The sequence below is a fragment of the Vulpes vulpes genome, chromosome 10, assembly GCF_048418805.1.
Source record: "Vulpes vulpes isolate BD-2025 chromosome 10, VulVul3, whole genome shotgun sequence".
Lineage (NCBI taxonomy): Eukaryota > Metazoa > Chordata > Mammalia > Carnivora > Canidae > Vulpes > Vulpes vulpes.
In genome coordinates, this window is record NC_132789.1 from 24,617,797 (window position 1) to 24,741,606 (window position 123,810).

At 50.8% G+C, this 123,810-nt stretch overlaps 6 protein-coding genes across 16 annotated transcripts in view; 3 read left to right on the plus strand and 3 right to left on the minus strand.

Moving 5' to 3' along the window:
- Window positions 1-14,961, plus strand: part of CCDC157 (coiled-coil domain containing 157) — a 16,318-nt gene extending 1,357 nt beyond the window's left edge. For 3 of the 6 annotated variants that reach the window (XM_025985980.2, XM_025985979.2, XM_025985978.2), the window contains 11 exons: window positions 2,531-2,670; window positions 4,719-4,977; window positions 6,724-6,895; window positions 7,631-8,276; window positions 9,021-9,098; window positions 9,451-9,641; window positions 10,822-10,998; window positions 11,166-11,334; window positions 12,389-12,528; window positions 12,982-13,070; window positions 13,157-14,961. In XM_025985980.2, the coding sequence (XP_025841765.1) occupies window positions 4,730-4,977; window positions 6,724-6,895; window positions 7,631-8,276; window positions 9,021-9,098; window positions 9,451-9,641; window positions 10,822-10,998; window positions 11,166-11,334; window positions 12,389-12,528; window positions 12,982-13,070; window positions 13,157-13,406 (2,160 nt within the window). In that variant the 5' untranslated portion in view covers window positions 2,531-2,670; window positions 4,719-4,729 and the 3' untranslated portion in view covers window positions 13,407-14,961. Of the gene's footprint in view, window positions 1-2,530; window positions 2,671-4,718; window positions 4,978-6,723; window positions 6,896-7,630; window positions 8,277-9,020; window positions 9,099-9,450; window positions 9,642-10,821; window positions 10,999-11,165; window positions 11,349-12,388; window positions 12,529-12,981; window positions 13,071-13,156 lie in introns of all 6 variants that reach the window. The other 3 variants (XM_072723156.1, XM_025985981.2, XR_011994686.1) reach the window with 2 other exon arrangements.
- A 129-nt stretch (window positions 14,962-15,090) lies between these two features.
- RNF215 (ring finger protein 215) lies at window positions 15,091-22,237 on the minus strand. 3 transcript variants are annotated; one of them, XM_025986013.2, is made up of 9 exons: window positions 21,851-22,233; window positions 21,450-21,593; window positions 20,899-20,970; window positions 20,733-20,818; window positions 20,120-20,276; window positions 16,608-16,727; window positions 16,373-16,516; window positions 16,012-16,114; window positions 15,091-15,924 (listed from the first exon to the last, which is right to left on the minus strand). In XM_025986013.2, exons 1-9 carry the CDS (start codon window positions 22,142-22,144, stop codon window positions 15,902-15,904), a joined length of 1,143 nt encoding a protein of 380 aa, XP_025841798.2. In that variant the 5' UTR covers window positions 22,145-22,233; the 3' UTR covers window positions 15,091-15,901. The 3 variants fall into 3 exon arrangements, with proteins under 3 accessions (XP_025841798.2, XP_072579258.1, XP_072579259.1); XM_072723157.1 differs by having other exon boundaries at window positions 15,091-16,114; window positions 21,851-22,235; XM_072723158.1 differs by having other exon boundaries at window positions 15,567-16,114; window positions 16,608-16,724; window positions 21,851-22,237.
- A 14,768-nt stretch (window positions 22,238-37,005) lies between these two features.
- SEC14L2 (SEC14 like lipid binding 2) lies at window positions 37,006-58,174 on the plus strand. 2 transcript variants are annotated; one of them, XM_025985893.2, is made up of 12 exons: window positions 37,006-37,307; window positions 39,496-39,571; window positions 44,006-44,049; window positions 44,444-44,503; window positions 44,777-44,965; window positions 46,020-46,115; window positions 46,293-46,353; window positions 46,745-46,828; window positions 50,544-50,650; window positions 50,752-50,891; window positions 51,062-51,231; window positions 56,587-58,174. In XM_025985893.2, exons 1-12 carry the CDS (start codon window positions 37,254-37,256, stop codon window positions 56,715-56,717), a joined length of 1,212 nt encoding a protein of 403 aa, XP_025841678.1. In that variant the 5' UTR covers window positions 37,006-37,253; the 3' UTR covers window positions 56,718-58,174. The 2 variants fall into 2 exon arrangements, with proteins under 2 accessions (XP_025841678.1, XP_025841676.1); XM_025985891.2 differs by lacking the exon at window positions 39,496-39,571 and having other exon boundaries at window positions 37,156-37,307.
- A 1,764-nt stretch (window positions 58,175-59,938) lies between these two features.
- Window positions 59,939-63,503, plus strand: MTFP1 (mitochondrial fission process 1). 2 transcript variants are annotated; one of them, XM_025985895.2, is made up of 4 exons: window positions 59,939-60,305; window positions 61,224-61,351; window positions 61,728-61,960; window positions 62,930-63,503. In XM_025985895.2, the coding sequence occupies exons 1-4, from the start codon at window positions 60,239-60,241 to the stop codon at window positions 63,000-63,002; spliced, it is 501 nt and encodes a 166-aa protein (XP_025841680.1). In that variant the 5' UTR covers window positions 59,939-60,238; the 3' UTR covers window positions 63,003-63,503. The 2 variants fall into 2 exon arrangements, with proteins under 2 accessions (XP_025841680.1, XP_025841679.1); XM_025985894.2 differs by having other exon boundaries at window positions 60,097-60,305; window positions 61,725-61,960.
- An 11,584-nt stretch (window positions 63,504-75,087) lies between these two features.
- Window positions 75,088-85,273, minus strand: SEC14L3 (SEC14 like lipid binding 3). Its single transcript, XM_025986017.2, has 12 exons — window positions 85,117-85,273; window positions 84,071-84,146; window positions 83,764-83,807; window positions 83,571-83,630; window positions 82,376-82,564; window positions 81,346-81,441; window positions 80,644-80,704; window positions 79,436-79,519; window positions 77,581-77,687; window positions 77,042-77,181; window positions 76,774-76,943; window positions 75,088-75,928 (listed from the first exon to the last, which is right to left on the minus strand). The coding sequence occupies exons 1-12, from the start codon at window positions 85,168-85,170 to the stop codon at window positions 75,807-75,809; spliced, it is 1,203 nt and encodes a 400-aa protein (XP_025841802.1). The 5' UTR covers window positions 85,171-85,273; the 3' UTR covers window positions 75,088-75,806.
- A 7,912-nt stretch (window positions 85,274-93,185) lies between these two features.
- On the minus strand, window positions 93,186-106,586 carry LOC112909850 (SEC14-like protein 4). Of its 2 annotated transcripts, none has more exons than XM_025985975.2 (12): window positions 106,420-106,586; window positions 103,318-103,393; window positions 101,208-101,251; window positions 100,836-100,895; window positions 100,511-100,699; window positions 98,963-99,058; window positions 98,601-98,661; window positions 97,673-97,756; window positions 97,219-97,325; window positions 96,990-97,129; window positions 96,727-96,896; window positions 93,186-95,615 (listed from the first exon to the last, which is right to left on the minus strand). In XM_025985975.2, the coding sequence occupies exons 1-12, from the start codon at window positions 106,471-106,473 to the stop codon at window positions 95,476-95,478; spliced, it is 1,221 nt and encodes a 406-aa protein (XP_025841760.1). In that variant the 5' UTR covers window positions 106,474-106,586; the 3' UTR covers window positions 93,186-95,475. The 2 variants fall into 2 exon arrangements, with proteins under 2 accessions (XP_025841760.1, XP_072579260.1); XM_072723159.1 differs by having other exon boundaries at window positions 98,601-98,704; window positions 98,958-99,058; window positions 106,420-106,579.
- Between the last annotated feature and the right edge of the window lie 17,224 nt (window positions 106,587-123,810).

Sequence of the window (123,810 nt, forward strand, 5' to 3'; positions counted from 1 at the left end):
ATAGGTAGGACTTATTGTGGGGTTTTTTCTTTGTTTGTTTAAATATTTTATTTTTTTATTCATGAGAGACACACAGAGAGAGAGAGAGAGAGAGGCAGAGACACAGGCAGAGGGAGAAGCAGGCTCCATGCAGGGAGCCTGATGTGGGAATGGATCCCTGGACTCTAGGATCAAGCCCTGGGCCAAAGGCAGGCGCTAAACCGCTGAACCACACAGGGATCCTTTTTTTTTTTTTTAAAGATTTTATTTATAACTAGGTTTTATTGAACGTAAGTTTATCATGGACAGCTATTGCACCAAACACTACATGCGGTACATCACTAATTTCTTACAGCAGCTTATTTACAGATGAGGAGAGTGAAGTTCAGAGTTAGTGGTGTGGGAATCCAAACCCAGGCCATTCTTACTCCTCTCTCAGTGCAGCAGCTTATTCCTTTGTCTTCACCAAGTCCCTTCATTGTCCCTAGGGATCCAGGCAGTTAGCAGTCCTGAGTCAGAGGCTGACAACTGGGATATAGATAATTTCAGAGTTTTCAAAATGTTTTCATGGTTGTGACCTTGAATTTCAGGAGGGTCATTGACCAGGAGGTAGGCATAATCTTTACCAGCGGGGTAGAGTCCTATGACTCAATGAAGGAAGGGGCTTGCATGTTGAATGGGAGTAGAGAAAAGGCTCCTTCCCTTCTCTGCAAGTCAAAAGTCTACCTTGAGCATGAGGTAACTGAGGAGAGGGCGAAGTCCACCCAGTTAGTGCCATCACCTGTATGATCTCAGAAATAGTCAATGCGGGGCTGGCAGCTTCAAGCTGAGGGGTTCCACTCAAGACCCAAGAATTACAGAGAAAACGCATGTCAAATGCTCCTTCACTTGTCACACACCTAAGTGATTCTCAAACCATGTTTCTGACTTAGAAATCCCCAATATTCAGAAGAAATGACATAAGATAACTGGCTACTTTTCAATGTTGTTTTCCTCTTACATATTATTGATGCTTTGGCATTTGTGGCTGCTTATCAGAACCAGAATCTAACAGGAGTTGGTATCTCAGATGGCCCCAGATAGCAGCTATAGTTATTTGACCTGACTCTGACCCTGAACCCCAGAGCCTACAAGCTAGCCTGACAGCCAGACATCCAGCTTATTTGAGGGTGAGCAAGTCAGTGTTTCTTGATGTCGTCACAGACAAGTTCCTGAGTTTTAGATGCTTTGCCTCCTGAATATGCCTCCTCCCAGGGCAGGATCGCTTGCTTGCTTACTTGCTTTCCTCCCTCCCATTCCAGGAAGGAAACCCAGAATCTTTCAGTCTGTTTGTTTCTGCTTCATTCCTTGGAGATATAAAATCTCACAGGTGGTGGCCATATCTCATGAGAGTCAGTCACTGTGGCAACATATGTGTGCGGGCATGTGGGCCTGTGTGTCTTTGTGAGTGTTGTAGGGTGGATACTCATTGCCCTGTGGATGGAACTGACAGAGCTAACACACCAAAATTTGCCACCCTGTACAGATCCTCAGAGGTAGGCGGTGGCTCTTAGGGACAGGGCTCTGTGTGTCCTTCTCTGTCCCTATTCTTGACACAGTGCCCAAAATGTCAAAGTACACAGTCACCATTTGCTTAATGAACACACAGGGTCTGACCCTCTATACCTGCACTGTCCAGTAGGGTAGCCACTAATCTGTGTGGTGGTGCATTTGAAAATGGTAGCTGGTCCAAACTGAGGTGTGCTGTAAGTGTCAAATAGATACTGGATTTTGAGACTGAATGTAGAAAAGACTGCAAAATAATCTCCTTAATGCTGTTATTGATTTCATGTTGAAGTGATAGTATTTGGGGTTTATTAGGTCAAATAAAGTATTTAATTAAAATTAATTTATTTGCTTCTTTTTACTTGTTTTGTGGCTAGTAGAAAATTTAAAATCCCATATGTGGGTAGCATTATATTTCTTTTAAGTGCTGCCCTACAAGCAGCGTGGCCTGAAGACAGAGCAGAGATGTTGGATTCAAGAATCCTAGCTCCCTGAGTGACCTTGGGTTAATGTCGTTATTTTTTTTAAAGATTTAAAGATTTAAAGATTTAAAACTAATCCCTTAGTTTCCAGAACCTCAGGTTCCTTGTCTGAATTTGTATGTATTTTTTATTTATTCATGAGAGACTCAGAGAGAGAGAGGCCATAGCCAGGGGGAGAAGCAGGCTCCCTGCTGGGAGCCTGATGCAGAACTCGATCCCAGGACTCCAGGATCACAACCTGAGCCAAAGGCAGATGCTCAACCACTGAGCCACCCAGGCATCCCATCCTCATCTGTATAAAAGAGGCAGATTCAGGAGGTAGCACACAGTAGGTCCTGTGGTCAGGGCCTAGCACTGTTAAAGCACAACCTCTGTGCTCAGGCTCAAGACAGATGACCCCACATAAGCATTCCTCCAGCCCAGGACACCCTCCCCTTCTGGGACAGCCTCCTCCCTGCCCTCCTCCCTGCCAGGAAGCCTTCCTGAATGCCCATTCACTCATTCTTGCCTTCATCCATTCTCAGGTTGAAGAGCTACTTAGGGCCAGCTCTGCACTAGAGACTGGGAGCCAGGCACCTGGATGAGCCTCTGACCTGAACCCCAGAGCCTACAAGCTAGCCTGACAGTCAGACATCCAGCTTCATAGGCAGGCACCTGTGCAGAGGTGAGTTGCCTTTTAAATGATCACTCTGGCCATATACAGAACAGACTAGGTGGTGCTGGGTAGAATGAGGGTGACCCCTCAAGGAGGCTGTGGCAGTGGTCTGGAGAGAAGATGGAGCGTCCGACAAACACAGTGGTGGGTTCTCAGTGTGGTCTGGACACGGGATTGGCAGCCCTGAGTGCTTGGATAGGGGGTAAAGGAAGTACCCCGCTGCACATAGTAGGGGTGCCATTTTCTGAGATGAGTGAGGTTGGGCTGGAAGTGGGTTGGAGTAAGAGAGATTCCTGGACTTGCTGGGGATCAGAGAGACCAGCCATGGCCTAAATACTGCCCACGCAGCTCCTGCAGTGGAGGAGTAGAAGTGCTTTCTGCTGCTGAGAAACCCACAAAGGACAAGGGACCCTGCCGCAGGGTGGAGAGAGACCAGGGCTGCCCAGCCCTGAACAGAGAGAAGAGGGTGAAACTGGCAAGTCATGTGATGAGCCACTGGAGAGCCCAAGATAATGTCATGCTTCTCCACCTTCTGAGTCAAGGACCAGGGACCATTCATCCAAATCACTGGCTTCAGATATCCGCAGACTCCAGAGGTGGATAAGAAGCATTATGTGTGGGCTGCAGGGGGAAAGGGGAACATACAGAAGGCAGGCAATGGCTCCAGACAAAGATGCTCTTTGCTGTTGTTGCTGCTAGTAATAGTAATCACAAGACTAATGGTTATGATTGCTTGAATACTTTTACTGGTGTCTTGCCCTAGATCAAACACTTTATTCATGGATACCTTTAATGGCCTCATAACCACCCGGCCTGGCTGGGGATGGTGTGCCCACGTTACAGCTGAGATAGCTAGGGCTCATAGGGGTACAGTGACTTACTTGCCTGAGGCCATACAGCCAGGAAAGGGCAGGACTGGGATTCTGTATTCACATATGATGGGCCCCCTGTCACCAGAATGATCAGGTTGGGTATGGATAAAAATATTTAGATTTTCCTCTCTTACACCTTAGAACTTATTTTTCCCCCAAATCAACATATTTTTCTTTGTGGATTCTTTTCATTTCTCTATTCAGTTACTCAGTCATTCACTTGCCAGTGAGCCTCTACAATGGGCCAGACCTTAGGCTGGCCATATGGTGGATTCCAGTGGCTAAAGTAAACTGGGGCCCGGCCTAGAGTGTGAAGGCCATTCCAGCAGAGAGGGATCAGGGTCCAGATGGGGGAAGCCTAGAGAGATTATCCAACCCAGCCTGGAGGGTGCTCAGGGAAGGCTTCCTAGAGAAGGTGATTTCCAGAAAGCCTGAAGGATGAGAGGAATTAGGCAGCTGATGGGAATTGGATGAAGAAAGCATGATTCATACAGAGTAGACAGATGGGCCCAGGTTCAGAAATGAGTGCCTGCCCCTGAGCCGCTCCTTGGAGCTGACAGGAGTTGGAATGCAGAGTGTAGGATGGTGGTATGGGGACTAGAAAAGGCTGGGGGGAGACTGCAGCCAGAGGTGGCCTTTCTCCTAAGGGAGCTCTGAGGGGTGTTGGCCAGTGTGACATGGTCAGATCAAGTTTGGCCCAGATCTCTAAGGTTGAAGCGCGTCATTTAGAGGGGGCAGACCTGTGGCCCTGTCAGAAGTGATTGCAATGGTCCAGGAAGGAGATGATGGTAGCTCAATATGATCCAGCACTTCCTGTCACACTGTAGGCACGACTCTCAGTCGTCAATAGCCTGTTCAGTGGTTTGCTGAGGGAGAGGACTGTGGGTACTTCTTGTTCATAGATGTATACCCAGCCTTTAGTAGGGGTGTGGCACACCCAGGCCCTTGGAGGAACTGGTAGAGCCATGGGATTGGCAATGTAGACGTGGGACAGGGTGAAGGAAAGGGATTCTGGTGAGGTGTCTCCACAACCAGGTAACAAAGGGCCTGCAAAAGACTCTTCCTCAGGGTCTAGGTTGGACTTTTAGCCTAGATCTAACCAACTGGGCAGATCCGGATGCTGAAATTTCCTCCAGCAGCAACCATATGGCTCTGGCTAACAGGGATCCTCTCTGCTCACCCCAGGAATCACGAGGATGGCACACCTGCTGGGCAGCCCGTCCTGCATGGACAATCTGCGCAAGGACCTCACTGACCTTCAGGGAGCCATTGTGGACGTGTTCTCTCGTGCTGGGCCTGTGCGCTTCCCCTCCTGGAAGTTCCCTGACCGCGTGGCCTGTGACCTGGACATGGTGGCCCTATTAGAGCACTATGACCACGTGCCAGGTGACCCCGAGTTCACGCAGCTGTCCCATGCTGTTCTGCTGGAGCTGGTCATCGACAGGTGAGGGCCTTGACCAAACCTGGTGATCTCAGGGTGCTTGCATCTACCCCTAAACCAGTAGACCAGCCTTGGGATCCCCACCCCCAGCAGGGATCACATTGGTAACAATAGTCGCCTTTAACTGAGTACCTGTCAGGAGGCTGGCCAGCTCAGGGCCCTCAGTGATCTCAGCTTCTGTCATGTGCTGTGCTTTCTGATGCTCTCCACCCTCAAGGAATTGCTAGCGCCCCTATAGGTCCCTGCAGCCCTGCACCTCCAAGGGCTGCCTCTGTAGCTTCCGTGAGCTGCCTCCTTAGGGTTTCCATGCATCGGGGATATCACAGCTGCTGCTCAGAGTTTCCATCCCAGGCCCTTTTTCCTAGTGTTTCGGGGGCTATGCTGTTCCTACTGCAGGTCACCAGGTCAGACTTGGGATATGATTTTCCAGACTCTGGCTCTATTGGGAAGATTGCCCTGCAGCCCCTCCACTTCTTCGCTGTCATTAAACTTAACATGGCCGTCAGCCTTCCACTTTCTGGGGACCACAACCCAGGTTCCCCGTGTTCCAGAACCATACACATACTGAAGTCATGGAAGCCTAACAGGCAAGGACACCAGCAGCTTGGGGGGTAACCTGCCTGGGGACACCTGTCCTCTATAAGGTGAAGGCTCTGAACCATGTGAAAGTATTATTTGTAACCTGTGAGAGGCTAATACATAAGCATAGAACACATCATCCTTATTCCGTGCCTTTACGTGTGCTGCGCCCTCTGCTAAGAGTGCCCTGCCCACCCCTTCCTGGTCTCTGGCCAAGCCCTGCTCATCCATCAAGGCCCAGTCTCCCCATGTGCCTGTGAAGCTATTGCTGACATGTCTCCTCCACCCTCTCTGTCCAGGCCATGCTGTGTCTTTCCAGGTGCTTTCCCACCCCTGAGTGCCACCCCAGGCAGGCACAGTCCTCCCATTCATAGCGGAAGACACCTTGGCACAGATTGGGGCAGGGCCTGAAATCAGGTGGTACCTTGTCCCCCAGACCTTTTTTGCCCAAGACTCCAGTAGGTTTAGGATGACCTCTCTGCCCCGGGAACAAGACAAGGTTGCTTAACCTGCCCAGATGTTTTGTAAATACAATACCTCTTCCTTTAAGATAGCATGGTTCCCATTCAAATACAAACTTGTCCTTCTAATGCCTCTCTTCCTTAAAAGCAGCTCGACTCTAATTTTGAAAATCAAAGTTGGGATAGACACCTCTAGTGTCTAGATGACACTTACATTTCCGATGTCACAGAAGCAGCTTGCCGTGCAGAAGACGACCCTGACTAGGATCAGGAAACTGCTGGGTGCCCCTGCCCTGCATGCTCACCCTGAAGCTGTGGGCAGGCTCACAGATGCTCGCAGGGTCTCAGCTCTGTCCTCTGTAAGGTGAAGGTTCTGAGCCACATGATGTACTACAGCCACCCACCTAGCACTTGCCAAGCATGTTCCATACAACTGAAGCGAGACCCGGTCTACCAGAGCATCCCAGTGTGGTGGGGAATAGCTGGGCAGAAGTGCTGTCAGGTGGGAGGCCCAGGCGAGGCCCCCAAGTTCAGCCTTTGGGGAGGGCTTCCTAGAGGAAGTGGCTCCTGGATTGGGTTTGAAGCGGGTCGGGCAGAGCATATTCCAAGGCCCTCTAGGTCCCCAGAGCCAGAGGCTACTAGTCGTGTGGTGTGCAGGCACACTGGCACCAGGTTCTGTCCTAGCTGACCCTGCCATCTCTGCCCACAGGCTCCTGCTGCTGCTTCAGAGCTGTGCAAGCTACTTGGAGAACCTTGGTTTGGAGCAGACGGTGCCCCCTGCCCGGGCTGTGGGGCCCTGCATGTCTGTGGGGCTCACAGTGCGGCGCTTTTGGAACAGCCTGCTGAAGCTGGGCATGATCTATCAGCAGGCATCCCCTCAGGTGAGCTGGCTACCCTCACACCTGTCCACCCTGCCCCAGTCCCAGCTTCCTTGCACACCACGTGTGTAACTTCCGTGGGCTTCATGCTGCTTGAAGGAGACAGTGTTAACTCTGGAGCCTCTCAGTCGAGGGCCATGCGGTATGTAGTCAGCAATGCAGGCCTAGGGAGTCATGTCTGGACTACCTGGCTGTGCTGTTTATGTTGTGGGACTTTGGGAAAAGTCCCTACCTATCTTGAACCTTACTTCATCTGTATGGTGAGAATAACAACAGTCTCTCCATTTTGCGGGGCATTGTTGGGTAATGTTAACATTAGCCCCATTTGTTATGGCTTATCCTGTAATCTTCACAAATCTCCGTGAGAAGGACCACCATCACCATAACATGGAGGAAAGGAAAATTGAGAGCAACTATGGTGACATTAAGATCAAGCTAGTCCACTAGGCGAGAACCCTATGACGTGCAGCTGTGGCTTCACTGTTACACTTCTGGTATCATGCATGTTATTACATGGAGCCTGGGGCTGGGACAGGGAGCAGCAGAGAGTTGGCCTGTGCTTGGTAAGTTGAGGCAGCATAGAAAAAAGGTTCTCTCTCTCTCTCTCATTCACATTGGTATCAGATAATATCTAAGGATCTGCACATCAGGAGAGGCTGCACAGAATATCTCCAGGATACTGATCACCTCCCAGGCCTGTCTCCCTCATCTGCTTTCCCTTTCTTTTCCTGACCACAGAAAAGGGTAAACCAAGGTGAGAACCTCACCTCTAAGCCCACAGCCAAGGGCGAACCAGCCAGGAGCCCTGAATTTGTGACTGCCAAGTTCATCAAGCCCCCCTCCCCGATGCCAGACCTGCCCCAGACCTGCCAAGAGCTGGACAGCCTCCCCATCAGCGTCCCCCTACAGTGTCCAACCAGGACTGCCAAGAACAGTAGGAGCGTTCACTCCCAGACTGTGGAGACAGCGCTGGTGCCCTGCGATGCATGCATCAGCGTCCAGGGCAGCCTGCGGGAGGTGGGCAAGGTGATCATCAGCCTGTGTCAGAGCCAGAACTTGCCCTCGTCCTTAGGCCAGTTCCAGCAGTTGGTACAGGACAGCATGGGCCTCAGGCCACTGCCGGCCACCACCATGGGCCACTGGGCAGTAGAGCAGAGCAAAGACTTGACACGCCTCACTAAGCACATAGGTGCCCTCACTCAGCTTGTTGGGCCACTTAGGGCCCAGCTGGAGGAGGCTGAGGGGCAGAAGGATGGACTGAAGAAGCAGGTGGGCCAGCTGGAACGGGCACTGCAGCAGGAGCAGGAGGAGCGGCGGCGACAGGCGAATGAGGCTGCACAGCACCTGGTGGAGTGGGAGCAGAACAAGCAGCAACTGCTCAAAGGTCTGTGTCCCTAGTTCAAAGGCCAATTCCTCCCAGAAGCTGTCCTGGAGACCCCTAGTCTCAGGGCTGGCTACAGCTTTAGCGCGGGCCCTCCCAGGAGCAGACCCCATAACAGGGCTGCAGGTACAAGTAGTTGGTGTCAAGAAACCCAGGCCAGGGAGTGGCTAAGAGATACAGAGGGAAGGCTGCTCATCAGGCTGGTTATACCGCAGGCATCTGGAGCTTAACCCCATGGAGGAACACTGGAGCTGGTGCTGTAGAATACATGGCTCAGAGTTGTTCTGTCAGAGGGCAAGGGAGCCGGAGAATTCATCTGCTCACTCCTGTGTGTCATCGAAGGGGACTCCCTGGGGAGCTACAGCCCTGGTACCTCCAGCTGGCAGAGCAGCTGCCTGGGCTTCCATGAAAGCCATCGGGCAAAGACACAGCTATGGCACCGGAAGTGGGCCAGCACCTGCTGTTGTTGTGAGGCCTGAGGGATTTGGGCAAGTCACTGGCCTTTTCTGAGCCTGTTCCCTCTGTGGAGGACGCTGAGGCCCAGAGAGGTGTAGAGACATGGCAGCTGGCCAATAGGAAGCAGGGTGAATGGGGACCCAGGCCTTCTGGCACCTGCCCAGAGCTTCTGCAAACCCAGGCAACCCTTCCACACAGCAACAGCTGCCACTACCCTGCAGGGTGCACTGGGAGTGAAGGCGCTGGCCAGGCCCAAGGGAACCTCTGACGGACCTCTCTCTCTTGCCATAGAAACAAGTGACCTCAAGATGAAGGTGGCTACCCTGGAGGGGGAGCTGGAGCAGCAACAGGAGTCCATGCAGGCCATGGGTGAGGAGCCCCATCATGTGGCCCTGTGCCACATGCCCTGTGCTCAGTGGTGCAGCTGGATAAGCACCCTCTGTCTCTGTCCCCTGGGCTTCTGGGGCAGAGAGAAAGGGACCACAAGGATGGGCCTGACTGGTCGCACTGTTGGGTGGGGTGCCATCTCCCACCCAGAGAGCAACTTCTGTTTGCACAACCCACTTCAGGAAGGGTTCAGAGCCCCATTTTGTGGCTAAGGACACTGAGGCCCAGAGACAGGCTGTGACCCCTCCCACCCCACCTAGGTCAGAGGCAGTGCAAGGCCTTACACCCAGGATTCCCCTGCTCTGCCCCTTCCCGTGCCCAATCAATTCTGCAGAGACAAAGGCCCGGCAGCTTCAAGAGGAGGCTGCGCGCAGGGCAGAGGCCGAGAGGCAAGTGCAGCAGCTGGAGGAGCAGGTACAACTGCTGGCCGGGCGGCTGGATGGGGCCAGCCAGCAGATCCACTGGGCCAGCACAGAGCTGGACAAGGAGAAGGCTCGTATTGACAGCATGGTCCGCCACCAGGAGGTGAGGCGCCCCCAGCACCTGGAACATCTGCAACAGAGGCTGCTGCAGGAAGAGAGCTCCACTGGTGGGGGGTAGAGGCTTATCTATGGAGTACCTGCTCTCCAACACACACCCACTGGGGAAACAGTGACCCAAGGACAGATACAGCCAAAGGAGGCCTTGCCTTGTTCTGGAGGAGCTCCCCAGCCACTGCAGCTTTGCTGCCAGATGGCTAAGAGGTGCAGGGAAAGTATAGCAGGGGGCCACAGAGGGACAGTCACCCAGGACAGCTTCTGGGAGGAAATGGCCTTTGAACTGGATGCTAAGGGCTAGTGACTAGTCTATCAGGAAGGATAGGGAGGGCAAAGGGTGAGGCAAGGCATCGGATAAGAGTAGGCTGAGGGAGCAGGTGGCCTGCCATCTAGAGAAAGGGATGGGTCCGGAAACTGTCCTGACTGGTCTTCCTCTCAGAAGCTCGGTGGGGAAGCTAAGACCCCAGATAGAAGGCCCCAGCGTCAGGCATGGCCCAGGATGGGAAAGCCTTTCAATCCCAAGCAGGTGCTCTTCTCAGTGCCCTGCGAACAGTCACAGTCACCAGATAGCAGATGTGTGCTGTGAACGAGGTGCTGGGCTTTGGCCTCTGTAGCCCTCTTTTTTTTATTCCTTACCACAACGGTAAGAGGTAGATACTCTTGTCATCCCTATTTTATGGATGAGGAGACTGAGGCATGGTGAGATTAAGGAAATGCCCAAAGCACCACAGCTAGCCAGAGATGGAGCAAGGACTCAGAGCATACCAGCACTGGTTCTTCCAGTTTTGCATTCAGTGGGTGTCAGGAAATGGGGGTCCCAAGTGATGTGGGCTGATGGGACACAGGAGACTTAAGGAGAAGCAGCACAGTGTATTGGCCAGAATTCCTCTCCGAGTGGAGACTGTGACTGGAAAGAAGAGGGGACTAGACTGATAGTCAACTGCTTTCAAGGGGGCAGGGGTTGGGGGGCCTGGCCCTGACTGGGCTGGGGGAGTACAGTGGGCTATGCACCCGTCTCCCCTCTGCCCCTTCTGCTGCACACGTGTGCACAGCCTCCCCTGTACGTGAGGCACAGGGGGAGGGTGGAAGATACTGTAGCCTTCTTTGTTCTGTGGCTGGGCCTTGCCCCGTGGGCCTCACAGCCTCCCTGCTCGCCCACTCTGGCTTAGTCCCTGCAGTCCAAACAGCGAGCCCTGCTGCAGCAGCTGGACAGCCTGGACCAGGAGCGTGAGGAGCTGAGGGGCAGCCTGGATGAGGCCGAGGCCCAGCGGGCCAACATGGAGGAGCAGCTGCTGAGTGTACAGAGTGAGAGGGAACAGGGACAGAGCCAGGTCTTGGCCCAGCAGGTAGGAGCTAGCAGGGTAAGGGTGTGGGCTGGCTCTTCCCTTTCACCAGAGGGGCCTCTGGCCAGCTAAGTGCCTATAGACCTGTGCTGTGTCTGGATGGGAGGGGGGTGCCCCAGGGGAGCCAGGAGCCATTCCTTGGGCAAAACTTGAGCCTCTCCCTGCCTTAGGAGCTGCTGCAGAGCCTGCAACAGGAGAAGCAAGGCCTAGAGCAGGCCACGACGGATCTGCAGCTGACCATATCGGAGCTGGAACGCGAGCTTGTGGAGCTGAGGGAGCGGGAGCGGCTGCTGGTGGCCTTCCCAGACCTGCACAGACCCATCGAAGCCCAGATCCCAAGTAGGGGCCCGGAGGTAGTGGCCAGGGCATGGACAGGCAGCTGAGGGCTCACCTGGGCAAGACACTGGAGTCTGCAGCTCCTCAGCCTGCAGCATGATCCCTACCAGGTCCCCAGAACGCACAGGTGCTTCATGTGTTATCTACTCTGTGTAGATGGGAACATGGAAGCCCAGAAGGGAGGTGACTGCTCCTAGTCGCATGGCTGAGTCCATGTGCAGGTCTAACTGCGTCTGTAGCCTGTGCTCTTTACCGTATCACATACCAGTCCTTGCTCAGCGTCCTTGTGTCTTCCATCCTGGTGTCTCCCCAAACCATACCATGGAGCTATCTCCAGGGGCACAGCCTCAGGTGTCCAATGTCATGCATCCCATGGCATAGGAGAGCTAGGTACCTGTCTCAGCAGAGGATGGGATGCCAGGCAACCTAGGTTCTCATTCCAGGCCCTCCAGCCCTCATCCTGGGAGGGTGAATCCACTTGAGAGCTCTTGGAGGATCCACCGAAATTTAGCTGGTCACAATAGGTCATCAGTCCTGAGTCCTATGTGCCAGGCCCTTCCGTTGTCTTCTTATCCATGCCACAAGATGGGTAACAGCCCTTTTACAAACTACAAAACCAAGAAGCAAAGCAGACAGCAACTTGCTCTGGTTCATGGAGTCAGAAAGAAAGCATATTATCTTCCAAGTGGTGGGAAAGAATGTCTTTGCTGAATTCCTGTGACTCATACTCCGGAGCTGGCTACATGACTTAGACAACTCACTGTCTCTCTGGCCCTCTGAAAACAGGAAGCTTTGGAAAGAGATTCACTCTCATCTAGTTACAAAGTCTCCAGGGAGTTTGAGGTCCCACTCAGTTCTTAAATTCTACAATGCTATGGTCACCTCCCAGCAGGTAGAGAGTGGGAAACAGGGATCAGGCCTCAGGAGAAGGAAGACGAGGGGGGAGGCCTAGTGCACTGATCCAGCTCAGCTGTGTGTGTACCCTAGGAGGTCCTATTCCACTGGGCACAAGAGGCAGCCCTGGCGGGGTGAGATAAAAGACAGTATGTCCCTGCAGGCTCCGGCAACGTTACAGACGACATGGAGAGGCAGGTCCAGGCCAACGACATCCGCATCCGAGTCCTGCAGGAGGAGAATGGGAGGCTCCGGTCTATGCTGTCCAAAATTCGGGAGGTAGCTCAGCAGGGGAGCCTCAAGGTGTGCAGCCTGACTCCCCAACCTGAGAGGGCCAGCCCTTGGAACTTGGAGGAGGCCCCTGACCCAGCAGGTCTTCCAATACCTCCCTGGGAACCTATTGAAAGCCTGCCTCATCACATGTGATTTCCATGTTTCAAGCAGGCAGGAGTGTTACAGTACTTGCCAGTTCCAAACTCCCCCCTCCAGCTCTTATTACTTTTATTTCAACTACAACCTGGAGCCTGGTCAGAAAGCAAAACTTCCCACACTTACTGCAGCTGAGGTGGCCCTGGAAGGCTTCCCAATCCCTGCCCCTCAGAGGAAGGGGCTGCGGGTACTGGTTTGGGCCCTCTCTCCCCCTCCACGGCAAGGACACCCTTGCTGAACAGTACAGAGAGTTTTCCTGGGCCTTTCTGAATTTGGCTTTCTTTTTTTTTTTTTTTTTTTTTTTTTTGAATTTGGCTTTCTTTGCAGCTGATCCCGCAGGACCAGCTCTGGGCCCCTCCAAGCAAGGGAATCCAGAGAGCAGTGCCTGCAGCTCAGGCCCAGAAAGCATCCCCAGGGTGAGTAAGGCTTTGATAGAGGTGGGGCAGACGGGTGGGCTGGTCCCCCTTACTCACAGGGGTCTTGCCATCTGGTCCTCCCTCAGGCCCCTGGGCAGGCGGCACCTGCCTAGCAGCAGGACACCCAGTGCGGGCCGGACCCTACCATGCCAGCTCCAGGCATCCCCACTTCAGCACTCCTGCAGTCGGCCCAGCAAGTCCTCCCTGGAGGACATGACCCACTCAACCAACTGTGCTCAGAACCCCATCCGGGCCTTGGCCAGGCTGAGGAGGAGACTGTCACCAGGCCAGGGACAGGCCAGCCCTGCATACCAGCCCCAGGAACGGCCCACATAGCCTGCTGTGCAGTGGGGCTGGGGGGCAGGTGGCTGGCAACCCATTCCATGTAATAAAGCCCCGGCCATCTCCCCACAGCAACCTTGGCCTTACATCACTGGCTGAGCCAGAGGCAGAGTCCTCCCTTCCCCATTTTGGGCAGGGACCACTGAGTCCCCAGCCACGGAGGTCATCTGCAGCAGAGGCCTGGCACACTGTGGGCCTTCAGTAAATCAGCACTACCTGCCTCCGTCCTAACAGAGCAGTGGGAGGAGGGCACACCAGAGAGAAAAGGAAGCTATAGCGCCTGGGCCAGGTGAAAGGCAATCATTCAGCCCCCTGGGCAAAAGGATGGCATGGACTCAGCGACCCCTACCAATGAAGAGCAGGGTCAGGATAGGGGGTATGTCAGGGAAGGAGGACAGCTACCAAGGTAGGCCCAGTGAGGAAGCAGTCAGAAAAGGGGGTCCTGGCTCTGGGCTCACAGGCATGCAGAGGGCAAGGAAGCCTTCCCCAATGCTGAGCTGGGCCTGGGGCCTCCTGCCCCAGTTCTGAACCTGGGATGGGGACCTTAAGGACCCAAGATCAGCTCTCATTTCACTGAGGAACTATTCACATTCAGGAAATGTGAGTCAGAGGCTTTCTCTAAATCCAGGAGGTTGGATCCCTAGAAGGCAGGGCAAGGCCTCACATAACCAGACCATGGGACACTCAGCAAGCTCTGGCTTTCCCAGGCCTGTCTCCTGGGGCCCCAGCACTGATGCCACCCACTTACACCAGGCCCGCCATCCAGTTTTCTTCACGAAGCCTCCAGCCTGTCCTGAGTTGCTGAGTCCCTCGTCCGTGAAGGATAGGCTCTAAGGCCTTGCTGAGGACTCCTCAGGGTGGGCACTCCCAGCTTGATATGACATTTTCCCCTGGTGAGGCCAGCAGGTAGGGTGCCTTCACTCAGAGAAGGGTTGAGAGGGGCTGCATATGTAGGTGAACTGGCAGGGCCACTGTCTGCCCAACTCTGGCTTCTGTCAAGCCTGGCATTCCTGAGGGAAGCTGGGAGGCCCTGGCCCTGGCCCTGCCCCTCACAGGTGAGAACCAGCCCTTGGGGTGGGGTTCCGGAGGCAGGAGGCATGGGCCCAAGTCCAGAGGGAGCACCCATCACAGCACAGCTCCCGTCTGCTCACAGTTCTGAAGGTCAGAAGTTCAAGCCTTGTGGCTGGGTCCTCCGTTTAGGATCATCCAAGTATCTGCCATGTTACCTTCCTGACAGCTCTGGGAAAGAACCCACTCCCAGGCTCATTCTGATTGTTGGCAGAGCTGCTGTCAGCAGAGGCCACTCCTAGCTCTTAGAGCCTTCCTTGCCCGCGGCCCCCTCCATTTTCAAGTCAGCAACAGAGAATTTCTCACGCACTGAATGCCCTTCCTCTTCTTCCACCAGGCCAGAGAAAACTCTCTGCTTCTAATGAGCTCTCATGGTTAGGTTAGGCCCTCTTGGATACCTCTTGGATACTTTCCCTATCCTAAGGTCAACCGTGCCATGTAAGATAACCTAAGCATGGGAGTAAAATCCATTAGACTCACAGTTGCAGGTTTATAACAAGGCGTGTTCATTAGGGCTGGTGGGATCTTGGGGCCCATCTTAGAATTCATCTCCCACAGGCAGTAGAGCCCAAGGCGACTTTTCTGTCTTGAGACATCCACACACATCTGATAGCTTATGCTAAAATATATCCATGTTTACTTCAATATTAAACCTCCCCTACCCAAATCTTAAAAAAAAAAAACCCGGCTGCCCCTGAAAGATGCACCACATTGATCCTGCAGCTTCAAGTATCCTGGTCAGCAACCTGTAGCCCGGCCAAGAAGCACAGGACTGGATGGCTTCAGAGGCCTCTGGTCCCAGCCAGGCCTGGGAAGGGAGCCCAGCTGGACAGGCAGTAGCACTTGCAGCTCCTAGTGTCCAAGGGTTGAGGGCATTGTCAGGGGAGGGGCCTCTCGGTTGAACATCACAGCTTTGACCAACATGTGTCCTGAAAGAGGGTCAGGCTGCGGTGTCCCCAAGGCCAGATAGCTCCTCCCACAATCCAACCCCCAATAAATAAGCATAAAGCCTGGCCAGCCACTGCAGCCTCAGTCCCCAGGGGTCCCCCAACAGGCAAGTCAGAGAGGTGCCAGGGCCCTGGGAATGGCTGCACGCCCCACACCCTGGGCAGGGGCCTGGGGACCTGGGATCTGCCTGTGAGGAGGACAGAGAGCCCCCCATGATGGAAGAGAAAGGCCCCAACGTGGCTTCTCTTTCTTGACTGGCAGGTCCAGACCCTGCATCATTGGACTGGGGGCTGTGGTCTCTTCTTCCCAGTATATGATGGGATGCCTTGACCTCTGCAGGGGAGGCCCCTATCCTTCCTCCCACCAGCAGGGCTTCCTGTCCATCCCGCTGTTCTGATCCAGGAGCTCAGGCCTGGGGCCAGGGTGCAGGTGGGAGGGTCCTGTGCCCACATGCAGAGACCCAACTGGGGCAGCTAATCATCTGAGTAGCGGTTCCCTGTAGGATAGGAGGGAAAAACAGGAAGGGAGGTGTCAGGTGGGGAGCAAGTATAGATAGCCAAGGGCCTCCACCCCAGGTGCTCACCCAGGACGTTGAATTTGCACAGCGGGCAGGTCTGCTGAAGCATCAGCCAGGGGTCCACGCAGTCTCGGTGAAACTCATGCTTACAGGGCAGCACCCGGAGCCACTGCAGGGTATGCAGGAAGGGTTCAGGCCACAGAGTCAAGGGCTGGGGGGATCTCCAAGTGGGGATCCCTGGCCCCCACCTGAGCAGTGGAGCTGAAACTTCTGTGGCCGATTGCACTCCCCCACCCCCTTCTGCTTTCTAGTTACAGTAGGAGCTGGCAGGATAAGGACCCAGTAAGCATGGTTCTGGGGTCTCGGGAATAGAGAGAAAGAGACATCATAGGTCAGCTCATGGCTGGCCACGGCCCAGGACACTAACCTGCTTATTGCAGAAGTAGTCCAAACACACAGCGCAGGTCTCAGCACCAGGTTCTGGGGGGCCCTGTGCTGCCCTGCCCAGACGGCAGCGCCGGGTCTTGAGGGATGCCAGCCTCCGCACCACGCGGTGCTTGAGCAGATCCACCTGGCAGGGGAGGGCAGGCACAATGAGGCCAGCTGGAGGGCTGGGGGCACCCGGGTTCCTGGGGGAGTGGGGGGTGGGGGCTGGCTCTCACCTGGCCTCCAGGTTCCCGCTGGCTCTGCCTTGATGCCTGCCGCTGGGCCTGGAGCACGAGGCCTGTGCAGAGGAGCATGGCCACCAGCAGGATGGCATTCCACAGCTGCTGCAGGGGCTTCTGGGGAGAGGAGCAGGGTGTCAGGAGTGCCAGGGCCACTCTACACTCTTCCCCCTAGGAAATCGTCTGAGGACCGGTCAGGTAAGGTCCGTTGACAGCATGTTCCCTGCAGGCTCCTGGCTTCCTCTTCTGAAGCCTCCATGCCTCCCATTTGTGCTCCCAGGTTCTGCCCCTGCTGTCTATACAGCTCCTTGTCCAGCTGCTGAGGGGACCCACATCTGTCCCCAGTGCAGGCCTCTCCTGGGCAACAAACTCAGGGTTTTTTGCATCCTTGGAAGCTTCTTTCTGGCAGCCTCACAGACTCCCCAGCCCAAGACCCTATCACCTTCCCATCCCTATCCCTACCCCGTACTTCTCCGGCCTACTTTTTGTCTTGGGTGCGATCACCTACCCACTCATCTGGGCTGAGCATTCCCATGGTTCCCTCTTAGGTGTCTCAAGCACTCCTCCCATCCACCCCACATCTCTGCTCTTTGGGTGCCCTACTCCAGCCTCACCAGCCCGTTTCTCACAGCTATAAGAATGTCCCTGGCAAACCTGATCACGTAGGACCCCTGCTTGACACCCTTCCCTGCGATGCCCTCACCCTCAGGAGAGAACCCGAAATCCTCTAGCAGCCATCTGGCAAGGCCCTAGATCTCCCACCCCTTTGGTCCTTTCAGGGTCCCAGGCTCTTTTTCACGTTCCCAGGTCTTCTTCACCCCTTCCCTCGGCCTTTGGATGCCCCTTGCTCCAGAGCTCTCCCTGACCACAGGGCTAGGCAGATGCTCCCCTCTTGCCTCCCCTGCCCAGCCCAGCCCTCCTCACACTCCACCGTGTGCTTCCTTGTCACTGCCCTTGGTGGTCCTCAGGCTCCCACCAGTGGGAAGGAGCCACATCTGACCTGCGTCGGCATTTGAGGACTAAGAGGGGCCTCAGTTCCTGGGGTGGGGATGGGGGGCACACCCTGACCTGGACTTAACTCCCCCCATGGTGGTGTGGCGGCTGTATAACTGTATACCTTTGACAACAAAACAGCTAGCTCAGGAAACGTGCCAGAATAAGCAAAACTCCACCGGCTCACGCACACAGGCACTGGCTCCCAGGGTCTCTGAGGTGTTAGGACTAATAAATGCATCCATTTAAAAGCTTTCTGCATTCTGAGTAGCTTTCTGCCATCATGTTTGTCCCCTGCCAACAATGAACCTCACCTACTATCAGGTTGGGGGAGGGGGGCCGAGAAATGATTTGCTGTTAAAAGAGAATATCACTCTGGACAAGGCTGGGTGCTGCTAATGTGACAAGATGCTGCTCTGCTCAGAGTGCAGGAGGCACGGGAGAGGCCATTATCAAGGTATTCATGAGCCCCAGCTTCCCATTCCTCACCCTCTCCCCTCTGGTCTCTGTGCCCTCATCTTCCCTGGACAGTGGTAGGACGGTGGCACCTGCTCCAGGAAGCTCTCCCCAAGCCCCCAGGCTAGGTTCGGATGCTTCCACTGTATCCCAGAGGGCCCATGCCCACCACCAGCTCAGTGCTCGCCCCAGCAGAGCGACAGCCCTGGCCTGTCTCCTCCCCAGATGGGACCCCTGGAGCCCAGGGCTGGAGCTGCCTTGCCATTGTGCCCTGTGCCCTGCTGAACCAGGCTGACACGTGGCAGGACTCACTGAGTCCTCTGCAGTGTAAGCTCTCCAGGGCAGAACTGGAGCTCCATGCTTCGGAGCAGCCTGTGAGGCAAAGGGCATGGCCAACTTGGGGCTCTGCTGCAGGCTGCACACCCAGCCTCCTCAGGCTGAGCACATCTTAGGGACTCCCAGGTGAGGAAGGAGGGCAGGGTCTGTCCATCAGAGCAGTTGGGGGGGGGGGGGGAGTAGTTCATCTGACCTTTCTGATACATAGGTGTGCAGCTCAGCCCAGGCTAGAAGGATGGGCCCTAGAGTTGTGGCTGAGCGCTGTCCCCAGCCACCCTTGAGACACCTTGGCTATCACGGCTACCCAACATTTGTACGGGCCCCTCCTGGCCGGCAACTCAGCTATTCAGCTTTGCCCTCTGTACCAGCCAGACTGATGTGCAGGCTGCACACATTCCCACTTCCAGGCCTCTCGCCTAGCCCACTCTTCCCCTAGCTCCAGTCTTTCTGTGGGCTCTTCTTTCATCTGACAGCCCCTCACCAACTGCCTGCCCCACCCAGAGGTCTGTGTGGGCTGCCCTCCAGGGGGAGACCCAGTGGGGCTTTTTCTTTCCAGAAAGCCCTTTCACTCCCCCAGTCCCAGTGCATGCTCCCTTCACACAGCTGCGGTTCAGTTCCTGCTGCTTGACAAGGAATTAGCACATGTCTGGGCTGAGTTGCCAAGGCCTTTTCATGTGAGAGTTCCTCTCTGCTCATCTCTGAGCCCTTCAGTACAGTGCCTGGGTCTCACGGGATTTTTGGACCCTCCACAGCCCTTCTCGTCGAGCCCCATGTGTTCTAGGATCTCAAAAGTTATCTGGTGACTGCTAATTTATTCACTTGTAACAGTCAACATATTCAGAGTAGCAGGAGCTGCCCACCTGCCCCATGCCCACGATGCGCTTTCTATACACACAACCCCCTGACAATCCTGTGGCCTGTGCTGTTCCTATTCACAGGATGGGGAACATGAGACCAGAGAGGTTAAACACTCAACCTGAGATCACTCAGCTAACATGGCAAATCTGCCTGACTTGAAGCTGCCTTGCATGGTCCAATTCCACTGACATCTGCTGGAAGCTGCCTGCCAGTAGACCAGGTCATACCTGCCCTGACAGAGCAGAGACTCGAGAGAAAAATCCAGGGCCTAGTAAGACACAGCCCCAAGAGACAAAGTCACATTCCCTGACACTTGTACACTTTGGGCTGTCCTAAGGATGCGATGAAGGGCCTGACAAAGCACTGCTGCGATTTAGAAGAGGGAGAGAGGAACAGTGAGCTGAGGTTGTGAGGGAAGCTTCCCAAAGAAGGCAAGCAGACCGGGACATAAGGAGACAGAAAAAGAGTGTCCACGCCTGCAACCAAGCATGGAAAAGGCCTAGTGGCAGGAGGCCAGGGCGTGTGTGAAGGCCAGTAAATGGCATAGGCTGGCAAGGTATAAGGAAGAGACTAGGAAAAAAGAGTAAACAGAAGAGCTGTCAAAGCTAGCCTAAGGAGTTTAAACTTTATTCTGCAGGCAATGGGGAGCCAAGGAGGGCTTCTGAGCAGGAGAATAATATGGCAATAGTAACTGATACTGATTATGCATGACCCCATTAAGCACTACACTGAGTACCCACCACGTCAATGAATGTTCATTATAGCCCTGGGAGGTGGAAGAAGTAGGCCTGGCCACCAAGGCAAGGAGAGGTCTGAGATAAGACATGTGTGCAGCCCACCTGAGACTCCTCTCCCCAGGCACCCACCTGCTCCTGGGCCCGACTGCCTCCCAGGCACACCAAGTCCTGCCATCCTCCATAGCCATCCTTGGAGAGGCCACAGGTGGTCCACAGGGTCAGCTTCCACTCGATGTTGGCTGACAGCGACTCTCCGCTGGTGATCTCAGCTGTGGCCTGAGTCCTCCTGGGAGGGAAAGCCACAGAGGGGCCAGAGGGAAGGGCTCTTGGGAGGAGAGACCCAGCACCACCTACCCCAGCCTTGTAGAAAAAAGATACCCCCAAGTATCATCCCACAGCCCTTCAGCTTTGGTCCCCAGGCATTTTCCAGTTATTGGTTTTTCCAGTTTTCGTGTCAGCCGGGGGGGGGGGGGGGGGGGTTGGGGGGGCTGCAAGTCTCAGAAAGAACCTGTCAATCAGGAATCCAGCTTCCTGCTCTCTGGAGCCAATTCCCCTGTTCTCCTAGAGCTACCTCTTTGCTCCAGTGCCCTCACCCATTTTTCAGACCAGGAGACTACAGTCTTAAGGTTAACTGGAAAAGCCCTGGTCCTAAGACCCCTGAGACCATGGCAGATTCAGGCACCCCTCCCAGGACCACCCAGGCTCCCAGACCCAGTCCTTTGGAGCCCAAACCCCAACTCACTGCAGCAGTGCCTCTAACAGCTTGGTGACGTTGGAAGAGTAATGGAGGACAATCACTGGCCTGAGCAGAAGCTGTGATATGTCTAGCTGTAGATGGACAAGGAGGTCAGCTGGCCTTGGTCCCTTCTTCCCTGGCCTGCACACCCCCATCGCCTGAACCAGTTTACCTCTCGGACCACGTTGTGATTCAGGATGAGGAGGAGCAGGGCAGAAGCTCCCAGGAAGAGTGCCCTCCGCATCTGCAGGGGGACAGGGAAGCTAGCTGGCAGCCTGCCCACACACCTGTCTCACTACCCACGACCACAGTTCTTAGCTCCTGACTGCAATGAGTGTTTCCTCTGGATAGACTGGCTGTACACTCCTTGAGGTCAAGGGCAGAAATTCCTATTCCTCCTGCTATTCCCCCAGATGTTCTGTGGGATCCAAACAATTATGTGCTTCCCCTGGTCCTAGCAGGACAGGCCTGCCCACAGCTCTCAGCAGGAACTCCCCGTCAGATACTCTCAGAGCCTGGTGGAGCTTCTTGACTCTGTATGGCCTCCTCCCACCTCTCTGCTTCCACTCCACACGGACTCAATTCTCCAAACTGGGGTCTCTCGCCTCACCCGGGCCCCAGGGTTTCTCTGGACGCTCCCTGAGGGCCCACCTGGTGGTCTGGCTCTAGCAGATGCCTTGAAACCCCTTCCTCCAGCCCCCTTCCCGCATACACCCCCTGCACCTGCTGGACCAGGGCCTTGGGATAGGCCTGCCGACCGCTGCCCTGACTCTCCTGGTGGAACTGGGCAGCCTGCTCCTTGCCCACGTATGCCACTGCAATCCAGCCTTCTACGGGTACCTCCTGCTCAGCATCCACGATGTCCATCTGCGGGGCAAGGGACCACGGGCAGAGGGAGGAAGGGGAGGAAAGGAGGTTGGACACACAGGGGATGCAAGGCCAGGGCTTGGGAGCGAGTTTGAAGGGGAAGGCGTCTGGATCTCAAGTTTTGGAAGCCGGGGTTTGAGGCCCGGGCAGCCTGGGGAGGGGGCGCTGGGCTGCTGGGGCTCGGTCCAGGAAGAAGGCCGGATCTGGGTGCGGGGTGTACGCGGGGCCGGCGGGCCAGAAGGCTCAGCTGCGCTCACCAGCAGCAGGCGGCCGCCCAGCGGGGGTGCCGGGCCGGCCTCGGGGCCGATCCTGACGCCCTCCAGGACCAGAGCGTCCTGCCGCGACAGCCTCACGTCCACCCGCACGGCGCGCGCCCCGCCCCGCCCCGCCCCGGCCTCGGGCTCGCTGCCGTCCGCCGCGGCCCCGGGGCCCGCCAGGCCCAGCCAGAGCGGCAGCAAGGGAAGCAGCAGCAGCAGCGGCGACGGCGGCGGCGGCGGCGGCGGCGGCGGCGGCGGGGGCGACCTCGGCGCGGGGCGAGCGGCGGGGCCCATGGCCGGAGCCGGCGAGCAGACGAGACAGGGGAACCGGGGGTCCCGGGCGCGCGGGGGGGGTTGCGGAGGAGCGAGGCCGCGGCCGGACGGGGCGGGGCGCCGGGAGGGGCGGGGCCGGGGCCGGACGGGGCGGGGCGCCGGGAGGGGAGTCCTCGGTGGCTCCCGCGCCCGACCGGGCCGCGCGCGCCCCCTGGTGGCCGCGGAGAGCTCAGGCGCCGGCGGCCTGGGAGGCTGGAGTGGGGGGAGCCCGGCGGGAGCGGGTCACACAGCTTCCGGCGTGGTCAGACGGGCGGGGATCAGAGCAGGGAGGCCGAGGGGGATAGCTGGAGACCTGGGAGGCAGAGGCACGATCCGGACCCCAGAAGGGCAGGAGCAAGGGACGTGTGGTGGCCTGGAGGCTGGCCGGCCCTTGCTGTGCGCCAGCCTTCCGGTCACACGGTGTGACCTTGGTCAAGTCACACCCTCATCTTCCCTGCGCTTACATCTCGCACCAGACCAAGCTCCAAGAGACAGAGAACCAGACAGATTGGTGTGGGACGCAGATGGGGGGGATTGAGGCAAGGGTCCCAGAGGCGCAGGAAGAGGGGCTGGGGGCGTTTTGCCTAAACAAAGCAGGCCAGACACAGCTCCTCAGTGGGGCCAAGAGGCTACGTCACTTTTCTGGGTAGTGAAATGGGCACGATATTAAGGCAGCACTGCCGGGGCAGCCCGGCGGCTCGGCGGTTTAGCGCCGGCTTCAGCCCACGGTGTGATCCTGGAGACCCGGGATCGAGTCCCACATCAGGCTCCCTGCATGGAGCCTGCTCCTCCCTCTGCCTGTGTCTCTGCCTCTCTCTGTGTGTCTCTCATGAATAAATAAATAAAATCTTAATAAAAATAAAGCAGCACTGCCTCATCTCCAACAAATAATCTCTGAAGCTTACAGGAATGTGAGAAGTCCACACACTGTCCGAAAACTCATCATTTTCTCCAAGGGTTGTGGCAGCTAGAAATTGTCTCCTCTGAAACCTCAGTCTTTTTTTTTTTTTTTTTTAAGATGTTATTTATTTATTCATGAGGGAGAGAGAGAGGCAGAGACACAGACAGAGGGAGAAACAGGTTCCATGCAGGGAGCCTGGTGTGGGACTCGATCCCAGGACTCCAGGATCACGTCCTGGGCTGAAGGCAGGCACCAAACTGCTGAGCCACTCAGGGATCCCCTGAGACCTCAGTCTTTTAAAAATTATATCCTGATAAAAAGGCAAAGGCCAGGTAAGCCACAACACTCTTCCCCCAATATTTTGTAAAGATTTTAATTAATTAATTAATTAATTTATTTATTTATTAGAGAGAGAGAGAGAGAGACAGATGCAGAGACACACGCAGAGGGAGAAGCAGGCTTCCAATGGGGAGCCGGATGCGGAACTCGATCCCAGGACCCCAGGATCACGACCTGAGCCAAAGGCAGCTGCTCAACTACTGAGACACCCAGGCGTCCCTCCCTCAATATTTTTTATGAAAAATTTCAAACATACTAAAAAAGCGAAATCATTTTTTAATATTTATTTATTTGAGAGACAGAGAGTGAGGAAGAGCAGGGTGAAGGGTAGAGGCAGAAGCAGACTCCCTGCTGAGCAGGGACTCCCAATGTGGGGCTTGATCCCAGGACTCCGGGATCATGACCTGAGCAGAAGGCAGATGCTTAACCAACTGAGCCACCCAGGTGCCCCAATTAAAAGTGTTCTATAGTAAACACCCATATAACCACTAACGTTGAATTGTTGGGATGCTCCTGAAGAATTAGATGGAGAGAATAGTCTGATGTAAGTCCAAAGACAGACAAATGGAGCATCAAACAGTGAAGGCAGAAACTGGCCTATACATAGAAATGTGGCTTTGTCAGGGGGAGCGCTGCAGTTGGGGAGAGGGGGCAGTGTGACTGGCAAATCTTGCCAAGAAAATGAGTTACCCATAAGGAAAAGAAATGAAATTGGACCTCTACTGCTCATTGTACTGGAAAAATCAATTCCTTGTGAATTAAAGATCTAAATATGAAAAGTAATACTTAAGGCATTTTTAGAAAGAAACATAAAAGCCTATCCTGTTTACTTCAAGGTCAGGAGAGAATTATTACTACATAAAAGCAGACTATAAAGGAAAAGATTGAAAATAACGCATCCACAATAAAATGAAAAACTCGTGTTAATCAAAATCTGGTAATAAAGTGGTAGGGAAAGCCACAAATGCGGAGAAAGTATTTGCAACCAAATTATTCCTATAATTGAAATACTGATGCCTGACCCTACTCCAAATCAACAGAATCATTATCTCTGGAGGTGGACCTTGTTGCTGGTGATGACAAGAACCTTGCACTGCAGGTGACTCTCATGTGCGATTCTGGCTGAGAACCATTTCCTGGGTAAGTGTAGAGCAGCCCTGTGTGAAGATAGCCCAACTCATCATCACTAGAAGAGATAAATTTGTGCTATGTTCATATGTAAAATACCATGCAATAGAGAAAAACAAATGGAATAGTTGTGTGTATCACCGTGGATAATTCTAATAGAATGCTTAGCACAAAAAGCAAGTCTCCAAATGATACATACTATTTAAGCTCAAAAACATCAGGACTTAGAAGAACAATACACAAAAATCAGTTGTGTATCTCTAACATCAGTAATGAATGATTTTAAAAGGACATTAAGACAACAATTATATTTACGATCGTTGCCCAAGAAACAAAATACCTAGAAATAAGCTTAGGCAAGGAGCTGAAAGACATGTATACTGAAAACTACAAAAATTACTGAAATAATCGAAAGAAGACCTAAATAAGTGGAAAGACATCCATGGGGGCACCTGGGTGGCTCAGTGGTTGAGAACCTGCCTTTGGCTTGGGGCGCGATCCTGGGGTTCTGAGATCAAGTCTGCATCAGGCTCCCCGCAGAGAGACTGCTTTCTCCCTCTGCCTATGTCTCTGCCTCTCTCTCTCTCTCTCTCTCTCTGTGTGTCTCTCATGAATAAATAAAAATATATATATGAATTTTGAATGAATGAATGAATGAATGAATAAAATCTTTAAAAAAAAAAGACATTCATGTTAACTGATTGATAGACTTAATATTGTCTACCAATAAGATGGCCATACTACTGAGGCACCTGACTGGCTCTGTCAATTGAGCATCTGCCTTCAGCTCAGATCATAATCCCGGGGTCCTGGGATCAAGCCCCGTGTCTGGCTCCCTACTCTGGTTCCCTGCTCTGTGAGCCTGCTTCTCCCTCTCCTTCTGCCTGCCTCTTCCTCTGCTTGTGCTCTCTTTCTGTGTTAAATAAATAAATAAAATCTTAAAAAAAAAAAAAAGATGGCCATACTACCCAAAACAATGTACAGATTAAATGTAATCCATATTGACATTCTAATAACCTTTTAAAAAAGAAGAAGAAGAAATGGAAAACCCATCCTAAAACCTACATGGAGTTGCAAGGAGCCCTTAATACCTCATATTGACAAAAAGAACAAAATTAGAGATTCTCATTTCCCAATTTTAAAATGTATACAAAGCTACAATAATGAAAACAGTGTAGTCCTGGCATAAAGAAACTTACAGGTCGATGGAATAGAATTGACAGTCCAGAAATATACCCAGACACCTATGGCCAATTGATTTTCAATAAGGGTGCCAAGACTATTCAATAAGGGAAAGAATAGTCTCTCTCTCTCTCTCTCTCTCTCTTTTAAAGATTTTATCTATTTATTCATAAGAGAGACAGAGAGAGAGAGAGAGAGAGAGAGAGGCAGAGACACAGGCAAAGGGAGAAGCAGGCTCCATGCAAGGAGCCTGATATGGGACTCGATCTGGGGACTCCAGGATCACGCCCTGAGCCAAAGGCAGATGCTTAACTGCTGAGCCACCCGGGCATTCCAAGAATAGTCTCTTTAACAAATGGTGCTGGGGAAAAAAAAATTAAAAATAAAAATAAAATAATTTAAAAAATGGTGCTGGGACAACGGGACAGCTACATGCAAAAGAATAAAGTTGGACTCCTACCTTACATCATATACAAAAGTTATCTCAAAGTGGATCAACAGTGGGAATGTAAAACGGTGCAGCTGCTATAAGAAATAGTATGGTGGTTTCTCAAAAAATTAAACATAAAATTACTATATCATCCAGCAATGCAACTTCTGGGTATATATCCAAAATAAATGAAGGCAGGGATATTTGTACATCAGCATTCATAGCAGCGTTATTCACAATAACTGGAAGGTGGAAACAACTGAAATTTCTATTGATGGACAAGTGGATACATTTTGATATGTTCATATGATGGGATATAATTTAGCCATAAGTAGGAATGAAGTCCTGACCCATGTTTGCAACATGGAAAAACATTATGCAAAGTGAAATAACACGCACCAAAACCCTAGGTATCATATGATATATTCAGAATAGGTAAATCTCTAGACAGAGAAAGTAGATTGGTGGCTGGAGGGGAGGGGAGGGGAAATGGTATGTGACTGCTAAATGGGTACACCTTTTCCTTTTGAGGTGATGAAAATCTTGTGGAACCAGATAGAGGTGCTCGCTGAATAACACTGTGAATGTACGAAGTACTGCTGACTTTTTTTCACTTTAAAATGATTAATTTTATGTGAATTTCACCTCAAAAAAAAACCATGCTGGACTAGCTATATTTTTAAGAGATAAATTAATCTGTAACAATTTTTTTTTTTTTGTAACAAAATTATAAAGAAAATCAAGGGACTGGGGCACCTGGGTGGCTCAGTGGTTGAGCATCTGCCTTTGGCTTAGGTCATGATTTGGGGTCCTGGGATCAAGTCTCACATCAGGCTCCCCAAAGGGAGCCTGCTTCTCCCTCTGCTTATCTCTCTGCCTCTCTTTGCATCTCTCATGAATAAGTAAACAAAATCTTTTTTAAAAAATCAAGGAACTGAAAAGCAAGAACTTCAGTTCACCAGGTGGGATGTAACTGGGGAAGGGCAACCAGGGGAGTTCTGCTCTTTAAGTCAATTGGGTGTTCATTATATGATTCTTTATTCTTTGCATAGGTTACTTATGTTCTTTTATACCTTAAGAAATCACTCTTCAGGGCAGCCCGGGTGGCTCAGCAGTTTAGCGCTGCCTTCAGCCCAGGGCCTGATCTTGGAGACCCAGGATCGAGTCCCACGTCGGGCTCCCTCCATGGAGCCTGCTTCTCCCTCTGCCTGTGTCCCTGCCTCTCTGTGTGTGTCTGTCATGAATAAATAAATAAATAAAATCTTTAAAAAAAAAAAAAAAAAAAGAAAGAAATCACTCTTCATAAGTCGCAAAATGCACTATGCTGGTCCCTTGATGTCCACAGACAGTCTTGTTTCTCCAGTTCTGTAATGTCCCAGCCCATCTGTCAGCCCCAATGACAGGGTTGCAAGGATACACCCTGTAATCAGTGAGGCTGTTGACTCTACTGTCTGCCTATCCCTATTCCCACTACTTGCTCCCTAACCTCCGTCCTGCTCACCTAGGCAAGGGGTCCTCACTACCCCCTTAGCATGCACATGTATATATACACACACACACACACACACACCCAACCAGATACAGACCCCTTGCCTATACCTGTCCCTAGTCTGGAACAAGTTTCTGCCTCCCCACAAATATCCACATCCTAGTTTTCCATCGGTGGGAGCCTTAGTGGCCCTGTAAACTTGGTGAGTAACCAAATTACTCTGTGGTCTGTCCTCCCACTGGTAACCGTTAGTTATCCTAGAAGAGACAAGTGCTTGGGGAGATAGTCTGAATGTGGCAGGGTATAGCCCAGCCCAGCCCAGCCCTTCCCAGCCAGGGCCCTTCTGCTGTTGTGTGGGATGGGGTGGGGTGGGGTGGGGGTGAGTGGAGGAGCAGGGACAGGGCAGCAAAGGCCAGGAGATTGATAGCAGGCCATGAGTGCCAGGAGAGGCCTTGCTTGGGAGCATCTGAAGAGGAGACTAGAGGACCCCACAGTGAAGGAAGAGATCCCAGTTGGGAGAAGAGGCAGGCTACTGGACCTGGCGCTGACCTTTGGGCCTCCCTCCTCTCAGGGATGGGCAGACAGGATGCTCAGCACTCTGGGCCCCTCTAGATGAGCCAAGCCCCCAGATCTCAGCTTGCTTCACTTCTGGAGCTTAGTGGGGAGCTGCCAGGGACAGCGGTGTCACTCTTTCTACTATGTTCTTCCAGGCAAGCTACTTCCCTTTTCTTTTCTTGTGTCCCCATCTATAAAAGAAAATGAGAGTCAAACCAAACAATTTGGTGGTGGTGCGGGGGAGGAGGAGGGGAGGAGTCCTTTCACCAGAAATGCTGTGACTCCAAGTGGCTTGTGTCTTGGATTACAAGGTTTCCTGTCACTGGGTTGGGCTGCGAACTGTGTGGAGGAGGGCCCAGTGTCCCGTCTCCTTCACCCTCTAAAGTTGCAGGGCCACCTGGGAAGAAATGAAGCTGTTAACAAAAATGTGAAGCAGGGGGATCCCTGGGTGGCTCAGTGGTTTGGCGCCTGCCTTTGGCCCAGGGTGTGACCCTGGAGACCCGAGATTGAGTCCCGCATTGGGCTCCCTGTACGGAGCCTGCTTCTCCCTCTGCCGTTCTCTGTGACTCTCATTAATAAATAAATAAAATATTTTTAAAAATGTGAAGCAGAATATGCATTACCCGAAGTGGAATGGGGTTGGGGTAGTGAAATGTTTTAGACACCAGGAATAGAGTATGTGGAAAGGCTGGTGAATTCCATGGGCTTGAGCCCATGGCTGCTCTTCCTCTGCTGTGAAATGAATTTTTCAGTGTGATGCCAGGCTGTGCATCAAAATGGACAAAGCATTCTGTGAGTGATGCTGGAAGTAGGATGAAAGGCAGGGAAGGCAAGTCCATATCCAGAACATGTCTCTGACCCCATGAGCACCCTCCGAGATGGAAGAGGGCCAAAGTAATCAAGCTGCCACCAGGTGGCAAGCTAGTCCCCAGGGAATAGGACCACGCAGGGGCCCAGTGTTGGGCTTTGCTGTTTTTACAAGGGGCCTTCAGGAAGGTGATGCCCAGCTCAGGGGAGCACACCCCACCCCTATCCCCATGGGGCTTTCAGGATTAGTGGCAACGAGAGAGCTAGGCTGGGGTCTATATTTTCAGGCCCCAGAGATCCTTGAGGTCCTTCCACCTAATAGGCATGAGCCCCAGGACATATAACAATTTTTTTTTTAATAACAAATTTTCTAAGAAAAATCTTAGACTGTCCCTTGGTTGCCTGGTTCCACTGCTACCTCCCTTTCCTCACCCAGATGCCCAGAGAGGGGTGGTGACTTGCCGAAGATCACACAGGGCAGGTGCAGAGGTGCAGAGTAGCAGCAACTAACTGTGGTGTCAGGGACAGGAAGGCTGCTGAGTAGAGGGGTGGCCAGGGGCCTGCTCCTTCCCTGGGCCCAGCCCTCAGAGGGCAGAGTACGTGTTGGGTCATCTAGGCACTGGACACGGAACAACAACCATGACCAGCAATGGCTCCTGCCCTTTAGAATGGATAGGAAACCATAACCAGGTATACAAGCAAGGTAATTTCAGACCACGTTAAGTGCCATATGAAGGAGATAAAATAGCACAGGGGGAGGCGGGGACCTGCTTCAGCTTTAGTACTAGGGGAAGAAAGGCCTCTCTGAGGGGTGGTGTGGGGGGTTAAGATGTGAGTGGCAAGAATATCAGGGTGGGGTGGGAAATAAGAAATACAAGTGAGGGACTCCTGGGTGGCTCAGTGGTTGAGCATCTGCCTTCAGCTCAGGTCGTGATCGCGGGGTCCTAGGATCAAGTCCCGCATCAGGCTTTCTGCAGGGAGCCTGCTTCTCCCTCTGCCTATGTCTCCATCTCTCTCTGTGTGTCTCGTGAATATATAAATAAAATCTTTTTAAAAAGAAGAAGAAAAAGAAAGAAATACAAGTGGAAACCGCTGATGCATTTACTATGTTCCAGGCACTATTCAAGGCCCTTTGCATGAATAAACTTGTTCAATCTCATCACAGCCGTATGAGGTAGTAAGATCATCATTGCCATCCTATGGAAGGGACATTGAGGCGTGGAAGTCAAGTAACATTGGTAGGTGATGGAAACAGGACCTGAACCCAGGGAGCCTGGCTCCAGAGTTGGCAGGGGGCGGGGAGGGGTGACTCATCCCCTGCCATTCTGTTTCCCAAAGGCACTGACCTGCACTGAACAGATCTGGTGGTGGAATCTGTATTCTATCTCAGATGCAGGGTCCCCGGATAGGAATGAAACCACCTTCTTCCCAAAGGAAGTCTCCAGGCTCTTGTGAGTCAGCCCAGAGTCAGGACACCCTTCCTGCCCTCCTCTGTCCTCCCCCTCCCACCCTGGGGGAGTCCTGCAGTCCCCACTCCCAGCCCAAAGCTTCTGGGTTCATGGCTAACTGGGCCACTAAAGGGATTTGACTCCCTGAGACACCTGGAGACTGGTGAGAAAGGGCTTAGGGATTAGACAATGATAGCTGGGAAGGTAAGGGACTTAATTAGGGGGGTTTGGGTGTGGGAAGTGGGGCGGAGAGAGGATTTGTGTCTTCACAAAGCCTGGATGGACTGCGGAAGTAGGAGGAAGTGGGCTCCTTGAGAGGAGCCCGGCGGGCTCAGTTTCTCCTGTTTGTTGTGGCTTCAAAATAACACATAATAGTACTGATAATCCTCCCACTTTGTGCACCCACCACTTTTCTAGCCCTTAATTCACTTGCAGTTCTCACAGCAGCCCCAGGAGAGAGGCAAGGATTATTTTTCTCTGCAGGTGACAGGCACCTGGAGAAGGCAGGTGACTTTGCCCCCTGAGGAGCTGGGTTTTGGTTTCAGGCCTCCTAGCTCGTGGTCCAGGACTGCTTTCTGGCTCTCATGGCACTCCTGCAGGGGGAGAGGCCCCAGCGGGGGCCAAGGAGCTGCCAGGGAAGTCATTCGGAACCCTGGCTACCACCTCCTAGACCAAAGTCCCTAAAAACTCCTGCTCTCCTAACTGGGAGCTGGGGAGGAAGGGAAAGAGGAAGGGAGTAGAGGGGTTGCCATCCTCTATTCTAGGTAGGGCTGGGGATGGGACCTGAGGGGCCTGACAAGGGGGCTCCTCATCCTGCCCCTCCCTTACACCCGCCCCACCCTCCCCAAGGGAGATTCATAGGTGGCCCTTCAGCTTTCAAAAGCATTCTCCACCCATGGTCTGAATTTACCCTGGCAGAGGTTCCAGTCTCGTTCTGTCCTGAGGATGCTGAGGTCCCCAAAGGAGAAGGACCTCCCTACTCCTGCCATCTGCCATCCACCATCCGCACAGGGGGCGGCAGGAGCTAAGGGAGCCCTTAGCTCAGGGGTCTCAGAATAGCCCCTCTCCACCTCTCAAAGGTCTCTCCTGTCACCTGCCCCTCCTACACTCATGTACCCCTAAGCACTGATTTTTAAAAAAGATTTTATTTATTTATTCATGAGAGACACACAAAGAGAGGCAGAGACATAGGCAGAGGGAGAAGCAGGCTCCCTGCAGGGAGCCTGATGAGGGACTCTACCCCAGGACCCCAAATCACGATCTGAGCCAAAGGCAGACACTCAACCACTTAGCCACCCAGGGGCCCCTAAGCCCTGATTCTTTATCTGATCCCTACTTCCCCTCTCACTTATCCACAGCCCAAGCTCAGTCTGGGCATGCCACCAACCCCAATACTGTAAGTACCATGAGGCCAGTTTTCCTACTCTAGGATTACCACAGAGCTCAGTGAAATATGTGAAGGAAGGAAGGAAGGAGTGAATGGTTTCTAGGCCTCCTGCCCCATCCAGTATGCGAACTCCTGCTTAGTCATCAGGTCTCTGGGGAACCTGAGATGCCCCTTACCCTCCCCCCCCAACCCAGCAGGGAGCTTCCTGACTGACCAATATGGTGGCACTGTACTTGAATGATCTGTTGTCCCAGCCATCTCCCTGGGGACCAGGGACTCCTTGAGGGCAGAGCCTGGTCAGCCTTGTTCTCCGAGGTGTCCCAATGCCTGGCACCATAGCTGCTGCCTAAATACTTCCGAATGGAGCCAAGGAATGCAAGGTACTCTGGCTCCCAGCTCCAGCCTGGACCACCTGGAGGAGTACAGGACTGAGTCCATCACAGTCACTTCCTCATTCTGCTGCTGTCACCTCTGTCGTCATGGCATTCCAGGCAGTGTGGGATTTCTTCATTCCCTCCCCACTTTGTTGGGAAAAAAAAAAAAACAAAAAACAAAAACAAAACAAACTTAAGGCAGCTGAAACCCCGCATGGCAGGACTGGGATAAGGAAAGGAGGCAAGGAGGCTGGAGTCAGGGCCCTTCTGTGTGGTCGCCTGCAAACACAAGGGCTTTCTAGAGAGTTCTGCTGCCCTGGCCCATGGAAGTAGAGTGTTCCACAAATATTTGTTAAAGGGTTTAAAAGACTGTTTTCTCTGACTCTCAAACCACCATGCCAATCCCGGCACCACCCCCTTTCCCTGCTGGTACCAGACAATCAGAGGACAAGGTACCTGGGGTCTCTGATCTGGAGGTCAGTGCCCTTGTTTTAGAGAAGTCATCCAAAGCCCAGAGCCCAGGGCAGATAGCCCCAAGGAGCACCCCCTCCCGCGCCAGTGCTCATTGCTAAATAGTCACTGTAGCACATTTACTCAAGAACACAGCCAGAAGTCCTGGCCCTGGACTCCCAGTCCAGTGCCCCTGCCTGTGCCCACAGCCACCTCCCAGAGGAATCTCAGCCCCAAGGCACTAACTCCTAAGACTAGAACCACTTGTTACCCCCATGCTCCTTCTAGATCTAGGCCTGGCAGCCTTCTTTCAGCTGTTACCACTACCTTGCTTGGCAAGGGGTACTCAGCACAGCACACTCATTACAGAGCTGGCAAGTGGCAGGGCCCGGATCTCCCCTCAGGCCTGCCTGACTGAAGAGGCTGGGCTCTTCCTGTTGGGCCAGGCCTTCGCTGATATCACAACTGCAATACAGAGTAGTCAGTGTCAAGGTCAGGAGAGAGGGGGTACTGCTTGGTAGGGCTCCCCTGTTGGATTGATTAGGTCAGGGCGAAGTTCCTGGAAACAGCATCTGATCAGGGCTTTGAAAATCAGGGAGGATCTGGTAGGAGGAAAAGGGAGAGGGAAGTGACTATGACAGTGGCAGGAGAGCCAAGGTATGTCTGAGGGACTGCATGGAGCTTCTTTGACTCAAATGAAAGTATGTGGAGGGGAGGAGCAGCAGTGGAGGCCCACAGTGGATACTGGGATGAGATAGGCCTTGGCCTTGAGCGCAGATCAGAGAGATTGGGCTGACTCCTGAAGGAACTAGGGAGCCACTGCAGATTCCTGAGCAGGTGAACAACATACCTAGCAGGAAGCAAGACTTGCTGGACAGGGGTAAGGGGATAGAGAAAAGGTGGGGATGCGGAGGAGGGGCTCTCTCTTAGTAACCAGCTCAGAGCAGTCTACCGGATTATTATTCTAGGATTTATATTATCAGATTAACTAGCTGTTCCATAGTGGGCTGGAGATAGGTGTCAGTGGAGGAAGGAGAAGCAGGCAGCCACAGGACCTGAGAAGGGCAGACTGGAAGAAGTGTGTATACTTCACTTAGATCTTTATCATGGGTAACTCCAGATTCCTGGGGGCTTGTTTGGGGCTGAGGATGATTTCCTGCTGGGTGAATGTTTTCCTCATGCTTTCCTGGGTAGCCTGTGTAGGGAACTCCCAGGTGAGTCCATACTGCAACCTGTGGGTGCCTGGAAGCATTTGGCCCAGAAGCCAGAGACTTGGATACAAGTCCTAAATCTACACTTACTCTTTTTTTTTTTAAGATTTTATTTATTTATTCATGATAGACACAGAGAGAGACAGAGTGAACGCGTGCGCGTGCCCAAGAGAGAGAGAGGCAGAGACACAGGCAGAGGGAGAAGCAGGCTCCATACAGGGAGCCCGACATGGGACTCGATCCCAGGACTCCAGGATCACACCCTGGGCCAAAGGCAGGCACTAAACCGCTGAGCCACTCAGGGATCCCCTCTACACGTATTCTTATGGGACCTTCTCTTTCCTCAATAAATCACCTGACTTAAAGGGTCACCACAGGCTTAAATGAAAAGCTAGATCTGAAAGTGCCTTGCAAACTGTAAAGTGCTATAAAGGAGCTATTCTTCTATTTTCCTTTGAATAAGCCCTACATCTTGCCCCTGGAAGGGTCTTTTTTTTTTTTAACATTTATTTATTTTAAAGATTTTATTTTGTATTTATTCATGATAGACATAGAGAGAGAGAGAGAGAGGCAGAGACACAGGCAGAGGGAGAAACAGGCTCCAAGCCGGGAGCCCGACGCGAGACTTGATCACGGGACTCCAGGATGGCGCCTTGGGCCAAAGGCAGGCGCTCAACCGCTGAGCCACCCAGGGATCCCCTGGAAGGGTCTTATATAAAGATTTCAGCCACATGTCCAACAAGGAAGGCAGCCATGCCTTCTGCCCTGACCCTGAAGCCAATGATTCTTTAACTAGGGCAGATCTGTTGGGACAGCTAAAAACTCCTCCCAGGGGTAGGAGGGCCGAAGCAAGACCCTCAACTCTGCACCCTGCAGCGGATCTTCTCAGTGGGGGCCTTGTCAGGTGAAAACAGGCACCCATAGCAGGCCCGCTGTGGCCTGCTTCTGCCTTTTAACCTGGAGAATCTGGGATCATCCTGCTGTCTACTCCCCTGGAGACCTGAATGCAAAGTTGGCTGGGGCTCCACTCTAGAGGTGGAATGCCCACGGGCTCCTGGGCCTGGTTCTGTGTGAATTCCAGGCTATACGGGAAGGCCTTCCATGTACTAGGCACCGGGCAAAGCTCTCTACATCTGTCACACCACTAATAATTTGGAACTGTGCCTTTGTCTTTCCACACTATTTTTTTTAAGATTTATTTATTTATTTATTTATTTAAAAAAAATTTTTTTTGACTTATTTATGATAGTCACACACACAGAGAGAGAGAGGCAGAGACACAGGCTCCATGCACCGGGAGCCCGACATGGGATTCAATCCCGGGTCCCCAGGATCGTGCCCTGGGCCAAAGGCAGGCGCCAAACCGCTGAGCCACCCAGGGATCCCCTGTCTTTCCACACTATTAAGTGAGGTGAGCTGCTTGATCCCCGAATGATCTGGGCTTGTGTCTCCTTCCCAGGGCTCCCTCAGCACCTCGCCCTGTGCCTGTTGGAGCATTTCCTGCCTGCATTCATTCAGAATACATTTCTTGAACAGGCCCCTGTGTGTAGGCTACTGTGCTGGGGGTAGGGCGCTTGTGGGGATTCAGAGATGGGTCCTGTGTCCAAGGACCTCACAGTCTAGGAGGGCCAGGGCTGCAAAGCAGGGCCACGCTGTGGTTCTCCAAGGGTCCTCCTCACCTATTCTTCCTCTTCCCTCCTCTCAGGCAGTAGCTATGCTTCCTATCAACCACCCAAACTTGGCTTATGCCATTGTGCCAGCATGGAATGAATGGATTTCCTTTCCCTTTCCTTCCTACCCCATATTTTAGGGCCCAGCTCCAATGCCATTCACTCCACATAGTCTTCTAGGATTCTTATAACCCAAAGCCAGTTCTCCTCCTTTAACCTCCCAGGTACTTGCTCTCTTCAGCACATTTTTCTCACTCGTATTCTGGATGATGGTGCCTGTGTCTTATCTTTGGGAGGGCAAGATGGTGTCTGATTCATTTCAGGATCCCCAGAACAGTGTCTAGGGCCTGCACATGGTAGGAGGAAAGAATGTGAACAGCTGCTATCATGGAGGTAGGAATAGAGTAAGTGGTGGTGGTGGTGGAGGTGGGGTGTGTGCCCAGGCAGAGGGGGAAGGCTATTGAACTCAGAAAGGAGGAAATGGCTTTATTGTATGAGGGAGGGGCTGTGAGGCAGGGGAGGACAGTCAGAGGGCATGGAGGCATCCATTACTTGAGTCAGACTTGCAGTTATAGGAACCCACAGCTTCTGCCCCTGGGCAGGAGCAGGGGAAGCAGATAAGCTGATAGCAGGCCTGCTTTCATAGAGCTGTAGCTTTACGGAGGCTTCCTCCATGTCCACCCTACATCCCCACCCAGAGGCCAAAGCCTGGCCAGGCAGGCGGCAAAGGGAGGCTGTGCAGGGTGGACTAGGGAGGGGTCACAGAGGGAAACCCTTTGCCAGGCACTGACTGCGCTGAGTGAACTTATGTACATCAGCTCACTTGATCCTGTAAAGCTGATGTAAAATGCAGATCATCACCTCCATGTAGGGAATGAAATGGCTTGGGTTCACAGAAGTGAAGTTACTTGCTGAAGTCTAACAAGTGGAGGATTTAGGGTTCAAACCCAGGTCTTCTGACTCCCAGAGAGGAAGCACTCCTCCCCACTGGCTGAGGTCTGGCTGAGGTCGTGAGCACCTTAGGGGCAGCTCTTGGATAGCTGAGAAGGCAGGGAGCAGAGGTCAGGGCCCTGGGTAGGGAGATGGGGTTTGTGCTTCCTTGTCCCCTAGGCCTGCCTGCCTCACAGGTGGAGGGTAAAGCCTATCAACACCGACATGCCCCGTGAGCTGGCAGCAGTGCTCCCAAACCAGGGGCAAACAGGAAGAGGGCCAATACCACAGTTCATGGCACAGCAGTGGGTAGGCTTCAGGATCTGGCCCCCCCGCAGGGGCTGGAGGCAAGCTCTCTTCCGCCTTGGGGAGTGAGGTTCTGCACTACAGGACCTGATCAAAGGAGAGCTCATTAGATAGCATCTAGGTGGGAAACTGAGGCCCAGGGAGCCCAGGTGTCTCATCCAAGGTCACAAGGCGAGCTAAAGATACATTTGAGACTAGAACCCAGATTTGCTGATCTTTTTAATGTCCAGTGGCCTCGGCCCCGGGTGGGCACCCCTGCTCGCCTCCTGCCGGGGTCTCCGCCGCAGGAGCACACCCCGGACCCGCCGGAGGCTTGCGAGCCCCGAGCATCCCTCCGCACTCCACCCCTCGGGATCCTTTAAGAGGCGGGGCTTGGCTGCCAGCCCCGCGGCCCGGGCCAAAGGCTGGGACTTTACTCCCGCGGCGGAGAACGAGCCCGTGCTCCATCAGCTCCGCAACCGCCGCGCCCCGAGCCCGAGCCACGATGAGCGGCAGAGTCGGCGATCTGAGCCCCAGGCAGAAGGAGGCACTGGCCAAGGTGAGCCCTGATCCCGGCCCCCCCGCCCCCCCCCCCGGGCTGGGGCCTCGCCCGCCGGCGGCCGGGAGCCGGGAAGGGGCCGACCGGGGGCGGGCGACGGAGGGAGTCACGGCCGGTGGCACCTGGCGTCTCGCGCCCCTCGCCCCGCGGCGCGCCCCTCCCTCCCGGCCCGGCCGAGGAGGCCCCGGGGAAGTTTGGCCACCCCAGCCTCCGCCCCGAGTGAGCCCTTGGCGGTGCCACCTGGGGAGAAGTGGTTGCTTGGGAGCCCTCGGAGGCAGCCAGGGCACAAAGGCAATATTCATCCCGGAGCCTGGCAGCGGGGCCCCCCGGGGCAGGGGCAGGGGTAGGGCCCCAGGTTTCCTCCCATTTCCGGGAGGTTTTCCTCTTGCGGGGGCAGTGGCACCGCCAACAGGGCCCTGACATCTCCGTAGGATACTTGGAGAGCCCCTGCTGGGGCACCAAGTCTGTCTGCGACCTTGGGCAAACCCGTCCTTCACTGTGTGCCCCTTGAGGAAATGAAATGAGGGGTTGGACCCCACGATGTTGAAGGGAGCACCCTTCTGTGTGAAGCCTGGGATCCCATGGGTGACTTACTGGGTTGAGGTTAGTTTGAGCTCAGATGGGCCCTCCTCTGTCCCTGTGGTCCAGGCCCCTCCCTGGCCGGGAACTCAGGCAGATGCTCTTCAGAAGGCTAGGGAGTAACCCTGGCTTTGCCCCAGTGCCTGAGCAGGGGAGGGGGCAACAGTTTGGAGGCTGGATCCGTTCTCCACCAACTGACTCTACTCTTTGTTGCCCTTGAGGAGATGGGAGGTTGGCTGTCCTTGAACCCAGAATTGATGGGGTCTGGTCTCAAGGTTTGGATGCCCACAGCCAAGCAGCTCTCTGTTGCTTGGAGCTGGGGGCGGGGGATGGATGTTGGGGACATGTGTCGGCTCTGGGGCTGAGGCACCAACCCTGTGAAAGCTTTGCCCCAGGCTGGGCCTCCCCCATCCCAGGGAGGCTGGATAGGGAGGTTTCAGGTTTTACTGCTGACCTGCAGGGGAAGTCAGGCAGAGGAGAGATTAGGTGGTGATTAAACTAGAGACCAGAGGCTGGGTGGGGTCCTTGGTGAGGGGTGGGCCCTGGAGGACCAGTTTCCCTGGAAGTCTGGGCACTGTTTGGGGGATGGGGCTGGATGTTCTGAGTCCCTTGCTGACCTAGGCAAGGGGCAGAAGTGGCAGGTCCTCATTGGTCCCCTCCGTGGTTGTCCTGTAGGTCATTGACTAGAGAAGGGTGAGTGACTGGGAGCAGGAGGCATGGGGACAGCATTGGGGGGGGGGGCGGTGCTCACCCACAGGGTAGTGAGCAGTTAGAGGTAGATGTGGCCATCCCTCAGGGTCACTGTCCATATCTCTTGTTTGGCACTCCCTGCACTTTCCCCCTTCGTGGCTTCCTGTTGGAACTGTTCCCTCCACCTGGATGGCCCTCCTCCCTCCTGCTACCTTTGAAGTCCTTCAAGCCCAAGCAAATGTTTTTTTGGCACCTGTTTTGGTTTCTGGCAAGTGTCTTTTTTGAAGTCGTCATGAACCCACTGTCTTCCTGGGCCAGTCACAATCCAACTCTTCCTTCCCTCTACTCCCCAGCACAGTGCTCCCCAGTCCATGACTAAGGGGCAGAAGACTACAGTGGAAAGAGTGCACGCTCTGGCCTCTGACAGACTGGGGTTTGCATCCCTGCTCCTCCGATTACTAGTTGCTCAACCTTGGGCATGTTACTTAGCCTCTCTGAGCTCTAATTTCTTCATCTGTAAAATGGGGACAGTAAGACGTCTAGAGATTCTGAGTGAAGCATGAAGAAGATAAGTGCCAAGTTCAGTGCTGGGCACATAGGGAATGCTTGGCAAACAGCTTTTACTGTGGCATGTCCCAGAGTGTCTACTATCACAGTTAGCTGGGAACACATATGCCCACTGCCACACTAGGGAGTGTGGAAGTGCACACAGCCAGGCAGGGGTAGAGTGTTACTCCCTTCCCGCCTCCTCCTTGCTATCCACTGAGGCAAAGAGTGCACCATGGAGCCTACGTGCTCAGCCGGTGTCTGCAGAGTTGACCCATGTTGTAGAGGGGTCCAGCACAGTCCCTATGGAGAGTCCTGGGCAGCGGGTGGTCAGGGTGGGACCTGCCACTCACCCTACTACCTCTCCCTACAGTTTCGGGAGAATGTCCAGGATGTGCTGCCCACCCTGCCGAATCCAGATGACTATTTTCTCCTGCGTTGGCTCCGAGGTGAGGGAAGAGGGGCTGCGGGAGGCTGGGGCAGGGGCTTGTTCTGAGTAGCAGAATGGCACCCTCTGGGAACCTTGCCCCTGGCAATCTGCAAATCTGGAGAATTCAACCTTTAGAGCCAAAAGGGCCCTTGGTGATTACGTAACCTTGACCCTCCTATTGAGTAGATAATGACACTGAGGCTCAGAGAGGTGAAGTAACTTGTTCCAAGTCACACAGCTTTTGAGCTACAGGCAGAGAGAAGTCTAGAGCTGGTGGGCTGACTCCCAGCCCAGTGCACTTTCCACCCATTCCATAAATCCACTCTGCTGATGGACTTTGGGGAAGTGGATTGAGGAGAAGCCTAGGAAGACCCAGCCATGTGGGAAGCCTGAGACAGAGCCAAGTTTAGAACCAGAGTGCAGGCCCTTGGGAGAGGCTGATCCCCCTCTGTGGCCTTTTGGGATGGCAGGCCAGCAGTTTAGGGCAGAGTTTAGCTTGCAGGAGGGGCAGAGTGCCTAACTTAGGTAGACAAGACTACCCTCGAGCCCCTACCAGGTTCCAGAGCCCTGAGTTCTAGGTCTAGCTCTGCCCTGGCCAGATGATAGCATGTGGGCTAGGTGCACACATCTGTTTTAGGTTCCTCTTTGGTAGAATAGGACCAGACAGGCTGCCCTGCCTGTTGCAAGATGTAACAGGATGGAACTCTGCATGTGGTAATGAAATGCATGGCTTTCTCGGAGCATCAGAGTACAACTCAACCCCATGCCCCAACTCCTGAGATCTCTCCTTTATTTTTTTTCTTTTCTGCTCTCATGTGCCACCCTCTCTGATTCCTGTGACACTTCTTTTTTTCTTTATAAAAACTTTATCCCTGGCCATTGAAATAATAGAGAAAATTCCACTGTGTTAGGCTAGCAGAGATTCAGTTGTGATATAGACTCATGGCCCCCAACACTAAAGTGTATGCCACGCCCGATTGTTTATTTATAGACATAGACACACACATACTTAACCCAGGGGTCTTGGGACAGGTGAAGAGATGTATATTTCTTTTCTGGCCAGAAGTGGAGCTGCCACACTCTGGGGACCTACTGGTAGGCATCCTAGGGGTGGTGCAGCCAGGAAAGCCACATGGGGCCCCTTGTGTCTCTGAAAGTACCACTTGACCCTTTCCCCCAAAATGCTGTGATCACCCCCCACCGAGCCCACTCAGGTTGGGTGGAGGGGCAGCACGGGGGCGCAGTGAAGTTGGGTCCAGCGCTGGAGGATATTTTGGTCTAGCATTTGCTGAAGGACTATAGCTAGAAGTGGGTGGGTAGGCAGCGTGGGAAGGCTGTGCTGCCTTAAAGAGCCAGATGCAAGATGATCAAACACACCACCGAGCTGCTGTTAGGTAGAGACGAGTGGTTTCAGAGAGCTGAATAATAACGCAGCTCTTTTATCTGAGAGGAGGCTGCCTGGGCTCCTGGTGGTTGGTTTCCCAGGCATTCCCAACTCCCCAGTCCTGAGATAACCCCTCTCTTTGCATACAAGAATATCGAAGAGTGGGGCACATGGGTGGCTTGGTCTGTTAGGCGTCTGCCTTTGGCTCTGGTGCTGATCCTGGGGTCTTGGGATCGAGCCCCGAGGCGGGCTCTCTGCTCATCAGGGAGCCCGCTTCTCCCCCTCCCTCTGCCTGCTGCTCTGTTTGTTCATGTTCTCTCTCTCTCTCTGTGTCACATAAATAAATAAAATATTAAAAAAAAAAGGATATCGAAGAGTATAGTCGTCCTCCTTTGCCAGATAGATGGCCAGTGGGAGGCCTTGCCAGTGGAGGCCCAGAGCGGGGAAGGCACGTACCTGAAGGCACACAGCTAATGAGAAGCAGAATCAGGGCAGCAACCAGGGGCCTCAGGCTTTCAGGCCAATGTTCTCTCCAGGAAGCCACAGCTGCCCCCTGAAGCCACGCTCTGCCTCTTCAGACAGAGGAAATGTCTCCTGGGCACTTTATTTGTGCCTTACATTTCCCGGGCAGGAGCTCAGGCCTGGTCAGACTCTACTGTGAATTTCAATTAGGGTTTTTGTTGCCTTTTTTTTTTTTTTTTTAAGGAAACCTTTTCCCTCTCTGCCTTTGATTCTAAAGGAAACCTTTTCAAAGTGCATGCTAGCAGAATGTCTTTCTCTAACCTAGGTGTTAGTTCAGGCTTCCACTCTTGGCCTCTTCCCCTCACACGGGTTTAGTTTTCTGTGGGCCTCCTGGCCCTGATAGCTGGCATACTAGTCTGTACTGCTTCCCCCTGACTGGGGCTGAGCTCTGGGCTTCCCAGCAAGGAGGATCAGATGGCCTGATGAAAACAAGAAGACGGTAGAAACTGTACGTGTCGGGGAGGAAGGGGGCAAAGCAGGTCTGAGTCTCCTCCTTCTTCAGGATTCAAAAGTGATCAAATAAGAACCCAGGATAGCTGCTCCTGGGTCATGTTCTCTGGCAGTACCCTAAGCCATGCTTTGATCTGCCCCAGACCAAGGCACAGGAACCCTGGAGAGGCCTGACTCAGCAGGCACTGGGAGGCACCATGCAGGGTGCTGCCACGGCCAAGTGACAACTCCGGGAGCGCCCTCAGAGAAGATCCTGGGTGTTGGGGTGCTGGCAGATACAGGCTAACTAGAGAGCTGTCCGGAGATAACGGGTCACACACACTTCACCACCACTTCTGTTCCTATGGAGGATTCCCACTCTCACAAACCAACTGGGTTCCCCCATCATGATAGTGTGTTGCTTTGCATCTTTCATGTGTTTCTAGATCATTGATGATTCAGTTGGAGATGTGCAGTATCTCAAAGTCACACTGGGAGAAAGGGGAATGGCTGAGATGCAAACCCAGATTATATTCCTCCTAAAGCTCCCCCTTGCTGCCATGATGGTGCATGAAATGTGGCCATGGGAAGAAACTTCTTAACAGTAAAGGCCATCAAGTTCTACAAATGTGTGTGTGTGGCACCGATGACGGGTGTGGCATTGGTCAAATCTCTTGATGCCCTCTTCGGGTGCAGGACAGTGGAGTGGATTTCATGATAGCAGAGTCAGGGAATATGCTTGGCCACTCCCAGAGATCAGTGATTAAGGGACCGGTGACAGTCCAGAGGGCAGCCTGTCTGGCCCAGGTTCCAGGGCTGTCAGCAGATCTAGATGTCAGTCAGATCCAGAGGACAGAGGGCTGGGAGGGACAGTTCATAGGTCAGTTGGCAAAAATTGATCAGAATCTGGATCTCAGAAACTCCCTAAAGGATGAAATGGAGTGAGCCAACGGTAACAAGATGAAATCTGATAGGGATGTATCCAGAAAACCGCTTCACAACATATGGGATGGAGCCTTAGCTGCAGCACAGCTGAAAAGGATTTGGGAGGGTCAGTTGACTATAAGCTCCATCTGAGTTAAGGGTATGACTGTTGCCAAGAAAGTTCTTAGGCTTTATTGGAGAAGGGTAGGCAACACCTGGTGCTGTGCTCAGTTCTGGGCAGCCTGCTTTAAGTAGGACACTGGCAGACTGGAAACCATCCAAAGGGAAGTTCTGTGGATGGACTTGAAACCAGGCTGTGAGGAATGGTCCAAGAAGGGATCTATGGATGGGCAACCTGACAGCCGAGGGGACGCAGGTGGCAGCCCAGAATTCACCAGTATTGGAAAGCGTGTCATGTGGCTGAGGAAGGGATCCTACTTTCTGATTGCCTCCTGCAGTGGATCTCCGCTTAGCATAACAATGAGCGCTGAGTGCAAATAGCAGCTCGGATTATCTGGAAGCAGGTGGTTTTGGAGGGCAGTGAGGTCTTTGTGTTCAAGCTTGAGCTGGATGACTTGGGGACTGGAGCATCAGATGAAGAGTTGGCCTAGGTGAACTTTAATTCTGAAGCTTTCCAGGAACCCTGGGAGGAGGGCCCTCTGTGTCCCATGAGGGTCTGTGTAGGTCCTTGGCAGATATGGCAACGTTGACTGGAGGCTCATCAACCCTTCTCTCCTCAGGGGATGTTCTACTAGATCTGTCCCAGATTATGCGGCAGCTGTGTTCATCTTTGAACTGTAGGTCAAGTTCTCAGAACTGGATATTAGACCGTGAAGGAGATTAACTTTGTGCAAAGGGGGAAGGCTGATTGATAAAGGGGTCCAGGGTTCACTTTCCTTGAGAGGAGATGAGATCTTTCACCTGTTGCATCCACTAGGGTAAAATTCTTTTGATTCTGAAGTTACAGGCTGCACCCACCTGCCCTGATCCTTGACCTGCTCTTTCGGGATAGTGGTGTTCCAGAAACCCCTAGAGAAGGTCTTCCTAATAAGCTTCTGCATGGTGGAGTGATTTAGGAGTCAGCTGGGGGTGAAGTTGGGGAGGAGTCAGCCCCAAGCACAGGAATAGAGAAATCTCCCTTACCTTAGATGCCCAGGCCGCTGGTCTAACCCTGAACACATTTCCCTGTTACAGCAAGAAACTTCGACCTGCAGAAGTCCGAGGCCATGCTCAGAAAGGTGAGATCCATTTGGCTCCATATCCTACTGTTGCCTGCCTCGGTTCCCACCCATCAGAATCACACTGGGCTTGGACTTCCTTTGCCCACTCTGCCCACTCGATCACAGCCTCTGGCTCGTGTGGCATATCTGAGTATTAGCTGACCACTGTTGCCTTATCCCTTTGGGACAAAGTACATTCCCTTCCCTGGTAACACAGAGCTTTCATAGTTCTGGGCCAGCTAAGAATTACAGTCCATTCTGCACAGACTTCAAAAACAGGCAGTGCCTTCTTCTCCAGTCCTGCCACTTGCCTTCTCGTGACATACCTGGGGCACGGTGTTACCTATTGTTGGATGCCTATAAGAGGTTCCTCCATCCCAGCTTTTTTAAAGTCCTGACTGTATGTTTGCAGCACGTGGAGTTCCGAAAGCAAAAGGACATTGACCACATCACAAGCTGGCAGCCTCCAGAGGTGAGGACAGATGATCTTACCCCACCCACTATGTCAGTTAGGTCCATCACACCTACAATCTGTATCGCGAGTCTGTCAGACTGGGACCCTCAGAGGAGAGGTCTGACCATGCCAAGTGAGCCCTAAGGATTCCAGAGTGGGTATCCATTGCCATCCAGGGGGAAAGGCTGTGGAAGGAGAGCCTGATGAACCCATAGAAAGGTCCTGGGATACAGGGAAGGCATGGCCTCCCCTGACCTGCTGACCAGATGCCCCTTCTATGTCTTTGCCCAGGTGGTCCAACATTATCTGTCAGGGGGCATGTGTGGCTATGACCTGGACGGCTGCCCCATCTGGTACGACATCATTGGACCTCTGGATGCCAAGGGTCTACTCCTCTCAGCCACCAAACAGGACTTGCTCAAGACCAAGATGCGGGACTGTGAGCAGCTCCTGCAGGAGTGTGCCCGCCAGACCGAAAAGGCGAGTGGGCTTAGCTCGGTTGAAAACGAGTTCATCACTGTGAAGTGTTCAAGCAGAAGCAGGCATATCACACAGGGATTTACGCATAACTTCAGGGCTGAGGCCCAGAGGTTTGGATTTCACGGACAAGTGAAATCTCAATGTTTTAGGGACTGACCCGTGTTGCCACATTTCTATTTTTTTCCAGGGCTTAAAAGGAAATTTACCGGCTACTGTTGCTATAATTAACCCCCAAAACTATAAGAATGGCATAGTCTCAGAATAAAGGGAAGTCCTTTCAATCAAAGAAATTTACTTTCATAGATAACATACTACATTATATTGCTTTTCTCATTCATCTGAGCATCTGTAAAATCTTTGTCATAGTATTGGGTTCTGTTGGTGTAGATGAGCTCAGTCTGTGCTTCTCTAACGCTGCATTCAAAAAAAGATAAGGACAGGTGATTCCCTCTCTGAGAAAAAGGCTAAAGGGAGAGAGCTGGAGCCACCCCGATCTTCCTTCCTGCCTTCCTCTCTAGCTAGTGTAAGGATGCAGTGAAATGATGTCATATATCTGGAAACATCTCAACACTGTCATTCACAAACTTGCACTGAAAGCCTAATGTGTCCAGAGACCCTGCAGGCTACGGATGCAGAGAAGCGCTAGATGGGCACCCTTGAGGACTAGGTTGGACTGAGAGTCTCTGTGCCTGTGTGCCAGATAAGTGGTCACATGAGGCCCCATGGACTGGGTGCTACCAGGTGCTGTGCCCAGAGGAAGAGGCAGGCCATCAGGCCAAACTGCAGAACAGGAGGGACCTCAGATATAATCTAGATCCACCCAGTTGTTTACTGGATAAGAACAGGGACACTTAGGCAGGAAGAGTGCCGAGCCTAGTCTACAGTTTTGGCCTGGGGGTGATTATCTCAATTCGGAAAACCCTAGTATGGCCCCGCCCAGATACGGTTGCCATTTCAGCACACAAGCAAATCAGCTTCTTGCCCTGAACTGGATGGAGTAGGTTTCTGTAGTGCGGCAGCCTGATGTGACTTTCTGCCCCTCTGCCCCTTGCAGATGGGGAAGAAGGTGGAGACCGTCACCCTGATTTATGACTGCGAGGGGCTTGGCCTCAAGCATCTCTGGAAGCCAGCAGTGGAGGCCTATGGGGAGGTGAGGGGTGGGGCTGGGAGGAGGGGTGGGGAGAGGAAAGAAAGTGGGTGTAGGCCACCCTGCTGGGATGCCCTGTGGGTGAGGCCACGGGGGCCAAGTCTAGCCTGCAGAAGGCAGGGCCTGCCTCCCTGGTACAGAGGTCTGAGCTTGCTGGACTCGGTGATCTTGTTTCCACAGTTTCTCTGTATGTTTGAGGAGAACTATCCTGAAACGCTGAAGCGTCTTTTCGTTGTTAAAGGTAGGTTGGGAGCTATCTGTGATGAAGTCAAATGGGAAGGAGGGGCCAAAAGCATTCCTGGGCCAGATTCAGGAGAGTAGAATGGGATGAGCCAGAGGAGGGCATCTGAGGACCCCTGACATAGGCAGACCAATTCACAGTTCACAAAGCTTTTAGGATTTATTACCTCCTTGGAACCTCTTGGACTGGTGACGTAATAAGGCTATACCCGCTGTCCAGATAGGGAAGCTGGAAGTAAGAGGTGGCCATGCCAAGCCTTGCATCCTGGGCTGCCTGTGTGGGCCCCACAGCACTAGGGAACCTGTGACCTGACACAGGGGTCTGTGGAGGACACTGTCAGGGACAGGGTGAGCCCTGCTCCTGGTCTCACATCGCTTGGTCTCTGTTCCAGCCCCCAAGCTGTTTCCTGTGGCCTACAACCTCATCAAACCCTTCCTGAGTGAGGACACACGCAAGAAGATCATGGTCCTGGGGGGTGAGTAGCCCAGACTCTTCTCAACGCCATGGGATGGTACACGACCCAAATTGGAGATAGCTTTAGAAGTGTCTAGGGCAAAGGCTTCCTCTGTTGGGTTGGTAGCGGTGGGACCCAGGAGCAAGTGGGGCTGGGCTAGGGTCTTCCCTTCTGTTTTCATAAGCACTCTTTCTCTCAGACACTCTGGAAGAAAGTACTGAGCACTGTAGGTGCAAAGATGAATGAAACACCAATCTTTTTTTGTCTTTTTTTAAAAAAGATTTTATTTATTTATATGAGAGAGAGAACAGCAGGGGGAGGGGCAGAGGAAGAAGTAGATTCCCAGCTAAGCGAGAAGCCCGACTCAGGCTCCATCGTAGGGCCCTGTGATCATGGCCTGAGCCAAAGGCAGACGCTTAACTAACTGAGCCACCCAGGCACCCAAAACACCAGTCTTGTCCTCAGGGAGCTTACAGTATTAACAGGAGAGAAGCCGGTAGAGAGAAAGTGACAATACAAGCTAGAAAAGGTACTAGAAATGGCAGAGGGAAGTGCCACAGAGGTCACAGGAGCAGAGGTTGCTTTTAGGGGCAACTAGGAGTGGCTTCCTTTGATGAGCACCTGCTGTGTGCCAACCCTGGACCAGGTGACAAAGATGAATCAGACAGCGTCCCTGGCAGTGCTCTTGGGGAAGGAGAGTCACAAACAGACATGTAGCAGCACTGCACGTTAAATGTAAAAGCGGGGAATCAAGAAGGGGGTGGGAACAGTGAGCAGGGGCACTCACCCCTCCTGACCCCAGTTAGGGGATGCCTACCTCATCTGAGTGCTAGGGAATGAGTAAGAGGCAGCCAGATGAAGCCAGGCGGGAAGCCGCTGGGCAGAAGGAATAGCACTGAGCACAGACCTTAGGTGCTGTGGCTCAGGCCGTTGTAGAAAGCATGGTAGGGCGTGGGGAGAGGTGCAGCTGGAGGGGACCCGGGAGATAGGGCACCGTGCTGGGAAGCTGGGACACAGCTCTACTGGCTGTGGGGAACCAAAGAAGGGTTCTGAGCAAGGGGAGTACCAGGATCAGACTTTAAATGCAGACACATTTGACCAGCAAGCCTGTGAAGGACAGGTACCAGTGTGCGTATACCAGGGCCGCAGTCCATGCAAGAGATGTTGCAAGCCTGAGCTGGGTGGCGGGGGGGTTAGAAATAGAGGAGCCCGGATGGCTCAGATGGTTAAGCATCTGCCTTGGGCTCAGGTCGTGATCCCAGAATTCTGGGACGGATCTGCTTCTCCCTCTCTCTCTGCCTGCTGCTCCCCCTGTTTGTGCTGTCTCTGTGTCAAATAAATAAATAAATCTTAAAAAAATAATAAAAAGAGAACTAGTTATGAGCTCAGTACAAAGCAACATTTAAAAAAAAAGAGAGGCCGGATCTGGGACTTACTTAAGAAGTAAAACAGCAGAACCTGATCGCATTGGGTGTAGGAAAGGAGGAAGAGAAATCTAGAATGACTTTCTGGTCTCTGGCATGAATGACTGAGTATTATAATCACTGGTGACATTAGTTCAGCTGGGGACACAGCTGGAGGAATTAGCTTGACACTGAGTTTGAGGAGTCTGTGAGATCTACAGATGTTGGGGATGCTTGGGCCTGAAGCTGAGGAGAGAACCCCAGTTTGGAAATTTGGGAGTTATCAATTAAGCCGAGGGACGCCTGGGTGGCTCAGCGGTTGAGCATATGCCTTAGGCTCAGGGCGTGATCCCAGGGTCCTGGGATGGAGTCCCCCATTAAGCTTCCCCTAGGGAGCCTGCTTCTCCCTCTGCCTATGTCCCTGCCTCTCTTTCTCTGCCTTTCATGAATAAATGGATAAAATCTTAAAAAAAAAAAAAGAGCCCTGGGAACTTTGAGCTCAAGAGCAGGTGGAGCAAGAGGAGCCCACCAGGGAGAAGGAGGAATGATTGATGAGGTTGGCAGGGCCTCACTCGACAGAGACTGGATACGCAGGGGAGTCAGGCAGACATTGAGGCACGAGGGGAAGCAGCGAGGAAGATGTGCAGGAATCAAGCCAGCCGGGATGGAGAGGAGCTGACTTTTGCCAGAGTGTTAGTGGAATGGGTGGGAAGAAAAGGCCAGAAAGGTAGATTGGGACTGACTCATGTCAGGCTTGATGCCACCTATGGAGTCGTCCTTGGGGGTAGGTAAGAGGGATTCTGAAGGTTTCTGAATGTTCCCCATCAGGCAGCACACCAGAAGTGGAGATCTTCCCCATGTGTATTAGTGAGCCCTGGGAGTGGCGTGAAGCATTCTGGAAAGTACAGAACTTCTGGGTTCTGGTCCTGACTCTGGCAGCAACAGAGTTCTGCTTCCTATTGCCTCAGTTTCTCTCTCTGTAAGATGAGAAGGGCCCCTCTGGCCCTATTCCAACTTTCCAGCTGAGCTGGGGGAAGAAATACAAAATCTGAGCAAAAGGCTCTGATGATTTTTGGCTTTGCTGCTGCTACCACCCACCATGAGCATGAGACGGTCGGGTTTCCTGGCAGCAGAGCTGCAGAGGAGGTGCAGGCTGTTTTCCCACCCACACCTGAAGCCCTTTCAACCAGACCTGCCTCAGGCTCAGAAGATCTTGAACAGAGGAGGGAAGACATTCACTCTGGGCTGGTCAGTGGAGCTTAAGAGCACAGATTACAAAAAATTCTCCCCAAGACCTTAGATGCCATGTTCTAGGAGTTATATGGTCTCGGACCCTAGGAATCTGAGGCTGTGAGACCCCGGACAGCCGCTGTGGGATTCTAGTCAGTATCAGCAGAGGACCTGGGTTCTACCCCATGGCTTGAAGCTGCTGCCTATTTATGGTCTCTAGGGTCAGCATGAAAAGGTTTCCAGTATCAAAATATTGTACTTGGCTGACAGTGGTTTAGGAATTTGGAGTTGGTGAAGTGGTTCTCAGCACTGGTTGCACTAGACTCAAACTCTCCTAGTCAGGAAAGGGCTTGGTTATTTAAAAAAGAAAGAAAAAGGAGCCGAGTCACTGGCAGCTAGACAGCCTGAAAAACAGAGCAGAAGTGAAGTCGTGGCTGGGGTAAAGCCAAGGAAACCCATTTAAGGGGCCTCTCTATAGTGTCGCAGTCAGTAAGTCACGATTGAGCACGATTCCATGTAGGTAAAAGTAGGGGAGGAGACACGTGGTTGGACCTTCCTGGATGGAATTCGGTCTAACCAGGGCGGATCGGGGCAATTCAGGCCCTCCTGCTTGCTACACATGCTGTTCCCTCTGCAGGGGATGCCCTTCCCTCTTTTCTTTGTGCCCTCTGATCGCATACCAGGTATTTGTATCACCTGCCTGAGGGTGATGATTTACTCTCAGACTCCTCTGGGGGCAGTTAACAGTTAACAGCACCTTCTCAAGGACTTAGTTCCCGTCCCTCCCACTGGAGCCCTGTGGGGCAGGAGGAACCAGGCTCAGAAAGAAGGGATTGACCTAAGGTTCCTCAGCTGGCCAGAGGCAATGGAGATAGGACACTGGATATCCTGATTCTTAGTCCAGGGAAAGGGCAGTCCTCTGGGTGATGGCTCCTCCTGGACCCTCTGCGGAGCTGTGTTGCACATCATGTGCATACAATGCCTGCATTTTGCGTGCTGAGGCAGACAGGTTTTTCCTGCCTCTTTTGTGTTGACCACAGGGCAGTGAGGAAATCTTGTCTAGTGACGATCCTTTTTTCCTCCTTCCTTCCCTCTGCTGCCAGCAAACTGGAAGGAGGTTTTACTGAAATATGTCAGCCCTGACCAGCTGCCTGTGGAGTATGGGGGCACCATGACCGATCCCGATGGAAACCCCAAGTGCAAATCCAAGGTATGAGCTGCATAGTCCCCTGCATAGCCCATAGGGGCGAGGGCTCATCAGGGAAACCTGGCTCAAATGCACATTCAGTTCACTCTGTGCTTTGCTTCTAGATCAACTATGGGGGTGACATTCCCAAGAAGTATTACGTGCGAGATCAGGTGAAACAGCAGTATGAGCACAGTGTGCAGATTTCTCGTGGCTCCTCACACCAAGTGGAGTATGAGATCCTCTTTCCTGGCTGTGTCCTCAGGTAGTGTTCTAGACCCTGATAGGCCACCTTTCAGCCATAGGTGCCAGTGGTTGGGCTGGGGTGGGAGGAGCCACCCTGGGGGCAGGACACCTCCCCCCCCCCCCCCCGCCCCGCCCCGAGAGCACGCACACAGATGCAATCATGCCTGAATGAGAGGATGTCCCCTGCAGGTGGCAGTTCATGTCAGACGGTTCGGACATTGGGTTCGGGATTTTCCTGAAGACCAAGGTGGGGGAGCGGCAGCGGGCAGGGGAGATGACAGAGGTGCTTTCCAACCAGAGGTACAATGCCCACCTGGTTCCTGAGGATGGGACTCTCACCTGCAGTGATCCTGGCATCTGTAAGTACCTCTCTCATGGCTTAAAGCCCCTGCCCTGGCTGTCTGCCTGTGAGGTCCCTCTTCCAAGGATTTAGGGTCTCAGACGTGAGAACTAGACATAGGGCTCCATCATTTTGACCCTCTCCTTACACAGATGAGGGAACCTAGGCTTGGGGAGGGGAAATGAGCAGGGGACCCACCTGGTTAGCAGCAGGGTGGGATTCTGACTTGATATTTCCAGGTTGAGGTGAGTCATGGTGCTAGGTGACCACAAGGTTTCAGAACACTTGCTCTCTGGTCCAAGTTTAACTGGATCTGTAACTGTGACCAGACATTTCTGGGGAATGCTCCTTCCCCAGACATCAGAGAGGCAGACCTGCCTCGGTGGGTGCAGGGATCCCAGGGTGAGCAGAATGCTGAAAAGCCCAGTCCTGACCCTATGAGTCTCACTTATCTTCAACTTGATCAAAAAACAGGTACAGAACACGAACAGGAAGTTTAGCCAGGAGGAATTGAGTGTTTTTACCTAAAGATTAAATTCCAAAAAAAAAAAAAAAAAGAAAAGAAAAGAAAAGAAAGAAAGTGTTTTACCTCCTTCAACTTTGTGGGTATCAATTAAAATTTCCTTTCAGCAATTCTACTTCTGGAAATTTATCCTACAGAAATGTTTACACAAAGACACAAAGATATAGAGACAAGGATGTTCCTGGCAGCCTTAACTGGAAATAAACCAAATGGTCTTAAAAAGATCTTGTTAAATGAATTATGGCCCATGCATACAATGGAATACATTATACCCATTTGAGAGAATAAATTGACATGTAAGATGTCTGATACATGTTAAAAAAACAAAGAATGAAACAGCATATGGTATATACACACTTTTTTTTTTTTTTAAGTTTATACATTGAAAAGAATTCTGGGGAATCTGTGCTAACTCTAATGGTGGTTATCTCTGGGATGGTAGGAAGCTTCTAGAGGGTTTTACCTTCTTACACTAGTTTTGCAACTATGTTATTTTACAATGATCATGTACTACATTTATAAGAATAAAAACCACATACACACACAAAAAGCCCTTCAAATGTCCAGTTTTCTTTACATCAGAGCCAATGGGCCAAGTGTGGAAAATCGATGAGAGCAAGGGCTTTATCATCAAGCTAACTTGGATTTGAGACTGACTGGTCCTTAGGCGTGTGACTTAGCCTCTCTGAGCTTGAGTTTCATGATTGCTATAATAGGGATCAAATTCTCTACCTCATGGGGATACATGATGATTAAATGGACAGCACTTAGCATAATGCCTGGTTTACAGCAAGCACTCAACACACTGTAGTCACCATTATAATAATTAGGGCAAGACCTGTGTGGGGGAAAAGACCATCCTAGAGATGGTGCTGGAGATGGGAGAAGCCCTATGCCCCATTTCTAGGGCAGCATCATCAGGAGATACCGGAGCTAGCCCCCGGATGTCTCACACCATCATCCCAGCTTCAGATGCTGTGTACTTCCCCACATGCCAGGCAACCTTTGGTCTCCACCACTCCTTTATTATAGATGCTCTGTGGTATGGCTCCCCAGGGAGGAGTATGCTTGTTAGTGAGCAAGCAGCCAGGTCCTTGGAGGAGAAGGCATATTACTGTATGCTTCAGCAAGAACAAGGCCTAGCACACCAGCCCAGATACTATTATCCACAGAGCATATTTGATATATAACCTTGAATTTTTAAAAATATTTTTATTAGAGAGAGAGAGAGAAAGGATTGTAGGGGGAGAGGGAGAGGGACAAGCAGACTCCCCATGGAGCAGGGAGCCCGACTTGGGACTCAGTCCCAGGACCCCAGGATCATAACCTGCTAAAGGCAGATGCCTAGGTGACTGAGCCACCCAGGTGCCCTAAGCTTGATTTTTTTTTTTTTTAAGTGGACAGGAAAGCTGAGGTATAGAGAAGGGATGTTATCTCTCCCACAAAGTAGCTTGCATACACACCAAAAGACAGAAGACATGAGGGAATCCTCGAGTTCTGGTCCAGATCTATAGGCCATAGCCTATCCTAGAGATGATCAGGTCTACCCCTGATGTGACAGGGGGTAGAGTGGAGTCCCAGACCAGGGGAGTAATTTACCCAAGATCATATAGTCAGTAGCAGCGCCCAACCCATTTCCCAGCATGGCCTATTACTGTCTATATTATCTGAAGGATAACAGCCTAAGAAAGGACCCAGGAACAATACAACATAATCTGGCTTAGGTTTGCAAACCCAAATTTATTTTAGCTCTTCTTGGATACATTCCCAGATCGAACATTTATCTGCCTGTGGGGCCTTGACTGGGAACTGCTTCTTGTCCATTCCAAGGAGGATTAGAGGCAGGTCTCAGCACCCACGTCCCCTCCCCAGGTGTAAGGACAATGAGGTGGGATCAGCTGTTGTCTGGAGCCATGGCTCAGGTTAGACCTGAGCCCATAAAGAACCCAGTATTAGGTTACAAGCTCACCTGTGGGAGGGCAGCGCCTTTGAAGAACCAGGCGATTCTCGGGAGTGGAACATAATCACTCCGTGGAGAAATTAAAACTCTGTGCCAGCCTCCAAAGGCAAGAGCACATGGATCTACCTAAGGCCATTCTGGTCCTTGCCCAACTGTACTTAACTAGTAAGGTGGAGAAGCAAAGTCTGAATTGATTTTACTTATTTTTTTCTCAACTAATAATTCCTGAGAGACTGAGTGTAGAATAATACTAGGAAAGAAGAGGATTCAGAGAAAAGATCTGGACTTTGTCCACCAGGAGTGCAAAATATAGTCTAAAAGACCTAAAACACTGGACAAAGGTTCAACAGTACTGCCAGGCAGTGCTGGGGAGAAAAGAGCCCAGCTAGGCTCCAAGAGGCCTGGTTTCAGAGTCCAGCTGTGCAACCAACTCTGCAAGTGTTTTGAGCAAGTGTCTCTAAATAATTAGCTTTTGCTTTCCTTCTCCTTAAAATAAGGAGAGTGGGCTACAGCAGGTGGTCTTTTTGTGTGTGTTTATTTATTTTTAAGATTTCTATTTATTTATTCATGAGAACAGAGAGAGGCAGAGACGTGTGGGCAGAGGGAGAAGCAGGCTCCCTGTGGGGAGCCTGATGCAGAACTCGATCCCAGGACCCTGGGGTCCCGGGATCATGCCCTGAGCCAAAGGCAGACATTCTACCATTGAGCCACCCAGGAACCCCTATTTTGTATTTAAGTAGGCTCCATGCCCAATATGGAGCTTGAACTCACAACCCTGAAATTAAGAGTCACATGTTCTACTAACTGGCCAGCAAGGCCCTTCTAGAGCAGGAGTCTTTTTTTTTTTTTTTTTTTTTTTTTAAGATTTTATTTATTTATTCATGAGAGAGAGAGAGAGGCAGGGACACAGGCAGAGGGAGAAGCAGGCTCCATGCAAGGAGCCCAACGTGGGACTCGATCCCGGGACTCCAGGATCACGTCCTGGGCCAAAGGCAGGCGCCAAACGGCTGAGCCACCCAGGGACCCCCCCAGAGCAGCAGGTCTTAATCTGGGGTTTGTAGACTTCCCAGAGCAGTGACTGTAAAGTTTAAAGACCAAACACCTCTCTTTTATAACATACAGAGTCTAATTTACTATTCTGAAATGAAATTAATGGATAATACAACCCCCTAAATACGTAATTTAAAAAGTGATAGAATCTCTCGTCAGGAGAAATAAAGGGAAGCTAATTTAGAATACATATTTGTTTCCATATATAAATGAGAGGACGCGATTACACCCATGTACCACCACTCTTCAGAATGGTGCCTTTCCCATTGGGAAACTCTGCCCCCAAGGGTCCATGATGGGCTCCAGGTGATCTGAAATGGTGTGCTTTCATCAGAGTCTCAAGGGGGTCGGCTCCCCAATAAAGGTTGAGAAGTCCTAACCTGGAGGACCTCAGGGGGTGCTCTACAGGTCTGTCAGTACATGATTAGTGTCAAAATGAACCATGCAATTCATGAACTCCACTTCCCTGGGGCCTGGGCCTCCAATAGCCCCTTCCTCATTTCTGAGGGCAGACTATACAAGGCTGAGCCATCTCGATCCAAGGAGCTCAGAACTCTCCCCCAGCATGACTAATCCTGGTTGCTGGGACTCTGTCATCCAGGATAGTAAGGAAGTGTCCCTCTTTCCAGAGGGACTATTGGTTCTTTTTTTTTTTTTTTAAGATTTTATTCATGAGAGACACAGAAAGAGTCAGAGACATAGGGAGAGGGAGAAGTAGGCTCCCTGTAGAAAGCCTGATGTGGGACTCGATCCCAGGACCCTGGGATCATGCCCTGAGCCAAAGGCAGTCGCTCAACCACTCTGGAACTAGTGGTTCTGAGAAACCTCTGGTGCAGAGAGGAAATCAATGAGTAATACTCACTTCACACCATGAAGAACGTGTGGGTGGTGTGTCTGCCCAGCATCTAAACTATGCATTTTATCTAGGGGCAGGAGAGGGGAGAGGTTAAACCTCAGGTTTAAATACATTTTTTTTTTTTCCTGGAAAAAGAGAATACCAGGACAGGGAAAGGGCAGAGCCAGTGTTTTTGTTCTCACACTCTGTTCTCTTGAACGGCTGTTTGACTAAAAGGGAACAACTTCTCAAAAAGAAAAGGGGTAGATTAAAGGCATTCTGTTCCTTGGCCAAGGCTTCAAAGCCTTCTCTGCCAAGTTCATGCCCATTTTGAGTTTTCCTAATCTTTCAGAATTACAAACAAGGATGCGGTGCGCATCTTTGGCCATTTATCTTTTGGTGGGATAAATTCCTGGTTCCAAAACTCTGTATATTTTACCTTCTCCGGGCTTGTCTCTCCAGGGCCCAAGTTAGGCAACAGTGCTGCCACGGGGAAATTGCAGCACCATCACTTCCTCACCATGTAACACTGTGACCTTTTTATTATATGCTCTAAAGCAGAACTAATGCTGAACTTGGGAGTTATTTTGAGCAATGCAATAATAGTATATATAGATTACCAATCCAGGGCTGAGACACCCAAGGAGCTATCGTTACCATTACTGTTATTATGACAACTACTGCAGCTACTGATTTTGCTTTGCCAGTTCGAGCTCTAACTCCTCTGAAAAGCCTTTTACGTGATTTTATAGATTTCAATCTATAGGGCCCTCCCCTTCCAACCACTGACAGATGTGGTTGCCTTTCTCACTCATCCTGGCACTCTGCATAGTCTTTCTTGTATTTTTCCCCCTCTCTGTAAAGATCTGAAGTTTCAGAAGGTAAGGGACAATTGCTTATGCCACCTTGGTCCTCATTATGTACCACACACTGCCTTGTTCAGTCAACAAAAATCGTTGTCCTTTGTCAGAATTGCCTGAATGTCTGGTTTTCTGCCTCCCCTCAGATGTCCTGCGGTTTGACAACACCTACAGCTTCATTCATGCCAAGAAGGTCAGTTTCACTGTGGAGGTCCTGCTTCCAGACAAAGCCTCAGAAGAGAAGATGAAACAACTGGGGGCAGTCACCCCAAAGTAATGCCTCTCCTCACAGCAGACCTGGCTCCCTCAGTGTCTCCCTGTCAGTTTCTGTCCCTGTAGCCATCATTTTCCCAGTACCCAGATGCCCAAAAAAAGCTGGGCTACAAGAAAGACCTTGGGCTGAATTTGGGGAAACTTTCATTTCAGAATTAGGAAGAGAGAGAGCAGCAGGAGAGGGTCTCCGTGCCTCTCAAATTACTAAGAGTCCCCCGGGGCTGGGCACCATGATAGGATCTACCATCCTATAAGCCGTGCCAACTTCACCTGTCCAGTGACAGCTGAGACAGGAAGGGAAGGGAGGGGAAGATGGGGGTGGCGGCAGGGAAGAAACTAGCAAAAGGGAGAGAGATTGAGACCTAACACTTCAGGGAAGCCGGCTGTAGGGGAGGAACTTGCTCCCAAATGAAAATGTTAAGTCTAGATCATAATGAGGAGTAGCAAGGTAGCAGATTGCTAGAGTCATGGTGGTGGGGGTCAAGGGCTCTTGTAAACTTCCTATCTCTGAGGCTAGGACCTCTTGGCGTTTCCCACCAGGTCTCAGGAGATGGCCTGACTCAGCATAGATCTTCCCACTCAGGGGTAGACAGGGAAGCCACCTTGAGACCTCTGCAACTCTTGGGACCCACTGGCTATCTCTTTAATTACTGTCAGTGACTCAGAGCTTCTCAGGACAGACATTTGGTACCCAGCCACTGTCCTTCAACGCAAACAAAGCACAGGGAAATCACCTCCAGGGATCCCAGCTCCGGGGAGGGCCAGGGAGGCTGAGGGTGGGAGTGAATGCCGAGGCTTCCAACCCCCGCCCCGTCTCAGGGCCGCCAGCCTCTCATCAAGTAACTCTCCATTTGAGCATCCCACACAAAAATGACGAGTGACATCAAGACAGCAGATCTCGGTGAAGGCCTTCCCCAGTCTGGGTCTCCCACGGTGCCGGCCAGCCCGCTTCCTGACTGACCTCCGCAAGGCTTTGGCGGTCCCATCTCTGGGGGAGGCGTCCGGCGGGTGCTTTGGGTTCCTGGGGTCTGGCGGGGAGGCTGCCCGGGCAGGGGGCCAAAGGCCGGCCTGGCATCTGGGGGCAGCCACAGAGCGCCCGGAAGGCCCCGGGCCCCTCCGGCCAGCGACAAGCAGGGCTGGCCCGGGGGGCGCTCAGCGACCAGGGACCGGAGGGCACGGACCCTGCGGGGAGCCACCGCACGTACCGCCACGCCACGCCCTGCAAACGGACACGGGAAGGCGGCGCCGCCCGGGCCCGCGGGAGAGCCAGGCGCGGGGCCCTCGTGCGGAGACGCTCCGGCGAAGCTGAGGGAGGAGCAAGGGGCGGGGCTGGCGCCGAGCGGAGCCGCCTGAGGGTGCGCGGGCGCCGGCCCCGCCGCTTACGAGGGGTCGTCCCGACCTTGGTTTACTACGCTCTGTTAGGAAAATTAACCAATGAATAAAGAAGCAACGTTCAGCGCACGGGGAATGGAAGTCAATGCCCACCACCTAGCTCCTCACTGCCCCTCAGAGTGACAGAATTTGTGCCTCAGTAGCCTCACCCAGCCGCCAATAAGGGGGGTCCACGCGCAGAAGCCACCCGCTAGTCCCCTGTGGCGCGCGCTTTCCCAGGGGACCCAACGACCAGCTTGCTTCCCGATTGGCCCAGCCGAAGGACCGCCTTCCGCCATCTTTGTTAAGGGCACCAAGGGGGCTGCTGGCCACCTTCAAGGTTTGGGCGGAGGCCCCGCCCCACTCGGTTTCACGGTGCGCACCGGAAGTTCCCTGAGCACGGACGAGTGCGGGTCTGGGGAGAGCGCGGCGCCCGCGGGGGGCACAGAGGGGGAGGGGAGCGGCCGAGCGTCGCTCACGTGGTGCTAGGGACCGTCTCCTAATTCCCCGCCAGCGCTACCGGTGTTTCCGGGGCTAGAGATCGCAGTTGGCCGAGTCCCAGCTTCCTGCAAGGTCACCACCGCTGATCCGGCTGCCCTACACAACCATAAAATGACAAGAGACGCCGAGGACTAAAAATGAGGTCCTTTTTTTTTTTTTTTTAAGATTTTATTTATTCATGAGAGGCAGAGACACAGGCAGAGGGAGAAGCAGGCTCCCTGCGGGGGGTGGGGGGGGGCGGGGAGCCTGATGTCGGACTCCATCCCAGGACCCGGGGATCACGACCTGAGCCAAAGGCAGATGCTCAGCCACGGAGCCACCCAGGTGTCCCAAAATGAGGTCGGTCCTTAATACTGAATCAGTGGTCTTTATGTTTCCAATCTTTATTTGAAAATCCTAAAAAGCTATTTCTTTAAAATGAGTGCCCTCTGGGTACCAGGCAATAGCCCTGTGGTTATGGCCCTGGATTGTTGCAAAGATTCAAGGAAATAATACGCGCACAGCGCTTAGAAGAGAGGCTTAACAAGTGAGCGCTCAGGAAATATGGGCCTCTAGTGGGTTTTACAGACGTAGCTAATAGGTGGCTCAACTAGGATTTGAACCCAGGACTACCTGTCTTTAATGGCTGCCTCTTTGCTAGCTGATACCTCCAAAATCCAAAGGATTCACAGCTTTAGTGAAGCGCACTCATTGTACACATGAGGAAACTGAGGTCAGGCTGGGGAAGAGTTTCTAAGTAATCGCTACTACCCAAGACCACTCATTCGGTTCTGCTCACTTCCCTGATCTGATGTCTTGTTTCCTTAGCCTCATTCATTCATTCATTCATTCATACTAGGTCCTTCCCACAAGAATCGTGGTCTGGGGGTTACATCAATCCAGTTAGACCTCAGAACGTGATATATGAACATGGCACCTGGCAGGAAGGCACTGGAGTCCAAATATCCAACCTCCCCCTAGGCTCCTTAACTCAGCTCAATTTAAGAGCGCAGGATCTGGAGCCACTGCCTGGATTCAGATGCCAGCTTCACCACTTAGCTGTATGACTTGAGAAAGTGACCCATTGTGTGTGTGTGTGTGTGTGTGTGTGTGTGCCCCTATTTCCTTGTCTGTAAAATGGGGGTCCCAGGTTGGTGGGATGCTTTAAGAAAGTAACCTGTCTAGAGTCTTCACGGAACGGTCTGGCCAGTGGTAAACTTAATAAATGATTTCTTAATAATTAATCCTTGCTACTGTCCCAGGAGTGAACACTGTGTTCCCCATTGAATAAATTAATAAAATGAGGCTCAGAGTACACAGTCTCTTGCCTGAGGTCACACAGCTATAAAGTGTAACCAGGAAGTGTAGCATGCCGCATTTGAACCCCAGTCTCCTGGGCTCCAAATCTACAGTCTGTCGCTGGTAAGGATTGCGACAGCCACTCAACCCCAGAGAAAACGTGAATATTAATCTGTGAAACCCAAGCCCGGGAGAGGGGCTTCGGTGCGCGGGGTAATTTGCAGACGCTCCCTGCTGGCGGGGACAGCTCGACCTGTGTCCTTCAGTCCGGGACCTTCGGCTGGTCCCGCCGCGGCAGCCTGGAGCCGTAGTGGAAGCTGAGGTGGGACCGGCAGCAGGACCGGCTGCAGGGGCTCCGGCCGAGCCAGAAGCGCCATGGCCGAGCCGCCCCCGCGGGGTGCCGAGCGCGACCTTTTCCGGGACACTTGGGTGCGGTACCTAGGTGAGTAGGGGGCGGGGGCACGGTGACCCCCCCCCCCACCCTGGGGCTGGAGAGGCAGAGGTCGCCAGACGCCAGCCAGAGGCCTGCAGAAGGTGGAAGGACCACAGTCCTCATTCTGCCTGGGCCAGAGAGCGGGCTCAGAGAGGGCCAGAGACTTGCCCGAGGCCCCACAGCTCGGCCCTGCGCGGGTCAGCCTCCCAGGGGTAAGCTCCAGGGCTGGGAGGAAGGCGCTGAGGGGACGTCGGGACCCTGGCCGTGGAGTGGGCATCTGGCCCTCATACGGGCTCTGCTTGGTGTTCGGTTTTCTTCTTGGCAGATAGAGATGAGCACAGTGTTCGTGGAGTGGTAGTTGTAAGGGTAGAGGGAGGTGAGGCACTGGAAGGACCTGGCACGTGCTGAGGGCCTCATCAGCGGACCTGCTCCCCATTAGCGCCCGTGCTTCTAGAACCCAGGCCGGGAGGGCGAGGCAATAATTGTGACTGTACCCAGCTCTCCCGCAATGGCCCCGGAGTCGAGGTGGACTTTATAGGTGCCTTTTTATAGAGCCGGAAACTGAAACTCAGAGAAATAAAATCACTTATCTAAGGTCACCCAGCTACTGCTTAGCGGGCTGGGATTAGGACTAGTGCCCCCTTGTGGAGCAAAATATCTCCCTTTCCCATAGCCGGAATTATTATTTTTTTATTTTTATTTTTGTTTTTATTTTTATTTATTTTTTAGAGAGACAGAAAGAGAAAGAGAGAGAGAGAGAGAGAGAATGTTATACAGGCTCCAAGCTCAGCACAGAGCCCATCGTGGGGCTCCATCTCACAACCCTGAGATCGTGACCTAAGCCGAAATCAAGTCAGACGCTTAACAGATGGAGCCACCCAGGCACCCCACTCCCTACACCAGAATTAAATGTCTTCTCCCCAACAGGCTATGCCAATGAGGTGGGAGAGGCATTCCGTTCCCTGGTGCCAGCGGCTGTGGTGTGGCTGAGCTATGGTGTGTCCAGCTCCTATGTGCTGGCCGATGCCATTGACAAGGGCAAGAAGGCAGGAGACGTGAGTGTTAGCCTGCCCCTCAACCCCCCACCCTAGTCCACTCCCTTTGTGATTTACCACAGCCTTGCATGTGGCAAAATCCCTGGTGGACGAATCCAATCCCTACAACCTTGCCTGTTGCAGTCCATACCCCAGTCCTGTTTGTAGGTAGTGCACCCTAACCCTAGCCCTGCATGTGACACAGTCTGTACCCCAGTTCTGGATGTGTATGAGTCCACCCTCAGGCCTGAATTGGCACAGTCCAGAACCTGACAGTAGTGTGGTTCTGTCCCCATCCCCACTAGCCCCTTCCCTGCCCTGGTCCAGCCTCATTCCCTTGTCCACAGGATTTCCCACCTCTTCCCCTGCTGGATTAATTGTTTCTTGTTTCTAGCAGGTACCAAGCCCAGAGGCAGGTCGCAGCACCAGGGTGACCGTGGCTGTGGTGGACACTTTTGTGTGGCAGGCTCTGGCTTCTGTGGCTATCCCAGGCTTCACTATCAACCGTGTGTGTGCTGCTTCTCTCTACATCCTGGGCACTGCCACCCGTTGGCCTTTGTCTGTCCGCAAGTGGACCACCACTGCACTGGGGCTTCTGGTCATCCCTGTCATCATCCATCCCATTGACAGGTGGGTGCCCCTCCCAGCCTCAGGGATCATCCACTCTACAGGTGGAGATAAGCTCCGAGAGAAGTGGGGTGTTCCCACTTTGCAGAAAACAATAGCAGCAGAGGCAGGGCTGGCAGTCAGAGCTCCTGAGGTAGAAAAGACTCTGTCCTGGCAGGTATTTGACAGGAAAGGTTTGGGAGGTGCCTTGAGGGTATAGGACACGGACCAGTAGATTCTAGGAAGAAAGCCCAGTGTTACAGAACAGCCAGAGGCATGCAGGAACAGGTGTAAATTGGAGGGGATGGGTTTGGGGAGGTTTTGGTAACAGAAACCCGACTAAAGCTGGGTTAAGTAAAATAAGAATTAATTGTTTCATGAAACTGAAAAGTCCAGAGTTATGCCGCTTTCAGGCATGGCTGGATCTAGACACCCAAATGATGTCTTTAGGGGTCTTGATCTCCCTATCCTACTGCTCTTCTTTCCACACCACTCTATGTTGGCTTCACTCATTTTCCCCATGTGGGAGCAGAAATAGCCTCCAGCAGCTCCTAGCTTCCATCTCATCAGTTTAGCAAGCCCCAGAGGAAGCTTTTCATAACAGACCAAGAAAATCCCAAGGAAGGCTGTCATGAGTCTATTCTGGACTCAGTGCCCTCCCCTGAGCCAATTTCTCTTTTCTGATTGGCCACACTTGGGTCATGTGCCTGCTCTTAGAACCAGAGATGGGGCCAACTCAACCAGATCAACATAGAGTGAGAAGAGCAGTCTTTTCCCAAGGGAACATAGCTTAAATAAAGGCCCTAAGTGAGCTTTTTACCCTCTTTATGACTCAGTTTCCCCAGCTGAACAAAGAAAAGGATGATGTCTGCTACCTGGATGGCACTTGTGTCCTGCATCTAGGAGTCCCTTTCCTAGCCCTGACCTCCTACCTCCCATTCCCCGCTCTAGCTCCCAGTGGTTACTTGCTCATCACTGTCCACCACCCCACAGGTCAGTGGACTTCCTCCTGGACTCCAGCCTACGCAAGCTCTACCCCTCAGTGGAGAAGCCCAGCTCTTCCTGACCCCACCCTGATACCTGGCCCATTCACTGCTCTAGTCCAACATCCTCCTCCTGCCAGGGGGTACGGATGGATGCCTGGCTCCCTGAGTCTGAGGCCCGGGTATGTTCGAGCCAGATGGAAACTAAGAGAACAAAGACTTCAAGGAGCAGCAGCTGCCATGACTCACAGGAATGGGAGACCTAAACCCCATCTGCTTCCTTGGAATCTGTGATACCGAGAGGGAGTGGACCTGTCTTTTGACAGGAAAGTAACATCCTCCCATGGAGGATAAGCAGACAGGCCCAGACCTGGGAAGCCCAGATCACTTAGCAGTCTGGGAACCCAGGAGGCCCAGTGGCTTGGCCCTGCAAAAGTGTGGCTGAACCGAGGAACAGCAGGTACCCAAAGAAATGCAGGAGTGCCATAGCGGGTACCCTGAGGACTGATTCTCCAGCTAGCTGATCTGCTCAGGCCTGGTTGGAAGGCAGGACAGCCCCCAGCCAATAAATTCTCAAGAAGTTGCGTTCTCTTCTTTTCTCTTGGGGATGAGCAGGGGTATGGTGGTGGGGAGCAGGCCCGGGGGGCCCTCAAAGGTGGAGGCTGATTTCTGCCATGTGTCACTTACAGTAACCAGCGCAGGGCCTGCTGGGTACCTCCCCACCCACCAACGCTCCCCTGCAGATGCCTGGGATCTTTGGGCATTGACCTCTCAGCAAGCCTCCTAAAGCACCATCACCTCTGGAGGGGATGCCACCTGTGTCTGAAGGTGCCTGAGGTGAAGACCCCTGTATGAGTGTCACAGAGACTATCACCGGAGACTCAGGAGCCTTGGGGAAAAGGGAGTGACCCAGGGGCTATCCCTGGGAGCATAGAAGGGGCATTCCTCCTTGATTCTGGGCCAGCCCCTTTTTTGGCTGCTAACATCTGAGGGGTGGAAAAGCGGGGAGTGGGGTTCAGGATGTGGAGCACAGGGCAGAAGCAGGCCTAGGTCCCTGTCACTTGGCCCAGTGCCAAGCCACAAATCAGTTCTGGTCATGTCTCGCAGCCTGGGTATAGACTTGGGGCCTAACCCTTCCCCAGAGAGAACCCCTGCCCCTGGATGGGGACTCACAGGGGTCAAGAGACGGGGCGGGACTGCTGGTGAGACAGGATGGGGGCTCAGGTTGTGGCGTATGCTCTGAGGGGTGTCTAGCAGCAAGGTGAGTGTGATGGCTGGGAGTCTGATGGGGCCTTTCTCTGCTGCCCTTCTCATCCCACACCAGCTGGGTTCCTTTCCCTGCCCCCCCCCCCCCCCGACCTCTGCCCAATCTGGCTGCTCTCTCCAGCTCCCTTAAATGCTCTGAGCCCCCTCAACTCTCCAGTCCTCTGCCCCCTTCTGGGCCCATCTCCAATCCTGCACCTCTCCATCTCCCCATCGAGGGGTATACCCGCACCTGCATCCCTATGACATTTGGGTTCTGCCGTCAGTTCCCTGATCACTGAGTATCTTCCACCTTCTGGGCTCCCCCTAAAACTAGGAGCTGCTGGCCAGAGTCAGGCTTCTGTGTTTTGGAGCACAGCTCTCAACATTGCCACAGCCTTGTGTCCTTCCCTATCACTTGCCTCCTAGCCTCTCCCATCCCACCTGCCACTGTTCCTCAGCTGGAAATACTTTAGCTCTTGAACAATCTTGAGGATTTTTCATAACCAGCCCTGATGCCCCTCCCATGTTGCCCCTCAGCTCTGTCTTGCCCCATCTCCATCCCCAACCTCCCTCTCAGTGGGGACTTTTGGAGATGAGCCTTCCTGAGAGTGTGTGCACCTGTTGTGAGGTTACTTGTCTGGGCTCCTGGTCACCCCATCGAAGAGCCCTGGCAGGTTGGTGGCTCTTGGTTTTGGAGGTGGGGATCAGGGATAGGCTCTGAGGCAGGGAGGCAGTTGGCTCAAGGAGGCACTCATGGTATTGGGGAGATGGACCTGTGGGAGATACTATCATGCTCCTGAAGACCTTTGAGGAAGCTGTCACTGGCCTCTTCAACTACAAGACCCACTTGAGGTATCTTGATCAGCAAAGCCAAGGACGGATCTGGCCTCTGGAGAGCTTACTACTTGACCTTGGGCAAATCCTTTCCCTCTGTGGGCCTCAGTTTCCCCAAATATAAAAAGAACATTATCTTGGTCTGCCACATTTGAGCTCTGAGTCTAATCTTTATTAAACATATAGCTGGAGACCAATTCAACTCCAGCCATACAACCCTGGTAAGGGCCTTTCTTGTGCCTGCCACATGTGAACTGGGACAGGAGCTGTGGGGTGGCGAGCAAACCGAGGCCTGCCTGTGGGCACTGAAATCAGGGTGCTCCTCCCTTTGCTCCTCTAATGTTTGCTCAGGGGCCCAGCAACCCCTTAAGCAGAAGTTGGGCCTCTTTTGGGTGCCTTAAACCCGGCACATCCTCTTGCTGTGGGTCAGTGAGTGGTGCACTTGAGGCATTCATATGGGCCAGAAACAAGATCACTACCTTCTTAGGAATCATTTTAAACATAACCATTATTTGAAAAAATAATGGCAGCAGGGGAGGCATCTGGGTGGCTCAGCCAGTGAAGCCTCTGACTTCAGCTCAGGTCATGATCTTAGGGTCCTGGGATTGAGCCCTGCTTTGGGCTGTGAATTCAGCAGAGAGTCTGCTTCTCCCACTCCCTCTGTCCCTCCCCTCTGCTCTCTCTCTCAAATAAATAAAATCTTAAAAAATTTAGTAACGGGGAGAGGCTGGCACAAGGTGGCTGCAGCATGTTGGAGCTTGAAGGACCTGGTTGCTGTAATTACTGAAAGAGCCTCTCGGCTAGGTCTGTCTAGCCACAATGGAGCAACTGGTGGAGCAAGGGGCTACTGCTATGTTTCTGGACCTGTCCAACTCTGATGGGGAGGCCCACCCCAAGAAGTTAGGGAACAGTAAATAAATAAATATTTATACATAAATAAAGCAGTATAAATTCAGATTTAAATGTGTTATATTAAAAAAAGGTAGTAAAATGTTCTCATCACAAGAAGAAAAATTTGTAGCTATGTGGCGATGGGTGTTCACTAGACTTACGGTGGTAGTCATTTTGCAGTATTTGTATATCAAATAGCAAGTCGTGTCATATACCTACAAGTAATATGTCAATTATATCTTAGAGGACAAACAAAAAAAACCCAAAAACCTCTCCCCACCAAAACCCAAACCAGCAAAAAACAGTAACACTCAAAGCACATTGCTCCTTTTTTTCTTTTAAGATTTTATATATTCATGAGAGACACAGAGAGGCAGAGGGAGAAGCAGGCTCCATGCAGGGAGCCCAACGTGGGACTTGATCCCGAGTCTCCAGGATCACACCCCAGGCTGAAGGCAGCACTAAACCACTAAGCCACCAGGGCTGCCCAGCACACTGCTTCTTGATTTTACTAGGCTTTACTATTATCTGTGTTCCTGAGATTATTTACATTTCTTGTATCTGTTTGGTGGTTCTACTCACTTGTGTTGGCTGCGGTTTCTCAACTCTGTCCAATGACTTCTCTTGGGTAGCTTGAAATAGGTCATGATAGGACCGTCTACACCATGGAGATCAACAAAGCATGGATTCCCCCTTGCCTAGGGAGCCAGAGGTTAAATGTTTACCGGCACACTACTACTCTGGCCCTCCTGCCAACCCAGGAAGTGGGTCATGGCACCTTCCCCACCCTGTGCAGACCCAGATCAGAGAGGGTAAGTGGCTTGACAGAAGCCTCACAACCTGTAGGATTATGGGCAAGACCCATTCCTACTCTGCTCCTTCTCCTCCCCAAACAGCCAGGCAGGGGGAGGAAGGTGGCCTCGGCTGTAGCCCCTGCTTGTCTGGAGCCTTTGCTCCAGCTTTCCTTCTCCAGCTCCTACTCCGACATCTGACACTTGGGCTCAGGCCCTTCTCGCTCTTCCCTGGGGTTTCCCATTCACTTATGTAGCTTCTGGCCCCAATCCTCTGCCACCACATGTCCTATCAGTCCCCTCCAGGCTTGGATGAGGGCAGCAGCCTCTGGCTTGTCTCTCCCTGCCCTGCCCCCAGCTTTTCTATCTAGCTAGCCACTCCTTAAAATGTTCAGAACAGAGTCCAGATTCCTTCTGGGGGCTTTTAGAGCCTTGCATGGTCTGGATGACCCCATCTCTTGTGCCCTACCCTAAATCTTCATTTGAGCCATTCTTTTTTGATTTTTTGGATCTGGCATTTGCCCTGACTGGGCTTTCTCATACACTATTCTCTCCAACTGGGATACTCCCTTCCCCTACCTCTTCCTGCAGGTCCACTCACCCTCTCCTGACTATAGCCTACTCAATTATTTCCCCTTCTAGAGACCCTCTGATCCCCTAGGATTGGTTTGGGAGCCTCCTCAGTGCTTCCTCCAAACCAGTATTTCCCCCATTGCCTGAGGGTGGAGCCAGACCCCTGTTGGGATTGGGGGCAGGAAAACTTGTCTTTTCCCACCTGCTCAGGGCTTTGTCCAAGAGCATTCAGGGAAGTTTGGGTCCCCCAAGGGTCACCTTCATGCAATGCTCAGTGTCACCACAAAGAGGCAGCACCACCCAACTTGCCCTTGTTGGCTGGTTCAAACTTCCTCCAGGGTTATTGAGAACAGTATCAGTGAACAGCTAACTCCTAGTGTGCGCCCAGTCCTGTGCTGAACACTTCCTGTGATGTGGCTCATTTACTCTTTACAATCACATCATAGTTGGATTCCTGTTTCCTGGAGTTGGAGTCACTGGCCCAAGCTCACACAGTCCGGCCCCCACCCCCACTACCCAACTCACATAATTCAACATTCCTCCCATCTCTTCCAGCTTCCCTCTCTCCCTCTCCCCCAGCCCAATTCTGATTCTGTACCTCCTGCCTTCCAGCCCATTGTGGAGCGGCTGACTCACAGGCTGTGTGACCATGGGCAAGTTACCTAACCTCTCTGCGCCTTGGTTTCCTCACCTTACAATTCTCTGTAATGACCTCCTAAAGCTGCTGCCAGGATTACAGGAGAAATGGCTCACAGAGCATTAAGCCAGAGCAGAGGCTCACAGAGAGAGCTCCACAAATATTGGCTATTATTAATGTGTCAAGAGGCCTCGACTTCAAGGACAAATGATGAATTGTTCCACCTGATGACCAACTCCGACATAAATTATGCCAATTACACACTTCAATGATTCCACTCCTAAGACTTTATTCAGAGGAAATAATTGCATGATTGTCTCAAGATGTGCAGCTGAGGGTCATCGTCATGGTCTTATTTGTACAAGCTAATATCTTGGGAACTCCTTAAATGCCCAATGCATAAAGGAACATTCTTCTGATCTGATCATGCTGTTGGCTGAGTCTCCCCAGGGACCTTCTGTTCTGATACCTTCTATCACTCCAGACATCCTCCAGGATCCATTCTGAACATCTCAGCCTGGCATTCAGAGCCTGGAGGCCTTGGCAGCCTTAGCACATCCCTGCTCCTGCATTCCTGCCTCTGCTGACTTCTCACCATTCCCCGGATGTGCCCTGCACGTTAGCCTCTCTGCCTTCACTTAGACCATGCCACCGGCCAGGAGTGCCCTCTCCACATCCGTCTTCCTCTGTTGCCAGCCCTCAGCATCCAGTTCTGATGCTACCTACCCTGTGAATGCTTCTCGACTTTTCCTCCCAGACAGGATCATCTTTCCATACAGCACTCTTCATCATCATGCTCCTCCCTCCCCTTGCACAAGAGTTATGAAAGACACCCACAGAAAACCTGGATGGAGTGCTTGCTGTATGCCAGGCATTGCATTAAGCAGTGTGTTACATAATCTCCATAAGAGCCAATGCAATAGGCGCCATCACCATCCTACAGCTGAGAAAATGAAGCCCACTGTGTGATAAGCCTTCCCTCAGCATCAACTCTTACTAACCTTATTAAATCCTCTTGAGGAAGGAGGACTTTAGTGTCTTTTCTAAAATCTGGAGGCGTTGCAGGCAGGTGGGGGGAGTGTGGAAGTATTTGGCCTGTGCCCAGCTCAGCCATGTGGGCTCCAGGTGGGGCTTGTTCCTTCCCAGCCTCCTCTGGGCCAATTTAAGGAAGCTTGTAGGGGGTGGGAATGTGGAAGCTTGTAGGGGGTGGGGAGGACCCACAGGATTTCTTTTCATTATGGTCGTCCCCAGGGGATTTCTGCGGGTTGCTCTGGTCTTGCAGCAACTCGGTAAGGTCTGGGCAATGAGGCTCCCTTAGGAGATGGTGTGCCAGGTGTGTGTCCTCCCCCATGCCCTCGCTGAGCTGAGCCTCCTCCCTGCCAGCAGTACCCCTGGTGAGCCTCCTTGAGGATAACTTGTTCCACACTCATCCCACGCTGTCTGGCCTGGGCAGCAGCAGGTGCCAGACTTGGCATCCTGAGGATACCTGGAGGAGAGGACTTCTTTCCTGATGGCCTGTGAGTTGCTGTGCCAGGTGCCTTTCGACACTTGGCCTCACGTTTCCAAAGCCACCAGCTCCTGGAGTCCCCCACTGAGAGCTGAGGACACCAGAACCCTGGGTCACCTGTTCCTCTTCCCTGACCTTCACCCTGCTTCTTGGGAGCCTTTAAGTCTTGTCCCAGGCTGAGCAGGACCCTCCTGGAGGTCCAGGGCAGTCCTGCTTCTTGAGGCTTGAGCTCCCCAGCCAGGCCAAACTTGGGAGCAGGAGCCCACCCCAACTCTGCACCCCGGGTATTTAAGGCAGAGCCTGTCATGTAGTAAATACTGAACAAACACTAAACAAATGCCTTAAATTCTTAAAAAACAAACAAACACAAAAAAACCCTAAAACTCCTTTCTGGTCTTTGGCTTGCCTGAGGCCCTCTGGATCGAAATGATCCTTCTTGAGACAGTATGGCAAGGTGGCCAGACGCCCAAATGGTAGGGGGCCCTGGGTGGCTCCGCACAGGGGGCCTGCATCTCCCTCTGCCTATGTCTCTGCCTCTCTCTCTGTGCCTCTCATGAATAAATAAGTAAAATCTTTTTTAAAAGGGGTGGCCAAATGGTAAAAAGAATTAACTGGGGGCCATGCAGAGGTGAGTGTGCTTTCAAGCAGTTGCTCACACAGATGAAAAGAAGTTTTTGTAGGAAGAGGGTAAAGGTAAATTCAGCTTTCATTTTAATGCCATTTGGCATCCTCTGAGACTTGCCATATAAAAACTCCAACCTTTAAATATTTCTAGAAGAGCCCTCGCTTGGGAGTTTGAATCTGAATCTGAGTTCTGTAGCTGACAGCTGCATGTAACCACCATAGGCAGATGGTAGCAGGACTTCCTGCCTCAGTTTCCACATCTGTAAAATAGAGGTGGTTGTGCAGCTCACAATGCATGTGTGAAATTGCCCCTAATGGCAACTATGATGATTCTCAGTGCTGGTCAAGCTTATTTAGCAGCTTCTCTTTGGCCTTCCCACTTTCACTGCCTCCCCTTGGGGGAACTTGCCCAGGGCTTGCCTTTCAGTCTGGCTGTGGGGACCCACCAGACTTCCTTGACCTATGGCGCCTTTTCCTCGGCAGTCACCCAGCTAGGATGCTCCTCAGGCAGGAGGTGAATGGTTCTGCTGCAGCCGGCCTGTCAGGCACTCTGCATAGCCCTTCAAAGGACCCCCTCACCCAAGAAACACTCACTCCAGACCCCACAACCCTGCAGGTGACCCTCCAGGTACTGCATGGTGAGTCTTGGGCTGGTGTGTGTAGGTGTGGAGGAGGTGGAGTGTGGACCCCCGAGGCTTTGAGTAAGGAGGAGGGCAGAACGTGGGCCACCTGTACCATCCTGTGTCTGGCCTCAGTCTTCTGCTCTTGGTGGGACATGTGTGCACCCATTTGGTAGGTGAGACCAGGGTAATAGAATGGAAGTTCAACCATTTCTCTGAGCCTCCATCATCCCACCTGTAAAACGGGTGTAGCAAACGCTTCTAGGACCATTCCAGAATAAATGGAATCATGGTTAAAGTTGGCCCTATACTGGGAGGTTTCATCTGTACCACGGGAAATCTTTACCCTGGAAATGTAGGTGGCCTCTCCCTGATATAGGAAAACCAGAGAGAGGAAGGTCCAGAGAGGCTGAGTGATGGATGGCCTGCTGTCACCCAGCTAATATGGCCATGCTGGAATCAGGATTCAGAGCAGGCTTCTGCCCCAGGCAGACTGTCCTCCCCTACCCCTCTGACTGAGCATATCTTTCTATCTGGAACATTGGCAGCTGGCAGATGATAAGTGGGAGAGCTCTGTATGTGACTCCTGCGACTTTGGCTGTTCCCATCCCAAAAGAGGCTGGCTCTGTGGTAAGACAGAGTGGGACCAGGTTAGAGGGGCTGCTGGGGGGCCCACGGCTTATGTGGTCAATGGATGTTACTGAATCTGGCACGGGTACAGCCCTGGGCCTGGGAGGGTAGACAAGGTGGTGAGTCAGGGGGCAGGAACCAGGAAGAAATTGTGGCTTGGGTGGGTAGGCTGTGGGCCATCAGATAGCTGCAAATGCCTCTTCTGTCCCATGGGTGCTTTGAGGAGGAAGCTTGCTCTTCTTGGTGCCAGGACCTATGACGGGTGTACTAATATATTCCTCTGGCCTCCTTTACCAAGCAAATACAATAAACAAATATATAACCATCTAAAGCAATTTAGATACTTCAATAAGATCTAATCCTGCAATGTAGACCATCATTAGTGAATATCTTTAGTGCAGCCATATCCAGGCAGCTTTTGTTGTATATACACATGAATATAATGATCCAAGTTTTATAGTATTCTATAGCCTTCTAGAATACTCTACAGCTCTGTAGGTCAGATACCTCTTTGACATTTATGATGGTATATCCATGGGATTGAGGTATTAGAATTGAATCAGTACCTTGGGGATGGATATTTGTGTTGTTCAGTTACCTTCTTTTAAGCCCTGTTAGGGGACACCTCACTGCCCTCTCCCCCGGGCCCCATTTAGCAGTTGAACACACACCTGGTTAGGAGTTAGCTGGCTCTGGGCCTCTGCCAGGGGCTGGGAGGTGAAGAAGATGCCAGAGCTAACAGCTTCCCTTCCACAGAGTTTCCAGGTGAAGGGAGCACCCATATGGTAGTTGTGGGGCTACTGAGGTTCAAGAAACTGCCGATGTCATGGTGTAAAGGTAGGTGCAGAGCTGGGAGGCAGCCTAGACCTAGAAAGGTCTCTTCCCCTCTGTTATCCAGGGTCATAGATTCTTGCCCTTGATCCTGACCTCACTGCCCTGTCCTATCCCCAGCCACACCCTGCTTCACCCAACATGTTCCTGGTTTTTCTTTTCCTACTTAAAAAAAAAAAGTTTATTTATTTATTTGAGAGAGAGAGAGCATGCACAAGCTGAGGGGGAGGCAGAGGGAAAGGGAGAAACAGTCTCCCCACTGAGCAGGGATCCTGATATGGGGCTCCATCCCAGGATGCTGGGATCATGACCTGAACTGAAGGCAGATGCTTAACCAATTGAGCCACCCAGGCACCCCTTCTTTTCATACTTTAACTCTGGGCTTGAAGTCTGCTCCAGCTCTCCTGCATGGTCTGCCTCATACCTCTGGGTGGTCTTGAGCCACTCCCCAGCCCCATCCTAAAGGACTTGATGGCAGTGGTGCTGGCCTTCAGCTGTTACTCTGAGGTTGATCCTGTTCCTGCTGACCTTGAAGAAGGTAGGAAAGGCCTTCCAGCTGCACCATACCCTTGGCTGTCTGGGGAGTATGCCAAGGGGAGCCCTGGTCAATCAGGACACCCAGGAGATGGAGCCAGTGGCCAGGGCAATGGAGAGAACTTCTTCTGGGGAGGAGATGGATACAGTGTCCCAGGCTACCATCAAGGAAAGCTGAGAGAGCACAGGCCCTTCAGAAGACACCCAAACCACCCTTTTATTTATGTACAATAGTTTTCTATTGCTCTAGGGCTCTGGTCTTGCCTTAACTCTCTCTGGCACTCCTCTGTGTTGAGGGACAAATATGACCTCTTAACTGCATGATGTGAAAGTGGGCTCTCTGGAGAAGCCACTGCAGTAGTGGCTTCCTGGGGAAAGTAACTCGTTTAGCACCAGTTGGCTTGTTTTCTACCCACGGTTTGTTCTGGGCTGGGGTCTGCATGGTAAGTGGCCCAAACTGTCAAATTTGATCCCTCTACAGGAATAGCCTGCAGTCACCAAGGGCAGCTGAGACCTTTCATTCCCAGTCATCTCTGGGTCATTAGAACTGAAATGCAATTACCCTTCATGGTAGGGGGCATGTGGGCCTTGGTCTTCCTGCCCCTACACTACTTGCTGACCACTGCTGGAATGGGGTGCCCATCAGCCACAGTGACAAAGTCAGGTCTTTTCCCTTCTCTTTACACCACCTCCTGGACATTCAGAACTGGAACTAAGTGGCCCCTGAGTGAGGCTGGAAGCTGAGGAGGGCTATTTCTCACTGATGGTGGAATAGAGTAGGAGCTGGTTTGCCATGGCTGGACATCGAACAGATGCTGAGGGGTACTTTTTGGTTCTTGGCTCTAGCCCCAGTCTAGGCTCCTGGTGTTGCCCCTGTCTCCTGGTAGCAAGTACCCTTCTACTCAAAGTGAGGTCTCTAAGCAGCAGTAGAGGAGGTCAGGCAAATGAGGCATCCAGTGGTGCTCACAGCCGCCTCAGCTTCAAGGGTGCAAAGGGTCCACCCCAGCATCCTCCTTGTGGCCTTGCTGCAATGCAAGAGCCTTTCCCTTGGGGGCAAGGGTAAGACTGCCCTGTGCATCCACCCTGCACACCAATCCTGGGCCATCCACTCCAAAGGACCCCTAGTCTGGCATTGCTAGTGCTACAACAGTCTTCCAAGAGAATGAACCCATTCCCCCTCCTCCCTTTCTCCCCTTCTTCCCACTCCCCTTGCCCTCTCCCTGATTTGTAGGGTGGCCAAATAGAATATGGGATGCCCCATCAGGTTTTAATTTTAGATAAACAATAAGTTTTTTTTAAACAATAAGTTTTAAGTATGTTTTAAATATTGCATTTCCCCCCATAAATCTGGCAACCCTCTCCTCCTCTTCCTTTCCTCCCTCCCTCATCTTCCCCACCTCTAAGAGTCGACAGTCTTGTTCTGGCAAGTTGCTACAGTAATGTGAATTTGGTGGGAGTAAGCAGGTGGGGGAAGGTGGCCTTAACTTCAGTGGTATTTCTGCCACCCATGGGCTGAAGGAACCCAGGCCAGTGCCTTTGGGAGCTCAGTTTCCCATCTATAAAATGGAGATGAAATCCTGCACCCATAAGTGCAGATGGAAAGTGCTAGCCACTGCTGAACATTTGCTTGATTGGTTTCAGGGTCAGACCTTCCACTGTGGCTCACTCCAGCACCCTTGGTCCTGGGCAGCTCCTTCCCAAGAACCAGCCAGCCCTTTGGTTCCCACCTACCCATGTTTTCTGTGTAGTTTGGTATCTCCTGGAAAGAGGTCTGAGGGCTCAAGCCAGTGTCTCCATTTCCCTGGCTTGGCAGGAATGTCCTGGAGATCTGACTTCTCCCTCAGCCACCGAGGGTCATGGTGGGTGTTGGGGGATCATGCTTCTCAGAGGTCATGTGAACAGTGGATGGGTTGCTAGGCTTAGAAACAAAGCTATAGCCCATTTTGCGGTGAATTTCCTTGGACAAACATCATGCAATTGAGCATTGGGGGTTCCTATTGCCCCAGCTGCCTAATGGGCATTACACATACTTTGCATTAACTGGGATTGGAGAGGATAACACCCAGGACACTTCTACTGGAAGGTCTAGGATGAACAAGTTATTCCTTCTCTCCTTTTTTATGAAAGTAGGGTCTCAGGAAGTGATATTATGGTATTAAAAACAATGTCTTTGGAGTAAAGAAAAAACAAACCCTAGGTCTTGAATCTGCCACTTAAGAACTATATGATGTTGGGGGTGACTTCACCTCTCTGAACGTTAGTTTTCTTACCCATAAGATGGCCATGATAAGTGGTCCCTTAGGAAGGGGACGGTTTGAGTGAAATGAACAAAACTCATAAAGCACTTGGAACCATGTGTGGTAAGCAAGAAAGTACTCACCAGGTAGTAGCTGAAATTTTTAAAATTATTATTGCCAGGCAGCAACCAGAACTAGATAGGACCTCCTGTGCTTCCAGTAAAGTTTCTTTAATTGCTTAAAATATAAGCTGTGAGTTCCAAGGGAAGAGGATACAGGTGGGAGTGATAGATTGGGAAAGCTGTGTGCCCTGAGCCAGACAAACCCTTATGCAGGCATCGCCTACCTACCCCAGGGGGCAGCCACACCCAGAAACCTGGGGGCTGGATCACCTGGGTCTCCAGGAGAGTTCACAACTTCCACAGCCCTGTCTCTGTCCAAGGTGCTGAATCTGCTCTGGTAAGCTCCTTGTCCTGCATACCTGTGAATTACCTGCTCATTACCTTCATTCAACTTTACAAGTATACATTGAGTATCTACTGTATAAGGAGTAGAAGTCAAAAGAATTTAGATATGTCTGTAACCCAACTGGCTTATAGGTCATAGAGAAGAAATTAAAATACACACAAATGCCTTAGAAGTGAGAACATAAAGGTAAGGATTCATTTTCTGGTTTCTTGGTTTTCAGTGACATTCATCTCTTGCTTTCACCTTGCTTTTTCCTCTTATGCAATCTTGCCATCCTCCAAAACTGTGCCTCTCATAACTTTCCTGGTATGACCACAACATATAAATCTTCCCCAAGGAAGCTCTTTCTCTACTCACTAATCTCACGGAGTCAAGAGGACTAATGATCAATTTCTGAGGGAAGAGGGGATGGTAGGATATAGATAAAGGAGAGGGTCAGGGGTCTCTGAGAAGTGAGGGAGCTGCCTAGACAGGGGTGAGTTCCTTGTCATACTTTTGCATGCCCTCATCTGGGAGCAGCACCTCCACTGTGAAGCTGACCTTCTTGGCGTGGACAAAGCTATAGGTGTTGTCAAATCGCAGGACATCTAGGGGGACAGATGGACATATGGATGGTTAGGCTTAGCTTCACAATCCCCATGTCCCTGCCCCAGCCACAGAGAGAGGATGGGCTATGTTTCTACCTGCCATGTTTGCTAAGCTGGGCTAAGTTTCTACCACCCCTTTCCCATGGGAACTGTCACCCTTGAGCCATGTCTGTAAACAGACACTGACCTCCTCTTGGCACATGCCCAGCCTGGCTTTAGTTGCACCAACTGGCAATGAGAACAATGGCCCCTTCTTCCCATTGTCTCCACACCTGAATGTTTGCCTGATAGGGGTGAGGCAGGGCAGTTGGGATTGTCAAAAGCCTCCCAGCCCCCTTGGATAAAGTAAGGTGCTAGGTGAGGCTAGTGCATACCATCTACTTCCTCACAACCACCCAAGAGGCAGAGGTTGTACATCTGCTTTGCAGGTGAGCAAACCAAGGAGCCAGATTGGTTAAGACTTTGCCCAGGGTTATGCAGCTACCATGAAGCTGAGGTGGGACCCTGGCATCACACTCAGCTGTGTGGCTCTGGAAAAGGTGATTTACTTCTCAGAGCCCTGGTTTTTTTCCGGGAAATGTTGCACCTGCCTTATTGTCCCTTACCTGCATCCTGTGGCCTGAGTGCTCTCACCCTCTTTGAGACCTGTGTGTTGCTAGCTCTTGGTGTGTAGTAAATACTTGAGAATGTAGCCTGAAGAATGACCAACTGTGTTAATGAATGACGCTAATTTAGGCTGTATGTTCCTGGGGTAGGGGGAGTCACTGCCCCTCTGTTTCCTCCTCTAAACCATGGGACATGGCCTCCAGCCTTCCAGACCTATGGCCCAGCCAGGGTAGACTTACAGACACCGGCTTCAGAGCAGGTCAGGCTCCCATCCTCAGGCACCATGTGGGCATTGTAGCGCTGACTGGGGAGTACTTCTGTCATCTCTCCAGCCCGTTGCCGCTCCCCCATCTTGGTCTTCAGGAAAACCCCAAAGCCAATGTCTGCACCATCAGATGAGAACTGCCACCTGGGTGAGCAGGAGGGGGGCCAAGTTGCTGCTCAGTCTGATTGGGACCCTGAGTGTCTAAGCTCCAGCCAGAGATGGGTTGGCAGCCTGGCCCTTACCTGAGGACACAGCCTGGGAACAGAATTTCATATTCCACCTGGTGTGAGGAGCCACGACTGATCTGCACTGAGTGCTCATACTGAGTCTTCACTTGGTCCCGCACATACATGGACTTGGGGATCTCCCCACCATAGTTGATCTGCAGACATAGGACAGAATGGGCTTGCTTCCCTCTTTTGGCCATTGCATTGCTTGTGCTATTTCATGCTATTTCTCCTCCCTGATATGCTTTCACCATCTTCTGTAAGTATCTGGCTCATCCCATCCTCTCTCACCCCCCAGGAAGCCTTTCCTGACCCTCCTGGGTCAAGCCCTCCTCTGGAAACTTCCCCTTACAGATCATCCCCTTGAGTCAAATTTTCCTCATTTCTTGTTTGCCTGAATAGCTGCTGAGAGCCTGGTGATAGGAGGGCTCGAGCTCTCTAGCTCAATACCTGGCCCACAGGGGTCTCTCCATAGACATATGTGGAATAAATGAGTGGGTGAGAAAGGAATTCAGCTCCACTCCTTCCCCTCCCCTATCTGGGGTTCTTCATACCTTAGTTAAACATTTGGGGTTTCCATCTGGATCAGTCAGAGCCCCCCCAAAATGAGCAGGCAGTTCCTCGGGACTGATAAGTTTCAGCAAACCTTCCTTCCAGTTGTCTGTGGGTAGAGGGGTTGAAGGGTTGTTATCGGGCTGGAGGGGACTTGTCAGCCCTGTATTCCCACCAGGGGGCCCTGAGCTTCAGGAGAAGCCCTACAGGGACTAGGCTACCATGACCAATTCTCCAGCCTCCCATCGGGCTGCAGAAAGTGTCTTCTAGCATTGTGTTGCTATGGAAACATGTTTCCTCTTAGCTGATAAGGGTTTGCACATTTTTGAGGGTCTTTCAGTCATGAGTAGTGAAGATAAAAATCATCTAATTGTCTCAAGGAGACTTCAAAGCCCTATGTGGTCAAGGACCTTATTGGGGGCCATAGAGCATGTAGGTGGCATACTCAAGACAGACCTCTTGGTGGAGGATGGATAGGCCTGGGCCTTTGAATGGACCTTCCCCTTTTGTGCTGCTTAATCACCAAAGCCGTAATGCTTATTACTGTTCTTCATGCCCTGTGCAAAGCTCTAAGCATCCTGAGTCTTGCAACAAGTCTGTGGCCAGGCTATCTCCCCTGCCCACCCTCAGCCCCACTGTGGTCATGGGATATTCCCTGCCACTAGTGGGATAAAAGCAAAGACCACAGTGTTTGGCACACCAGGGACAAATGGACAGGACTCTATGCGCCACCAAGTAGGATAGAGCCCTGGACTTGGACCTGGAGTGTGGCATTACCCACACAGCTTCAGGATTTGGGAGGCTCCATTGTGATCCACCTAGTTCCCTATCTCTGTGGAACTGGGCAAAGGCTGAGGCTCAAATATCAAGAAGAGAAAGAAAGCAAGGATTTTTGGGACACCTGGGCGGCTCAGTGGTTGAGCGTCTGCCTTCAGCTCAGGGCATGATCCCAGGGTCCTGGGATCAAGTCCCACATTGGGCTCCTCTCAGGGAGCCTACTTTCTCCCTCTGCCTGTGTCTCTGCCTCTCTCTCTGTGTCTCTCATGAATAAATAAATAAAAACCCCCCAAGAAAAGAAAAAAGAAAGCAAGGACTTTAAAGATTCTACCCCCAGAGCCTTAGATCTCCTGATTTGATGATCTGACCATTCTGCTTTCGAGAAGTTGTCCTCCCAATTCATGGTCATTGGCTTGAATTTAAGAACTATTTCTCTTTTTCCATTCTCTTTCCATATCATTTTTTAAAATAATAATTTTTTCTACTTATAAAAGTAATACATGTTATTATAAGACTTAGGAAACAGAAAAATACAAAAAATAAAATTCAAAACCACTTGATTTCTTGCCATCAACAAATCAACATTTTGTTGCATTTTTTTCTAGCAATATATTTTTGTCTTTACAAGGAAGATGATACTATCCATACCACTTTATCATCTGCTTTTTAAAATCTTAGTGACATTTCCCTTGACATCAAATCATTTTTCGTGGTTTTCCAATATCATCAAATGGATGCATTATTAATTTATTCAGTCCCTTCTTGTTGATCCTCCCTTCTCTGAATCACATCTCCTTTCCCTGCTCTTCTTCCTCATCCTTCTCAGCCTAAATTTCCTTTAGAAGCATTGAAGTGATGAGTGTTGAAAGGAAAATGAGGCCCATAGCCTAGAGGTTTACTAACAACCAAACTGAAACTGATAAGGAGGAAGATGTGAGGCTTCAGTTACCAAAGACATGGAATGAGGCAGAGATAACTGGATAGACTCTATAGTGTAAAGCACACTTCACTTTATTTTTGAGGAGGAATTTCTGACTCCAGGTGGCACAGAATTCAGAGGATAGAGCTGGAATTACTTACTTCCCAATACTACAATTTTTCTGCGAGTGTCTTCACTCAGGAAGGGCTTCATGAGATTGTAGCCCACAGGGAATAGCTTGGTGGCTGAAGAGATACAAAAAAAGATAATGGACAAAAAATTATTATTGGGACACTCTCTACACAATAGTCATAGCCAATAATATGGAGGAGTCATGAATTAGAAAAGGCCCTGCACCTGCCAAACCAATCAGCCAACAAGCAGCCAACTAACCAGCCAACCAATCATCCAAATTATCAACAAACCAACAAAATGGCCAATCAATTTCCCTTCTAATCAGCCCACTAATCAGACTATCAGTCAGCCAGCCAACCTAATAACTAGCCAAACAATCAATTAACAAATCAGCCAACCAGAAAACCCATCAGCCTATTAAGCAATGAGCCAACCACCCAGCCAATTACCTTCTGCAGCCAGCCAACTATCCAGGATCCAGCCAAATGACAAATCAGCCAGCCAACTAATCAATCTACCACCTTACTACTCATCTATGCACCCAACCAAAATGCCTGGTGGTCACTCAATCAGTCAACCAAGCTAAAACTATCCAACAAACCAACTAATCAACTAACTGACCAACTATTCAATCAACAACCAGTCATTCAACTAGACAGCCAACCAACTGGCCAGTGAACTAGACAACCAACAGAGTAAATAATCAACCAACCAACCAATTAACTAGCCAATCATTAAACATCCATCCATCAGCCTGCTCAACAACAAAATACCTACTGAGCATCCACATATTCCCAGGCCTGAGAAGAATACAACAGAAGTGGAAAATCAGAGGTCCTGCCTTCAAGGAGCAGATAAGTTAGGAAATAAGCAGGATTAACGCAGACAAGACAACAAGAGGTCTCCAGAAGTCAGCAGACAAGAAATGCCAGATTTGGCCCCTCCAGCTGCCGGTGCCACAGGCAGTTTGGGAGTGGAGAGATCAACGTGGGTGGGGGAAACGAGGGAGAATTCCTGGAAGGGCTAGTGTTGGAACTGCCTCTTCTTGCAGTAAGGCCAATCATAGAAATTACTATTTATGGAACACTTCCGTTGTTCCAGGCACTCTAAGGAATTAGCATGCAGACACACAACCAGCCTGCCTCACCACTACCAGGGAAGCAGGTACTTTTATTGCTCCCAAGGCAAAATGAGGAAACAGAGGCACAAAAGACTGAAGTCAATTGCCACATACCTTTCACAATGAGCATGAACTTCAGGGTCTCTGGGTAATTCTCTTCAAGGAGGCCAAAGAACTGTGAAACCAAAGACCCCATCAGAACCCACATCTCACCTTCTACCTCATCATCTTTGTACTCTCCTCTGTGGAGTGTCCAAAGAGCCAAGGAGTGTTTCCTTTCTTTCCTTCACCTCCACTGGCCTCTGGAGGAGAGTTTCTCCCTTTAGACTAATACAACCACACTCTCATAATAATCATTTTTAGAGTAAATCTGATAGTAATAGTAGTATAGTAATAATGATGACTATTGTTTATTAAATGTTCACAATTTGCCAAGCACTATATACACGTTTTATGTATCAACTCGCTGGAATATCCCTACATCCCTTTGAAATGCAGACTATCAATATCCCCATTTTGTAGGTGAGGAATCTGAAGCATGAAGGCAAGAAGTGACTTGCTGGAGTCACAGAGCTAGGGACAACAGAGCTGGGAAGGGTTGGCAGAAGGTGGCCTCTACGGTCTCAGTACAGCATTGACTCTGAGCCTGTCTTTTGGGAAATACATTAAGGCTCTTTGAGTCCTGAGTTGCAGTGCTGGAGCCCAGGAAGTCAACCATCTTTTACCAAATCCTGGCTCTGAGTGAGCAACAAGGTCACAGCAGACCAAGCTCATCATTAAGGCAAGCAGGGGTCACCCAGGGGGCCTTCTCCTCACCTCTTGGTACACTTCCACCAGAGGTTTCCAGAAGTGCTTCAGTCCCAGGCCCTCGCAGTCAAATATCATCACAATGGTCTCAATCTTCTTCCCCAGCTGCAAGGATGAAAGCAAAGCCCAGTCCCAAGGTTCAGGGTGCAGGCTCAGAATTTGGGACATGGTGACCCTAGTACCTGACCCCTCAGCAATTCTCCCAGTCCCTTACTCTGTCCTCAGAGAAACAAGTGGACAAAACAGTGAATGTACTTACCCACACATCCACCTACTTATCCATCCATTATCCATTTATCATCCATCCATTCATTTGTTCATCCATCCATTAATTGACCCACTTATCCATCAATTCACCCATCCATCCATTCATACTAAAATTCAGTCATCCATTCATCTCTCTGTCCAATTAATATTTATTAAGCACCTATTTTGTGCCAGTCATGGAGAGGATACTATATAATACTCTTGTCCTCAAAGCGTTCACAATCTGTTTGGAGAGACTGGCAAGCAACTAGGCCACTATAAATCCTGAGATAAGTGCTGCAAATAAATAGCACAGGAGTTGTGGGGACACACGCTAACCGAGACAGGGACATCTAAGAGAAGCTGACATCTAAGTTTGGGACCTGGAAGATAGAAGGGAGAGAGCCAAGGGAAGCATGGGAGGTAGAGGTATGCTGGGGGTAAAGTTATTCCAACAGAAGGAACAGCAGGGGCAAAAGAGCTCAGAAGGAATAACAGTAACTAGTACTGTTGAGAAAAATGCATGAGGCTCTGTGTGTTGAGCCATACATTTGCATTATCCCATTTAATTTTTACAACTGTTATTTATTATTATTCTTGTTGTGTAGGTAAGGAACAGACTTAGAGGGGTGACATGATTCTCTAAGACCACACAACTAGGAAGTAGCCGAGCTGCGGCTTGACCCCAGAGTCCTCTGATTGTGATAGTAGAGAGCCAGGTGTGTTCCTGGGACCACATCCCCTGATAGCCTCACCTGCCCCCAGTTTCCCTCCTGCTCAGCCTAGGCCTCACCCGCTCTGTCTGCAGGTCACACTCATGCAGGATGCGCTCGCAGTCCCTCATCTTGGTCTTTAGCAGATCCTGCTTGGTGACTGAGAAGAGCAGCCCCTTTGGGTCAAGTGGCCCAATGATATCATACCACACAGGGCAGCCATCCCGGTCATAGCCACATAGGCCTCCAGGCATGTACTTCTGGATAACCTGGGCATGGAAAGATACACAAAGCTTGGCATTATGCACCTCCCCGGAGACCCCCAAACTAGGCTGACCTGGGTGGCTCAAGCCTACACAAACTTCCCTGAAAGGTGGCACTATTGTCCAGGTGAGAAAACTAGGGGGCCCTCAGGGGAAAGCCTTGCTCATAGTGAGAACATGGCAGAGCCAAGTCTCAGCTGGGCCTGGCTGAAGGCCTCTGGGCTCCTTAATTCTGTCTCCCAAATCTCCCACGTCCCTTTCCATTGAGAGAAGTTGGGCTGAGTGATGGAGAACATGGATTCTGAAAGGTCAACATACCTGGTTCAAATACAGACACTACTGCTTCCTTGTTGTGCATCCTTGAACAAGTGACACTACCTCTATGAGTCCCATTCCACTTCCTCTTCTGTAAAATGGTTTGGATGATCCTTCTCTTAGGGAAAATCCTCAATATCATGTAGGTAAAGCACAGTGCCTGGCCCAGAGCTCACACTCTACAAATGAAACTATACCCATTGCTTTACTAAGATGTCAGAGGTGGGACTGTTCTCTCCAACAACTTGGTGGACTAAATTTCTTTCCCACACAGACAAGATGTTTGAGTAAGACCCTAGGGGTTAGGGCTCAGAGGCACAAACTGTGGTGATGAAAAGCCAGTTTCATGAATTCAAATCCCAGCTCCATGTTGGGCCTGTGGGACTTTGGGTAGCCTGCTTAACCTTTGCTGGACCTCAGTGTCCGCATCTGTAAAATGGGGACAATTGTACCCACCTCACTGAGTTGTGATGACTAAATGAGTTCATGCAGGTAAAGTTTTAACTCAGGCCAGGACCTCATAAACACCCAGGAAATATTCATAATTATTATAGGAGAAATGCCTGTCAGCTTGTGGGCAGTTCCACAGGCCGTTTGGGCTTGTTACCCTTCACTCATGCTCTCCAGTGATCTAGAGGCTACTTGAATGCTATATCTGTAAAAGACTGGGGTGTGGAAGGGGAGGGTGTTTGCTCACCTCTGGGGGCTGCCAATCAAGGATGTGGTCAATGTCCATGGACTTCCGGAACTCCATGTACTGAAAGGGAGAAGAGAGGTAAGGCCCCACTGGGCTCCCAGCACTTCCAAGGAGAGGATGGAGATGGAGACTCAAGGCCTAGATTGCCTCCCACAAAACCCTTCTCAAATCTCCAGGAGTGGACAGGTCTCACCTTGCGGAGCATGGCTTCTGATTTCTGCAGGTCAAAATTCCGAGCTGTGTGAAGATAGAAGGAAGGTGTGAGGTGGGAGAGAAACTGACTTCTAGTCAGCTTGTCCTGGCCCCAGGCTGTGAGGAGCTATGCGTGGCACTGGGGGCTTATGTAGGACCTTCTTTCCCTGCACCTCCCCTCTCCTGGACCTGAACATGTGAAGCAAGACAGTGTAATTGGATCCTGAGAGCAATAAGTTGTTCTGGGCAGTTGGGACCAGGCCCCTCTCGCTGCTCCTCACCCTGATCTCCCCCACCTCTGCCCTTACCTCGGAGCCAGCGCAGAAGGAAATAGTCATCAGGATTGGGCAGGGCGGGCAACACGTCCTGCACATTTTCTCGGAACTGAGAAGGGAGATGCTGGTTAAAGTGGTTTTTGCACTTAACCTTGGCCCCGAAACTCAATAATGGTTTCCATCATCCCTTCTCTTCCACATGCAGTCTGGCCCATTATGATGGAATAGCATGAGAGATGGATCATTGGATGGGTAGACGAATGGAAGCAAAGATAGATGCTGAGTAAATGGATAGAAAGAAGAATGGATGGATGAATGGGGGGATGGATGAGTGGGTGGGGGGATGGAAAAAGAAGGAAGGAGAAATCAAAGGATGGAAGGAGGGAGAGAGAGGTGAGTAGAGGAAGGAGATATTGGTGGGTGAAGAGACAGAAGAGGATTGGATAGACGGGTGGCTGGGTGGGGTGGGAGGATGTATGAAAGAAAGGATAAATGAGTGAGTTGGTCGGTGGGTAAGTGGCTTGGCCTACGAGTGTATTTGTAGTTCTTTACTTTTTTTTTTTTAGGGCATCAAGGGTTCTGCCTTTTTTCATCCCATTTTCTACAAAAGCATGGTTAATGATTATATGTTCTCTTCCCCATTGACTGTGGGGATGACAACACATTCTGCTCTGTCCCTCTCACTCTTACAGACAGGTCACCTTTCAGCGTCACTTATCAGAGAAGGAGGGCAAACAGAGTCAGAGGGCGGACCGTTAACATCCTTTAGTTCCCACCAAAGGGGCCTGGGAGGGATGGGAGGGGGCAGCTGTCGAATAAACTTCTCTGGTTCTGGCTTCCACATGAGAAGTCAAGTTTGATGTAGCGCATACACTATTACTTGGATGTGGAACTTTTCCCTCAACCCCTGCCCTGGACAGAACTGATGTCACTGGCTGCTGTGGAACATGATCCTGGGTAGGGTGACAGTAAAGACAAAATATCAGAGGCAAGCTGAGCCAACAGAGTGGGACAGGGTTCCGGCCACCCCCTCCTCCTGCCCCTCAGCCCTCTGGGGCGCCAAGAGAAGGGGCTCTCACCTTGGCCAGGGCCTCTGCCTGCTTGGGGCTCAGGTCTCCAACTCGGCCACTCATGGTGTCTGGTTGAGGCTGGAGGAGTAGGGGCCACTGCAGGTAGAAGCCAAGCCTGATCTGTTGCCCTGACCCAACTGGGGCCTTTAGCCCCCACTCCTGGGTGTGGCTCCAGGCACCTCCTTCTTGGCCAACTGTTGGATTGCACATTACATAAGTGGGATTAAGTGAGGTCCCATGCTTGGCTCTGGGACAGGTCTGAGGGGCAGGCAGGCACAAGAGGGTGTGCCAGAGGGCGCAGGAGCCCAGGCTGAGTGCCATAAAACATCCACCCATGCTCCCAGGCTTCCAGAGAAGGGGGGGGATTTCAGGAGGAGTGAGAACTGCTCCCATCATCAGTTTCCCCATCTCCCTAATGAAGAGACTCCACATCTAGGGTTCTGCAAAGTTCACCCCCTACACCCAGCTCTGGCTGGTAAGAGTCAGGGACTTGGTCAGTCTAGTACACAGTACATTCAGTTTGTTGGGGTAGGAAACATATCCTTCTGCACCAAAGTCCATATTCAAGAAGAGACAGGCTGGGGTAGAGAAATGGAACTCAAATGTGTCCTTACTGAAGGTATTTTTTTTCCATGGTGCTGACACTGTTCTTTCTGGTGTCTTTCAAGTCCTATCATGCAATGCTGGCCCTGTTCCTTCAACATGGGGAGGGGCTAAGCACTCCCCACCCTGTTGCTTGCTTTCCCATTGCTGAGATTATGAGGACATGAGGGTCCTTGTCTGGGATCCCACATTCCCTGGGCCCTAAGGGAGAGGTAGGGCATATTGATGGTCTTGGGGCAGTGGGGATGTTTCTTGGAATTTTAAACAGTTGATCAGTGAGAAGTGTCCACCAAGTATGCCAAGTGATGAAGGAAGCCCAGAATATTTCCCTGTCCTTTGATTTCTGTCATGGTGCCTGATATTTCACTGTTAGACCTGCTGGTGAGGCCTGGCCCTTGCTCCCCAATCCCCTATGAGAAGCTCCTTTCAAGAGGACATCTCTGAGTGTCACTAGCCTCGTTTATGGAATGGGGCTATCGATGCTTGCCTTGTCCTTATGCAGTTGGAGGGAAGATCTAAGGAGGTATACAGACTATCCAGGGTCATAGCATCTAAGGGATTATTCTTGTCCAACTGTCAGAAGCTCCAAGACAGCAGAGGCCATATTACCAATGACTGTCTATAAAGAAACCAGGAACACATCTGCTTGAGAGCATAGCACATCCCTGTGACCATGTCTTCCAGGACTGGAGAGGATCCACGTCGGCTGAAACGACCCCTGGCCTAGCTCAAGCCACCCTGCCCAAGGCTCTCCCAGGTTCTCTATCTATAGGCATCCTGCATCCCCATCCCTGGGCAATCTCAGAACTTTTTTAAGCTAGCTGGCATCTCTTAGTGCTGGACACCTTCCTTGCTCTGGGCCCGATTGAATCTGGGCCTCATCTGAGGCACCTGGCAGGCTCACTCAGGAGCAGTTAGGTAACTCCATACCTCAACCCCGCCCCACTTCACATTCCAGCCTCTTTCTGCAAAGCCACAGGCTGCTGTCAACACCTACTTCCTGCCAGGCCAGGAGCAAGTGGAGATTGGGTTCCTTCACTGCCCGCTCATTAGCCCCTAATCCTACCTATTTCCCACCAGTCTCCTTTCTCTCCCCCATCCCTCTCATGTGAGGTGCTCCAGTTTTTTCTAGGGACATCAGAGGCTGGGCAGGGAGAGCCAGGAAGAGTGCCTGTTGTGCACACAGCATCATCATTTATAGTGTTATCCAATAGAACTTTCTGCAAAGATGGAAATGTTTCACATCCGGGCTATCCAATTGGACATATTTGGTAGCCACTAGTCACATAGGAAAATGGTTAGTGAGACTGAGGAATTCAAGTGTGAGTTGAATTAATTCAATTTTGATTAATTTTGATTTATTTTACTTTAAATCACTCCAGGTGGTTTGTGGCTACCATATTGGACAGTGCAAGTTTATTACACTTATTGGAAGCTTATCCCATGTCAAGTCCCATACTAAGTGCATTACCTCATTTAAACCTCAGAACACCCCTAGGGGTAGGTACCATTGTTAAGCCTGTTTTACAGACAAGCAAACTGAGGTATAAAGAAGTTAAGTAACTTAGCCAGAGTTAAGCCCATGCAATTAAGCACTCTGCTGTTGCACTATCCCACAGTCTCGGCTCCAAGAGCTTCCATCCTAACCAGGGAGAGGACCCAGGCACATAAGTTACTCCCATGGGATGCAGGCAGCACTTGAGCCAGACTTTTAAGAAAGGAAGGATGTAGATGGGATTGGAGTAGAAGAAAGAGCATCGGGGATCCCTGGGTGGCGCAGCGGTTTAGCGCCTGCCTTTGGCCCAGGGCGCGATCCTGGAGACCCGGGATCGAATCCCACATCAGGCTCCCGGTGCATGGAGCCTGCTTCTCCCTCTGCCTGTGTCTCTGCCTCTCTCTCTCTCTCTCTCACTGTGTGCCTATCATAAATAAATAAAAAAATTAAAAAAAAAAAAAAAAAAAAAAGAAGAAAGAGCATCCCTGGTGGAAGGAAAGTGCATGGGCAAAGGTATGGAGGTAGGAAAGTGAAGAGCATGTGGAGGGGAATGCTGGGGATACTGCAGTAAACCAGATGGATTAGGTCTCTGCCTGGGGAACTCAGTTTCCCATTTGTGGAGCATTTCCTCTGTATTGAGAGCAGGACATCATTATCAGACTATTTGAAAACAGGTAAAGGTATCCACATTTTACAAAGAAATGGAAGATCAGAGAAGTAAGAAAATTTTCTGAGGTAACACAGCCAGGAAATGGGGAGTGACGATTTGAACCCAAGCCTGTCTGATTCTGGAACCTGCACCAGAACCACAGCCCAGCCCTGCCTTCCCTTGGAAGGTTTAACACTGTGCCTGGAACATAGTAAGTGCTCAATAGATGGTCTAAATCATAATCATGTATTAAGAAGTCTGGGTCCACAACCCTTGGGCTATGGAGTATCTTGAGGCCAGCAGAAGTGATTTCCCTCCTTTGAAACAAAGGCCCTGGCAAAGAACCCCCAACCCCTATTCACAGGATATATCTCCTCGTAAATCCCCAGATTGTGTTTAGCTATTAGTTTGCCAAACTTTCAGAGGACCATGGCAACAACCCCAGAAGCAAACAACAGCAGGGGGCAGACAGGGCCACCCATGCCACACCCTGCCACTCCTCCTAGGTAGTTACTAGGAAATGTGAAAAGGCTGCCCCTCAACCCTCTTGGGCCTCAGCACAGTCACATTCCTGTCTCACCTTCCCCTAGATGGGTCATGCCAGAATCAGTTGGGCCAGTACAGAGGGGGCCCAGGAGAAGCCTTTCCACACGATGAGTGGGGTGAGCATTAGTGGGAAGAGGCAAGTGGGGAGGGCTCAGATGGCTATAAGGTGAGGTGGGGATGACTTGAAAACAGGAGATGGAAGAGGATTTGGGGGTGCCCCACCAGAGTTGTAATGATCAGCATCCTGAAACAATCTACTTTCCATCTTTACTCTTAAGTATTTTTGTCTCCATCATAAATTTTTAAAAATTGTGTTATAAGTCACATATTGTAAATTCACCATCCTTAAAGTGTACAATTCAGTGATCTTTAAAATATTCACAAGTTTGTGCAACTATCACCGCTAATTATAGAACATTTTCATCACCCCCCAAAAACCAACCCCTGTACCCATTAGCAGCCGTTCCGTTTCCCAGGCCCTACTTAAGCCTCTGGCAACAACAAATCTACTTTCTATCTCTATAGATTTCCCTGCTCTGGATATTCCATCCAGATATTTCATATGAAGAGAATCATATAGTCTTTTGTGACTGGCTTCTTTCACCTAATGTAATGTTTTTAAGGCTCATCCATGTTTTAGTAGAATTGTCCCAGCAGTATTTGTTGAAAAGATTATTTTTTTCCCATTGAAAGGCCTTTGCACACATGTCAAAAGTCACTTGACCATAGTGTGTGGATTTCACATCTATTCTCCATTCTATTCCATTGATCTGTATGTCTATCATTATGCCAGGACCGCGCTGTTTTGACTACTGCAATTTATGTTAAAATTTGAAATCAGGAAGTACAAATCCTCCTTAACTCCAGTCTACTTTTCCAAGATTGTTTATTTAGCCTACTCTGAGTCCTTTGCATTTCCACATGAACTTTGGGATCAGCTTGTCCATTTTTGCAAAAAGGGCAGTTGGGATTTCGGTAGGGATTACTGAATCTGTGGATCACTTTAGGGAGTATTGCCATCTCAATAGTATTAAATCTTCTGAAACACAAACATAGATGTCTTTTCACATGTAGTCTTTCCTTTAACAATAGTTTGTGGTTTTCAGTGTACAAATCTTGTATTTCTTTAGCTAAGGTTATACCTGAGTACTTTACTTTTGGATGCTGATGTAAATGAAATTATTTTCTTAATTTTGTTTTTTGAATGTTCCTTGTTAATGTATAAAAATGCAACTGATTTTTGTATATTACTCTTATATCCAGAAACCCAGCTGAAATTGGTAATTCTTTTTCTGGTGTATATTCTCCATTGTTTCATGTCCCTTTGTGATCAAAAAATAAAATTAAGTATGATGATGATGATGATGATGATGATGATGATGGTGATGGTACTATTGCCTCTAATGTCTGTGCCATGGAGTACTAAGAGCCACCAAGAAGTCAAAACCCTTGCTGGAAGAGACCCCAAAGAACGCTGAGTTGGTGACAAAGCTGTTGGTCAAGTTCCTAGGCTCTTCCCTTCTTTCTCTCATATGCTGCTTATCATAGGGATGCAAGGCTATGGTGATAGGAACATGGGGAGGAGAGAGGCTCAGAGGGGGGGAGCTTATATACTTTCTGGGGAAGGAGCTGGCATATCCCCTCTCACAATACCTGGGGCACCGTAAGGGCATTGAGTGTTCCAAGTTCTTCATGCCAAACTGGACTCTGCTTTTATCGCCATCTTTGGGAAAACTGGAGTGCCCAAGACTACTCTGGGGGAGGCTGAATCTGGAGTGACAATAAACAGACCACCCAAGCAGCTGTAATTCCTCTCCCAACACTGAGCAAACAATCCCCAAATATTTCAGAAATGTGTGGTGCTGAAGCATAGGCCAAGGTGCTTGGGTTTGAATCCTGGCTTCACCTTTAATGTTCTGTGTGATTTTAAGTCTCAGTTTTCTCGCCTGGAAATTAGGGCTAATAACATCCTCCTCTTATAAGGCTACTGAGATGGTTAGAAGCCAGTAGCCACCCATTGTCTGGTACACAATAAGTGGCCAATAGTGTTGGCTTTAATTTTTTTTAAGTTTATTTACTTTTTTTTTTTAGTAATCTCTACACCCAATGTGCACCTTGAGTGCACAACCTCGAGATCAAGAGTCACATGCTATTCCGACTGAGCCAGTCAGGCACCCTAATAGTGTTTGCTTTTATAGTTATTGTCAGGCTGGCCACGCAGCCTACCATCAACTCTAGGATGAAGGCACAGCTAGGTGAGCCCATCCTTTTTGGTTCCTTCTCTATTCTGTGGCTGTCCAAACCTGTGTTGGGGTCTGTCCCTGGTGCTGAGTCATGCTGTTAGGCTCTGCTTTTTGGCAGTGCTCCTAGTATGACCCAACCTCTGGGGGGTGGATGGGTGAGGGAGATGTTGCCCTGGAATCAAACATCCTGAATTCCAGTCTTGGCACCATCACTGAGCAAACAACTGCATCTCTGAGCCTTACTCACCGCCCTCCCCATATAACCAGGATGACTATATTTACTTGACAAGGCTGCCATGATGATTAAACAAGATAGCACAAGATCAGCAGGCCTACATAGGTTCTCAGTAAATGGTATCTATTATTTTTGCAAGGCTTTATTGAACATTTGGAGAGTGTAGCCTGGGCCAGTGGTTAGTGGGGAATAGGAGACAGATGATGACTCTCCTGCATTATAAGCACCCCTGTTGCTCCAAGAGCATGGAGATGAGACTCTAACTCTGCTAGGGATGTCAGGGAGTGGGAGCAGGGTTGGCTGGGGAAAGAGGGCTCTGGGAGCCTGAAGGCTCCAGGGTACACAGAACAAGACTGGGAAGGGGGTCCCAGCCTGAGGACACAGCATGAATAAAAGCATGGAGGCAGGAAGGAATCTGATGAATTGGTGGTATTGGGTGAGGCTGCAATGAGGGTGTCATAGCCAAGTCACAGGGGAGCCAGTGAAGGATGCACATAGGAAGGATTGATCAGAATTTTCATTTCAGAAAGATTTTTTTCTGGCTGCCCTATGGAATCTCAGGGGATGGGGTAGGAATGGGCACCAGGAGACTGACTCATGCTCTCCTTTCTAATAATCCAAGCCAGGGATGATGGAGGCCCTGACTAAGGTAACAGCCACAGGACGGAAGATGGGAGTCCACAGGGATTTGGAAAGAAAAACAGCAAGTTGCAGAACCAGGATCTGAACCCAGGTGGGACCACTTCTTTCTGCTGCTCCCAGTGGACCCACAGACAGCCTGGGCCCAGTGTACTGCTCCTCAACCCACCTGTAAAACCCCCCTTCGGGTTTGAGGGAGATGCTGAGGGGCCCAGTTCACACTGCCTCCCACCCACCACCCGCAGAGAGAGGTGTAGTTGTCCCAACACTTCCCTCTGGTGGCTAAAAGCAGAGGTCTCCAATGTCAGCTGAGAGCCACTTTGCTCAAACCTGTTGCAGCCACCTCCTCTGTGAAGTCACCAAGCATGAAGCCAGCCCACCCAACATGCTCCTTTAACACCTGGCTGTCTTACCGCCCCCCTCTTTTATATTGTGTGACATGACAAGTCACTTCCCTGGGCCTCGCTCTCTTCAGTAAATGGGATGATGCTTTCTGCATCAGCTTGGGCCTGGCACCTGGTAGGCAGGGAATGCAGCTGGCCCTATCCCATCCCACAGAGAGGCAGCCTCCCCAGACTCTGACCAGTGGCCACTCTGTGCCATCTGCCCCAGGCTGGCCCTCACTGGCAGGGGCCCACCTCCCCACATTGACCTTCTCCTCCCCTGAAAGGCAGGGCAGGGGCACTGCTGGCAGCTAACCTGGGTGCTGGCCCCATCATCCCCTGCCATTAGACACTAAACCCTTGACCAAGGCACTCCCTCCCACCAAATCCCTTCTGCTCCAGAAGGACATCCAGCTGCATGTAAGGGCTGTACAAACTGTGGAGTGCCATGTCCTGGAGCCCTGGTGAAGATTTGCTCTAGGCAGCTATGATGGTCCCACAGTGGTATATCCCTTCTGGCCTGGGCTCTTGGAAGGCCTGCTTAACTGAGGTAGAGATTTGGGAGCCAGGGGAGCCTTTCTATCTGCCCTCAAAAAAAAAAAAAACCCTAAGGTAGTATTCCCCTGCTTCCCCTGGAAGATTGTGGGGCTTTTCAGTTAGGAAATAGGCCCTGGGAAGGCCAGGCCCTGCCTCCACTCCTCTAGACAGGTGAAGCCTGGCTATTTCCAATTACCTCATTTCGAGCAAGAGTTTTCATCCCTGGCTTCCTGCCAAGATTTTACCATTTCTTCCTGACAAACAATTCTGTTTTGTAATCTCTGTTATGAAATGGTTTTATTGACAACTACCTAATGTGTACACAGTCGTTCGCAAAGAAATAGCAAACATTAGTGACCCATTACCAGCATCACCTAAGGGCCCTTCTGGCTTTCCTCTGGCTTCAGACACTCACAGCTGCCCTCACTCCATTTTTCAGTCTGGAAGCCTTGCCCATGCCTTCAGCTCTTCCCTCAGGGATCCCTGCCTTGGGCAAAGCACATCTGATCCCCCATCAGGTTGGGTTTGGGGTTTTGTGGGGGTTTTTGCTGAATTCTCCCCCAGAATTTGGCTCCTACCCCACTGAGCCACCCACTTGATAATGGCCATCAGAATCACTTCAGCCTCCCTCAGTACAGGCAAGCTTCCTGCTAGTGGACTTGGGGAGCCCAGCACCCCCAACCTCCAGGGCCTCCAGTGCCTGGTGCCCAGCACTCAATAAATATTGATGATGAAGGAAGAAACAAACTTCAGGTGAACCAGCCCCTCTCTGGGCGACTTCCTTTTTTTTTTTTTTTTTTTTTTGTAAAGAAGTAATGGTGTTGAGTCAGGGATGGAGTTGCTAAGGACATGTCCCCTGTCCACCTTGCCAGACAGGAGATCCTTCCCTCACTTCTGAGGGTGACCACTGCACTCACTGCTTCACATGCGGTGCATTCTGTTGGCTCTGGGATTCAGAGTCACCGGTGCCCCTGCTGGATCCCTCAGTCCTTTACCTGCCACTCCCCGGGCAGTCCATATTTGCGCAAATTAAACCCTTGTGCATGGTGCGACCAATCTGCTGTTTGCCAGAAACCCAGATGAGGCTGTGCTGATGGTGGGAAATTGGCTGTGGGTGGTTGGAAAGGCAAGAATCCGGGTTGAAATCCATGAACCCCTTGTTTACGAATCCTTTGTTTTTAGGCCAGGGATGTGAGGCCAAAGTGAAGCCTTGTGAGCTCCTCCTCCTCACCCATCAGGACAACAGGTGGACCCAGAGAAACCTGATGTGGGGCCCTTATACACCAGCTGGCCATGCCCTCTATAGCCTACAGGGAAGGTGGGTGGCTCTGGACCTCCCAAGTGCCTCTGCACCTGGAGAGGCTGCACAGAGGGTGGCCCCCGGTGCAGTGGGGGTGGTGGGAGAGCCTGTTGCAGCAGGGATGCAGGAGCTGCCCTTGGACATAAGAACATCTTGTGCTTTTCCCCTGACAGCCCTGGGCTGTCTACTTGGCATGGACATGGCAGGGTTTTTTCTTGCCAAACCCCTCCAACACTGTTGGGCCAGCAATGCCTCAGTGCACTGACTTCAATTGTTTCCTTTAGTTAGTTTGCTTTCTATAGCAGCAGAGCCCCTGTTCAGACTGTGTGCTGAACCATGGGTGATGCAGCTGCCACAGATGGAAGGCCTGGGGCCCCAGGGACTTCATGTAGCTCACCTGAAGACCTCCACCTTCCCAAGGCTCCTCATTTTCTTGCCTGGGAAGAACAGGCCCTGGGAAATCAGGAAATCTATTAAATGGAAAAAATGAAATCACAGAATCTGAGAGCAAGAAAGGAGCCCAAGCCAGCTTTTTGTTTGCAAAGCCCCCGAGTGTTGATGTTTGCTGAGGTTTCTAGCCTCTGGGAAGGGTCTTTGCAGCCAGGATGCTAATGCTTTGCACCAAGGACCCCTTTTAACAGGGGACATCTGACCACTCAGCAGCTTCACTGACTCATTCTGGGTCAGGTCTGCTCTGTTGGGTACAGTTCATCCAGCAGAGGAGACGGCGGTCCTGACTGTGGGCTGTGGGCACCAGGAGAGCCAGCCTTTGGGAAACAGGAGCCATCACTGGCCAGCTACTGAGCTTCATTCGGGGTGGGTGATGGGGAGTTGGCAGACAGAAGAAAAACTTGACAATTCTCCAAGAAGTAAATCAGAGTCTCTGATAAGCCCCTGGGATGGCAGCTCCACTCCAGCACATTCTACTTTATTCCAGCAGGTTCCACTTCACTCCAGCTCTGCTATAGAAATGGTCCTTAGCCAGAAGGAACCCAAGCTGAATGTCAGCTGGATCACAGCAGGTGGGGAGGGGAAGGCCGGGGTCACTGAGAATTCTGAGAGATTCAGTCTTCACCCATTTAGCTGTGTGTGACTGAGCATGGCTTTTCCTCCTGATGGCCAGCCCTGCTGGGCCTCATGCTCCATTTCTCATCTTCCTTCCAAAGGCAAGAGGACAACTCCAAAGAGCCTTGGTGCCCTCCCAGAACCAAAACTACAAGCTCCACCACCCAGCTGGCCCCATCCCTCCACCTGACCACCTCCAGCTGGCCCTGTCCATCCCTGCTGAGCCCCGACTGCAGAGAGCGGGGCTTCCCTGCTCTTCAGACTTGATGCTCTGCTCCCTGCATGGCCTGGGGTTCATGCACACGGCTCCAAGCAAGATCACTAGCTATGGGTGAGTCCTGGCACTGGTAGGCCTTGTCAGGAATGACAGAAGGGCAGCTCCTGTGGGCAGGACACTTTCTTGGCGGCCCCTGGTTCATCCCCAATGTCCTCAAACTCAGTCTCTGTGAATGGGGGATTGAGTCTCCTGTGTGAATCCTGAGTGTGGCCTATGGCCTGGATGTCCCCTTCCTGCTCTGCCACTGTGCCAGGTGGGCCACAAGCAGGTGAGATGGGGAGGTGGGGGTGGGGGTAGGGGGTGGCTCCTCCAAACACCACCCCACCCAGGGTGGCAGGGGACAGGGAGGGGGTGCTGAGGGGTTGAAGAGCACAGGCACGGAGGCAGCCAGGGTCTTCACTGCGCTGGGGGTGGTCTCCCTGCCTCGAGACCTTGAATCTTCTCCTCAGAGGCCTTGTCTGGGAGCAGCACGTCCACAGTGTAGCTGACCTTCTTGGTGTGCATCAGGCTGTAGGTATTATCAAAACGCAGGACATCTGCAAGGGTGGAGAAGTCGTCAGGCAAAGCAAGGCTGACATATCTGCAACCCGGTGCCCTGGGGAATGGGCCCAGGACCGTGGGTAGTGCTGGAGGGTCAGCCACTGCACCACCCGCAGAGCCCACTGCTCGGGCCATCTCCTTGTGCACCTCGTGCATCCCTAACCCCCTGCATGCGCCAGCCCCTTTTCTTTGCAGGCATCACATGGGCGCTCCCAGCTTTCCGAATCCCCATAGCAGCCCCACAGCAGGTGCTATCATCCCCATTTTAAGGATGGGGATGCTGAGGCCTACAGAGGTCAAGAGGACTTTCCGATGAGTACAGAACGAGGGAAGGGAGGGACTAGGATTCCCTTATCCTGAGATTCCAACCGAGAGGGAAGCCCTGCTTTCCCCAGAGGAGAGGGCTGAGCTCTCTAAGCCACTTTTCCATCATGCCTTTTAAAGAAGGCATTCCCTTCAGTGACAAGGTGCAAAGTGAATTCTGGGATGTGATGAGTAACCCAGATTCCTCAGTCTCCACCCTTCGAATTCTCCCTTTCCACAGGGGTGAGCTGGATGTGTATTAACCAAAGCATTAGTAAAGCTCATGCTCCTCAACCTTGAGTCCCCCTCCTAGCTCTGTTCCCTACAGAAGCGGGAGGTCAATGCTGTTCCTGGGGAACACGGCTTCCCATAAGACGGACCAGACTGCATCTGGCTTGGGTGGCCTGAGAATGAAGGATAAACGCATGGAAGAAGCATCTCTTTGGGATTTGCACAGTGGGACTGCCCGTGCTCCTGTGCGGGCCAGGACCTCTGAAGATTAGTCCATGACTTTACTTACCTCTTAGCCTGTTGAGGAAGGGCTTCCCAGGAGTGAGTGGCCTCAGGCTGTGAACCCCAATCTCTAACATGCATCTCTGCCCTTGTACCTAGGGGGTCACTCACCAGATCTAAGGCTGTGAAACCAATGCCCCTGGCAACCACAGGACCTAGTAGCTTGCGGAGACCCCCACCCCTCCCTGAGAGCTGGAAATTGAGGGCACACAGGACAGCCTGGCAAGGGGTATCAGTTCATTTCTCTGCCATAAGGAGGAAAATGACTCCAGTGAATCCCACAGCTCTCACAGACGCCGGTGTTGAGGCAGGTGAGGCTCCCGTCCTCAGGTACCACGTGAGCTTTGTAGCGCTGGATGGGCAGCACCTCCACCATCTCCCCTGCCCACTCCCGCTCACTTGTCTTGGCCTTCAGGAAAACCCCGAAGCCGATATCTGCTCCATCTGATGCGAACTGCCACCTGCATGGGACAGAGGGCCCCAATAATGACCACCTGCCTGGGCTCCGGGCCCCTCCCAGCTGCGCCCAGGTGTGGAGTGGCTGCCATCCCTACCTGAGCACGCAGCCCGGGAACAGGATTTCGTTCTCCACCTGCACGAAGGAGCCTCGGGCCACCATCACCGTGTGCTCATAGTGTGTCTTCACCTGGTTGCGCAGGTAATAGCTCTTGGGCACAATGCCCCCGTATTTGATCTGTGGGTGAGGGCTGGTGAGCGAACACTAGACCATGGCCACCACCCGTCCTGCCTCATCCTCATCCACATCCTCTGGGCACCCTATACCTTGGTCAGGCACTTAGGGTTGCCATCAGGGTCAGTCATGGTCCCCCCAAACTCCACGGGCAGCTGCTCAGGGCTGATGAACCTTAGCAGCTCCTGCTTCCAGTTGCCTGTGGAAGCAAGGTGGCGTGGGTCAGGGGGACTGGTTGTGGGGGTGCTGTGGGGGCTCAGGGAGGCTCAAAAGAGGGCAGAGAAGCCAAGCCCAGGGAGGAAACCTGATATGTCCTTGGCTTGCTCCCCTGAGCACTTACTCCTGAAGCACCCAAATGCTTTATGTGGCCACCCAGGCTGAGGCCTAGGGTGTGAAGCATCATCTGAGTGTGCAAAGGCCAGCGAGGGTTAAGGCCAAGGTCAGTGTGTGGGTAAAGAGGATAAGCCAGGGAGAAATGGGGGCTTTCACCTCGACCTCTGCTTGCCCAGGCCGCGATGGGCATAGCTAGGAGGCCAAGTCACTCACCTCCCAGAATCACTATCTTCCTTTGTGTTTCCTCACTCATGAAAAACTTGACCAAGTTGAAGGCCACAGGGAACAGCTTGGGGGCTGAAACATATGAAACTTCTTTGGGAAGCTGGGCTAGAGAGGACCTGGCATACAGTCACGGCCAGGAGCCCTGGGTTGGACAGGAGTTGGACAGTTCTAGATTCTGCCATTTGCAGCTGTGTGACCTTCAGCTAGTTACCCACCCTCTCCGAGGCTTAGTGCTGTTAACTATAAAAGGGAGATAAATTAAACTATGTATGCAGAACACTTGGCACAGTGCCTGGCTCTCAATAAATGGCTGCGCCACCCCCCCAACCACCGTTGTAGGGTGTCAGTAATGCAGATTTCCCAGTGGTGCCTCCTGTCCCCACTCAGAGTTTTCCCAAGTTGTCTTGGAATTTTCTTGGGTGCAAGGAGACAGGGCATTAGACCTCATGTCCCACCTGAACTGCTCACACTGACTGGCCAGCCTCTGTGCTACTCCTCCAAAGACTCTCATTTAACCTCACAGCTGTCATAAGAAAGGTGTCAGAGTATCCTTATTTTACAGATTGGGAGAACTGAGGCTAAGTAAGGTTAAGTAGACTTGTTCAAAATCGCCGAGCTAGCTAGATTGGAAAGCAGATCATTTGATCCCAGAGCACAACGGTGGCCCCCTCACTATACAACCATCACCAATGGGGACCATTCCCACTCAAAGCATGTCTCTCAACCAGTGTGGCCCATGAACTAGCCGTTACCATTCCACACCAAGAAAAATAAAGACAATAACAGTATACATTTAGAAACATAACTTATCTGACACCAAGGATGGTTTGAGAAGCCCTGAACTGGGTGATTTACCCATGTTCCCCCCATTCCCCATTCTTCCTCCCTCAAGGGGTCATCCCCATCATGGGCTCACCTCGAATGACAATTAAATTCTTCAGCGTCTCAGGATAATTTGCTTCCAGGATGGCAAAAAACTGTGGCAAGATGAATCTGGTCAAGATCCTGCTCCAACACATTCTATGCGGGGATTTGGTGGCCTTCAATGCTGCTGAGACAAGAGCCCCTACCACCCCCACCCCCTGGCCATCCATCTTCCCCATGAGATGGACTTCATCCTCTGGAATACTCTTGCTCCTCTTTCTCCTTGGAGGGGGGATCCCAGGCCAGCTTCACTGGCTGCTCTAGGGGCCAGTAGGGGGTGACCCCTCCTCCATGGACTGGGAGCTGGTGTGGGCAGTGGCTACCTATTGGCCTCGAGCCAGCTGCCTACCTCACCTGCTGGTAGATCTCTACAGCTGGCTTCCACAGGTGTTTCAGGCTGAGCCCCTCCATGTCAAACACCATCAGTACCGTCTCAATCTTCTTGTCCAGCTACATGAGACAGCACAAGTCTATAGGTCAGACAACAACTCTGGGCAGGAGGTCCCAGGGAAACCTGCACTGCTCCCACCTTCCTGCCACCCCCGCCCCCAACTGCCCACAGGGTTTTCCAAACAGACAGAGCCCACCTAGGGTCTAAGAAGATGCTGCCTCTGAGCCCTGGCACAGTGGACCCTTATCACACTGTTTGCTCAACACCATTTCCCAGAATTAGTTAACTATAGAGTTAAAGACCTCACTCGTTGCTCATTGGGCATCTCTCTGTACAATAGTATACTGTATCAGCTGATGTCTACAGTCCCAGGGTGTGTCAAGCCAGAGCTACACAGCTAGCAGGCTGTGTGGCCTTGGGTGGGTTTTTAACTCCTCTGAGCCTTATTTTCTTCCTCCGTGAAATGAGGATAATTTCAGGTTCTGATAGTTTCCAGGAGGATTCAGTAAGATAATTTACAAAAATCCCAGTGCCTGATACATGCTGGTCCCTGATAAATATCAGCAGACGTTATTACTAGTATTGTCATCACACAATTATCAACTCTGATTGGAAACGTCCATGAAGTAGAAGACACTGCTGTGACCCCATAAAACCAGCCATCTTGTTCGAGAGACACACATCTATTCAAACCAGGCACTGAATAGGGTGTTTACAAGTCTCTCATGTTTGCCATAAATCTTTGCTGGGAGGGTCTACCTGGTGTCCAGTTCCATGACAGACACTGAGGACACAGGCCCTGTCCTCGCCATTAGGCAGGTCATCCCAAAGTGACATAAGAACTCCCCACTCAAGTGTCTTCTTAGGCTCATGTAGACACTTAAACTCACAAAACTAACAGACCACACTTGGCATTAGATTCATTCTGTAGAGTATGGACCAGGAAATAGAGCTAGAGCAAAAAGAAGATATGTACAGGTGGGTGTGGGTCCTTCCTGGCTTAAAAACCCTATGCCCCACAGGACTCAATATATATATATGTATATAGTAGCAATTCCATATTAGCTTCTAAGGACCCATGACGGATGTGCCAAGTTTTCAGAGTCACTGCTCTCAGGGATGCACAAAGCAATGGCTCCCCCGTTAGGTGTTAGAGTTATGCAGTTTACAACTGGGGACATCTTTTCCATAAGCAAAGCTGACCATCCACTGTTCCCAGGGTTCCCGGAGAACAGAGCTAGAGTACTCACTGCACCCAAGGTCAACAACTCACCCAAGGTCAGAGGGGAAAGGGCTTTGGTGACCCTTGGCACTTGCCAGCAGAGAGTGCCATGGGCATGTTAGATGCTCACAGATGGGTGACCGCAAGAGAAGCCATGTCCCATCAAAGCCCAGAATGCTGAGGCCTGGGGAGAAGCAGAGGCAGCATGCCTTTCCTACCTGGTCCTGGTGCCACCCTTTAGACAGATTGGGCCCACTGTGTACTTCCCATTCTGGACCCAGTCACTTACCTTCTGACTCTGCAGCTCACACTCCCTCAAAAGCAGCTCACAGACCCTGATGCGCTTCCGGATCAAATCCTGCTTGGAGGCTGACAGGAGAAGACCCTTGGGGTCAAGGGTCCCAATGATGTCAAACCACACGGGGCAACCTTCATAGTCATAGCCGGTCAGACCACCAGAGTCGTACAGCTGGATCACCTGGGGATGGGGAGTGGGGGGTGAGGTCCTGACTCAAACCAGCTTACTAGGCCATGTCCCCGCTCCATTAGATGGCTGGATGTGGGGGAGTGTGAGGGGCATCTGATGGTCTGGGGAGATGCTGCATGGGACTCACCTCCGAGGGCTGCCATGTGAGGATGTTGTCTAGGTCCTGTTGCTTCCGGAACTCCATGTGCTGTGGAGAAATCGCAGGACCTGAAGACTGCTTACCACAAAGACTTTGAAGGCATCTGGGGGCATCAGGTCGGGTCCCTCTGCCTGCAGCCCCTAAGACCTTACCAAAGCATCCCCAGACTCTGACATAGAACTGCGGATGGCAATGCCAAGAGGAGGGCCATGGTGGACCCAGGTCTGATGTAGAAAGGAATCCAAGGGGGAATGGAGGAAACATACAAGAACAGGGCAGGGCAAGAGTTCCCACTCTTTGTTACTGATCCCTGGGATACAGTGTGTGGGAGGCAGGACACTCATGAGAATGGGGCCTCACCTTCCGGAGCATATCCTCAGATTTCTGCAGGTCAAAGTTCCGAGCTGCAAAAGGAGCCAAGATGAGAGGAGGCTTGAGGTCGGATCTAGAACTCATAGTTATCTGAAAACTCATACAGAAATACAGGAGTACCTGAGCCTTTTGTGACACCTCAAGAACACATTAGGGCTCTGGACATTTTTTGTTATTTTATTTTTAAAAAATGTTTACTTATGGGCAGCCCAGTGGCTCAGCGGTTTAGCACCGCCTTCAACCCAGGATGTGATCCTGGACACCCGGGATCGAGTCCCACGTCAGGCTCCCTGCATGGAGCCTGCTTCTCCCTCTGTCTGTGTCTCTGCCTCTCTCTCTCTCTGTCTCTCTGTCTCTCATGAATAAATAAATAAAATCCTTAGGGGGAAAAATGTTTATTTATTTTAGAGAGAGAAAGAGAGAGAAGGAGAGGGAACACAGAAGGGGAGGGGCAAAGGGAGAGTGAGAGAGAGAATCTCAAGCAGACTCCCTAATGAGCATGAAGCCCACTTGGGGCTCAATCTCAAGACCCTGAGATCATGACCTGAGCTGAAATCAAGAGTTGGCTACCCAGCCGACTGAGCCACTCAGGTGCCCTGCATGTTTTTAAAAAGCAAGGACCTTTAATCCTCTAGAAGACTTTAGAGGCCCTTGATATCAGTATCCAAGCCTTTATAAATTTTTAAAACCAGAGGTTGATTTAGCCTGTAATATTGATGTCTCCATGGGAGCCCAGACCCCATTGGTATTAGGGGTAGTGAGGAGCATAGGCTTTGAGTCAGACAGACTTGGACTTGAATTCTAGTTTTGTCCTTTTATTTGCTGTGCAACTTTGAACAACTCACCTACCTTCTCTAAGTTTTAGTTTTATCTGTTAAATAGAAATATTTTTTTTCAGTTATTCAAAGGATGACATGAGATAAAAGCATATAAAATGCTTGGCACAGGGCAGCCCTGGTGGCTCAGCAGTTTAGCGCTGCCTACAGCCTAGGGCGTGATCCTGGAGACCCAGGATCGAGTCCCACGTCGGGCTCCCTGTGTAGAGCCTGCTTCTCCCTCTGCCTGTGTCTCTGACTCTCTATCTCTTTGTGTCTCTCATGAATAAATAAATAAAATCTTAAAAAAAAAATGCTTGGCATATTACCTGGTTCCCAGGAACTTCCCAGTAAATGGTTAACTATTGTTGTGATTACTTATTTTGAAGAAATAAATTCACTTTAATTGAAAATATGATGCTTTATTTTAGAAATAAAAAAATAAAAAATAATAATTAAAAAATGTACCAAACAGAACAGAACAGAAGGGAGGGCTTCCTCTGAGTAGGTGCTGTGCACATCCATGACCTCATGTCTGACTCACAGCATCTTGAAGGTCGGGGACGAGTATTATACCCATTACCCAGAAGAGAAAAGTGAGGCTGAGTCAATGAGTGAGCGCCATAGGCCCACTGCTAGCACACGGCAGAGCTAAGATTTGATCACAGGTTTGCCAGATTCTGAGGCTGTGTGTGCACTTCCCAGCCTGGCTTCTGACTTCTGTCCTGATTCAAGTTCAACAACATACCATGGGGTGTGTTGAATTGGAATGAATGTCCCCCACCTTGGTTTCTGTTATTCTAATTTTACACTATTGTGGCAATTCCTGGAAGAAACTCCTTGTCTACCTTTAATGGCATCCATTTCCTGAAGTATTTGCTGGGCACCTGCTTGGGTGGCCAGGTTCCCTCAGGGGACCATACAGCCTTGCCTTCAAGAAACTGGAGACAGACCCACAGGCAAGTCCTGAAGAATATATTCAGGCTTATCTGACTCAAGGCCTGGCCCGGCCAGTCACCCTGAGACCTTCCCAGGTGTGAACTCCAAGCTCACCTCGACCATGTGCCCACCCAGTGCCAGGTACTACACTCTCTCATTTAACGCTCACAACAGTCCTTGGGGAGGTGGTTCCATCCCACTTTATAGATGAAGAAATTGAGGCTCGATGGGTTTTTTGTGCCCTGCTGATTTGGAGGGGAGCTCAGATTCCAAAGTCTCACCAGCTTCCCTGAAACTCTTCTTCCCTCTCTCCCTCTCTGCCTCCCTGACCCTGCCAGCCTCACCTCGGAGCCAGCGCAGGAGGAAGTACTCATCGGCATTGGGCAGGGTGGGCAGCAGGTCCTGGAGTTTGTCCCGGAACTGAGGGGGAGATATAATGGTCAGTGGTGCTCCCATGACCCCTGGGCTCCCAACCCCACCCCGATCCTTCTTAAACTCAGCCTGTCAGTCCTTCCCAGGGACCCTGCAGGGTGGGGATCACACAGTTAGCAGCAGCTGCCTGGATCTTTTTGCCAACTGGGAATGGAGCACCCCACCATGGCAACCAGAGTTGAGTCCTTCTCAAACTTTGGGGGTTCTCTGCCTCCCCAAGATCTTTATTCTATAGGTCTGAGGTGGGGCCCTGCCATCCTCATTTTTACAAAGATCGCTGGTGAATCTGATGCAGGCAAACCAGAACAATTTAGGAACCTTGCCCTTGATACTGGATCTTATGAGTCTAGATTTAAAAGCAAGTTACTGAACCACTCTGAGCTTCAGTTTCCTCATCTGTGTAGTGGGGATAAAGATAAATTTGTGCCAGTCAAAGGAGTGTGTACAGGTAAAGCACTTAGCATCAGTCTTAGCTTGAAGCAGGTGCCAGAAAAATGTGGGCACTCAGCAAATGTGGACTGCCCAGAGCTCCAGACAGTGGAGTCTTTGTGGAAACAACCCCAGGCAAAGGTCAGTAGGGAGGAACTGCAAGAGAAGCCAGGGATGCCGCATCAGGCCCTGTCAAGACTGAGGAAAGAGAGGGGCTGACCTGCTGACGCAGGCTCTGCCCACTGTCAGAGTTTGGGAAAGCTGTTGAAAGTTTAGGTATGGGTCTGGGGCTCAGTTCTGGGAGAGAAAGGAGGCCCCACTTCAATGGGGACTAAGGGAGCAGAAGGCAAACCCTGGAGGGGTGGGTTTGTGGGAAACTGAATGAGAATTTAGGATTAGAAGTCATTGTTAGCAAAGCCAGAGGATGCTATCTTGACAGCCATCCACCAAACCTCCTTTAGCTTTATGGATGATGTTTAAAATAAGAATGTGGGGTCGCATAGGTGACTCAGTGGTTGAGCATCTGCTTTTGGCTCAGGTCAGGATGCTGGGGTCCTGGGATGAAGTCCAGCATCAGGCTCCCTGCTGGGGGCCTGCTTCTCCCTCTGCCTGTGTCTCTGCCTCTCTCTGTGTGTCTCTCATGAATAAATAAATAAAATCTTAAAAAAAAAAAAAAGAATGTGTTCATGTATTGATCACATAATGAAAAACAAATAAAAAGATGAAACATCTCCAGTGTCAACAACTAAGGTGAGTGAGAGCACCAGCTATCATCATCACCCACCCAGTCCCAGCAGGCACAAGGATCAGTTGAGGAAGTTTTTAGGGGGAGCGACGGAGAGTCACAATAACCAAGAAACAATAATTCTGCACGCTCAGCCCCTTCAGATTATCAGAGTTCCTCCTGTGAACCTCTGGGATGTGCCCTGAGGCAGGAAAAGCAAGGGTCACATCCCTGCTTTGTGGATGTGGGAAGGGAGGTTGGGGTGCTGGAGGGTCTTCCCCATGGACAAAGTGAAAAAGCTACAAGGCCAGGAGGAGTCCACACCTTCAAGTCTCAAAGCCACCCCACCCTTGGGACGCACGTCAAGTAAAAGATAAAGCCACTAAGCAGGTGCTGGGAAGGGTCCAGAGTAACTTAATGGAAAAAATATCTTAACAATGAGGCCATACTGGGGCACCTGGGCGGCTTGGTGGTTGAGCATCTGCCTTTGGCTCAGGTCGTGATCCCAGGGTCCTGGGATTGAGTCCCTCACTGGGCTCTCCCGAGGGAGCCTGCTCTTCCCTCTGCCTTTGTCTCTGCCTCTCTCTGTGTGTCTTGGGAATAAATAAATAGAATCTTAAAAAAAAAAAAAAAAATCAAAACAAACAAAAAAGAACAATGAGGCCAAATGGAGAAAGCAGCCTCTGGCAGCCCAACCATGGTGGTTAAAACTAGGCTAAGGTAAAAAAACTTAGAAGGAAATGCTCCTAGGCATGGTTGTCTAGACCTCTGGGACCACGGGTGACTTCTTTTTCCTACTTTCCTTTTTCTCCCTAATTTTTAAAACAACTAGCATTCATTTCTATTAAATAATGGAAAAAAATAAGAATAAGCTCTTTTTACATTGTTTAAAGCTCTTTGACCCACAAGCATTTCCATCATAATTCACCCCCAAAGGCCAGGTGTCCAGCCCCTCCCAAGAGCCTAGTGTCAGGGCTCTCCTGAGGCCTCTGGCAGTGGGGAGGGAGAGGGTTAACCAGGGGACTCCCCCTCCTGCTTCTCTTGGGGACCCCTCCTTCAGCTCAAGACTATCTGCTCCTGGAACCTCATCCTTTACCTGGAAATTCACCCCCCCCCCCCCACTCTTCACCTGGGACCCTTCTCTCCTTCACCAAGAATTCATCCAGGGTCCTCCTCCATCGGGGGTCTTCATTCCTCCCTGGAGGATCCTCCCCAGGGTGGGAGCCATAAAAGAAACCATTGTCTCCCCAAGTCCGAAACCTGCCCTTCTTTGGCCCAAAGTGTAAGCCAGGTCTGTCATCCCACTCCCCTAACCTAAAGTCACAGTTTCAGGCCCTGCCATCTCCTAATCAAATTAATGCTGTGGCACCTAAGACCTGAATATGTCCCCCTTCCCCAGGGTGTGACACTCAGAGGCAGCTTGACGGACTGCCTTGAAATCCCCCAAACCCCTCCATTCCTCTTTAATGGAAACACCAGCGATGGGGAGATGGCTTCCGCCCTGGGGAGTCGGAAAGCCACAAAGAGAAACCAAACAAACAGATGTTGCAATCCGGGCAGGAGATCTGCGGGGCGGTGTGCCCAAGGCCGCGGGGGGGGGGGCGCAGCACCAGGGGACCAGGGCCGGGGCCTGCGGGGCCGCAGAGGGCGGGAGGGGAAAGCGGGATTTGGCCCCAGGGCAGCCCAGGGAAGGGTTCAAGTCCAGTGTCCCATACACGTCTGCCTCAGCAACTGGGCGCAGGGGGGTGAGCGGGACAGGAGGCTCGCAAGGACCTTTTCCATCCAAACGCCGGGGCTCCAGCCAGGTGGGCAGCGCCAGGCAGCTCCCCCCCTCCCGAGCCTCCCGGCCGAAGCCGCTCACCCTGGCCAGCGCCTCCTGCTGCGGGGGGCTCAGGTCCCCGACTCGGCCGCTCATGGTGCCGCTGGCGCGGGCGCGGGCGGGGGCGGGGGCGGGGGTGCCAGGAGTCCGCCCTCCAGGCCCGCAGCCGCCGCGCGGTTTTGTGCGGGGCTCAGATGTCGGCCCCGCCCCAAGCCGAGAGCGCCCGCCCCGCGCGTCCCGCCCCCCACCCCGGGGTGTCCGGCGGGCGGTGGCCCGGGCGCGCCCCACGCGGGGCAGGGAGCCGGGAGAGCGGACTCGAGGGCGAGGCAGCAGGCGCCGCCACCTCCAGGCCGCCTCGTGCGGGGGCTCCGACGGGGTCCCGAGTGGAGGGCAAGGGAGGCGGGCCTGAGGACCTGCGGGCAGGTTCTGGGGAGCACACCCAGCTCTTCTCCCCAGCAAACTGGAGGAACTGGGGCTTCCTTTTAAAACTTTCTTTCTTTTTTTTTTTTAAGACTTTATTTATTTATTCATGAGAGACACAGCGAGAGGCAGAGACACAGGCAGAGGGAGAAGCAGGCTCCATGCAGGAAGCCCGACGTGGGACTCGATGGTGGGACTCGATCATCACGTCCTGGGTTGAAGGCAGGTGCTAAACCGCTGAGCCACCCGGGCTGCCCAAGGAACTGGGGCTTCCTAAACCAGACTCCACCCTCTAGATGGTGTCCGGGAGTTCCTGCCCTCCAGGCCCCAACCTCCCTCCCCTGGCCTTGACCACTGGCTAGGAGCGCCCTATCCGTGCTCACAAGCTGATGGAGGCCTTTATGTGCAAAATGGTTCCAGCTCCAAGATGGTCAGAAGACTAGATAAGATGATCCACCATGGGTTAGCCTGGCATTCCAGTTGTGTGCAATGTTAGGACTATTTTTTTTTTTAAGATTTTATTTATTATTTATTCATGAGACAGAGAGAGAGAGAGAGGCAGAGACACAGGCAGAGGGAGAAGCAGGCTCCATGCAGGGAGTCCTACGTGGGGACTCAATCCCAGGTCTCCAGGATCAGGCCCTGGGCTAAAGGCGGCGCTAAACCGCTGAGCCCCCCACGGGCTGCCCAATGTGAGGACTATTGTTCCATAATAATTACTATGATTGATGCCTTCACCAGAACAGGGAGGGGCTGCATAGGTGGAAATTCTGGGATGGCCCCTCTGGTAGCACCTGGGTAGAATCTACAGCCTGAAGGCCAGGGCATGGGAGGGGACAGTAGTCACTGGAAGCCCCGGTGGGGTGGTGGAAGGCTCAGGAGACCCCGGGTGGTGGGTGGCTGACACAGGTGGTAAGGATGACATCGGGGAATCAGGCAGGGTTCGCTGAGAAAGGTGAGAAAACACAGGTTGGCAGGGCAGGAATTTTCAAGAGACAGCAGGTGGAAGGTGAAGGTGAAGGAGGAGGTAAATCAGGCCATCAGAACATTCCCCCCTCTGCCCTCCCTCTGAGTTGAACAAATTCTAGATCTGTGCTGTAGCTCTGGTGGCCATGAGCTACATGTGGCTGCTGAGTATTGAAACTGTGGCTTGTCACTACCACGAATGCAGATGTGCTCTAAGAGTAAAATACATGCCAACTTTCCAAGACTTAATACTCCTCAAATGAAGTATTTCATTAATTTCTTATATTGATTACATGTTGCAACATTTTTTATATATTGGGAAAAATAAGATAAATTATTAAAATTGATTTCATCTGTTTCTTTTTACTTTTTTTATGCTTTAGAATTTTTTTTAATGAATAAGCTTTATTTTTAAGGGCTGTTTTATTTTTTATTTTCTTTCAAAGATTTTATTTATTTATTTATTCATGAGAGACAGAGAGAGAGAGAGGGAGAGAGGCAGAGACATAGGCAGAGAGAGAAGCAGGCTCCATGCAGGGAGCTCGAAGTGGGACTCGATCCCGGGGCTCCAGGATCCCGCCCTGGGCAGAAGGCAGGTGCTCAACCGCTGAGACACCCAGGCATCCCTAAAGGCAGTTTTAGATTCATAGCAAAATTGAGCAGGAAGTATAGGGGTGTCTCACATACCTTGTTCCTCCCACCACACACACAGCCTCCCCACTATGGACATTCTCCACCAGAGTGGGACATTTGTTACAACTGATGAACCTACATTGACATGTCATTATCACCCAAGGCTCATAATTTACATTAGAGTTCACTTCTGGTGGCATGTTCTATGGATTTGGACAAATATACAATGACATATATTCACCACTGTGGTATCATACAGAATAGTTCTATTATTTTTATTAAAAATCCTCTGTGCTCTATTCCTTTTACTTTCTAAAAAATGTGGCTACCAGAAATTTAAAATTACATATGTGGCTCACATTTGTGACTTGCATTGTATTTCATTTGGACAGCACTGCCCTAGAGGGATTTAAAATCTTAATTTAACAAAAAATTGTAGGGCTCCTGAGTTGCTCAGTGATTGAGCATCTGTTTACCTTTGGCTCAGATCATGATCCCAGGGTCCTGGGATCGAGTCCCACGTCAGGCTCCCCACAGCGAGACTGATTCTCTCTCTGCTGGTGTCTCTGCCTCTCTGTGTGTCTCTCATGAACAAATAAATAAAATCTTTTTAAAAGAATTGTAAAAATCTAAAAGAAAGTGAAATTGACACTTACCATGTCTCTGGAAGGGCATGTCTTTGCTTGAAAGCAATGACAGAAATCACAAAGGGGACAATCAATTGATTTGACTACATAAAGATACAAAAATTGTTAAACAAGATACACAAATTAAGTCATCAGGGGATCCCTGGGTGGCTCAGCAGTTTAGAGTCTGCCTTCGGCCCAGGGCATGATCCTGGAGTCCCAGGATCGAGTCCCACATTGGGCTCCCTGCATGGAGCCTGCTTCTCTCTCTGCTTGTGTCTCTGCCTCTCTCTCTCTCTCTCTCTCTCTCTCTCTCTGCCTCTTGTGAATAAATAAATAAAATCTTTAAAAAAATTAATTCAGCAGTTGCTAATGTGAATTTGTAAAAAAAATAAATAAATAAAATGTATGAAAGCTGATATCTTTAAAAAGAACGCACGTAAATTAATAAGTAAAATACCGAGGCACTAAGAAGTGGACAAAGGACTCAAAACACTAATTATCAGAAGAGGAAATGCACAGGGGAAATAATCTAGTGAATAAATGCTCAACCTCCAGGTCATCAAAGACATGAGTATACAAACAATGAGATATACACCCTCCCCCTTTCCTGCCAAATCAGCAAAAAAACAGAGCAAACCACATACAAACACACACACATGCACATACACCCACAACTTTTTTTTCCACATACACTTTTTTGAAAGATTTTATTTATTTATTTATGAGAGAGATAGCAAGTGAGAGAGAGCATGAGCCAGGAGGAGGGGTAGAGGGAGAAGCAGACTCCTTACTGAGGAGGGAGTCCAGTGCAGGACCTGGTCCCAGGACCCTGGGATCATGACCAGAGATGAAGTCAGATGCTTAACTAACTGAGCCATCCAGGTGCCTCCCACACACAACTTTTAAAATAATATGATAATAAAGATAGAAGTTGGTGAAATGGAGACATATATACATTGGGGTAGGACTGGAAAGTGATTCAGCTTTCCTTGTCAGAAACTACCTGACAGTATGCATTAGGATCCTTCAAACAAGTTTATTTTTTAAGATTTTATTTATTTTTATTTATTTTATTTATTTATTCATGAGAGACAGAGAGAGAGAGAGAGAAAGAGAAAGAGAGGCAGAGGGAGAAGCAGGCTACATGCAGGGAGCCCGATGTGGGACTCGATCTCGGGACCCCAGGACCACACCCTGGGCTGAAGGCAGGCGCTAAACCACTGAGCCTCCTAGGGATCCCTGCATTAGGATTCTTCAATACTGACCACTTTGTCCAATAAAAATCATAACACAGGGGCACCCGGTGGCTCAGCCAGTTTAGCGACCGATTCTTGGTTTCAGCTCAAGGTGGTGCAGCCCTGTGACAGGCTCCCTCCTTAGCACAGAGTCTGCTTGGGACTCTCTCTCCCTTTTCCTCTGCCCGTCCACCCTGCTCTCTCTCTCTCTCAAATAAATCTTTTTTTTTTTGTATTTTTTTTAATCCTAACTAACAGAAAGGATCTTTCAGCTTAAAGTTATGCATGCATTGTTAATAGGAAAATTGGGAACAATTTTTCAGGAAGCCACGGTGCTTAATGTGGTTAATAGGGAGTTTATAACCACACAGAAGAAATACTGTGAAGCAATTTGGAAAAGATGAGACCACAGTATATATACTATATGCTTCCAGAATATAAAATGAAATCCACTTGATAAAAGAAGGGCCAGGATGCCTGCGTAGCTCAGTTGGTTAAGTGTCTGTCTTCTGCTCAGGTCATGATCGTTGGGTCCTGGGATGGAGCCCTGCAGGTTCCCTGCTCAGTGGAAAGTCTGCTTCTTCCTTTCCCTCTGCCCCTCCCCCTGCTTGTGTGTTTTTTTTCCCTCTCAAATAAATAAATAAATAAAATATTCTAAAAAAGAAAACAAGGGCCAGGCAAGACATGTGTTCCCAACTTTTCCCAGTGTCTGAGAAATAGAAGAGTCATATTTTTAAAATGCCACAAGTAATGAGTCACCTCCAAAGAGAAGGCTTTGTTTAACAAGTGCTTACAGGTATTTTCCATGGGCCAGGCCCTGTTATAAGGGCTTTGTAAACATTAGTTCAGCACTGTCCAATAGATAAATAATGGAAGCCACATAGGTAACTCTAAATTCTCTAGCAGCTACATTTTTAAAAATCTAATTTTAATTATGCTTTATTTAACACAGGGTATCCAAAATATTATCATCTCGACACATAACCAATATGATTGATAAATGAGATAAATTAATTATCTCATTAAAAATTAATAGCAAGATATCTTGCATTCTTTTTTTTTTTTTTGTACTAAGTCTTGGAAATCCAGTGTGTATTTAGTATTTCAGCTTAGTATGTAGTCTTTCATTTCAGTTCTGACAAGCCACATTTCAAAGGCTCAGCGAGCCACATGTGGTGTATTGGATTGAATTATGTCCCCTACCAAATTCATGTTAAAGCTCTAATCCCCAGTGTCTCAGAATGTGGCCTTACTTGGAAACAGGGTCATCACAGATGTAATTAATTTAGATGAGGTCATACTGAAGAAAGGTGGGTCTCTATTCCGAAGTGACTGATGTCCTTATGAAGAAGGGAAATTTGGATACAGACATGCCCACAGGGAGGGTACCATGTGAGGGTGAAGGCAGAGATTGGGTAATGCTTTTAAGAGCCGAGAAAGATTACCAAATATTGTCGGCAAACCATCAGAAGCCAGCAGAGAGACAGGGAATAGATTCTCCCTCATAGCCCTAGGAAGGAATCAAGCCTGCTGACACTTTGATCTTGAACTTCTCATGTCCAAGACTGTGAAAGAATAAATTTTGTTGTGTAAGCCACTCAGTTTGGGGTACTTTGTTACAGCAGTCCTAGCAAACTACCATAGGTAGTTAGTGGTTGCCCTCTTGGACAGTGCAGGGTTAGTTTGCTTGGTCCTCCTGATGCATTCTGAGATGGGTACTATTATTACCCCGCTAAGCGACCAGGAAACTGAAGTGCAAGGAGACTCCGAGGTCTCAGAGCCAGCAAGCAGCAAAGGCAGGATTGAAACCCAGATAGACTGGTACGGGTCCAGGCACTCATCACCATGCTGTATACTCTTACCTGCCAAGTCCTATGCTTCCAGGTTATGCTCAAGTCCTGTCAGGCTAATACAGCACAGATGTCCCTCCTCTGAACCTGTAGCACGACACCTGCCACCTCCTCAAATATCAGCTATTAGCTGGGCGTGGAGGAATTTCATTCTAACCATCTGAATGCCAGTGCTTTGAGGGACAGACAACTCCCCTCTCCCACGGTGTGCCTTCCCAGGCTCCTTCACCTGATCCCCTGGCCCATGGGCTGAGAAGCTGAACTACAATGATGGTGTCATTATGGTATGTAACCTTAATCCCAAACCTCCTGCCCAGTCACCACACTGCCTCTCCTCTCACTTTCTGGGTTCTCCAGAAACTCTCCCGACAGCATCCCTCGGTGGCCATGGGTGGCCAGCTTGTGGTCCTAATTCAAGCCTAACCAATTAAAGGAAGTTCTTTGTGAGTAAATGGCGTGAAGTGGGACCAGTCTTTGCTGAAGCCTCTGCTTGCTCTACCCCACATCATAGCTAATTCAGTCCTATACTGCAGACGTCTTGGCTATGCAGATGTTACTTAATGTCCCCTCAAATGTGTACGATGTGGCTTGGGTTGCCCTAGGTACAGGAATTGGGAGGGAGTGTCACCTGACCCAGATGCCCAGGACAGGTGTGGCCTCATGCCTGAGCTTGCCTGGGAGGTGGAGATTAGGCTTTAGGGCAGCTGGGGGAGGGTTTGTTGGCTCCCACCACCAAATAGTTTGACCTCAGGAAAAGGTGGGGCCTGGTGTGGCCACATCCCCTCTACTCTCTAACTCTAGGAAGGGAGGTGGCACAAGGGCCTGGGGGGTGGGGGTGGTGGGCAATGAGAGCCTGACCAACTAACTACCTGAGAGATCTGGGGCCAGGAAAAATCATGGGTTAGGGGTCTGGGGCCACAGATGAATTTCTATTTCTCTCCCCCCCGCAAAACCAGGAAGTCTGCCTTTCCCAAGCCACAGAACATCAGGTAGGGAGTGTATAGAGGAATCTCTCTCCCCTTGATGTTTTCTCCTAGCAAAGGGCTTCGCACACGCTATTCTCTCTGACTTGAACATCTTACCTTACCTCCTTCTGCACTGCCTCAGCTCCTCTGATTCTCTAGTTAAATACTCAAACAGAACCCTGCTCCTCTACCCCAGAGTGTTTTTCTCATTAGACATTGCTTAGTTAGACTATTTGACTCACCCCCTTACCTGTCAACCCTATGAAGGCATAAACCATATTTGTTGTGCTCACCATTGTACCCAGAGTGCTCATTTATACATGCAGCAACTGAGAGGCTGGTGAGACCCAGAGCTAGAGTTTGAACCCTTATTTATCTGTACCTAAGGCCTGGATCATTAACCACCACTTGCCTTAGCCCCCTGAAGATAGAGTGTTTTAGTAAAGATATAAACAAGAACATTGCACTAGGGAGGGTCCTGAAAATGTTCCTCAGAGGAGATGGTCTTTGAGTTGGGCCTCTAAGGTGGTACTAGGAGAATATTCTAGGTAGAGGCAACCACCTAAAGAAACTCACAGAAGAGCGAGAGAAGACACGCTATGAGGTCAGGGGCCTCAAAAAGATTGAGGTCAGGTCATGAAGGAACTTTGGGCCATGCCCTGTCATTGGTGGAGAGCCTTTAAGTTTTAGAGGCAGAAACAGATGTGATTACCCGCTGTGTGAGGAAAACAACCATGGGCCAAGGGTGAAGAATGTGCTAGACAGCAGATGTTCAAGAGCAGGAAACTGGTCAGGAGGCTATTGCATAAATTCATGGTGGATGTGGGAGAGGAAGCAGAGGATTAAACAGTGATCAGGGGCAGGTCAGAGTGTCACCTCTGTCCCAAACCATGGCTGTGTTGGCAAACTTCCTTGGGGAATATGGAAAGCTCAACGTCACTCAGTGCCTGGCCTGTGGGAGTTACACTCTACCTGTAAATTATAAATTCATTATAATGGATAGTTTGAGCACTTCAAATGCTTTAGCAAAGGCAGGAACCTAATGATTCCCCCAAGTTAGTACCATTATACTTAGGCTTATTCCTACATATCCCACTTGAACTTAATGTGTTTTTTGGCTATTTCTGTACTTGCTTTCATACCTTCTTGTAGTATAAGCACAGGCTTATAACTCTATACTTTGACATTTCGGCTGAGTTTCAATATTAGTCTTTGATTATTTTGTTGGAGTTGTAATTTGAAGAGGCCAAAGTGAAAGTGTTAAATTTTCAGTAGATACTGCTTGGTGCTACAGCTCTGAGTTAGGAGCCAATTAACTGGACCAGTATCCATGGAACCTGGGATTTTCTCCCAAGGTGATTGAAGCCAGACAGTATTGACTATAAACTTTACTTGCTACTTCAGCCGGACCTTTTGCAGAGGTTTTGCTTGTTTGTTTACAGCTTAAAATTCCCTTCTTTCCTCCAAATTGTCTTCTGCTTTTCTGTTATTATGAATCACTGGTCTGATCTGCTTCCTTAAAATGCTGCCTTCTCCGTTGAGCTCTTTGGAGGCGTCCTCTCCAAGGAGATGAAGGATCAGTTTGACTCAGGTGGCCCCCATCCTGGGAAGATTTGATGACGTCGTCATAATATAAAGCACTGCCCCACTGGATTTTCCACAGTGATGGACGTCTTATGTCCACACTGTCTAATTTAGTAGTGTCAAAGATAAACAAAGCCAGACACTAGTTAAGGCCAAGAAAATTCTAGCATTCTTATGACAGGAGGTCGTGGTGTAAGTTGGAGCAAGCATCCTCCTCTTGCTCACCCCTCTACCTAAATTAGGCTTTTCACCTCCCACAGAAACTGGGAGCAAGATCAAAAGTCGTGTCCTTGAATGTTAGCATTTCAAAGAGATGGCTTTTAGGTCCTTGGGGTGATAGTTTTGAGTGATACATGATTTACATCTCAAAGGGGCAGAGAAAAGAGCATACATGCAAGCTTTTTCAGTGGGCATTTTAGGGGGATTGGGGTTATCCTAGGGACACAGACATAAACTTCTAGAAACCATGGTTAAAGAGAAAGTCTTTGTCAGCAGCCACTAACTACATGCAGCTACTGAGCCCTTGAAATGAACTGAAGAATTGAATTTTTTCTTTTAGTTATCTAAACTTAAATAGTGGCCAATTGCTACCACACTGGACAATGTAGTTTCGGAACATGTTATTTTAAAGATTGATTGATTGATTGATTGATTTTAAAAATTCAATTAACATATAGTGTATTAGTTTCAGAGGTAGAGTTCAATGATTTATTAGTTATATGTAACATTCAGCACTCATTCCATCACATGCCCTCCTTAACGCCCATCCCCCAGTTACCCCATCCCCCCCCTTCCATTCAGCAACCTTTAGTTTGTTTCCTATAATTAAGAGTCTCTTATGGTTTATCTCCCTCCTTAATTAATTACATCTTATTTTATTTTTCCCTCCCTTCCCCTATGCTCCTCTGTTTTGTTTTTTCAATTCCACATATGAGTGAAACCATGTGATAATTACCTTTCTCTGATTGATTTATTTCACTTAGCATAATACCCTCTAGTTCCATCCACATTGTTGCAAATGGTAAGATTTCACTTTTTGGATGGCTGAGTAATACTCATTTATATATATATATATACATATATATATATATATATATATATATATATATATATATATATGAAACCCCAACCCCCCCACCCCGCCCCCCGCGAGTAGGACCAGCCCTAATCCAGAGGCAGCCCATCCAGGCGCCTTCCTGGAATTTAAGCAACGAAAAACATTCTGTTTGTCCGAGATAAGAAAACCATCCCCACTCCCCCCACGCCCTGACTGAAACGTCCCTTAAAATGTTCATGTTGACCTTCTGAGAAATCAATAACCCTAATGCTATGCTACTCCCGCGGTTTTTTTGCTTTTAAAAGATGCCTGTAATTGCTAATCGGGGCTCTCTTCCACCTCTGAGGCGGAGAGCCCCTTTGCGCAAACGTTCAATAAACCCTCTTGCTAGTTGCATCTGCCTGTCTGGGGTCTGAGTCTCTGGGGCGTCCACCGGGACACGTTGGCACCCGTGAGCCAGGGTCCAACAATATATATATATAAATGCCACACTTTCTTTATCCATTCATCTATTAATGGACATCTGGGCTTTTTCCATAGTTTGTCTATTGTGGACATTGGGGTGCTGTGTCTCTTCAGATCACACTACACTTGTATCTTTGGGTAAATACCTACTAGTGCAATGGCTGGGTCACAGGGTAGCTCTATTTTTAACTTTTTGAGGAACCTCCATACAGTTTTCCAGAGTGACCATACCAGCTTGCATTCCCATCAGCAGTGTAAGAGGGTTCCCCTTTCTCCACTTCCTCTCAATATTTGTTTCTTAAGATTTATTTATTTATTTGAGAGAGAGAGAGAGAGAATGAGCAGGAGGGGCAGAGGGAGAGGGAGAAAGAATCTGAAGCAGTCTCTGTGCTGAGCATGGAACCTGACATGGGGCTCGATCTCATGACCCTGGGATCATGACCTGAGCTGAAATCAAGAGTCAGATGTTTAACCCACTGTGCCACCCAGGTGTCTTTGAAACATACTATTGGCACTTCCTTCTTGCTTATTGTGTGTGTCCCCGGGTGCCAGTTAATTCTTTGACCCTCTTCCCACCTATTCATAAAGTCTGATTTTATAAAATTTGTTCAGCCCTTCTTTATGCAGTTCTTATTTTTCCATGACTGGTTGGCCAACCCATATTTCCCTGTGGATTTTATGTCTTTGCATGTATGCTAATTTTATATTTGGGGTGAAGGAATCCACAAATGTTATTTTTATCTTTTTTAAAATTTTATTTATTTATTTGAGAGAGAGCATGCATGAAAGAGAGCACAAGCAGGGGCGGCAGAGGGAGAGGGAGATGCAGATTCCCCGCTAAGCAGGGAGCCCAACTTGGGGCTCGATTCCAGGACCTGAGGATCATGATCGAACCAAAGGCAGACACTTAACTGAGGTGCCTCTATCTATCTATCTATCTATTTATCTATCTATCTATCTATCTATCATCTATTTTTTATGATTTTATTTATTTATTCATGAGAGATACACAGAGAGAGAGAGGCAGAGACATAGGCAGAGGGAGAAGCAGGCTCCATGCAGGGAGCCTGACGTGGGACTCGATCCCGGGTCTCCAGGATCATGCCCTGGGCCGAAGCCGGCGCTAAACCGCTGGGCCACCCGGGCTGCCCTATCTATTTATTTTTAAGTAATCTCCACACCTAGCATAGGGCTGGAACTCACAACCCCTAAAACAAGAGTTATATACTCTACCGACTGAGCCAGCCAGTCACCTCCACAAACATTATTTTTTAAATATTTCTTATCGGGGTACGCCTTGGTGGTTCAGTGGTTAAGCATCTCCCTTTGGCTCAGGGTATGATCCAGGGTCCTGGGATCAAGTCCCACATCAGGTTCCCTGCAGGGAGCCTGCTTCGCCCTCTGCCTATGTCTCTGCCTCTCTCTGTGTGTATCAAATGAATAAATAAATAAAATCTTTTAAAAAAATTAAAAAATTTCTCATCGGGATAAAATTCACTAACATAATTTGCCATTTTAGTGTACCATTTGTGGCATTTTGTCCATTCACAATATTGTCCAACCACCACTTCTACCTACTTCTAAAACATTTCATCAACCTCATAGGAGAACCCCCATTCCCCTTCCCCCCAGCCTCTGGACACCACCAATCTGCTTTCTGTATCTATGCATTTACCTGTTCTGAATAATTCACATCAAATATATCATACGACATTTGACCTTTTGTGTGTGGCTCTGTTCACTTAGCACAATGTTTTCAAGGGTCATCCATGTTCTAACTTGTATCAGTACTTCATTCCTTTTTATGGATGCATAATATTCTGTTGCATAGAGATACCACATTGTGTTTGTCCATCCGTCTCTTGGTGGTCTCTTGTTTTTACCTTTAGGCTGTTGTGAATGGTGCTGCTGTGAGCATGGGTATACAACTCTTTGTTTGGACCCCTGTTTTCAAGTCTTTGGGGTATCTACCTAGAAGTGGAACTGCTGGGTCATACGGCAATTCTATGTTTAACTCTTAAGAAACACAGGTTTTATTTTTTCTCAAAGGCAGAAGCACAAAGAGCCCAGGACTCTGGAATCCTGGCCATCCCCCACCCCAGATGTCCCAGCTGGGACATGTCAGCGCACAGATCCTGTGAGTCCAGCTCCTCTGGACAGGACACATTCAGTGAGGAGGCACAGAGAGACAGGAAGAAAGGGTCTTCAGGATACAAGGTTAAGCCCAGGTGTAGGGCAGGGGCGAGGAGAGGAAAGAGAGACAAAAGGCTGAGTAGGGACCCATTAGAAGAGGCAGGAGCTGTAGAATGAGCACCAAGGCACCTTGGAAGAGCCCTGTGGGCTTCTCCTGCCCTTGGAAGGGGGACTAGTTCCCTGAAGCCTGAACTTAGGCCCAAGGCTGCTTTGGTGGTAAGGCTGGTCTCAGATCTTTTGCTTGTTGGGTTCAGGTTGCAGGACATGGGATCCCTGGGTGGCTCAGCAGTTTAGCACCTGCCTTTGGCCCAGGGCACGATCCTGGAGTCCTAGGATCGAGTCCCGCGTCAGGTTCCCTACGTGGAGCCTGCTTTTCCCTCTGCCTGTGTCTCTGCCTCTCTCTGTCTCTCGTTTGGTGTCTCTCATGAATAAATAAAATTTTAAGAAAAAATGCAAATAAATATAAAAAAAGACCTGCTACCAGGTTGCAGGACATGAGGGGCTCCTCACAGAGGCTGCATTTGGCTGCCAGCCTGAAACCCAAGCCCAGGAGACTGTGGGTCAGACAGGAGGCTCTGGAGTTGTGGTACACAGGATGAGCCTCTTAGCAGAGCACCCTGGAAATTCATCAGAGCCCTACACACAGCAGAAGAGGAATTTGGCATCATTCATTCATTTACTATGCACCTGCTCCAAGCTATGCGCTGGATCAGTGCTGGAGCCTGTTGGGGGACACTGGATGGGAAATGTCAGGAGCTCCTGTGTGTCCTGCCAGCTCCTCAGCTATGTATGCACAAGAGTCCACCCAGCTCTGGGCCAAGAGCCATCTGTGCTCCCAGAGCGGGGACCTCCAGGCTTCCCTTTCCCTCCTCTGCCCCTATGGCACACTAGCAGCTCTTATATGACTGCAGGGTGGTGGTGCCCCAGAGCATGGAAGTGAGTGGACAACCCCGGGCCTGACTAAGGCAACAGGGAGGGACATCACAAGGGACTTCTTGTTCTGCTCCCAGAATCACTGTTGTGTGGCCAAGGTTACGCTGACCCTCAGAATGGGGGATATTTTAAGAGCCAGAGATAGTTTGCAGACCTAACACCTGGCACCCAGGGCCAAGTAGACAGCTGCAGTCTGCATTACTGCTCTGTGATGTTTCTTGAAGTGGGATGGATGCAAGGCCATTTACTGTGGATGACTACCCCAAGTCTGGAGGGACACTCACCACCCTGAGGAAAGACTCCATGAAAAGATATGTAAGTTCATGAGCTGATGGCAGGGGAAGCCAAGAGGCACTGAACTAGCATAGGCTGGAGCAGGGCCACTGAGAGCATACGACACATGCCCTGAATCTGGCCAAGGGGTCCCTACAGGATGAGATGGCCTGAGGACAGCAGGTGTTTTGAGCTATTGGCTGAATTAAGAGAACAAAGTCCAGAAACACAGTAAGTGGGAAGGTCAAATTCAAGGGCAGACCTGAGGGGGTCACTGAGGCCTACATGCAAGAGATCAGGGGCAGGACTGGCAATGTTAGGACGGGCCAGCAGCCAACTGGGGGAAGGCAATGGGGAGGACACCAGACCCAGAGTGCACTGGGAGATTAGAGCTGGGGTAAATGATAGAAGGGCCTCTGGGGCATCCAGGGCAAGCCGAGCAGGTGAGATGAAGCTGCCCAGGCAAAGCCTGGGGTACACGTGCCGATGGGTCTCTGGTCAGCGCCAGCACTTGTTATCAGCACCCCTGAGCAGCTGCTCTTGCCTGCCATGCTCACTGTGTGCCTGTGGATCTCATTTCTCCTCAGAGCAACCACCCTAAGATAGGTTCTGTTATCTTCCCCATTTGCCAAGGAGGAAATCTGCCTCAGAGAGATCTGGTCAAGGTCACACAGTAAGTGCCATAAACAGGACTTGAACTTGGGTATGCCTTATCCCACAGATTATGCCCTGTTTGTGAAAAGACCTCAACATCACAGGTCATTAGTGATGTAAATTAAATGTAAATTAAAACCACAGAAATAAAACCACATACCTATTAGAGTGGCTAACAGCGGAATAACCGAGGATACAGAGGCAAGGACGGGGAGCAAATGGAGCACTCAAATGCTCTAATGGGAATGCAAAGCGATGCAAAACAGTTTGCCAGCTTCCTACAACATTAAACATACCCTTCCCATATGGCTCAGCAGTGATCCCACCTCTGGGTATTTATCCTGGAGAAATGACAACAGGATCACACAAAAACCTGTACACGGGGCAGCCCGGGTGGCTCAGCAGTTTAGCGCCGCCTTCAGCCCAGGGCGTGATCCTGGAGACCCTGGATCGAGCCCCATGTCGGGCTCCCTGCATGGAGCCTGCTTCTGTCTCTGCTTCTGTCTCTGCCTCTCTCTCTCTCTCTCTCTCTGTGTCTTTCATGAATAAATAAATAAAATCTTAAAAAACAAACTGTACACGAATGCATATAGCAGCTTTATTAGTAATTGCCCCAAACCGGAAGCAAGGCAGCTAACAGATAAACTATGTGGCACATCCACACAGTGGAACACTACTGAGCCACAGAAAGGAGCTAACCCAGTGACACACGGAACAGCACAGATGAACCTCAGAGGCATTATGCCAAATTAAGAAAGCCAGATCCAAAAGGCCACATACCGTATAATTCCACGTACATGGCATTTTGGAAAAGTCAACAGCAGGGTTAGAGAACAGATTGATGGTTGTCAGGGCCAGGGTGGGGGAGGGGTTGATGACAAAGGGACAGCAGGAGGGAATTTTGGGGGTGATAAAGGTGCTATGTGTCCTGATTGTAGCAGTGGTCAGAGGATTGTATGCGTTTGTCAAAGCTCCCAGGATTGTGCAATAAATACGGAGAATGCCATGGGTGTAAATTTTACACCAAGTACATGCCCTCGTTCCGACTCACCATTGCCCACTGGAGAGAAAATCTGTACAGAGGGAAGAAAGGTGGGCCTTCAAGGTGAGGGGACAGCTTGAGCAAAGATAGAGATTTGAGGTAGGGGAGGGTGAACCCAGAGTGGATGCTTTGAGCGAGCAGGGGTGGGGGGCAGGAGGAGAGGAGGCAGATGGGGACAGCTGTGGACTTGTCCACTATCTGGTCAACACCTCTGGCCTTCAGCCCATGTCTCAAGAAGACTGTAGTGAGGACAGTTGCTAGAAATGGATGGGGTGGTGGGTGGGCTATGGTAGATCATGGGGCCAAGAGGCCAAGGCAGGGAAATCCTTCTACCCTTGACTTGTCTCCCTAGTGCCCTCCCCGCCCCACTGGGCTGCAGCCCATGTGGCACTTCTCCAGCTAACCTCTCCCTACCCACTGGCCCCAACACCTTGGTGCCATCTGTGCACGATAACACGGTAGAATCATGGAGGATGATAGGAACCAGCCAATGGATTTGGGAATCAGTTGAATACACTTGCTATCCAAATTCTGGAATAAATGGTTGAAAAGGAGTGCATGGTGAGCCCTTAAAAATGGGCTCCCAGGGCTCATTGACTTCATTTTTTCATGTTTTGGTTGCTTTGCTGAGGCTGCCTGGCCACCACTGGGAAACAGTCCCAGCAGTTCCTAAGATGCAGACACAGTGTGACAGATGGGCTGGGAGTGGCTGTTGTAGGATGCCCATCCCGTAGGAGGCTGGAGGGAGTCTGGCCAGGGAAGGCTAGGAATTCATCGTGGACCCAGAGATCAAAAAGGAGGCCATGGGAGCCACAAGGCTTGCCTCGAATCTCTCCATCTTCTCCACAAAGGTTTGGTCTGTGAGTAGCACCTCTACAGTACAGCTGATGTATTTGGAATGAACCAGGCCTTAGGCTGTTCCTGCCCCCAGGCCTGCTCTTCCAGATCCAGTACCCTACCTCCATCTGTCCAGGGGTTGGCCCATCGGCCACCTTAGTAGGGACTCAGACTAGTACCCCCTGAAACATAGAATTGAGGAGAGGCTTTCTCTGGCCTGGGCTTCCTTTTCCTTAGAGACTGAGCTTCTAGTCAATCTGCTCCTACGGCTCCAGCATCCCCAGAACTGGGGATGGGAAGGCAAACGTGTCAGTTCCTGCACAACCTGCTCTGAGATAGCCAATAGTCCACAGACAAAGGAATAAAGTCATTGCAAGAACAAAGTAGAAGAAAGCAGAGATAAACACCTAACATATCCTATGATAGGTATGAACTACTTAAGCATAAAAGCAATGGGAAAATCAAAGCAAAAGCTTCCCAAATGAAACAACATAACACAAAGTCAAAAGTCAAAGATAGCAGCAAACTACAAACCGGAAAAAATGCCACAAATATGAGAGAAAAGGCCAATGTGCCTAATATGTAAAGAGCATTTGTGAATCAATAAGAAAAATCCTTTTCTAGAAAATGGGTAAGGGATACCAGAAAGCAGTAAATAAACAAAACATTAAAATAGCCAATTAGCATGAAGAAAAATTCTAGGTTCACCAGTGATCAAAGAAACCCAATGCATTCCCTTAGATTTAGAGCAATGATGTCATTACACATCACATAGCCTCTGGAAAACTCTAGCGTACACTCATGAGAGGATGAGAGTGAAAAAGGCAAATAACTTCTAGGGGTAATTATGAAAATCGTTTAAGACTTGAGGGGCCCTTGAAAGAGTCTTGGGACCCCCCAAGACCACACTTTGAGAACTAGTGGTTCAGACTGTGAATGACTTAAAATATATAAGGAGGATAATCCAAAAGATCACATCTCCACACTGTCACCAACCTGCTGTGTGACTTTGATCCATTGCTTTCTCTATCAGAGTGCAGGCTACTTATCTCTCAATTAAGGATGCCCATGACCCAGTGGTCCCATGTCTTGAGATTCACCTGAGAAAAATGCTCACGTATTTGTGTAAGGGGAGTATGTAGGTTTTCTACATCGAGGAGTTTGTAATAATGAAAAATTGGAAACAACCTACGATATCCTTCCTTAGGGCTGGTTAACTAAATGCTGGCCCCTCCACCCTGTACCAGGCAATCATTTAAAAGGATAAAGTGAGGGATCCCTGGGTGGCGCAGTGGTTTGGCGCCTGCCTTTGGCCCAGGGCGCGATCCTGGAGACCCGGGATCGAGTCCCACATCGGGCTCCTGGTGCATGGAGCCTGCTTCTCCCTCTGCCTGTGTCTCTGCCTCTCTCTCTCTCTCTCTCTCTCTCTCTGTGACTATCATAAATAAATAAAAATTAAAAATAAATAAATAAAAGGACAAAGTGTATTAAAACATCCTCAGTTGGACAAATCTGCAAGCCATACATATTGTCTAATGAAAAGAGCATGTTGCAGAATAATTCGTACAATATACTAAATCATGTACTCTAGGTATTTCTATTTTATTATATTGCTTATATTTTACATATTTATATATTTATATATCCATTTCTGTGTGTATTCATGGAATTACATTGAAAAAATCTGCAAGACACAC

What these genes read in the sequence shown, in the direction of transcription:
- MTFP1 (XM_025985894.2), top strand. Translation starts at nt 60,239, where the DNA reads ATGGCCGAGCCGCCCCCGCGGGGTGCCGAGCGCGACCTTTTCCGGGAC. An exon ending in CACTTGGGTGCGGTACCTAG is followed by an intron (nt 60,306 to 61,223) that starts GTGAGTAGGGGG and finishes TCTCCCCAACAG; the next exon opens with GCTATGCCAATGAGGTGGGA. An exon ending in ATCATCCATCCCATTGACAG is followed by an intron (nt 61,961 to 62,929) that starts GTGGGTGCCCCT and finishes ACCACCCCACAG; the next exon opens with GTCAGTGGACTTCCTCCTGG.
- SEC14L2 (XM_025985893.2), top strand. Translation starts at nt 37,254, where the DNA reads ATGAGCGGCAGAGTCGGCGATCTGAGCCCCAGGCAGAAGGAGGCACTG. An exon ending in CCGAGGCCATGCTCAGAAAG is followed by an intron (nt 44,050 to 44,443) that starts GTGAGATCCATT and finishes GTATGTTTGCAG; the next exon opens with CACGTGGAGTTCCGAAAGCA. An exon ending in CAGTGGAGGCCTATGGGGAG is followed by an intron (nt 46,116 to 46,292) that starts GTGAGGGGTGGG and finishes TTGTTTCCACAG; the next exon opens with TTTCTCTGTATGTTTGAGGA.
- SEC14L3 (XM_025986017.2), bottom strand. Translation starts at nt 85,170, where the DNA reads ATGAGTGGCCGAGTTGGAGACCTGAGCCCCAAGCAGGCAGAGGCCCTG. An exon ending in TGGTGGAAGTGTACCAAGAG is followed by an intron (nt 80,705 to 81,345) that starts GTGAGGAGAAGG and finishes TTGGTTTCACAG; the next exon opens with TTCTTTGGCCTCCTTGAAGA. An exon ending in ACCCCAAATGTTTAACTAAG is followed by an intron (nt 77,182 to 77,580) that starts GTATGAAGAACC and finishes CTATGTCTGCAG; the next exon opens with ATCAACTATGGTGGGGAGAT.
- RNF215 (XM_072723157.1), bottom strand. Translation starts at nt 22,144, where the DNA reads ATGGGCCCCGCCGCTCGCCCCGCGCCGAGGTCGCCCCCGCCGCCGCCG. An exon ending in CCAAGGCCCTGGTCCAGCAG is followed by an intron (nt 20,971 to 21,449) that starts GTGCAGGGGGTG and finishes GTCCCCCTGCAG; the next exon opens with ATGCGGAGGGCACTCTTCCT. An exon ending in ACTACTTCTGCAATAAGCAG is followed by an intron (nt 16,115 to 16,372) that starts GTTAGTGTCCTG and finishes CATACCCTGCAG; the next exon opens with TGGCTCCGGGTGCTGCCCTG.
- LOC112909850 (XM_072723159.1), bottom strand. Translation starts at nt 106,473, where the DNA reads ATGAGCGGCCGAGTCGGGGACCTGAGCCCCCCGCAGCAGGAGGCGCTG. An exon ending in TCACATGGCAGCCCTCGGAG is followed by an intron (nt 100,700 to 100,835) that starts GTGAGTCCCATG and finishes CCCCATCCCCAG; the next exon opens with GTGATCCAGCTGTACGACTC. An exon ending in GAATTTAATTGTCATTCGAG is followed by an intron (nt 97,757 to 98,600) that starts GTGAGCCCATGA and finishes CATATGTTTCAG; the next exon opens with CCCCCAAGCTGTTCCCTGTG.